This window comes from Oncorhynchus mykiss, chromosome 1, assembly GCF_013265735.2.
Source record: "Oncorhynchus mykiss isolate Arlee chromosome 1, USDA_OmykA_1.1, whole genome shotgun sequence".
Classification (NCBI taxonomy): domain Eukaryota; kingdom Metazoa; phylum Chordata; class Actinopteri; order Salmoniformes; family Salmonidae; genus Oncorhynchus; species Oncorhynchus mykiss.
Genome location: NC_048565.1, coordinates 87,160,067 through 87,304,245, shown reverse-complemented (window position 1 = coordinate 87,304,245; position 144,179 = coordinate 87,160,067). Strand labels below are relative to the sequence as shown.

The window sequence follows — 144,179 nt, the reverse complement described above, 5'->3', positions numbered from 1 at the left end:
TCTCTCTTTCTCATGTTCTCTCTCCTCCAGCTTCTAGAAGACAGGTGGAGTAGAGAGGAGCTTTCTCTCTTTCTCATGTTCTCTCTCCTCCAGCTTCTAGAAGACAGGTGGAGTAGAGAGGAGCTCCCAGAACCTCCTTCAATCATCTTATTTCCCCTTTTATTATAGAACAGAGGGATGGAAAGTTCACATTTGTAGGGGATTCATATCAAATCAGGATCATAAAATTACCTTGCTAATCGTTGGAAGAAATGTAAAAAGTGATTGATTTAATATTTATAAGTAAAGTGAAGCTCTAACATGAATTTGAAATGCATTAAGTATGTACGGGAAGGGAGGATGAACATGGCTGTGAATACTGTAAAAGGCTAGGTAGGAATGTTACAGGGATTCAACCTTAGATTACAGAGCAAATTCATGTCTTCATATCGTAACAACGTTGGTGTTGTTTTTTTCTCAATGTGCACTTTATGGGTTAACCACGCTCACCCACTGAGGACCATTATCAATGGACAGACAGACAGACAGACAGCTCATCTATCTTTTCTATTAGCTCCGGTCTCATCAGACACTATGTGAAGGCACCTAATCATGATTGACTGACAAGTATGGTTTACCAATCAAACAAATATTAATATGGGCTATTACTGCATTTCCATGTGGACCCTATCACCCTTTACCATAGTTTTAAAAATATATATTATTTAACTAGGCAAGTCAGTTAAGAACAATTATTATTTACAATGACAGCCGACACCGGCCAAACTCTAACCCGGACAAAACTGGGCTAATTGTGCATCACCCTATGGGACTCCCAATCACAGCCAGTTGTGATACAGCCTGGAAGTGAACCAGGGTCTGTAGTGATGCCTCTAGCACTGAGATGCAGTGCCTCGGACCTCTGTGCCACTCGGGAGCCCAATAATAACCACTGGTAGGACAATGGGGCTCATACCAAAATGTTTCCAGCCATGTACGGGAGCTTACAAATACAAGTCAGGCTAATTAAACAATACCTGCTGTGGAAGGCAAATATGGAAAAAATCTGTGTGCACGTGAGGGTGTGTGCGTGTGTGTTTGATGATCTTAGAGGGCAACCGAATCAGATCCTAAACTGCTTACTCCAACAATCTCTGAAAATTCTCCAAGGACTTTGCGAGTCGAAGATAATGTAGCACCAATGCAAATTCAATTGCATTCAATTCCCTTTTGAACAGCTTCAATGTTTCCAAAGTTGTCATGTAAGCTATGAGCTTTATCATATGTAATACCTTTTCGCATCGGTGCCTTTTATATAGCCATCATCTTTGTGGATTTGTCATAATCCTTGACATAGAATGGCATCCATGAACCGATGCCATTGGTTTGTTACAGTTGGAAATAGCTTTTCAAGTTAATTACATGAGCAGAGTCTAAATATCCTTTTCATTATCAGATCAGTTCGGCAAATGCCTAAAGGAGTGAAAACTATGCAGAAATCGCTTCGCCAGTTCCTTTACTGCAAATGTTATTTATTTATTTTAAATTGAAAATCCGAAACATACAATATACTTGCAGTGAAGCCAATCAACAACTACGTCATACCAGTCATCCAACAGATCTCATTCAGAGCGACACACAGAAGCATCCAGGGTCAATGTCCTGCTCAAGGGCACTTTGACAGATCTCCTACCAGGCCAAAAAAAACGGGGACCCGAACCCTCAAACCATTCGAGACACTGACCGTTACTGACGCTACAGACTTTCTTGTGAGAAAAGTGATTTTCGGGATGTCTCATGGTCTGACAAACCATGAGACTAGCTCTGCCACCTTTAACTGGAGATGTGGAAGTGCAACACTGACGGATGTGGTGGATGGAGACGCATCCAATGCAAAACAGATATCTCTAGCTTAAACTGACACGGGTGCGAACACTGGAGAATGTGGTGGATGGAGACGCATCCAATGCAAAACAGATATCTCTAGCTTAAACTGACAAACTCGACTCTAGGTGGTGTTAAATAACTTTGTGTGTATTATTATTAAAGTGTACTGTAGACTATTTGTTTTGTCTCTGCCACCAAATCAGGGGAAAATATCATCATGAATAAATTAGTAAGATGGCGCCGGAGAAGAAGGCAGACGTTTTACGTGCCCCCAGCCGATTGTGTTTTTTGTTTGTTTATTTGCGTTGTTTGAAACTGTTTTTTTTAATTTTGTACATAATGTTGCCGCTACCGTCTCTTATGACCGAAAATCAGGACTGTGATTACTCACCGCGGACTAGCAGAGTCCTTTTTTCCGTTTCATGACTCTGACGAGCCCAACGCCGAGGATATACTGCTTCCTCTGGAACAGGCCCAGATCCCCGTGATCTGCGTGAAGAGGAGGAGAATTTTGAGAATTCGTAAGTGATCGAATAAACCCCCACTTCCCTCCATTCTGCTAGCAAAAATAAAATTGACGAGTTACGCAGAAGATTAAACTACCAACGGGACATTAAAAAATGTAACATCTTATACTTCACGGAGTCATGGCTGAACGACGACAATATCAACATACAGCTGGCTGGTTATACGATGTACCGGCAGGAAAGAACAGTGGCGTCTGGTAAGACAAGAGGTGGCAGGCAGTCTATGTATTTTTGCTAACAACAGCTGGTGCACTATATCTAAGGAAGTCTCGAGCTATTGCTCGCCTGAGGTAGAGTATCTCATGATAAGCTGTAGACCACACTACCTACCGAGAGAGTTTTCATCTGTATTCTTTGTAGCTGTTTACATATCACCACAATCAGAGGCTTGCTCTAAGACAGCATTGAATGAGCTCTATTCCGACATAAGCAAACAAGAAAACGCTCACCCAGAGGCGGCGCTCCTAATAGCCGGGGACTTTAATGCAGGGAAACTTAAATCGATTTGACCAAATTTCAATCAGCATGTTAAATGTGCAACCAGAGGAAAAATAACTCTGGACCACCTATACTCCAGACACAGAGATGCATACAAAGCTCTCCCTCGCCCTCCATTTGGCAAATCTGACCATAATTCTATCCTCCTGATTCCTGCTTACAAGCAAAAATTAAAGCAGGAAGCACCAGTGACTAGATCAATAAAAAAAGTGGTCAGATGAAGCAGATGCTAAGCTACAGGACTGGTTTGCACAGACTGGAATATGTTCTGGGATTCCTCCGATGGCATTGAGGAGTACACCAAATCAGTCATTGGCTTCATCAATAAGTGCATCGATGACGTTGTCCCCAAAGTGATCATACATACATAGACGCCATGGATTACAGGCAGCATCCACTCTGAGCTAAAGACTAGAGCTGGAGCGGGACTCTAACATGGGAGCATATAAGAAATCCCGCTATGCCCTCCGACGAACCATCAAACAGGCAAAGCATCAATACAGGACTAAGATCGAATCGTACTACACCGGCTCTGATGCTCGTCGGATGAGGCAGGGCTTGCAAACCATTACAGATTACAAGGCGAAGCACAGCCGAGAGCTGCCCAGTGACATAAGCCTACCAGACGAGCTAAACTACTGCTATGCTCACTTCGAGGCAAATAACACTGAAACATGTATGAGAGCACCAGCTTTTCCGGAAGACTGTGATCACGCTCTCCGCTGCCAAAATGAGTAAGAACTTTAAACGGGTCAACATTCACAAAGCCGCAGGGCCAGGCAGATTACCAGGACGTGTACAGCATGCGCTGACCAACTGGCAAGTGTCTTTTCTGACATTTTCAACCTCTCCGAGTCTGTAATACCTACATGTTTAAAGCAGACCGTCATTGTCATTTTACTGCTGCTCTTTAATTACTTGTTACTTTTATCTCTTATTCTTATCCATATTTGTTTGAAATTGCATTGTTGGTTAGGGGCTCGTAAGTAAGCATTTCACATGTGACGAATAAAATTGGATCTGATCTAATATTCTTTCCAGCATAATGTCGCTGCAGGTATAATTCTCTGTCAATTACCTGAATTCATATGCCACAATGACGACAGCAGACACAGTTCCACTTGGAACGTTGACATTGTAGCAAATTGTAGCAATTTGACTAAAATAACACCTTCTACCCATACAATGGAGACATGATTGTTTAATTTTGATGAAGTAGTGGCCTAATAAAGTGACATTGTTACATCTGAAATACCTCCTCTTTGGCTTCATGACCAGCAATGTTCAATTGATGGTAGATCAGTTGAGCCCCAAGATTGTCTGATAATCTAAAAGTATTTCAATCGAAGACAGGCTAACTGAATGAACAACAAAGACAAAAGGAAAGTATGAACGTTTATAAAAAATAGTTTTGGGGGGGGGCCTCATTTCTGAGGGATGACCCTGTGAGCCAGATGCTGTGATGCCGTAAGCCCTATGCAGGGCAGGTTGCATCGAACCCCCTGCCTGATACAGTTGAAACCTGGGATTCATCCGTGAAGAGCACACTTCTCCAGCGTGCCAGTAGCCATCGAAGGTGAGCATTTGCCCCCTGAAGTCAGTTACAATGCGGAACTGCAGTCAGGTCAAGACCCTAGTGAGTACGACAAGCACGCAGATTAGCTTCCCTGAGATGGTTTCTGACAGTTTGCGCAGAAATTCTTAAGTTGTGCAAAGCCACAGTTTCATCAGCTACCCGGGTGGCTGTTCTCAGACAATCCTGCAGGTGAAGAAGCCGGATGTGGAGGTCCTGGGCTGGCGTGGTTACAAGTGGCCTGCGGTTGTGAGGCCGGTTGGACGCACTGCCAAATTCTTTAAAATGATATTGGCTGCTTATGGTAGAGAAATTAACATTACATTCTATGGCAATAGATCTGGTGGAAATTCCTGTAGTTAGCATGCCAATTGCATGCTCCCTCAACTTGAGACGTCTGTGGCAGTGTGTTGTATGACAAAACTGCAGATTTTAGATTGGCCTGTTGTTGTCCCTAGCACAAGGTGCACCTGTATAATGATTATGCTGTTTAATCTAACAGTGATGTAAACTAATTTGAAAACAAATTGTGAGAAACTTTTTGTGCGCGTGAAAAATTTCAGGGATCTTTTATTTCAGCTCATGAAACATGGGACCAACACTTTACATGTAGCATTTATTTTTTGTTCAGTGTACATGAACAATTATATCCAAGAATACAAGTGGGACTGTAGTGTTAAATCCCCGCCCCTGTTTTGGTAAAAAGCTACTTTTTTATATAGTGTTTGTTTACATGTACTTGGTTAAATTGCTGCTGTAAGTCGATCTGGATAAGAGCATCTGCTAAATAACTCAAATGTAGATGAATAAAACAAGATTATATTTTGGGTTACGTCAGTAGAGTTAAGCTGATGAGGAATTTATAAGTTATATTCTTCAAGAATCAATGGGTACATATCATTAATTTATAAGCCAAAAATGTTTTGTAGCAATTGCAGATTGCCCCTTTAACGGTGGATGAGATCCCATAGTGGTCATTACAGCTAAGGGTGCTTCTCCACAGATTCAGTGGAAGTTAATTGGGCCCATTTAAAACACAAGGAGGCCCAGGAATATCACGAGGTATAACAATCTACTTAGCTCTCAGGAGAATAAAGCAGTGTTTCAGTACCTCCTGTCTCCCCTATGCAAATACGGGTTTGACCCAATAACCTTCCGTGGTACATTTTAGAGAGTACTATAAATAAAATGCGATAAACCACATTCATGAGACACATTCTAATATTTCGGTGTGATTTAGCACCTCCCCCATCTGGCTGTATTGCATCAATGCACCAGCTAACACAGAACAAAATACAGATGACTTGACATAGATATGTATTGCTCCAACATTACGGACATATCCTCTGTAACTGAAAGCTTCCCAACCCTTTTCAATACACCCTACACTTGGTAGAAAAAGCGTATGACAACCACAAAGCCTTTCAGGCCCAAAACCGAGTGGGTCGAGTATATTAAATAGAAATTGTCAATGCATGTAATAGGTTTCTGACACTCTCTGACATGTCTTTTGTCCAGAGAGACCACTAGAGCTTTCGACAAGCCCCCCTGATAATTGACTAGCATTACTCTTCTGTTCTTTTACTCATTACTCTTCTGTTCTTTTAAGTCCCCCCCCATGAAATAGGCTCATCAGCAGTTCCTGTCCTAGATACAGTAGAATACCCATCACAAATAATCAGGTATGTTTGAGAAGGGGGATTGCATAGCTTCCCCCCACCCCCCCCCACAGGGAGCAGTTCCTGTCTTAGCTACAGTAGGATACCTGATTATTTGTGTTGGGTATGGTTTTAGAAGATGGATTGCATAGCTCCCCCCCACAGGGAGCAGTTCCTGTCTTAGCTACAGTAGGATACCTGATTATTTGTGGTGGGTATGTTTTGAGAAGGTGCATAATCTCTCTCCCAGCAAAAACACCCCAAAATGAACATGTTTTTAAATGGGATTTTAATTGTTGCTGACTGAAATAGCTAATATGTACTGGTCCCATAGATTTCAGCAGCACTGTCTTCTGTGCTACCTTGTTGTGTATTGGATAAATATTGTCTTTCAGCAGCACAGTCTTCTGCGCTACCTTGCTGTGTATTGGATAAATATTGTCTTTCAGCAGCACGGTCTTCTGTGCTACCTTGCTGTGTATTGGATAAATATTGTCTTTCAGCAGCACGGTCTTCTGGAGAGCTGATTCTAACGATGTGTCCCAAATGGCACCCTATTCCCAGTGTAGTGCACTACTTTTGACCAGGGCCTATAAGGTATTCATTGCTCGGGAGCTACATTTCTGCTGCATATAGGATGTCTGGTGATGATTAACAGACCCTGATTAACAGATCTGTTATCTCCTAGAAAATTTGCATTTAGTAGGATTACAAGTTTGGCCATTTTGGTTTCAATATTGCAATTTGCTAAGACTTCGTTGTAGTTTTGATTGAAATATTATTGGAGATAATCTGGGGTTTATTTCTTTATCAATATTTTCCTTAAAAAAATATACATATTTTTTTCATAATACAAAACATACACACACAAATGACGACGTACAGAAGAGCCACTCCCAAACATCCACAACATCCCCCCTGCCCAGACCCACCAGTCTTCACCCGTATCCCCAACACCTGCATCACTCTCCGTCACATGGCCTCAAACTGCACCATTTTGTCTCTCTCTGTCTTTATCAACATTTTCCAAACACTTCAAGTTTCCAAACGCTTTAAATTTGAGCTAGAATTGTATACTATCTGACTACAGTATAACATTTACCCATGTAAAGTAGCCGAGATCAACTATGCAAAACGATACCTTTCGGTCGCCTAAACTTGTGCATTGTGTGTTGTGACATTGTGTTCAGGTTGTTTGTAGCCTTGACAGCATCCTCCACATTGCTGCATTTGATAAATAGATTTTATTACGGTTATAACCATTCCATTTGCCAATGTCCAGGATTCCATCTTATTTTACCGGAGGAAATAAAAAGAAAAGGTTTTTCCCCGCTGCTTCCCAATGACTCCGGAGCTATAGTCAGCCCTCTGGACCCTGGTCTATAGTCAGCCCTCTGGACCCTGGTCTATAGTCAGCCCTCTGGACCCTGGTCTATAGTCAGCCCTCTGGACCCTGGTCTATAGTCAGCCCTCTGGACCCTGGTCTATAGTCAGCCCTCTGGACCCTGGTCTATAGTCAGCCCTCTGGACCCTGGTCTATAGTCAGCCCTCTGGACCCTGGTCTATAGTCAGCCCTCTGGACCCTGGTCTATAGTCAGCCCTCTGGACTCTGGTCTATAGTCAGCCCTCTGGACTCTGGTCTATAGTCAGCCCTCTGGACCCTGGTCTATAGTCAGCCCTCTGAACCCTGGTCTATAGTCAGCCCTCTGGACCCTGGTCTATATTCAGCCCTCTGGACCCTGGTCTAAAGTCAGCCCTCTGGACCCTGGTCTATAGTCAGCCCTCTGGACCCTGGTCTATAGTCAGCCCTCTGGACCCTGGTCTATAGTCAGCCCTCTGGACCCTGGTCTATAGTCAGCCCTCTGGACCCTGGTCTATAGTCAGCCCTCTGGACCCTGGTCTATAGTCAGCCCTCTGGACCCTGGTCTATAGTCAGCCCTCTGGACCCTGGTCTATAGTCAGCCCTCTGGACCCTGGTCTATAGTCAGCCCTCTGGACCCTGGTCTATAGTCAGCCCTCTGGACACTGGTCTATAGTCAGCCCTCTGGACCCTGCTCTATAGTCAGCCCTCTGGACGCTGGTCTAAAGTCAGCCCTCTGGACCCTGGTCTATAGTCAGCCCTCTGGACCCTGGTCTATAGTCAGCCCTCTGGACCCTGGTCTATAGTCAGCCCTCTGGACCCTGGTCTATAGTCATCCCTCTGGACCCTGGTCTATAGTCAGCCCTCTGGACCCTGGTCTATAGTCAGCCCTCTGGACCCTGGTCTATAGTCAGCCCTCTGGACCCTGGTCTATAGTCAGCCCTCTGGACCCTGGTCTATAGTCAGCCCTCTGGACCCTGGTCTATAGTCAGCCCTCTGGACCCTGGTCTATAGTCAGCCCTCTGGACCCTGGTCTATAGTCAGCCCTCTGGACCCTGGTCTATAGTCAGCCCTCTGGACCCTGGTCTATAGTCAGCCCTCTGGACCCTGGTCTATAGTCAGCCCTCTGGACCCTGGTCTAAAGTCAGCCCTCTGGACCCTGGTCTATAGTCAGCCCTCTGGACCCTGGTCTATAGTCAGCCCTCTGGACCCTGGTCTAAAGTCAGCCCTCTGGACCCTGGTCTATAGTCAGCCCTCTGGACCCTGGTCTAAAGTCAGCCCTCTGGACCCTGGTCTAAAGTCAGCCCTCTGGATCCTGGTCTATAGTCAGCCCTCTGGACCCTGGTCTATAGTCAGCCCTCTGGACCCTGGTCTAAAGTCAGCCCTCTGGACCCTGGTCTATAGTCAGCCCTCTGGACCCTGGTCTATAGTCAGCCCTCTGGACCCTGGTCTATAGTCAGCCCTCTGGACCCTGGTCTATAGTCAGCCCTCTGGACCCTGGTCTATAGTCAGCCCTCTGGACCCTGGTCTAAAGTCAGCCCTCTGGACCCTGGTCTATAGTCAGCCCTCTGGACGCTGGTCTATAGTCAGCCCTCTGGACCCTGGTCTATAGTCAGCCCTCTGGACCCTGGTCTAAAGTCAGCCCTCTGGACCCTGGTCTATAGTCAGCCCTCTGGACGCTGGTCTAAAGTCAGCCCTCTGGACCCTGGTCTATAGTCAGCCCTCTGGACCCTGGTCTATAGTCAGCCCTCTGGACCCTGGTCTATAGTCAGCCCTCTGGACCCTGGTCTAAAGTAGTGCACTACATTAGGAATGGATCCTGGTCTAAAGTAGTGCACTACATTATGAATGGATCCTGGTCTAAAGTAGTGCACTACATTATGAATGGACCCTGGTCTAAAGTAGTGCACTACATTAGGAATGGACCCTGGTCTAAAGTAGTGCACTACATTAGGAATGGATCCTAGTCTAAAGTAGTGCACTACATTAGGAATGGATCCTGGTCTAAAGTAGTGCACTACATTATGAATGGACCCTGGTCTAAAGTAGTGCACTACATTATGAATGGACCCTGGTCTAAAGTAGTGCACTACGTTATGAATGGACCCTGGTCTAAAGTAGTGCACTACATTAGGAATGGATCCTGGTCTAAAGTAGTGCACTACATTAGGAATGGATCCTGGTCTAAAGTAGTGTACTACATTATGAATGGACCCTGGTCTAAAGTAGTGCACTACATTATGAATGGACCCTGGTCTAAAGTAGTGCACTACATTAGGAATGGGGTGCCATTTGCAATGCATCCACAGTGTCACATTTTTACTGTTCCTCACAGGTCATTGTGACCCTCTGGTGACCATTTTTCCTTTTAGTTGCAATGTTGATGGTGTGACATATTGAGTTAGCCAGGGTGCGATATGACTTTACACTTGCCCTTGCTGTAACATTGTGCTGTGGTGTGTACAGTGTGTCCCTCCCATCTCCCTGTTCCAGCAGGCATACAGCTCCCGGGCTACATCCCAAGTGGTACCCTATTCCCTACATAGTGCACTACTTTTGACCAAAACCCTATGGGATAACCTATGGGTCTTGTGCAAAAGTAGTGCACTATATAATAGGTTACCATTTGGGACATAGCCGTGCTTTCCAATGCTTCCCCCGCCATGCCCGCTAAAATATGTTAATTGAGTTAAGGACTGTGTTTGGAGCACACTAACGCTTCAACATGCTGTCTTGTGCTGTTCGTTAGGATATTAAGACCTCATGTTTTAAAGGACTGTTTGATGAAAGGATGGTCTCCAACCGGCTCAAAGTTCAGAACTAAAAGGGAGACAAAGTGGAGATAAGGAATAACAAAATATATTTATTGTCTGAAGTAAACTAAATACAATTAACAATGGTGTGTGTAGTCAGTAATCAGTAGTGTGAGGGTTTGCGTGCATAAATGTGGGGTGTTAAAAGGTACCAAAGCAAGCAAACAAGCAAACAAACAAACAAACAAACAAACAAACAAACAAACAAACAAACAAACAAACAAACTCTATCAGTGTGTGTCTGCATGGAGAGAATCTCCCCAATGAATGGGGAAGTGGTGTATTTATCCTGGGACACACCCAGGCCCAGGTGTGTCCCATGTCGCTGACGACCCTCCCAGCCCCGCCCACTGACATCCTAATATGGAAAACACAAGCAAAGAGAAAGAATACGGCAGACAGAGTGGGAGGGTTGTCACAGGATGATAACACACCCAGCCCCGCCCACTGACATCCTAATATGGAAAACAAGAGCAAAGAGAAAGAATACGGCAGACAGAGTGGGAGGGGTGTCACAGGATGATAACACACACGAAAGAAACATGTCGTAAAGAGTCTTTCATTTTTTTTGCCATTATTGTCTCTAAATGTTGAAAGGTTAATGTTTGAAATCCAAAGCTAAAATGAATTAATAGATTTATTCAGGTGACATAATGTACAGAAATCAATGCAGTCAGTGAATCTTTGAGGGGGATGCCATATGGTAATTGCATGAGCCACGACCTAAAAGACTCCAAGCACAGTGATGTCATCATTTAGGTTTTTATTGTGACATCAGGTGTTATAAGTATTGCACTTTACATAATAACTTGTAGTGATGACAACCAAACCATAAAGAACTTGACAGAACTTGAGGAATTGAGCTGAGTGTTGTTGTTTAAAAGAAAAACCTTATGAACAAAGTTTTTGTTTTTTAACAAAACATTTTTCCACATGCTCAGGGCGTTGTTATCCTGATAATAATTATAAAGGAAAGGAGACAGAAAAGGAAACCTTTTGGAGTACGGAAAAGGAACAATATAGAAAAATATTATTTCAATATCTTGGTTCACTGGAAGGATATGAGTTATCAGCAAGTCATCTTTGGGAAATATGAACACATTGAAGTTATGAGCCAAAAATACAAAAGACCTACAAACAAAAATCTATCAAAGAGGTGAGATTCATTTCTATATCAGGTGAAAAACAGAGTTTATCTAAAGCACCATGAATATCAATGATATAGGATTGGGGAACATTAAAGACAGTATTAGCTCCTTTAAAGTCAACTGTACTCTTAGGCAGTTAGCTCTTAGCAGCCCCCCCCCCCCCTCCTCATAAATAAGTAAAAATAACTCACTTGCCTTTCATGAACTAACACCCGGCACTTGACATTTTTCCCCCTACTAGCTCTGACTTTGCTGATAGCTACTTTATTCAGGAAAAATGTACTTTACTATGACTGAGATATGTGGTTGTCTCACCTCGCTATCTTCAGATGGATCCACTAACTGTAAGTCTCTCTGGGTAGTGTCTGGTAAAAGTGTAATGCTTGTCGTCCGGGGAAGGAGAGGAGGACCAAGGTGCAGCGTGGGAAGTGTTCATATTATTTAATCAAATATGCAACACTAGACAAACCAACAACCACGACAAACAAACAGTCCTGAACGGTGAAACAAAAAACACTAAACAGAAAACAACCACCCACAAAACACAATGGAAAACAGGCTACCTACATATGCTTCTCAATCAGGGACAACGATTGACAGCTGCCTCTGATTGAGAACCATACCAGGCCAAACACAGAAATAGAAAATCATAGACAAACTAACATAGACAACCCACCCAACCCACTCACGCCCTGACCATACTAAAACAAAAGACAAAACAAAGGAACTAAGGTCAGAACGTGACAAAAAGACTAAAATGTAAAGAGTGTTTGAACCGTTCTAGTAGATTTCCACTCTGAACTTCAGAGCTGCTCCATGCTGAGAAGAGAAACACTGTTCTAGACTAGAGAACTTCCCTCCCTGGACCAACTCAAATCTTAGCCCTCTAAAATAATTACTAGACAGCTTAAACCGCTAGAGTTCCTCTCTAGGTTTCTTCCTAGAAAGTCCTTCCTTCTAGGGAGTTCTTCCTGGCCATTGTGCTTCTGCTTTGCTTACTCTTTGGGGTCTAGTCCGGGTAACTGCAAAGCACTTTGCGACAACTGCTGAAATAAAACGTTATGTGATTGATAGAATTTACACTATATCCTTGTATTTCTCCACAGCTTCTTCCTTCGTTGAATACGGCAGGGATTAGGGCAGGGATAAGGGTCGCAATCCCAAATGGCACCCTATTCCCTGTACAGTGCACTACTTAGGGACCTACTCAAAAGGAGTGCACTATATAGGGATTAGGATGCTCTTTGGGACAATGAAATTATCCCTGCTCCAGACAAGAACCTGAACTCATGCTAATCTCTGACACAGCAGGTTTTTGATGGCTCTGTAAAAACGGAACATCATTGCTTAAGGCAAGGTGACAGCAGGGATAATTATTATCCATAATTCATGTTAAATACCTCAATCCCAGAGGGACAGGGAATGGGGGAGGGGGTGTCCTTGCTTATTTCCAAACCCCCTCTAGTCTAACCTTCTCAGGTCTCAGGTGGTCAAGTGCAGAGAGCAATTGTAATTGATACCGAATGTGATATTTTCCAATGCATCCTTGTAATAAAATAATAAATGCACAAAGCATCCAGCTGGCTATTTACTGTAGATATACAGAGTAGTAGAATAGTACTTTATGCGTGCAGTCCCAGTTCTGGCTCCGATAGAATATGCTGCCTGACATGTATTTATTTTGTATAAAAGAATGACGTGGTGTCGTATGACACCGTGGCAGAGGAAAGATGGAGGAGGTTACATCTTTCAATGATTCCAAAAGCATGACGTGTTTGAGCACGTCTGTCATGGATAAACAATAGAATATAATTCATACATCCCCTTTCTGTGATGCATATAAACATTTGGAAACGTTCTGTAGACATACAATAGCTAAGCAAATTGCATTTAGGATGTTGCAGTGCAATCAGATACACATTTGCGTGACTGTGACGTGCATAAGACACAGTTTACCCTGCTGCCTGAGGCGCGGTGGTATGCAGATTAAGATAGTTAAAAGGCCACATAACCAGGGGGCAGAATAAGGGCTGGTAAACGTTGATTAAACTGTACAACTCCCACCAAATTTACGAGGACTAATATTTTGTACTTTATTACCTTATAGAATTTGTACAGGCCTTTATCTAGTTACTGGGCCGGTTGTCTTAAGACAGAGTAGAGCACGTAGGCTTGTGAATCAGCCGGTAATTGATGTCTCTTTTTACCTTGACATTTTGGCCACCTCATTTTAACGCTGATTGAAATTACCCCCGTTGTCAGTTTCTCCCTCTTCACTTTGTGTCATTCTGGAACTGTGGGGACTAATGTAGATCCGGATGGATGAGGAGGAAGTTTTCAACTACTTAGATCTCATGTCTGACATTAGTGAAATGATCGTATTACCTTATTCACTAGATACAAATCTAGACATGTACATTTGAGTTGTTATACATTTAGGTATAACCATAAGTACCACAATCAACTAATTCAAATGTATCAGAAAGACAAATATATATAAATATATATAAATATAGCTCTTAATGTCAAGCTCTATTTCATCATACCTCCACATTAATGTGTATCCACAATATTAACCTTGTATCCATATTAACCTTGTATCCACAATACAACATTAATGTACATGAAGCGTGGAGAATGCAGAATGTCTGTGGTGGAGCATTGTGTGAGCCTGAACTCATAAGTCAGAGAACGAGATTTCATACAACAATCTAATTGTATCAGTATCCAGGAGGGATTAGAGCTTTCCTCCCAGGGCCCCATGCTAGTTGATTGTGTGTGCATAACTAGAGGTTCCATTAGCAAGACGTAGAGTCAGCAAACACTCCTGTCGTCCTCCACAGACTCTCCCATCCAAAACACAGCAGTCACAGTCAGAGAGAGATAAAGAGCATTACAAATGAACTGATCTGATTCTCTAATGCCTACTGTTATTCTGTAAATATGTTTGCCATTGTGAACATAATCTATTATTCACTTATTTGGTCATATGAAAAATAATATATAATTTTTGTTACTTTTTTTCAATGTTTATTTATGGTGAAATTTGAAATCATATCGCCAAGTCCTCTGTTAATGAGATCTGCAAGAATGTAGAAATGTATGTGGGTTTAAACTAACCAGAATGGCAGAAACACACCATATTTATTTTAACAATAGTCTCCTATAACATTCTATTTTACATGTCTTTCCTTGAGGAATTCCCTGGGTTCTGTTGTAAGACTCCAAGTCACAGGCATTTCAGAAGGGAGGCAATCCAACGGTCTGAATTCAAATAGAGGGAATTGCAATGAATATCAATCAGACTATGAATAAGTTCACAGTACACCAAGACATTAAGGTTAAAGAACAGGGGGAGAAAAAAAAAAGGTGACGATAATTTGCAAACTGATACATTTTCTGCAGTCTAGATAAACAGGACCAGGAAAGGCCTGTTACAGATTCAATTGAGAAGATGAACATTTCTTCCAGGAGCACCCTTGTCAAATAATCCTGTTTGCCAATACGTGACTGCATTCTAGGAGCATCATTGCCGCAACCATACTCATTCCTAGTTCAGTGGGTTATATTTCTGTCTGAATGGGGCTTCCAGGGACATCCTGGGGCCTAGGATGTACTTTACCCAGGTCTGGGTAATGGTACGTACAACCCTGACAACAATAACACATAATTAGTAAGTTAATATATCTTTAAAATGTGATATTAAGTGCTATGTTGAGGTTCATCAATGTAAGGATAAGCAGCATTTAACTACCATCATGCATATTGCCCATTCACCATTATACTAAACATCTCTACATGGGCAAATCCCAATATGTTGGATGATGAAATTACCTCGTAAAATAATCTTATTAGCAATAATATAATGACTAAAGCTTTTCCCCTGCATGCCATCATGATTATACAGTATTTACCCTCTGGCTAATTGCAAATGAAGTGCTCTGACAACATTACAGTGAACTTTGCATTGTACTCAATGATGACTTACAAATAAAATGGTCGACCTTGTGCTTGGGGAAAACACACGTTTGTAGCCTGGAGAGTAAAACTGAAGGCAAGAGCTTAGTTTATTATTGTTGTGGTACGTTGTCATAAAAGTCTGGGAAAATGGCAGATTTTAGAGTCACTTGACAGATTTAGCTTGCTTTTAAAGAGATATTCATATTTTTTTTATTCAATCACAAGACGGAAGAAATTGTGCAGCAACTGTACATGGGAAATATTGTATTATCAGTAGTTTCATTTGATTTGACCATTGATAGCGTAGTAATATACTAGTTGGTGTCATATCATGGTGACTTTATACCTCATTCATTCAAGCTCAATGAGTCCATCCTACATCTGTTAAAAGCCAGGACCAAAACCAAGTCCTGCAGATTGAAAATGTCATATTTACTAAATCCCCCAGCATTACTGTCAATCCGGTAATTGATTTGAGATTGGTCTCCATTTTATTTTTTATTGTCCTTGACACTGGGTATATGGTAGTGGGCATTAATTGTGATGCTTACTGGCTCCCAATTCTGTGCATCTGTCTGTTATGATAATATGTCAACACATCTTTCAACTGTTGTTACACATTGAGATTTCAGTGATTCATTATAATATTGTTGCTATTCACTCTGGGCCCTTCAGTGATTCATTATAATATTGTTGCTATTCACTCTGGTCCCTTCATTGATTCATTATAATATTGTTGCTATTCACTCTGGGCCCTTCAGTGATTCATTATAATATTGTTGCTATTCACTCTGGGCCCTTCAGTGAGTCATTATAATATTGTTGCTATTCACTCTGAGCCCTTCAGTGATTCATTATAATATTGTTGCTATTCACTCTGGGCCCTTCAGTGATTCATTATAATATTGTTGCTATTCCTTTCTGGGCCCTTCAGTGATTCATTATAATATTGTTGCTATTCACTCTGGGCCCTTCAGTGATTCATTATAATATTGTTGCTATTCCTTTCTGGGCCCTTCAGTGATTCATTATAATATTGTTGCTATTCCTTTCTGGGCCCTTCAGTGATTCATTATAATATTGTTGCTATTCCTTTCTGGGCCCTTCAGTGATTCATTATAATATTGTTGCTATTCACTCTGGGCCCTTCGGTGATTCATTTTAATATTGTTGCTATTCACTCTGGGCCCTTCAGTGATTCATTATAATATTGTTGCTATTCATCTGGGCCCTTCAGTGATTCATTATAATATTGTTGCTATTCACTATGGACCCTTCAGTGATTCATTATAATATTGTTGCTATTCACTATGGACCCTTCAGTGATTCATTATAATATTGTTGCTTTTTACTCGGGGCCTTCGTTAACCTGGTAGTTTGTCTGAAATGGCTCCATAATGAAGGGTTACCTAACAAATCCCTTTGCCACGTGTAGAGGACATTTGATCCATCTACTTGTATTACTCTATTGGAAACACATCTAACATTTTGTATGAGCTGCTGGACTGCAACAGAGCTATTGTACAAGGCATACACTATGATGGAACATGTTTTATGATTTGGAAGGATGATGATAGTGGGAGGCATGTGGATAAATGTTTGTTTTACTCTGTTATATATTCTCATGAAGACACATGAAGGTCAATATCTCTCTTTCTAACGAAGATCCCCAATGCTATGAGAATTAGAAAGATGGCCTGTGTTAGAAGCAAAAGGGCAACTCGTTAATCTAGGACCTTACCGGGAGGGAAAACTGTGTTCAAAATGGCACCCTATTCCCTACGTTGTACGAAATGGCACCCTATTCCCCATGGGCCCTGGTCAAAAGTAATGCCCTATAGAGGGAATAGGGTGCTATTTGGGATGGAGATAACTATATTGGAAAAATAAAATGTCTTTCACAATGCCTCAAAATAGAATCCTATTTCCTAGCCTCTGGCAGGGCAGGGGAAGGAGGGGCAGGTGTGCTGCATATCATGTTTTTACAGTATTTATAGGTCATTTAACAGGGAGACTTTTATCTCTTGTAATATTGTAGGGAATACTATTTTATTGAAACTTATGACATTACTCTTTCTGTGTGGTAGCTCAAGAATATTGTGTTGTGTTCAACTGTTTAGTGTAGCATCCATGGATTCGAACATCGATTGCATTTTCTGTTTAGTTTGCATGTTGTTGTCGGAATTTAGTAGGTGACGAATGGAGGAAGTCTGTCCTGGACGGAACTGGAGGGGGACTGGATGGGGACTGGAGGGGTGGTGGAGGGGGACTGGAGGGGAGGTGGAGGGGGACTGGATGGGGACTGGAGAGGAGGTGGAGGGGGACTGGATGGGGACTGGAGGGGAGGTGGAGGGGAACTGGATGGGGACTGGAGGGGAGGTGGAGGGGGACTGGATGGGGACTGGAGGGGAGGTGGAGAGGAACTGGATGGGGACTGGAGGGGAGGAGGAGGGAAACTGGATGGGGACTGGAGGGGAGGTGGAGGGGAACTGGATGGGGACTGGAGGGGAGGTGGAGAGGAACTGGATGGGGACTGGAGCGGAGGTGGAGGGGAACTGGATGGGGACTGGAGGGGAGGTGGAGGGGAACTGGATGGGGACTGGAGGGGAGGTGGAGGGGAACTGGATGGGGACTGGAGGGGAGGTGGAGGGGAACTGGATGGGGACTGGAGGGGAGGTGGAGGGGAACTGGATGGGGACTGGAGGGGAGGTGGAGGGGAACTGGATGGGGACTGGAGGGGGAATGGAGTTGACTGCACAGCACACAAAAAAAGTCACAAATGGCACCCTATTCCCTTATAGGGCCCTACTGCCTATAGGGCTATGGTCAAAAGTAGTGCACTATGTAGGGAATATGGTGCCATTTGGGATGCAGACCCGGAGACTAATAAACATGAACAAGGCCTAACCCGAAACCCCCTTCACGCACTGGCCCATGCCCACTTCTGCTGGACCTGGGGGTCATGGATCGGCCTCCAGCCATCGGACGACCCACAAACAGGATGTCATTACAACCACTTCTGGTTGTCAGCTGGTTGGATTGACTTCATATTAACCAGTTTCGCCAGGTGCTACTAATCATACTTAACCCTTGAGTGAACACGGACGATTCAGTTGATACATTTTCTTGGAACGGGACATTGTTGGATTTCTCATTAAATATGAAAATTATTTAGCTTTGAAGAGACACACATAATGTCATGGCATTTTACTTCCGGAGAACGTTGTAGTACACTATTGTTAATTGCAAACCACAGAAATTGTGAACTTGGTCTTGCCCTTTTATAAGGACACAGACAGACTATTCATTATCTATAATTTTATGATGTAATAATCATCCATTATTTAAAAACCATGAAGGTTAGATTCAAATGTATAATTTTCTTGCCAAAGCATGAAACCATGACTGTGTCTGAATTCCCTTTAAAGTGCATTTACCAGAGCCCCATTGTCCCTGGTCAAAACAAGTAAGTGCACTATAGGGAAAGGGGTGTATCAGGGCGGTGGTGCTTCTATTAAGTGAAACACGGTAATCATGTGATTTGGAGCTGTGAGTTACTGGTACCATTTGAATTAATTGCTTGTGTGCTCCGATAGTTGCAGGTATGACTGGAGAATGCACCTACGCCTGTTTCCTACAAAATGGTGGTGCATCTTCTGTTCTGATGAGAGAATGGAAAGACGGGGAGAATCTCAAATGGTTTTTACTCAATGCCTCGTGTCCTCTCATCTCCTCCTTTTGAAAAAGGTCACAGGTAATCAATGATAGGAGTCTAGGAGTGCGCTTGAATGAAATTAGACTTTCTTTCTCAACTAGCTCGTCATCGGTCATATGACATTTACAGAGAAGGAAACCCATAAAACATGTGTAAAGTGGTCAGAATAAATGCAGCTAGTTGTGCTAGACATTTCATAGATAAAAGGATAAGTAGTGTATCATTTCTAAATGTGTGCCTGATTTTTTTCCTCTGATTAAACAACAGCTGATTCAAAGGGGGTGTGGCAAATTTCCAAACTCTTCTGTGGAGGATATGAGTACAGTGCACTTCGGTATCCACAGATGGGGGTAATGGAGGACGGGAGCAAACTCCCCTGTTCGCCTACTAACGAATTGACTCTTCTTGACCACTTGGCCACTTATCGGTTTCCAGGTCACGGAGGAGGACAGACTTTTCCCCAATTGAGAATCTACCCTTGATTCCTTGCATCCTCACTCCTTGCCTCCTCCTCAACTCCCATTGGATGAAAAGGTCATGGATCCCTTCCCTATGACCTTCTCATCCAATGGGTTTTGAGAAGGAGGTGAGGAGACAGGAAGTGAATAAACCAAGAATTGAAATCGAGATTCTCCAAGAGACAGATGCTGTTTATTCAAATCAGCTTGTTTGGTGGCTGTGTGGACTAGGAGACGGCTTGTTTGGTGGCTGTGTGGACTAAGAGACAGCTTGTTTGGTGGCTGAGTGGACTAGGAGACAGCTGGTTTGGTGGCTGTGTGGACTAGGAGACGGCTTGTTTGGTGGCGGAGTGGACTAGGAGACAGCTGGTTTGGTGGCTGTGTGGACTAGGAGACAGCTTCTTTGGTGGCTGAGTGGACTAGGAGACAGCTGGTTTGGTGGCTGTGTGGACTAGGAGACAGCTTGTTTGGTGGCTGAGTGGACTAGGAGACAGCTGGTTTGGTGGCTGTGTGGACTAGAAGACAGCTGGTTTGGTGGCTGAGTGGACTAGGAGACAGCTGGTTTGGTGGCTGTGTGGACTAGGAGACAGCTGGTTTGGTGGCTGTGTGGACTAGAAGACAGCTGGTTTGGTGGCTGAGTGGACTAGGAGACAGCTGGTTTGGTGGCTGAGTGGACTAGGAGACAGCTGGTTTGGTGGCTGAGTGGACTAGAAGACAGCTGGTTTGGTGGCTGAGTGGACTAGGAGACAGCTGGTTTGGTGGCTGAGTGGACTAGGAGACAGCCAGTAAACGTAATCCTTGTGTTTTTATTGGGGCTTGATTATTTATTACATTCATACACACTAACTACCTTTTTAGCGTCTATTCATGAAGGTATATTTTGTTAAGAGCCCCGATGCTTGTCCTGAACACCGCTTGCCGAACGGTTTTGGAATCATAAGAAACATATCTTTCATATCAGAGAGAAATAATCATCATAAAAAAATGCTGAATTACTGCACATCTTTATAGAGTTAGGGTTAGTGTTCCCACACGGCCATATCTCCATGTTACAGCACTTGTATACGGGAAGACAAACTGAAGATAGAGGCGACCACCTGTGCTAATTAGCTATCTAGTGTGCGCGAACACCTGTGTGTAAGCGTAACTAGGGAGGAAGTGTAGTTTGTTGGCTGGAGACACAGCCATATGGATCTGTGCAAACCTGCTACAGTAAGTGTACCTTGTTTATTTGAAAGCTCATTTCTCGCTCACATGACATTTAAATTCCATATGTTTCGAAAGCAATGATTTGTTGATGTTTCTCAGTGTTAAAACAGAGTGTTGGGATTGTACTTCACATGGTTCCACCAGTAAATGATGCTTATAGCCCAGAACCCGTGAGATGAGGCAGAATACCTTATTTAATGCTGTGGGTTCTTGAGAGCAAATTTATTACGTGAAGAACCATGCAGAGAATAGTGCCATTTTTTTGGACAAAACACACGTGAGTTTCCATATTTCAGGATTTATTACAGAATAAATATGTATTGATCATAAAGTTTATAGTGTATTTATTTCATACATGATTCTTTATTTAAACCTAGATTAGCTGACATTTCAGCACAGTCCTTCAAGGTTACCATGGCAAAGAAATAGAGTACTCCCCATACTGCACCACAGAACTGTGTGTCACAAATGGCACCATGTTCCCTATGTAGTGCACTACTTTACCATAGTGCATTACTTTCGACCAGAGCCCTGCATGTGTACGACAAGGGTAGGCAACCCTATTCCTGGAGGGCCGCTAGTTGTTCCAACTAGGCACCACCCCTGACCATCTGAGATAATTGATCAGTTCAGTGATGGCCAAAATTCAACACACTTGGTCTTCCAGGTTGGTGTTCAATAACAAAGTTGAAAACTTGTTTCCTTTCACAGATATTACAGTTTTAAAGATGATCTGGGCCTGGGTTGATCTCAGGCATGACCTTCTCATCCACTGTGTTCAAAGACCACTGGAAGGTAAAAGCATGATTGTTTCTGACAGACCAACCAATCTGACCTTTATAGGTTTTGACCCTGGCTGGATTGGGTTGTGTTGTTTTGTTTGGGCTATGTCTGATCTGATGAATGACAATATTGATATATTCACTATTAATTTAATTGAATAGATATTGCTATATTACATTTGCCAAAGTTTTGGTCTTAGCATAAATGCTTGGACATTTGAGATTTTTTTGCATGAATCTCCTTGCCGATATTACTGAAAATATATTATATTGTTTGCAAAACTGTAATGCGCTCAATATCTACTCCTGTGTCTTATTCGAATCAGTATAATTTCCTATAGCCAACTTTGCTTTTAGGCTCTCTCATATCCATGACTGTTATTCCGATATTCTCATCATGGGCTCAGAGAAACACCTGCTGCTCGAGCCCTGATAGCTCTCTAAGCGTCAGGTTTCCGTAGCAACAGGTCCTTCACCGAGGCTTCCGGTGTTGTCTCACATGTCCAAAGAAAACATTGTAGCTATCCTTTTTTAAATTGGAAACATATGACTCCATGTACTTTTGCAACTAACCATCATTCGAAGTGTGCTGCTGCAACATGTTCAACTGAGGGTGAGCATACACGTATGTGATAATTCTGTATTGAACGACGCGCGAAACTAAATTGGTGAGCAGGGAGCTCGAACGTAGAGGCGCCAGCAGCAGATGGCCCTGTGTGTAGTCAGATTATATCCTAGTTAAACCCAGGGCCTTGAGCATTTCTAGAGCGGGGGCAGACGTGGTGGCTGTTGCTGAAATAGTCTACGGTTACTTTGTGTACATTATAATTGCGAATAAATGAATGCATGTAGCCAGGCATTATCATGGCCGTGCCGTAATTGCCTCCACTCGCCATAGGCTATAGTTGGTGATTGGAGAATAGCAATTATGTCCTCCTTGTGCGAACGGAGACGACGTCGTAGTTTAATACAAATATATTGGCTACCAAATTCATCTTACGAGTGGTAAAATATAATGTGTTATTAACTGTAGAAAACAAACGCATTCTTGACATTGTCTAAGTCTACAGAATGAGAGCGCCTGTGACTCATTATATTCTCCACAGTCTATTCTAGATTCTAGAGACGATGGTACTATACACCGTTGGCACTTGACATTTATCACCAGAGAACACACCAGTATCCACCAATAATTCGATCATCAGACCTATGTATGAACTGTGTGAATGACACATGCCATGGACAAGGTTAGTCTTTGAGTCCTACGTTTTCATAGGGGGATGTCATAAGCAAATCATGTCAAGTAGAGGTACAGGTTCCTGGATGTGGATCTTGCACTTCTTATTAATAGCCTACACACGTAGCATACAGTATGGTCTCATACACTGTAATTAAAGCAGTCAATTAGAGGTATAAACGATAGAATGAAAGCCTGTAATAAGTCAATGCTTTTGGGTGGTTTAAGAAATAATCATCAGGATTTATGGGTGTTCCAGATAATTGGATTGATCCGGGAGATCAATAGTGAAATGATATAAATGCATCCCAAATTCTATCCCCTGTGTAGTGCACCATTAACCAGAGCCCTATGGGATACCCCATGCGTCCTAGTCAAAAGTATTGCACTATAGAGGGAATAGGTAGCCATTTGGGACAGAAGCTATATACATGTCTATTTAACAGCTTCTTCATCATCATATTCCTCAGTGCTCTGCATTGACCTGCAACCTTTCTGCTGGAAATGGAGGGAGGAGAGGGAAAGAACGTCAATGGAGGGAGGGAGGAGAGGGAAAGAACGTAATGGAGGGAGGGAGGGAGGGAGGGAGAAGAGGGAAAGAACGTAATGGAGGGAGGGAGGGAGAAGAGGGAAAGAACGTAATGGAGGGAGGGAGGAGAGGGAAATAACGTAATGGAGGGAGGGAGGAGAGGGAAAGAACGTAATGGAGGGAGGGAGGAGAGGGAAAGAACGTAATGGAGGGAGGGAGGAGAGGGAAAGAACGTAATGGAGGGAGGGAGGAGAGGGAAAGAACGTAATGGAGGGAGGGAGGAGAGGGAAAGAACGTGCAGGAGGGAGGGAGGAGAGGGAAAGAACATGCAGGAGGCCTTTGAGTGTACAGTGTGTGTGCCTGTGTGAATCCATAGGCCTGTAACACATTTGCAAATCATGGTCATTTATTTTGCTGATCCTTAGTGAGACTCTTCCTTGCTTTTCAAACGTGACAAATGCAACTGTCAGCAAACCGACAAGTCAATAAGTGTTTTGATGTCAGTGTTCAGAGAGACAACAAGTGATTTATGTGATCGGGAGCTTGCCAGTATGAAATGCAAGATTGTATTACTGTTACTGGCTGACCTTATATCAAACAAAACAGCTGGTTGATTTGTCAGACAGTTATTTGGTTTGGTTTCTTTGGCTGACTGACTGGCTGACTGGATGGATGGAGTGTGACCTCTGGCTGACTGACTGGATGGAGTGTGACCTCTGGCTGGCTGACTGGATGGAGTGTGACCTCTGGCTGGCTGACTGGATGGAGTGTGACCTCTGGCTGGCTGACTGGATGGAGTGTGACCTCTGGCTGACTGGCTGGCTGACTGGATGGAGTGTGACCTCTGGCTGACTGACTGGCTGACTTGATGGAGTGTGATCTCTGACTGACTATAGTCGGACTAAACCAGGCATCACGTCTCATTCCTGGAAAAAAGGTTTGTTGGGACTCCTTTGCCCAGAGGGGCAGCTCATCAGACCTGAGACATCTTGTAGCATTCCTCATCGTTTTTTCTACATTTTAAAAATTGCTTCCTGGCTACACAAATACAGAATGAATGGTGATTGATCTACATTCCATTATTGATAAGCTTCAGGTTTACAACTATCCCTGATTTGCACTGTCCCTACACAGCTCTTGACTATCAATCAGATGTGTGGGATTGTTGGTGATAATTAGTAGGCCTACATTATTTAATTGTTTCATTTTCTCTTAGGCTGGCGTGTGACCTCTATGACTGACTGTAGTCGGACTAAACCAGGCATCACGTCTCATTCCTGGAAAAAAGGTTTGTTGGGACTCCTTTGCCCAGAGGGGGCAGCTCATCAGACCTGAGGGAGATCTTGTCCCCAGGCAAGAAAGCTACAGACTTCTTTCTTTCTTTGAATCCAGTTTCTCCTCTATTTCGCATGGGAAACAAAGCATCTTTGGAAAATAATTTCCAGGATGGTAAAACATTTTTAGTGTTAACTTAAATGACTAAAACAAGATGGAGCAATATATTTTTAAATAAGATCATCTTTGACAACTAATCGAAATAAAAACTAGGCAGGGAGAATCTAAAATTCCAAAAATGTCATGGGGCTCCTATTGATTTGTTATGTTTGAGTCAGTCAGATAGCATAAGAACAAGGCACAAGCCATGACAAAATGTGTAGAATTGCAGGAAATGTTCTTTCAAACTTAAACATGTCCTCTCTGCCTCATGGCAAAATGTGTAGATTTGCAGGAAATTAGCTAACTTTTCCAACGTTGGGGAAACACTGGAATTGCTTATTTTTCCTGAATTTGTTTACCATTGACATGGCATTTATTCACAATATAGCTTAGCCTGTATTTTGACAACCAATCAAATGTTTGGGATTCATTTTTTGGCCTATTTCATTGGTTTATTTTTTCTGTGGTACACCAGTGGAGGGATTCCAGGGGGAAAAACAAACAGTCACAATATTGATCTACAGTATTAGCTTGCAACATGTTTTACATTCTCCCCCCATGTTTTAACTAATGTTAAATCTCAATATTTTGTGGTGTACATTTCCTCTCACTTCCATTGGATCACAGCTTCCATCATGTCTCGTCCTCAGCATCTGGAAGATATTCTCATGTCTAAACCCTTTGGAAGAACTAATACAGGCAATTCTATTTCCATGTGATACATTAGCACAAGCAAGTGTCTCTTGCGAGCGAGGGATGGGGAAAGAGAAATGGAGAGCAAGGAAAGAAAATAAAGAATAGGAGAGAGAGAGATTTACCAATACTGTGTTATTGATCCGTTGGCCTCAGCACATGTGTGATTGTCATCCTATTATCCATGCTGCGCCAAGCTGACACCGAGCAAGCAGGAGTGTCTCTGTGAGACCATTAGATGCCCCTCTTCACCCCTCCCTCCCTCAGCCTCTCCTCGTTACTCCTCTCTCCCATGAGTCAGCCAATGTCATCCAGATTAGAGCTGGGTGATATGGACACTAAATACACATCGTGAGAAATGTAACTATTTTGCTGGATAACAATGAATACAACATGAAGAAAATAAATGTAATGGATAAGTGTAACCACTTTACATTAATGACGGGGCTCTAGACACGTTGTTTTCCTGTGCCAACTAAGACAACTGAGATGGAGATTTAAAAAATGAAGCTAACAAATCCAGGGAATATATGATTGATATGTTGATGTACAAAATGTAAAAATAGGATCCAGGGGCCTCATGTACACTGCATGAGTATGTGGACAGCTGCTCATTGAACATCTCATTCCAAAATGATGGGCATTAATATGGAGTTGGTCCCCCCTTTGCTGCTGTAACAGCCTCTACTCTTCTGGGAAGGCTTTCCACTAGATGTTGGAACATTGCTGCAGGGACTTGCTTCAATTCAGCCACAAGCATTAGTGAGGTCGGGCACTGATGTTGTGCGATTAGGCCTGGCTCGCATTCGGCGTTCCAATTAATCCCAAAGGTGTTTGATGGAGGTGAGGTCAGCCGTGCAGACCAGGCAAGTTCTTACACACTGATCTCGACAAACCATTTCTGTATGGACCTGGCTTTGTGCTTGGGGGCGTTGTCATGCTGGAACAGGAAAGAGCCTTCCCCAAACTGTCGCCACAAATTTAGAAGCACAGAATTGTCTAGAATGTCATTGTAGTATGCTGTAGTGTTAAGATTTCCCTTCACAGGAACTCAGAGGCCTAGCCCAAACCATGAAAAACAGCCCCGGACCATTTTTACTCATCCACCAAACTTTACAGTGACAATATGCATCCGCCAAACCCAGATTCGTCCGTCGGCCTGCCAGATGGTGAAGCGTGATACATCACTCCAGATAACAAGTTTCCACTGCACCAGAATCCAATGGCGGCAAGCTTTACACCACTCCAGCCGACACTTGACATTGCGCATGGTGATCTTCGGGTTTTATGCGTCTGCTCAGCCATGTAAACCCATTTCATGAAACTCCCGACGAACAGTTATTGTGCTGACATTGCTTCCAGAGACAGTTTGGAACTCGGTAGTGAGTGTTGCAACCGAGGACAATGGTTTTTACATGCTACACGCTACAACGAGTTGAGCTCTAGTAGGGCAGAAAGTTGATGAACTGACTTGTTTGAAATGTGGCATCCTGTAATGGTGTCACATTGAAAGTCACTGAGCTCTTCAGTAAGGCCGTTCTACTGTCAATGTTTGTCTATGGAGATTGCATGGCGGTGTATTTCTATTGTGAATTCATGCAACATACAGGCTATATATAATTTGACCACATCAGTGCATTTGTTACGATAATAACCCATATAAAGTACGGTCATTTGTTAAGTTAAACGTACGTGTGAAAGTGTAACCATTGTTTCACTGACATAATGGGAAATCGAATGAGATGGCAGATCTTGCTCTGTTGGAAAATTTGGTCAACGCTGCATTTTGCAGAGAGTGCATTTTTAGAGACGGGTGGGACTTTTTTTTTTTGCAGGAGGTACAGATTGGTTCATCAGATATCATTTCCCAAAACCAATCTTAAGAATCTTTGCGAGGATTTAAGACCTCCTTTAGAAAGGCGAACCCATGCCGTTTCGGTGAACATCAAAGTGCTATCCACCCTTTGGCTTTTGGCAACGGGCACTTTTCAGCTGCAGCTTGCTGATCGGCATCTCACATCCCCCGATGTGCCAATGTTTTATGTTCTGGATGCAAAATGAACTGAGAACATTTCCATACACCATCAGGCAAAACCTAGTCAGTTGTATAACTGAATGCATTCAGCTGTAATGTGTCTTCCCTCTGCATTTAACCCAACCCCTCTGAATTAGAGAGGTGCGGGAGGGGGGGGCTGGCTGGCTTAATTGACATTCACGGCCGTTTGTGATACAGCCTGGAATTGAACCAGGGTCTGTAGTGACACCTCTAGCACTGAGATGCAATGCCTTTAGACCGCTGTGCTACTCGGGAGCCCTTTACATGTTGCGTTTATATTTTTGCTCTGTATATATTTTCCATTGCTAAGGCAACGTGAATTGTCCTAATGGTCCTCTGTAGCTATGTTTTCATTTTTATTGGTCAAACCACAACTGAGGGAGCCAAATAAAACCTTTTGGTGGTACTCAATCTCTGGCACGAGCACCTATATTTTGGTTGCGCTGTTGTAGGCTATTTCATGGTACGGCGTTGTATATATTCCCCATGGCCTTTTTAAAGGGATGATTTTGACCATATATGGTTAATTGGGGACGTTTCGAAATGCATAGCCAAGGTCACACGCGTGCACTGAGGCTGAGAACAATTGGTATTTATCAACAGTTATCTTTTACCGATGTGCATATGATTGTTTGATAAATAACACTTTTTCTATGTGTACGAACATTCAAATTATGTTTGTTAGTAGTATTTTAGAATAGTTTCTATGCAATATGAGGCCCCAGAATTATATTTTTTTTAAATTATCTTCAGGGAATTTGCCGACATCCTTGTGCATATTGACCTATAGGCTCTATTATGCACCATGTGAGGAAGTGGGAACATAAATATTATGTTGTTGCTATATATCTATTAGCCATGTAGGCTAATTGATGAATCTGTCAGTAAATGTAGGCTAATTGATGAATCTATCAGTACATGTAGGCTAATTGATGAATCTATCAGTACATGTAGGCTAATTGATGAATCTATCAGTACATGTAGGCTAATGTTCTAAAAACTGTTCCAGAGCTAGGCCTAGGCTACTTGATGTGCTGCAAAGGGTGCTCTCCACTCACCAAAACCAAACTACAGCCTACTCCGGTTGTAAAGTGGTGCCATGAACTCTGTTAAGAGGTGAGAAATACATAATATACTCGCAGAAAGCTGTGACTGTCCTCTCTGTAACTAGAATGACAGTAGTTGCTATGAAAACTGTATTTGTTCCCAATAGCATTTTGAGTAATGGTCATATGCTTGTGCTTCTCAGAATGCAGCTCTCCCTCCTCCGTGTCACAGTGGGAAGAGGGGTGAGAGTGGCTCGCCCACACAACAGCCGACAGCCAAACAGGGCCAGGCACACACTTTCATAGCAGGAATCAACATAATGTATAGGCTATTACTGTTGACGAGATAATGGTTCTACAACAAACTACTGGAACGTTGTGTAGCATTGCTTCGGTAAGAGGAAGGCAATGTCGGTCATTTTCGGTTTATCTCCCCCCAAGGTCACTCTTCTACAGACTACCATGTCCTCTTCAATTCATCCCCTTACCTGTCTCGCCTTGTTATTTGGGTTACCTCTTCTCCTCTTCCTCTCCCCATGCATCGCCCAATTTCATCCTTGTGTGTACGGAAGGAGAACTCAAGAGACTACCTCTTCATCTGGGTTCTATCATATCTAGAAAGTATCGGTCTGTATTCTAAATGGCACCCTACAGTATTCCTTACACAGTGCACTACTTTTGACCAGAGCCCTATGGACCCTGGTCAATGGAAGGGCACTATTTAGGAAACAGAGTGCTATTTGGGGTGTAGCCATGGTTCTTTAGACCAGGCCTGTTGCATGAATACGCTCTCTCAGCCCTTTTCATACATCAATATTATGACATGTGCCCCTGTGCTTGAATTTGAATATCAATCATAGAGCACTCTTCAAGCTTGTTGCTCCTTCTCACTGGTAATGTAAAACCTAATTTCACATCTCATAATGGTAAATAAGGACTCGGTGCAAACGCGTTACCTACGCAGGCTGAGACATTAAGCATAGAGTTGTTGTTTAATTCAAATATGCTTATTGGATACAGATTTTACAGCAAAGGTTGGATGATAGAAATGTTTTTTTCTCCTGCATTAGCTTAATTTACCCATGAAATTCATCCAAGATGAAAGTGTATTGCCTTGCCTCCTAATTCTGAAACTGATATTCATGGTGGTTTTCATGGTAACGGACCTGTCTCTTGACTAAATGTATCATCTGGTGAGTTTAATGAAAGATGATACCTGTCAGATCTGGGTTCAGATAATATTTGTTTTCTTTCAAATGCTTCAGGTGTGCTTCATGGATCTTGCTTGGCACAATGGATTAGTCCCAAAAGCGCCCTTTTGGCTCTCCAGACAGGCTTAATCAAACACACAAAATATTTGAAAGGAAAACAAATACTATTTGTACCCAGGTCTGGAATAATACCCATCATGTATTTGATTATAGTCCTGGGTGTTACTCTGACGTTTACTTCAAAGAAAACCTCCCAGGCTGATAATTAGGCTAGGATCTGATACCTCAGTATGTCTGACAGTTCCTGTTGACAACATGGATACTCCCCAAATAGAGCCCCACAGTGGAGGTGTCATAATGCCCATAAAACCTAGTGGTCAAACAAGGAAAGCTTTCCAATAGTTTTTTTTCCATAGGGGAGTTTAGAAACACGTAAAATAAAGGCTGTGTTTCGTGTATTCTTACCCTGGGGTGACGTTTTGATAACCTTGTAAATCTCTTTAGGACAAGGTGACTTTTATCAATATATTCGCCTGTATTTAGTCTCATATTCGAAAATGCTAATTAGCGTCAAAGTAGACATCATGCAAGACTACAAATCCCAGTACAGTGATATCTAACAATACACAACAATACACACAAATCTAAAAAGTTAAATAAGAAATATTAGTATGAGAAATGTCGAAGTCCGGAGTATAAATGTGATGGGATGAATAGACAATATGGACAGTATATGGACAGAATATGTAGTATATTTGAAGAATTAGTATATGTACAGCAATAGTTAAGTAGGATCTGCACGTCATCTCTAGCTGAAGCCTTTGCTAAACAGGTATTGTGTCAATGTAAAACTGCACAAGACAGTTGACAGCATTGTCAAGTTAAAGAAATGTAGCCAATGTATTCATTACTACATTTAGCTAACATTCGATAGTTAATCCAGAGATTCTTACCTTTGTTTCAATTTGGGAGTCTCGTCCAGATCACCATGGTATTTGTAATTCTTTATGATAGCCACATTAGCAGCCAATTAGCATTTTATTTTTTTGTGGATAAATACAGGCGACTATATTGATAAAAGTCACCTTGTCCGAGAGAGATTTACATTATTATTAAAACGTCACGCCAGGGTAAGCCTACACGAAACACAGCCCTTATTTTAAGTGTTTCTAAAATCCACTATGGGAAAAATTAGTGGTGGAAAAACGATTGGAACCATTTCCCTGTTTGACTGCTAGGTGTTATGGGTATTATGACTCATACTGTGGTGCTCTATGGCACTCTTTTTATTTTTCTGCCATTTGGGAGACAACCTATGTATCCAGTTGGGGTTTCCTTTTTGTTTGTTCAGTAATCATGAGCCTCTGATTACATAGTAATTAACCTCCACACGTATAGAGATTATTCTTCCTACTATAGAAACACAGTAAAACAATTATACTGTCCAGTCTCGTTATTATTGGTCTATTACCCAATATAATAAATATTATTATTTTAATTATAGCAACATAGTTGATTTGTTTATGAATACAAAATAAATGTACAGTATTTATACAATCTTTGCATAGTAAAGGGCAGCTGGGTTTGTCTTTATCCACAGTAAAGCTGGGTTATCAGTACAGACTTTCCATGTTCTTTACCTCCCTCCCAAACGACTGTACTGTGAGAGAGATGGTGAGCTGAGGAACACAATGGCGTCGTTCCTTCCTGTCTCCGACTGCGTCCCAAACGGTACGGTTTTCGCTCCAAGCCCAGTGGTAATTTATCTAATTCAGTTTATCAACCAATTCATTATTAGAATCAGGTGCACTTTATTAGGGTTGGAGTGAATCCCTACAGGACAGTAGCTCTACAGGAACAGGGTTGGAGAGCCCCGTTATAAACAATTGCAAATTGTTAATCAAGGAAGGTTGTTGATGGTAATGCCCTGCCCTGCCCTGCCCCAAGCCTGGTTGTTGATGATGGTATTGCCCCAAGCCTGGTTGTTGATGATGGTACTGCTCCAGGCCTGGTTGTTGATGATGATACTGCTCCAGGCCTGGTTGTTGATGATGGTACTGCTCCAGGCCTGGTTGTTGATGATGGTACTGCTCCAGGCCTGGTTGTTGATGATGGTACTGCTCCAGGCCTGGTTGTTGATGATGATACTGCCCCAAGCCTGGTTGTTGATGATGGTACTGCCCTGCTTCAGACCTGGTTGTTGATGATGGTACTGCTCCAGGCCTGGTTGTTGATGATGGTACTGCTCCAGGCCTGGTTGTTGATGATGGTACTTCTCCAGGCCTGGTTGTTGATGATGGTACTGCTCCAGGCCTGGTTGTTGATGATGGTACTGCTCCAGGCCTGGTTGTTGATGATGGTACTGCTCCAGGCCTGGTTGTTGATGATGGTACTGCTCCAGGCCTGGTTGTTGATGATGGTACTGCTACAGGCCTGGTTGTTGATGATGGTACTGCTACAGGGCTGCTGCACTGGAAGGTTCTCTCTTTCTTCTGTCTTCCTTTTTCTTTCACTGTCATTCTCCTTTCTCTAACTGTCTAACTGTCTGTCTGGTCTGGTCAGGAGTGAGTCTGCTATCCATACTACAGTGTAACGTTTCAGAAAGGATAACACTTCAATGGGATGGCTATAGATGGGAAGGGATTGTGATATGGTTTCATATACAAGGACACCATGTTTAAACTGGAAACATGGTTCATTATTGATAGAGATAACTACAGTATGTCCAGCATTGTCACCATGTCATTGCAATTGACTACAGTACGCTCGCATGATTGTTTCTCATTGCTTTACAATCATACAATGTGGATAAAACAACCGTTGATAGAAATACAATGTTTTCAGGTCAAAGGGATCTTTGCCAATGCAAAGCACGAACAATCCCTTTCCAGACAGCTTGCTCTGTCAAACAGTGTAGGCCGCTACCGAGTTCCCTACAAAGCATTCAGTTACCATACCCTCCCCAATCTCATTGACTTTATCACTCCCCCTTGTATTGATACTACTGCTCTATGTATTCACACTTCTCTATGTATTACTTTATCACCAGGCAGTTATTCATATCAGTCATTGTGAGTCAGACAGATCTGACAGTGGGAATGTGCAGTTACAGTAACACTGGGGGACAGGTGTCTCAAATGGTACCCTATTCCCTACATAGTGCACTACTTTTGACCAGGGCCCATATGGTGTCATTTGGGACGTAGACAGGGCTTTTTTTATCTCTACTCCCTAGTTCTTTTATCTGGAGTACACGGGTTAGAGAAGGTCCTAGGGGAGAGAGACAACTGCTTCTGGTTTAACTCATCTCACATGCTTGACACTGAGGTATCTGTCTGTGTGTGTCTGTGTGTGTGTGTGAGCGAGAGAGGAAATATTTTATCTGACGCTGTCACTGGTTGTATAAACCTCAGGGAAATGAGGCTATGTGACATTCTCGGTGGTCAGCAGCGGTACAACCCATACCTGGGTTAAAATACTATTTGAAATGATTTCAAATACTTTATCTGTGCTTAATTGAGCTCTACTTGCTAATAGAAGAGTCCCAAAAGTGTCAACCCGCCTTTCCCATCTCTCGCTCCAGGCAGACTAGCGCTTATATAATAGTATTTGATCCTAGGTCAGATCAAACAACTGATGGTGAAGTCACTGCAGTGTTAACTATACATGTAGCCTGCAATGTCAGAACTGACTTACTTAAACTTGATTGTATATTTTGAGGATTAGGACTGTCATTCAAAATGTTGTCATGTTGACACAAAATGGTTTAGACTAAAACATAACTAGTTTAGTTGACGTTCACATTGTTGGAAGTCCAGGCAGTATAAACATTTACATTTTTCATCAGCAGCATCATTCAAGGTTGTCATATTGACATAAAATATGATATTTTTGATTGATTTTTGCTAATCAAACTCTTACTTGTTTTGTCTTTAGGTTGGTGTGTTGCCATGACGTTCATCTAGCCTCCTCCATTGGACCTCTGACTTTATCAGACAGGAATTTAATTACATCTCTTTTACCTGAACATTCCTCAAATTAAATGTCTTCAGGAATGCTCTGAAGACCTGTACGAAAGCTCTGAAGACCTGTACGAAAGCTCTGAAGACCTGTACGAAAGCGAATAGGGAAGCACCAAAAGGGAGAAACTTAAAAATGCAGAGGCTTTCATTTCACATCATCGCTGTCATAATAAGCTATTTTCTCAATGGCTGCATAGTTGTTCACAGCCAGACAGTCTGCAGCCGACCAGCCAATCTGGAATGGCACCTACAACCACAAACTGCTCAGGTGAAATGGACACTCATGGAAAACATCTGTGATAGTATGGTCCAATGTTGGGGTGATCAAGAAAGGACAGAGACCCAAAAGTCAGATGTTCCGCCAACTTGGAACTTACCTCAGATTTGTCCTCTAGAGGTGCAGTTTGGCGTCAAGCTGTTTGTTTCTATTGATGCCACTCTGGATTTATACGGTATCAGGATCCTCAATGTGTCAAAGGAGGACTTTGAAAGTTGTTCCACTGCACCACAGTCACAAGACCAGTTTCTCTGTTCCGATGACGTTATGAATGCGTCTAGGCAGGTCCAACCTAAGTGGCTTCTCCCGGGCCTTCATTATTTCATAGCTTCGCATGAGGGGAATTCACAGCTCTGCAAGCTGGGTCTTCGTCTCAACGTCTCTGTGAAGGAACAACAGTGTCAAAGCAGCCCACTAGTGCGACTCTGCTCCGGGAACGGTGTTTGTAGGACAAGCTTTTGGGAAGACGGAGCGTACCGCTGTCAGTGCCGCCAGCATTACTCTGGAAAGTTCTGTGAGAAGTTTGATGCGTGTTTGGAAAACCCATGTGAGAACGAAGGAGTCTGTGTAACCAATGGTACGACAGATCACATCCACGCAACGTATAAGTGTTTGTGCCCTCCACTTTTTTCAGGTGAGGAATACAACTGAGAATTATGACTTTGATGTTACTACTGTTATGTTTTTAAAGGGGCATTCTGCAGTTCAAACAACAACAAAGTCCCCCCCCCCCCCCCCCCCCCCCCCCCCCGCCAGAGATACGCTATATATACCGGTAGTCCAAAAATGGATGTTGATCTCTTTTTAAGCTACTTTGTGAAAATGCTAAAGTTGCACACTCCCCTCTCCTTGCAGTGGATTTATTTAACCAATGTTGTGGCCAAATAGCCTTCATCAGGGTTTGATGCTTTACTTTACACCCTGTACTCATCCACCAAATGCTAAACTCAATGGATTGTTGTACCTTCAATTACTATAAATGCTAAAATAAATTGCTCTCGTTAATTAAATCTGCCGTGACAGAATCCACCTACCTACCTGGAGGCTAAGCCTGTGTCCCAAATGGCACCCTATTCCATACGTTGTGGGCTCTGGTAAAAAATAGTGCACTATATCGAGAATAGGGTGCAATTTGGAACATAACCCTAATGTTACAACCCTATTGCTTGGAGATACTTCCATATTATTTATCTATCATAATTACTAGTTCTCATCTAGCTTAATGCATTTATTTCAAGAATATCCAGATTCTGTCCCAAACTGCACCCTTTTCCCTTCATAGTACACATAGGGCTCTGGTCAAAAGTAGTGCACTTCATTGGGAAAAGGGTGCTATTTGGTATGTAGACACAGATACCCTATGGGCTATTTATGTGAACAATATTTTCTTCCAGGACTTTATTTTGCGGTAATCACCATAATTATTTCTGGAATGGGTTTTTGTACCACCTGAATGCATTCTTAATTACTTTACCTCCTCTCTACCATTTTCATTTAGATTTGATTCCTTCTCTCACCATGTCTTTGTCAATAAACGATGGCTCTCAAACGTTGTTTAAACATTGGCTCTGAAGACTTAGGAGCTAACTTGTCATGTTTTTGACATCACAAGTCATCTGAATCATGAAATGAACACGGTTATCATTAGAAATGCATTATGCAGTAACTAACTAACTTTGTGCAATGGGGCCACCGTAAGTGAGAGTTTCGATGTAGACTTTCAAGCTGCAATGATGTCTTTCAGTTTAATTTAATTTCCAGAATCTGCATAGTTAATTACTGTAGGTAATTGTTGACCCTACGTTTCTTCAAATCAAATAAAAAACAATAGATTGAATCTATATGAATAAAATACTGTAGATCCAATCTATACGAATAAAATACTATAAATCCAATTTATAAGAATGTAGAATCTAGATACTTATCTAAACCATTTTGTTAATTTTAAATGATTCATAATTCATGCTTTATCTTTTCCCTCAGGGGCTAACTGCTCTGATGTGATTGGACGAGAGAACTGTGAAAGAGTTTGTCGTAATGGAACGTGTCTCCAAGTTTCACCTTTCTCCTTCAAATGTGTGTGTTACACAGGACACCCAGGTAAGGAACCACAGTATTATTCTGTTCTGCATGGGTTACAATCCCTGCTACAGTGTTGGATTTAGAATCAATCACGAACGTACAGTACAGGGGGTAGCCTGCCTTAGGGAAGGGCAACAATGACATGTATTCTTGTTTAGAACAGCCTGCATCTGGTAAGAGCAACAATGACATGTAGTCTTGTTTAAAACAGCCTGCTTCTACATCTGTATTACTTGCTGTTTGGGGTTTTAGGTTGGGTTTCTATATAGCATTTTGTGACATCGGCTGATGTTAAAAGGGCTCTATAAATAAATGTAATTGATTGATCTGGTAAGGTCAACAATGACATGAACTCTTGTTTATGACACACTGATTGCATCTATGGGCCATGGGTCCTGGTGAAAGTAGTGCACTACATAGGGAATAGGGTGCCATTTGTTCACGACACACGGCTGCTACCTCACCCTTTAGGTAGATCGTGAGCCTCATAATGAGCCTCATTTTCTCCAGTAACAGTACAGTTATGTTAATGGGGGTCTCTCACAAATGGATTACAAAAAGTTGCACCAACCAGTGCTTCCTAGTTCTTGGCCTGGATAATGGTCTCTAGGCATGCGTCCCAAATGGCACCCTATTCCCTTTATAGTGCACTACTTTTGACAAGTGGTTCCCTTGAATAGGGAATAGGGTGCCATTTGTAACGCAACCTAGCTAAAGCAGGGGCCTTATGATGGACTCTCTGCTGAAACAAACTCCAGGTGGCCTTCTAACTTGATTCATTGTTTTTGTTTTCGCGTGCAATTTGTCCAGGCAACACTCGGGAAATCTCATACCTGTATACCTTCCCTCTGAGCTGTGCTGGGCTGCAGTCCTCGCTGCAGAGGCTTTAAGGCTGATTATTTGGGTGCTTGTATTCTCAAGGTTACACTTTCATTATTTATATAGCTATCTCACTAAGCCAGTTATAGAAACATACTGTGGTTTTGATTTGTTGAAATAACAGCTCAGAGAAATACAGTAGTGGATAACTATTCTGAATGTCATAGGGGAGAATGGTGAGGAACAGTACCAGACAGTGAGATGTCTTTCATTTCTGCAGAGTTGTACAATAATTGTGTCCCTGGTTGGAGCATTATGCAGAGATCTACAGTGTTCTAGAAGTCAGTCAAACCTGTAGTTTCAGACTGATCTATGGAAGTAAAACTGATGTTCAGATGCCATGGGATGGGGATGGTCTCGCTCTAATCATGAAGTTAGTCCGCAGTGGGCTCCTCACGGCCAGGTTTAGATTACTACTGGACTCTGGTCTGTAGACCACTTAGTACAGGTGTCCTATCTTCATTTGACTGGTCTCACATCAAGAAAATAATCCTGCAGCAACAGAACATTAATTATTATGTGGATTATAATGAATGCACAATTTTGTAGAGGTTGATCCATAGTTCGTTAGGGCAAATCAAGTCTGACCTTTTAAAGTTGAAATTACAAACTTCAGAAGCCTGGAATACACACGTTTGCATTTCCTGCTGGACAGGAACATTATCTGTGACCACAGAGTGATCAAATTAAGATAGCACACCTAAATGAAGCAATGCATTGACACTACTTGGAATGCCCCTTACAGTGCGTAGACTATTAATATGCAAGTACATCCGTTGTCATCACTATTCAATTACATTCAGTGATGTAGTGGAGCGTAAAACACAGTTTTTAAAGTACAGTACCAGTCAAAGGTTTGGACACACCTACTCATTCCAGGGTTTTTCTTTATTTTTACTATTTTCTACATTGTAGAATAATAGTGAAGACATCAAAACTATGAAGTAACACATATGGAATCATGTAGTAACCCCAAAAAAGTGTTAAACAAATCAAAATACACTACCATTCAAGAGTTTGGGGTCCATTAGAAATGCCCTTGTTTTTGATTTAAAAAAAAAAAATGTTGACCATTTTAAAATAACATAAAATTGATCAGAAATAAAGTGTTGACATTGGTAATGTTGTAAATGACTATTGTAGCTGGAAACTGCTGACTTTTTCATTTAATTTCCCCCCCCAATTTCGTGGTATCCAATTGGTAGTGGTTACAATCTTGACTCATCGCTGCAACTCCCGTTCAAACTTGTGAGAGGCGAAGGTCGAGAGCCATGCGTCCTCCGAAACACAAGCCAACCAAGCCGCACTGCTTCTTGACACAATGCACATCCAACCCGGAAGCCAGCCGCACCAATGTATCGGAGGAAATACCGTACAACTAGCGACCTGGTCAGCATGCACTGCGCCCAGCCCACCACAGGAGTCGCTAGTGCGCGGCAAGACAAGGATATCCCTGCCGGCCAAGCCCTCCCTATCCCGGATGACGCTGGGCCAATTGTGCGCCGCCCCATGGACCTCCTGGACGCGGCCGGTTGCGACAGAGCCTGGGCTCAAACCCAGAGTCTCTGGTGGCACAGCTAGCACTGCGATGCAGTGCCTTAGACTACTGCGCCACCCGGGAGGCCCGGCTGAATTTTAATGGAATATCTACATAGGCGCACAGAGGCCCATTATCAGCAACCATCACTCCTGTGTTCAATGGTACGTTGTGTTAGCTAATCCAAGTTTATCCTTTTAAAAGGCTAATTGATCATTAGAAAACCCTTTTGCAATTATATTAGCACAGCTGAAAACTGTGTGCTGATTAAATGAGCAATAAAACTGGCCTTTAGACTAGTTCAGTATCTGGAGCTTCAGCATTTGTGGGTTTGATTACAAGCTCAAAATGGCCAGAAACAAATAACTTTCTTCTGAAACTCGTCAGTCTATTCTTGTTCTGATAAATTAAGGCTTTTCCATGTGAGAAATTGCCAAGAAACTGAAGATCTCGTATAACGCTGTGTACTACACTCTTCACAGAACAGCACAAACTGGCTCTAACCAGAATGGGAAGATGAATGAGAGTGCACAACTGAGCAAGAGGACAAGTATGTAGTTTGAGAAACAGGCACCTCACAAGTCCTCAACTGGCAGCTTCATTAAATAGTACCCACAAAACACCAGTCTCAACGTCAACAGTGAAGAGGCGACTCCAGGATGCTGGCCAACTAGGCAAAGTTGCGAAGAAAAAGCCATATCTCAGACTAACCAATAGAAATAAAATATTAAGATGGAAAAAGAACAGACACTGGACAGAGGAAGATTGGAAAAAAAGTGTTATGGATAGACGAATGTAAGTTTGAGATGTTCGGATCACAGAGAAGAACATTCATGAGAATGAAAAAATGAAAATATGTTGGAGGAGGATGGTGGAGGCAATGTGATGGTCTGCGGGTGCTTTGGTGGTAAAGTGGGAGATTTGTACAGGGTAAAAGGGATCTTGAAGAAGGAAGGCTATCACTCCATTTTGCAAAGCCATGCCATACCCTGTGGGCATCGCTTAATTGTAGCCAATTTCCTCCTACAACAGGACAATGACCCAAAGCACAGCTCCAAGCTATGCAATAACTATTTAGGGAAGAGGCAGTCAGCTGGTTTTATGTCTATAATGGAGTGGCCAGCACAGTCACTGAAACTCAATCCTTTTGAGCTGTCGTGGGAACAGCTTGACCGTATGGTACGTAAGAAGTGCCCATCAAGCCAATCCAACTTGTGGGAGGTGCTTCAGGGAGCATGGGGTGAAATCTCTTCAGATTACCTCAACAAATTGACAACTTGAATGCCAAAGGTCTGCAAAACTGTAATTGCTTTAAATGGAAGATTCTTTGACAAAAGCCAAGTTTGAAGGACACAATTATTATTTCAATTAAAAATCATTATTTATAACCTTGTCAACATCTTGACTATATTTCCTATTCATTTTGCAACTCATTTCATGTATGTTTTCATGGAAAACAAGGACATTTCTAAGTGACCCCAAACGTTTGAACGTTAGTGTATATTTTGTATTTGAGATTCTTCAAATTAGACACCCTTTGCTTGGTTGGCAGCTTTGAACACTTTTGGTATTCTCTCAACCAGCTTCATGAGGTAGTCACCTGGAATGCATTTCAGTTAACAAGTGTGCCTTGTTAAAAGTTAATTTGTGGATTTTTTTTCCTTATTACGTTTGAGCCAACCAGTTGTATTGTGAGAAGGTAAGGGTGGTATACAGAAGACAGTCCTATTTGGTAAAAGACCAAGTCCATATTATGGCAAGAACAGCTCAAGTAAGCAAAGAGAAACAACAGTCCATCTTTACTTTAAGACATGAAGGTCGGTCAATCTGGAACATTTCAATAACTTTTCAAGTTTCTTTAAGTGCTGTCACAAAAACCAAGAAAACGCTATGATGAAACTGGCTCGCATGAGGACCGCCACAGGAAAGGAAGACCCAGAGTTACCTCTGCTACAGAGGATAAGTTCATTCGAGTTACCAGCCTCAAAAATTGCAGCCCAAATAAATGCTTCACAGAGTTCAAGTAACATACACATCTCAACATCAACTGTTCAGAGGCGACTGTGTAAATCAGGCCTTCGTGGTCGAATTGCTGCAAAGAAACCACTACTAAAGGACACCAATAAGAAGAAGAGACTTGATTGGGCCAAGAAACATGAGCAATGGTCTGATGAGTCTAAATTTGAGATTTTTGGTTCCAACCGCTGTGTCTTTGTGAGACACTGTCTGTGATTTATTTAGAATTCAAGGCACACTTAACCAGCATGGCTACCACAGCATTCTGCAGCGATACACCATCCCATCTGGTTTGGGCTTAGTGGGAGTATCATATGTTTTTCAACAGGACAATAATTCAACACACCTCCAGGCTGTGTATGCTCTATTTGACCAAGAATGAGAGTTATGGAGTACTGCATCAGATGACCTGGCCTCCACAATCACCTGACCTCAACCCAATTGAGATGGTTTGAGATGAGTTCAACCGCAGAGTGAAGGAAAAGAAGCCAACAAGTGCTCAGCATATGTGGGAACTACTTCAAGACTGTTGGAAAAGCATTCCTCATGAAGTTGGTTGAGAGAATGCCAAGAGTGTGCAAAGATGTCATCAAGGCAAAGGGTGGCTACTTTGAGGAATCTCTAATATAAAATACATTTGTTTAACACTTGTTTTTGGTTACTACATGATTCCATGTGTTATTTCATAGTTTTGATGTCTTCACTATTATTCCAAATGTAGAATATAGTAAAAAATAAAGAAAAACCCTTGAATGAGTAGGTGTGTAAACTTTTGACTGGTACTGTATAGAAAGTGTTACTTTTTCCACAGGGCACGACAGAGTTTACCCACCTATTTTCTTTTACCACTACATCACTGGTTACATTGTAGTGACTGCTTCTAACAGAGCCTCCGAGTCTAAGCTTTAGGAGCCTACTCTCCCCTCAACTAACTGTGGAGATACTGGCTCCTAATTTTTTGATGTGATGGGCTTAATTCTGGTTAAATGTCTTTATTTAACCAGAATTAACACCACCAAGCAGGAAATGGCATGTGGCCTTCAACCAAAGCCAAGAAAAGAGAAGGTCTCCCAGGGGCCAACCTCACAGGTGCTAGTAGGGGAGGATGAGGAAGAAGTGGCAGACCTCATCCATAATGAGCAGCCTGGTTCTAGTGGGGCCGGGGTCGATCTAGATCCAGAGGACGACTATCTAGAACCAACAGACCTGTTAGGGTCCCTGACTAATTTCGGGACGGCCCAAAACCAGGATCCAACCCTGCAGCAAGCCAGAGCAGATGTGCAGGTCGTAGATGGTACCCCAATAAATGATGGGACGATGCCTAATAGTTTTCACTTCATCGTGAAAAGGATTTGGTGTACAGAGGGGTTGATGTGGTGGAACAGTTGTTGATCCCCACCCGGTACCGGAGGACAGTACTGGACCTAGCTCATGGGCACATTCTGGGTGGACATCTTGGTATCGATAAAACCTGAGACCGGAGTGTAAGGAGGTTTTACTGGCCAGGAATTCAGGCTGAAGTGGCTCGGCATTGTGGAGAGTGCCAGTTAACAGCTTCCCGACCAGCTGTTAGAAGCCCGTTCGTGCCACTCCCCATAATCGAAATGCCATTTGAGAGGATAGATATAGAGGGCCCGCTACCCAAATCCACCAGAGGGCACCAATACATTCGGGTCATCCGAGATTATGCCACTCACTACCCAGAAGCCATTCCCTTCGGACAATGGCTTCCGAAAATATTGCCAAGAATTAGTGCTCCTGTTCACCAGGGAGCATTCTTCCAAAGGAGATTCTTACTGACCAGGGGACCCCCTTTATGTCCCACCCTATGGCAGACCTTTGTTGCAGGTGAAACAATTGAGGACATCGGTTTACCATCCTCAGACGGATAGGCTGGTTGAGAGATTTAACCGCACCCTGAAGTCAATGCTCCGGGAAGGTAATCGATGAGGATGGGAAAAACTGGGATTGCATGTTGCCATATCTGATGTTTGCCATTAGAGAGATTCCCCAAGCCTCGCTGGGGTTTTCCCCCTTTGAGCTGGTATATGGGAGGCGCCCCCGGGGAATCTTAGACATCGCCTGGGAAACCTGGGAGCATCAATCCACCCCATATACTAGTGTTATAGAACACGTCATGGCAATGCAAGACAGGATAGCCACAGTCATGCCATCGTCAGAGATCACATGAGGCAAGCATAAGAGCACTAGCGGCACATGTATAACCGGCAGGCTACCCTGAAGGAATATCAACCAGGAGGTAAGATGTTAGTGCTGGGCCCCACTATAAACTACTAGCCATATGGAAAGGACCATATGAAGTACGGGAGAGAATAGGAGAAGTTATTTTTATATATATATATATATATATCAGTGCCTTGCGAAAGTATTCGGCCCCCTTGAACTTTGCGACCTTTTGCCACATTTCAGGCTTCAAACATAAAGATATAAAACTGTCTTTTTTTGTGAAGAATCAACAACAAGTGGGACACAATCATGAAGTGGAACGACATTTATTGGATATTTCAAACTTTTTTAACAAATCAAAAACTGAAAAATTGGGCGTGGAAAAAGCATGTGCGAGCATAGAGGCCTACAAACCTGACTCAGTTACACCAGCTCTGTCAGGGGGAGTAGGCCAAAATTCACCCAACTTATTGTGGGAAGCTTGTGGAAGGCTACCCGAAACGTTTGACCCAAGTTAAATATTTTAAAGGCAACGCTACCAAATACTAATTGAGTGTATGTAAACTTCTGACCCACTGGGAATGATGAAAGTAAATCATTCTCTCTACTATTATCCTGACATTTCACATTCTTAAAATGAAGTGGTGATCCAAACAGACCTTAGACATGGAATTGTTACAAGGATTAAATGTCAGGAATTGTGAAAAACGGAGTTTAAATGTATTTGGCTAAGGTGTATGTAAACTTCTGACTTATTTATTTATATATATATAATATTCTCAGCTGGATTTACCGTGTATAAGCTGGACTGTTTGGATTTACCTGTTGCCGTTTGGACCTGGACCTACCGAAAACCCGATTCGTGTACTGAACCCTGCTATCCTTGACCTCGCCTGCGGTCTGGGAGGACCAGGACAGAGCAACAGACACACAGGTACTGTCCTGTTCGAAGGAACTCTCATTCTGGGGTGATTTTGGTGACGGTCTTCTGCTTAATTTGTAACAAACTCTCCTAACCTTGAAGAGGTTTGTCCAATGTCTATACTAGCACACAACTTAAAGGTGTGGATACTGGAACACAGTCTAATACTGTCTTTATCCACCTGGAACATGGTCTAATACTGTCTCCATCTGCCTGGAACACGGTCTAATACTATCTCCATCTACCTGGAACACGGTATAATACTGTCTCCATCTAATCTGCCTGGAACACAGTCTAATACTGTGCATCTCATCTACCTGGAACACGGTCTAATACTGTCTCCATCTACCTGGAACATGGTCTAATACTATATCCATCTTATCTGCCTGGAACACGGTCTAATACTGTCTCCATCTACCTGGAACACGGTCTAATACTATATCCATCTTATATGCCTGGAACACGGTCTAATACTGTCTCCATCTACCTGGAACACGGTCTAATACTGTCTGCATCTTATCTGCCTGGAACACGGTCTAATACTATCTCATCTACCTGGAACACGGTCTAATACTGTCTCCATCTTATCTGCCTGGAACACAGTCTAATACTGTGCATCTCATCTACTTGGAACACAGTCTAATACTGTATGTCATCTACCTGGAACATTGTCTAATACTGTCTCATTTACGAAGTAACAAAGTAATCCACTATATAGGGAATGGGGTGCCATTTGGGACGCAACCCATGGCTGTTCCCTCATTAATCACCTGGAATCACCTGTCTCCCCTACTGCAGAACAGAGCCGGTCTGCCCTCGCAGGCCAGAGCCTATACTCACAGAATAATCAGGCCCAAACTCACGGGACGTTTCAAATGAGATTTCTCTTTTGATTCTCCGGCTCTCCTGCAGAGTTCCTCTATGGTATTTATCACCAGGTATTACCGCCTTATAGGGCAACATCCCATCTGGGATCATACAGCTTGTTTTCGCAATTCACTTAACCCATTGTTTTAGTGGGTAGATGAATCTATGAGGGAGTGATTTGGTTGGGGACTGCGTTGTTAAGTTGAGTCCTGTTAGATACATTTAAGACTGTACTGTATATAGGTTACATTGACCAGAGATTAAGTGAGCATTCCTGAGCACATTATTTAATATTCATTATTATCCTCTTACATAATACATCGTTTTTTATGTATTCTATGGATTGTATTGTTTATTATTATTATTATTCCTTGACTTAGACTGTCCAGGTGAATCCAGGTGAAAGCTATGATCCCTAATTGATGTCACCTGTTAAATCCACTTCGATCAGTGTAGATGAAAGTTCCCTTTGAACGGGGTATGATTGTGTCAAGAACTGCAACGCTGCTGGGTTTTTCACGATCAAAAGTTTCCTGTGTGTCAAGAATGGTCCACCACCAAAAAGAAACCCAGCCAACGTGACATCATTTGGAAGCATTGGAGTCAACATGGCCCAGCATCCCTGTGGAACGCTTTCGACACCTTGTAGAGTCCATGCCCCAACGAATTGAGGCCGTTCTGAGGGTAAAGGGGGCAGGGGTACAACTAAATATATTAGGAAACTGTTCTTAATGTTTTATACACTCAGTGTACAACAATGTCTATACTTTTTACATGGTTTGTAAGGTTCACAAGCAATGTTCCCTCTAAGCTGCGCGCTGTAGCCACAAGACTTCCGCTCAGAAGAATTATCAGCCCATGGAGAGAAGCATGAGATTGAACTTCACTCAACCTTCTAGAGTAGTGGTCACCAGCTGGTCGATCACGATCCACTGGCCAATCTTTCTTTACATTTTATTCGTCTTTGGCAAAGAGCTGCTGTGTTTATGAGTGAGTTCATGTTTAACTTCTTACTCAGCCCTGTCAACACTTTGTATTCAAGACTTTTATAAGCCATAAAATGTGCATTCTTCTTATTTCCACTCAGCGCTACAACCAGCACTGCTGCAGTAATGAATGAGTAGGAACGTGTATCTATAGGCTTGTGTTGTTATTATAAGCAGCTTGGGTCTTTTTAATATCAAGGAATATTGATATGTTCATAGGAGTAACAACACAAATTTGTGCATGAGGCAGAAATAATGCGGTGCGACTCGAGTTTCACCATCAGCTGGAAACCGTGTCCCTTTTTGGTCAGCGTCCGTGGAGGAAAGGGAGAGCGGAGGGATGTTGAGGCGGGCCCTTCGCCAGAGACTGACCATCAGATGAAGGAACCATCAGCCCAATAAAATAAAAGCAATTTTTAAAAACGTATGCTCACTCAAGTAATACAACAACGGATTTATTACTGGTATGATCATGTAACCTACCTCAAATGTTTTAATATAATTTAAAAAGATGGCCTGAACAGCAATGCATTGGCAGGGCAATTCAAGCAAAGCCAATATGTCATTATAATGTTTTGGGCCTGTAGCCTACTGCACAAACCTCATTGCTACAGTACTGTTTGTAATTGGTTAATGTTGCAAAGGCGTACGTTTTTTTTTAAAGCCATTTTAATACAAAACATCTGAGCTGTAGATCTCGGCTTGCATTTTGACTCAGAAAGTGATCTTGACTCAGAAAAGGTTGGCGACTACTGTTCTAGAGTTTTCCCTGTTAACACTATCAACCTTTCCTTTTACTGTGGGAATTGTAATCAAATCAACGCAATATTAGCCACTTTCAATGCAACATACCAAAACAACAAAACTAACTATGCAAGACACTTTCTTGTAGGCAGAACATATCAGAGTAGGATTCTATTGCATTGACATGCAGGACTCAGCCCGTTCTCTACACAGACCGGTGCGTTGACATGCAGGACTCAGCCCGTACTCTACACAGACCGGTGCGTTGACATGCAGGACTCAGCCCGTACTCTACACAGACCGGTGCGTTGACATGCAGGACTCAGCCCGTACTCTACACAGACCGGCGCGTTGACATGCAAGACTCAGCCCGTACTCTACACAGACCGGCGCGTTGACATGCAGGACTCAGCCCGTACTCTACACAGACCGGTGCGTTGACATGCAGGACTCAGCCCGTACTCTACACAGACCGGTGCGTTGACATGCAGGATTCAGCCCGTACTCTACACAGACCGGTGCGTTGACATGCAAGACTCAGCCTGTACTCTACACAGACCGGTGCATTGACATGCAGGACTCAGCCCGTACTCTACACAGACCGGTGCATTGACATGCAGGACTCAGCCTGTACTCTACACAGACCGGTGCGTTGACATGCAAGACTCAGCCTGTACTCTACACAGACCGGTGCATTGACATGCAGGACTCAGCCCGTACTCTACACAGACCGGTGCATTGACATGCAGGACTCAGCCTGTTCTCTACACAGACCGGTGCGTTGACATGCAGGACTCAGCCCATACTCTACACAGACCGGCGCGTTGACATGCAGAACTCAGCCCGTACTCTACACAGACCGGCGCGTTGACATGCAAGACTCAGCCCGTTCTCTACACAGACCGGTACGTTAACATGCAGGACTCAGCCCGTTCTCTACACAGACCAGTGCGTTGACATGCAGGACTCAGCCCGTTCTCTACACAGACCGGTGCGTTGACATGCAGGACTCAGACCATACTCTACACAGACCAGTGAGCCATAACAAGTCAGATCTGCAGGAGGTCTATATGCAAATAGACCATTGCCATATATGGAACTGGACTATGTTTACAGCATTAACGATCGTGAGTAGATGTGCTTGTTTTGGGATCAAAGCGAAAGCTGAATTTAGCCACGTGCACATTTTTGTTCATATCCTTTGCTAGTTAGTGAGTTATTAGCCCAGTTATAGATCATTAGTAGTCAGCAATAGGGGAGTGATTACTAGTTAGTGAGTTATTAGCCCAGTTATAGATCATTAGTAGTCAACAATAGGGGAGTGATTACTAGTTAGTGAGTTATTAGCCCAGTTATAGATCATTAGTAGTCAACAATAGGGGAGTGATTACTAGTTAGTGAGTTATTAGCCCAGTTATAGATCATTAGTAGTCAACAATAGGGGAGTGATTACTAGTTAGTGAGTTATTAGCCCAGTTATAGATCATTAGTAGTCAACAATAGGGGAGTGATTACTAGTTAGTGAGTTATTAGCCCATTTATAGATCATTAGTAGTCAGCAATAGGGGAGTGATTACTAGTTAGTGAGTTATTAGCCCAGTTATAGATCATTAGTAGTCAACAATAGGGGAGTGATTACTAGTTAGAGTTATTAGCCCATTTATAGATCATTAGTAGTCAGCAATAGGGGAGTGATTACTAGTTAGTGAGTTATTAGCCCAGTTATAGATCATTAGTAGTCAACAATAGGGGAGTGATTACTAGTTAGTGAGTTATTAGGCCAGTTATAGATCAATGGGCTTCCGATGACTGGTGGTGGTGGAAGGTCGTTGGAAGACTGTTGCTGCAAAACAACAAGCAAGACACAAGGGTTGAGTTGACAAACTCTCCTAGATTCATTCCCATTGGTTGGAAGAACGAAAAGTGATTATTGCACGAGTGCGCCCATTCAGCAAGCGCAGTGGAATTTCTCTAGTGTGCCATGCTCATAGGCTGAAGGTAATAGGTGAATGACGTTCCTCACACTTGCTAATAGAAAAGTACCAGCGGAGACGTGATGCTATGCTGATGAGGTAATATTACGATACTACCCTATACTATACCTGCTATGTTGATGAGGTATCATTATAAATACTACCCTATACTATACCTGCTATGTTGATGAGGTATCATTATAAATACTACCAAATGAATATCTGCTATGTTGATGAGGTATCATTATAAATACTACCCTATACTATACCTGCTATGTTGATGAGGTATCATTATAAATACTACCCTATACTATACCTGCTATGTTGATGAGGTATCATTATAAATACTACCCTATACTATACCTGCTATGTTGATGAGGTATCATTATAAATACTACCCTACCTGCTATGTTGATGAGGTATCATTATAAATACTACCCTATACTATACCTGCTATGTTGATGAGGTATCATTATAAATACTACCCTATACTATACCTGCTATGTTGATGAGGTATCATTATAAATACTACCCTACCTGCTATGTTGATGAGGTATCATTATAAATACTACCCTATACTATACCTGCTATGTTGATGAGGTATCATTATAAATACTACCCTACCTGCTATGTTGATGAGGTATCATTATAAATACTACCCTATACTATACCTGCTATGTTGATGAGGTATCATTATAAATACTACCCTATACTATACCTGCTATGTTGATGAGGTATCATTATAAATACTACCCTATACTATACCTGCTATGTTGATGAGGTATCATTATAAATACTACCCTATACTATACCTGCTATGTTGATGAGGTATCATTATAAATACTACCCTATACTATACCTGCTATGTTGATGAGGTATCATTATAAATACTACCCTATACTATACCTGCTATGTTGATGAGGTATCATTATAAATACTACCCTATACTATACCTGCTATGTTGATGAGGTATCATTATAAATACTACCCTATACTATACCTGCTATGTTGATGAGGTATCATTATAAATACTACCAAATGAATATCTGCTATGTTGATGAGGTATCATTATAAATACTACCCTATACTATACCTGCTATGTTGATGAGGTATCATTATAAATACTACCAAATGAATATCTGCTATGTTGATGAGGTATCATTATAAATACTACCCTATGCTATACCTGCCATGTTGATGAGGTATCATTATAAATACTACCCTATACTATACCTGCTATGTTGATGAGGTATCATTATAAATACTACCAAATGAATATCTGCTATGTTGATGAGGTATCATTATAAATACTACCCTATACTATACCTGCTATGTTGATGAGGTATCATTATAAATACTACCAAATGAATATCTGCTATGTTGATGAGGTATCATTATAAATACTACCCTATACTATACCTGCCATGTTGATGAGGTATCATTATAAATACTACCCTATACTATACCTGCTATGTTGATGAGGTATCATTATAAATACTACCAAATGAATATCTGCTATGTTGATGAGGTATCATTATAAATACTACCCTATACTATACCTGCTATGTTGATGAGGTATCATTATAAATACTACCCTATACTATACCTGCTATGTTGATGAGGTATCATTATAAATACTACCAAATGAATATCTGCTATGTTGATGAGGTATCATTATAAATACTACCCTATACTATACCTGCTATGTTGATGAGGTATCATTATAAATACTACCCTACCTGCTATGTTGATGAGGTATCATTATAAATACTATGCCTGTGAAAGGAAGCGAGGTGAATTATATTGTGCTTACTAGATAAATGTGAAAGTGACCAGCCTTCGTGATGTTGGACTTGCGTAAACTGTATTATTTCCAAAGACTCTTGTTTCAGCCTTGGGAAGGCAACCCGCTATGCAAACTCAATTTCCAATGGCTAGTGTAGCAAGCCTAAACAAGCCCAGAAGCTGTATGTATGTACTGTAAGATTGATGTCCACTGATACCTGCACACAGGCTATGGTTAAGTCCCAAATGGCACCCTATTCCCAATGCAGTGCACTACTTTTGACCAGGGCCCATAGGTAGTGCACTATATATTGAATAGGGTGCCATTTGGGAAACATCCTATGGGAAGCCTCTGGGAACAAGAGCACTAGAATACGCAGGGGAATTAGCATAGAGGAATATGCTACAAGAAGAATCACAGAGAAAGATAAATGAGTTAGCGCCTACTGAAGAACACAAAAATGAAAAGCCTACGCCAGGGAATAGAATCAAATTGTATTCACCTTGAACCAGCGGTGTGTTCAGTCTAATTTTATCCCACGTGGAGAAGCCAATGTCACCACCGCGCCATTTGACATTAGAGGTGGATAACAGTATGTAATGTATGTGTCTCCAAGCCAAGATGCTCTTGTCCAAAACTTCCAGCTCTGATCTGAGCTACTGTTGTCAGCTCCATAAAGTCCATTTATTCTCCTTTATTCAATTAAGTTTGTTTTGCATATTTTAAATAAGATTTACAGGGGGGGGGGGGGGGTAATTCAAAACTAATCATAGGCATTCAATGTAATTATGATTCTTTAAGGGTTAAATATGGCACGTCATTATAATTTATCTGATATACAGTAGGTAGTATGTCACAAGTGACATACAACTACACTGAAAATATAAATGCAACATGTAAAGTGTTGGTCCTATGTTTCTTGAGCTGAAATAAAAAGTTCCAGAAATGTTCCATACGCACAAAAAGCTTATTTCTCTCAAATGTTGTGCACAAATTTGTTTATATCCCTGTTAGTGACCATTTCTCCTTTGCCACAATAATCCAACTGCCTGAAAGGTGTGGCATATCAAGAAGCTGATTAAACAGCATGATCATTGCACAGGTACACCTTGTGCTGGGGACAATAAAAGGCCATTCTAAAATGTGCAGTTTTGTCACACAGCACAATGCCACAGATGTCTCACGTTTTGAGGGAGCGTGCTATTGGCATGCTGACTGCAGCAATGTCCTCCAGAGCTGTTGCCAGATAATTTAATGTTAATGTCTCTACCATAAGCTCCTTCGTTTTAGAGAATTTGGCAGTACACCCAACCGGCCTCACAACTGCAGACCTCGTGTAACCACACCAGCTCAGGACCTCCACACACGGCTTTTTCATTTGCGGGATCGATCGTCTGAGATCAGGCACTCGGACGGCTGAGGAAACTGTGGGTTTGCACGACCGAATCATTTTTACACAAACTGTCAGAAACCGTCTCAGGGAAGCTCATCTGCGTGCTCGTCGTCCTCACCAGGGTCTTGACCTGACTGCAGTTTGGCATCGTAAACGACTTCAGTGTGCAAATGCTCACCTTCGATGGCCACTGGCATGCTGGAACTGTTTCAACTTTACCGGGCAGATGGCGTTGTGTGGGCGAGCGGTTTGCTGATGTCAACGTTGTCGTGCCATACATCCTCCGCCACCATTTCATGTTTCAGCATGATAATGCACGACTCCATATTGCAAGGATCTGAAGACCACAACTGGAAGCTGAAATGTTCCTTCTTCCATGGCCTGCATACTCACCAGACATGCCACACATTGAGCATGTTTGGGATGCTTTGAATTAGCGATGTGACAAATGGACAATTTTGCTTAACGTTTAAACTCACATTTTTTTTAAAGCGGTTTTCCGTGTCAATTTACAGCGCAGAATAATGGTCATATTACGTATGTATGAACCCCAGGGACTTGTAAGGAAGTTACATCTACTGTAACACTTTACAGACATACAACACAGCTACGATAACATGTTGATATCAACAATTAATAACTTTTCAGAAAATTCAAAAAAGTTCCTTTTCAGGTCTTTACAAGTTCGGTATGGTTTCCCTGACTACAGTTAACTGATTGAGCTGCTGTGTTGTTGTTTATGCTGTTTTTATGGTATGGTAACTAGATGTGCTTTCTTTCTACTAAATGTCTTGGTAAGTCACGGTATTTAAAAAGAGAGGATAGAGTGGTCTGTGTGTAGTTGGCAGGCAAACAGGCTGCGAGCAGCAGCTCGAGATTATTTGATTGACAGTTCTGGTTTCCTAGTGATGGACTTCAGAAGCGGCATTCCTTTACAGACAAGTAAAATGTCTGTTCATATCACCAGTGAAGGTTTTGTCGGCATTTAAAAAAAACATAGTGTAGCCTACCCTAACATACAGAATAACATGCCGTAGCCTACCCTAACATACAGAAAAACATGCCGTAGCCTACCCTAACATACAGAATAACATGCCGTAGCCTACCCTAACATACAGAATAACATGCCGTAGCCTACCCTAACATACAGAATAACATGCCGTAGCCTACCCTAACATACAGAATAACATGCCGTAGTCTACCCTAACATACAGAATAACATGCCGTAGCCTACCCTAACATACAGAATAACATGCCGTAGCCTACCCTAACATACAGAATAACATGCCGTAGCCTACCCTAACATACAGAATAACATGCCGTAGCTTACCCTAACATACAGAATAACATGCCGTAGCCTACCCTAACATACAGAATAACATGCCGTAGCCGAGGCGCTTTCAAGGAGCCATGTTCCATTATGTCTGAAAAGCGTAATCGATACAGGCTACCAGCGTGAGGGAGGGAGAGGCGGAGCAGCCAGGCCAGCGTGAGGGAGGGAGAGGCGGAGCAGCCAGGCCAGCGTGAGGGAGGGAGAGGCGGAGCAGCCAGGCCAGCGTAAGGGAGGGAGAGGCGGAGCAGCCAGGCCAGCGTGAGGGAGAGAGAGGCGGAGCAGCCAGGCCAGCGTGAGGGAGGGAGAGGCGGAGCAGCCAGGCCAGCGTGAGGGAGGGAGAGGCGGAGCAGCCAGGCCAGCGTGAGGGAGGGAGAGGCGGAGCAGCCAGGCCAGCGTGAGGGAGGGAGAGGCGGAGCAGCCAGGCCAGCGTGAGGGAGGGAGAGGCGGAGCAGCCAGGCCAGCGTGAGGGAGGGAGAGGCGGAGCAGCCAGGCCAGCGTAAGGGAGGGAGAGGCGGAGCAGCCAGGCCAGCGTGAGGGAGAGAGAGGCGGAGCAGCCAGGCCAGCGTGAGGGAGGGAGAGGCGGAGCAGCCAGGCCAGCGTGAGGGAGGGAGAGGCGGAGCAGCCAGGCCAGCGTGAGGGAGGGAGAGGCGGAGCAGCCAGGCCAGCGTGAGGGAGGGAGAGGCGGAGCAGCCAGGCCAGCGTGAGGGAGGGAGAGGCGGAGCAGCCAGGCCAGCGTGAGGGAGGGAGGAGCTTCCAGGCCAGTGTGAGGGAGGGAGAGGAGGAGCAGCCAGGCCAGCGTGAGGGAGAGAGAGGCGGAGCAGCCAGGCCAGCGTGAGGGAGAGAGAGGCGTAGCAGCCAGGCCAGCGTGAGGGAGAGGGAGGCGGAGCAGCCAGGCCAGCGTGAGGGAGAGAGAGGAGGAGCAGCCAGGCCAGCGTGAGGGAGAGGGAGGCGGAGCAGCCAGGCCAGCGTGAGGGAGAGAGAGGAGGAGCAGCCAGGCCAGCGTGAGGGAGAGAGAGGCGGAGCAGCCAGGCCAGTGTGAGGGGGAGAGAGAGGGGAAAAAGCAGAAGCCTGCTCATATGTTTTGGTAATCTGCATCTCACTATGTCATGTCTTGTCTTGCATGCCTTGCAAATTCACCAAGCCTAAAATTTGCTTCATCCTCTCTGGTTTTATTTGAATTACACAACTTCCCCAGGCATTTATAGCCTATCGGCTAGAACACAGAAAGTAATGTTTTGTGATCACTGAACTGTGATTTTAATTAATACATTTTTTATTTAACCTTTATTTAACTAGGCAAGTTAATTAAGAACAAATTCTTATAAACACTTGACAGCCTACTTAAGGATCCCAACTTCATTAAAATGTTTAAACGTTCATACCCCTACTCTGGATCGACATGTACAGCAGCGTATTCCAATTCCCACCAATATCCAGCAACTTCGCACAGCCATTGAAGAGGAGTGGTGCACAGCCATTGAAGAGGAGTGGGGCACAGCCAGAAGAGGAGTGGAACAACATTCCACAGGCCACAATCAACAGCCTGATCAACTCTATGTGAAAGAGATGTGTCACGCTGCATGAGGCAAATGGTGGTCACTAGATACTGACTGGTTTTCTGATCCACACCCCTACTTTATCTGTATCTGTGACCAACAGATGCATATCCGTATTCCTTGTCATGTGAAATCCATAGATTAGGACCTAATGAATTTATTTCAATTGACTGATTTTACTGTAACTCAGTAAAATCTTTTAAATTGTTGCGTGTTGTGTTTTATATTTTGGTTCAGTGTAAAAGGTTAGCTCAGCTGATGTATTTTTTTATTCATAAGGATCCCCATTAGCCGACGCCAATGGCGACAGCTAGTCTTACTTGGGTCCGACATATAACGAAAAATACATTACAGACAACAGACTTTACAATATACATACATTTAAAAATGTGTGTGTGTGTGTGCTTATCTATTAGTTACACATTTCATTAAATACACATAACAAGTTGGTCACATTTTGGCATATTGAAATGAGACCATGTTGAGAAGACACCACTCGTACTAGGTAGACTGTTGATGTTCCAGTCGATTCTGGAACTTTCTTCTATCTTCCTGTAGACAGTTTGACCAGTCATACTTCATCTTCCTCTCCCGGTTAAAAGTCCATTGTGATATTAAAGATGGTGGTGGCAGTCCGCCAACTGATTTCCTTTTGCTCGACTGTAATAATGCATTGAGCAGCTTGGGGTGTTTGTTCTGCATTCTCCCCTGGTAGAATGGGGATGATGATATGTAGACCAAGCAAAAGAACAGAAACAGCATGATACCTGTTGTGTCTTCAGTCTCAGGACAGGAAACATCAACAGAGATATCAAGAGCTGTACAATGGCCAACAGTGTTTGACAGAATCCTAATGCCAATAAGCAGTTTAATCATTTTATGCCCCGAGGGGATATATCTTTTCATTTCTATGTCTTATTCATGTGGTTATGTCGATCATACAATAGGACATCAATGGTACAGGTACTTGGAGAAGACTGTGATTTACTTTAAAAGGTCTATTTGCTCATTAGAACAGAACACAATAACAAGAAATGCATTGAAAAGGAGGGAAAAAAGAAGAATATTAAAGAGAAAAGGAGAATACCAACCACACAGTTTGTGTTTCCAGCTCCTCTTTCTCTGACTTTTTGTGCCAGAGAAAGTTGCATCATTAGGAGGGCCAATTTGACACAACGAATATAGCCTAGTTTTCTTATGAGTAAACATAGGAGCTGTTGCGTGGGGTTTAGTGGTTTGGTTGCATGCTTGAAAATTCATTCTCTTTTGTCTTTTATACTGAGATGAAAAGCCAACTTCCTGGTTCTTCTCTTGGGTTGTGGGAATTGGTGTGGAGTTCAGATTCACTTGTGCGTTCCAAAATAGACGGAATAAGCGCATAGGAGAGATGATACAGTATAGGGAGGCTTGCATCCCAAATAGCACCCTATTCCCTATATAGTGTCACATAGGGCCCTGATCAAAAGTAGTGCACTATGTAGGGAATAGGGTGCCATTTGGGACGATACCACAGTGTAGTGTAGGGAGACCTTGCTCAAGGAACAAGTGAGTGAGTCCAGGAAAAGCAGTTGATTATTAATTAGAGTCATGGGGAGAGAGAGAGAGAACCCTGGAGCCTTGAATTCACATGAAGACAAATATATACATGAGATACTTCAGGATTGCTCATGTGTTTGAAAACACCATCATCAAACCCAATAAAACACTGAGTAAAGGAAGGCACTCTTTCTTTAATGAGTGTGTGATTCACATGTAGTACTAGTAAGGGATAATGTTATTAACTTGAACAGAACTCTATGACCAGGTACTGAGGTACTGTTCACATCCCTGACCAGGTACTGTTCACATCCCTGACCAGGTACTGAGGTACTGTTCACATCCCTGACCAGGTACTGTTCACATCCCTGACCAGGTACTGAGGTACTGTTCACATCCCTGACCAGGTACTGTTCACATCCCTGACCAGGTACTGAGGTACTGTTCACATCCCTGACCAGGTAGTGAGGTACTGTTCACATCCCTGACCAGGTACTGAGGTACTGTTCACATCCCTGACCAGGTACTGAGGTACTGTTCACATCCCTGACCAGGTACTGAGGTACTGTTCAGTACTGACCAGGTACTGAGGTTTTGTACACATCCCTGACCAGGTACTGAGGTTTTGTTCACATCCCTGACCAGGTACTGAGGTACTGTTCCCATCGCTGACCAGGTACTGTTCACATCTCTGACCCAGTACTGAGGTACAGTTCCCATCCCTTCACATCCCTGACCAGGTCTTGAGGTACTGTTCACATCCCTGACCAGGTACTGAGGTACTGTTCACATCCCTGACCAGGTACTGAGGTACTGTTCACATCCCTGACCAGGTCCTGAGGTACTGTTCCCATCCCTGACCAGGTACTGTTCACATCCCTGACCAGGTACTGAGGTACTGTTCACATCTCTGACCAGGTACTGAGGAACTGTTCACATCCCTTACCAGGTACTGAGGTACTGTTCACATCCCTGACCAGGTACTTAGGTACTGTTCCCATCTCTGAGCAGGTACTGCGGTACTGTTCCCATCCCTGACCAGGTACTGAGGAACTGTTCACATCCATGACCAGGTACTGAGGTACTGTTCACATCCCTGACCAGGTACTGAGGTACTGTACCCATCCCTGACCAGGTACTGAGGTACTGTACACATCCCTGACCAGGTCCTGAGGTACTGTTCACATCCTTGACCAGGTACTGTTCACATCCCTGACCAGGTACTGTTCACATCCCCAACCAGGTCCTGAGGTACTGTTCCCATCCCTGACCAGGTACTGAGTTACTGTTCCCATCCCTGACCAGGTACTGAGGTACTGTTCACATCCCTGACCAAGTACTGAGGTACTGTTCACATCCCTGACCAGGTACTGAGGTACTGTTCACATCCCTGACCAGGTACTGAGGTACTGTTCCCATCCCTGACCAGGCACTGGGGTACTGTTCACATCCCTGACCAGGTACTGAGGTACTGTTCACATCCCTGACCAGGTACTTAGGTACTGTTCCCATCTCTGACCAGGTACTGAGGTACTGTTCCCATCCCTGACCAGGTACTGAGGAACTGTTCACATCCCTGACCAGGTACTGAGGTACTGTACACATCCCTGAGTCATGGGGAGAGAGAGAGAGAGCCCTGGAGCCTTGAATTCACATGAAGACAAATATATACATGAGATACTTCAGGATTGCTCATGTGTTTGAAAACACCATCATCAAACCCAATAAAACACTGAGTAAAGGAAGGCACTCTTTCTTTAATGAGTGTGTGATTCACATGTAGTACTAGTAAGGGATAATGTTATTAACTTGAACAGAACTCTATGACCAGGTACTGAGGTACTGTTCACATCCCTGACCAGGTACTGTTCACATCCCTGACCAGGTACTGAGGTACTGTTCACATCCCTGACCAGGTACTGTTCACATCCCTGACCAGGTACTGAGGTACTGTTCACATCCCTGACCAGGTACTGTTCACATCCCTGACCAGGTACTGAGGTACTGTTCACATCCCTGACCAGGTAGTGAGGTACTGTTCACATCCCTGACCAGGTACTGAGGTACTGTTCACATCCCTGACCAGGTACTGAGGTACTGTTCACATCCCTGACCAGGTACTGAGGTACTGTTCAGTACTGACCAGGTACTGAGGTTTTGTACACATCCCTGACCAGGTACTGAGGTTTTGTTCACATCCCTGACCAGGTACTGAGGTACTGTTCCCATCGCTGACCAGGTACTGTTCACATCTCTGACCCAGTACTGAGGTACAGTTCCCATCCCTTCACATCCCTGACCAGGTCTTGAGGTACTGTTCACATCCCTGACCAGGTACTGAGGTACTGTTCACATCCCTGACCAGGTACTGAGGTACTGTTCACATCCCTGACCAGGTCCTGAGGTACTGTTCCCATCCCTGACCAGGTACTGTTCACATCCCTGACCAGGTACTGAGGTACTGTTCACATCTCTGACCAGGTACTGAGGAACTGTTCACATCCCTTACCAGGTACTGAGGTACTGTTCACATCCCTGACCAGGTACTTAGGTACTGTTCCCATCTCTGACCAGGTACTGAGGTACTGTTCCCATCCCTGACCAGGTACTGAGGAACTGTTCACATCCATGACCAGGTACTGAGGTACTGTTCACATCCCTGACCAGGTACTGAGGTACTGTACCCATCCCTGACCAGGTACTGAGGTACTGTACACATCCCTGACCAGGTCCTGAGGTACTGTTCACATCCTTGACCAGGTACTGTTCACATCCCTGACCAGGTACTGTTCACATCCCCAACCAGGTCCTGAGGTACTGTTCCCATCCCTGACCAGGTACTGAGTTACTGTTCCCATCCCTGACCAGGTACTGAGGTACTGTTCACATCCCTGACCAAGTACTGAGGTACTGTTCACATCCCTGACCAGGTACTGAGGTACTGTTCACATCCCTGACCAGGTACTGAGGTACTGTTCCCATCCCTGACCAGGCACTGGGGTACTGTTCACATCCCTGACCAGGTACTGAGGTACTGTTCACATCCCTGACCAGGTACTTAGGTACTGTTCCCATCTCTGACCAGGTACTGAGGTACTGTTCCCATCCCTGACCAGGTACTGAGGAACTGTTCACATCCCTGACCAGGTACTGAGGTACTGTACACATCCCTGAGTCATGGGGAGAGAGAGAGAGAGCCCTGGAGCCTTGAATTCACATGAAGACAAATATATACATGAGATACTTCAGGATTGCTCATGTGTTTGAAAACACCATCATCAAACCCAATAAAACACTGAGTAAAGGAAGGCACTCTTTCTTTAATGAGTGTGTGATTCACATGTAGTACTAGTAAGGGATAATGTTATTAACTTGAACAGAACTCTATGACCAGGTACTGAGGTACTGTTCACATCCCTGACCAGGTACTGAGGTACTGTTCACATCCCTGACCAGGTACTGTTCACATCCCTGACCAGGTACTGAGGTACTGTTCACATCCCTGACCAGGTACTGTTCACATCCCTGACCAGGTACTGAGGTACTGTTCACATCCCTGACCAGGTAGTGAGGTACTGTTCACATCCCTGACCAGGTACTGAGGTACTGTTCACATCCCTGACCAGGTACTGAGGTACTGTTCACATCCCTGACCAGGTACTGAGGTACTGTTCAGTACTGACCAGGTACTGAGGTTTTGTACACATCCCTGACCAGGTACTGAGGTTTTGTTCACATCCCTGACCAGGTACTGAGGTACTGTTCCCATCGCTGACCAGGTACTGTTCACATCTCTGACCCAGTACTGAGGTACAGTTCCCATCCCTTCACATCCCTGACCAGGTCTTGAGGTACTGTTCACATCCCTGACCAGGTACTGAGGTACTGTTCACATCCCTGACCAGGTACTGAGGTACTGTTCACATCCCTGACCAGGTCCTGAGGTACTGTTCCCATCCCTGACCAGGTACTGTTCACATCCCTGACCAGGTACTGAGGTACTGTTCACATCTCTGACCAGGTACTGAGGAACTGTTCACATCCCTTACCAGGTACTGAGGTACTGTTCACATCCCTGACCAGGTACTTAGGTACTGTTCCCATCTCTGACCAGGTACTGAGGTACTGTTCCCATCCCTGACCAGGTACTGAGGAACTGTTCACATCCATGACCAGGTACTGAGGTACTGTTCACATCCCTGACCAGGTACTGAGGTACTGTACCCATCCCTGACCAGGTACTGAGGTACTGTACACATCCCTGACCAGGTCCTGAGGTACTGTTCACATCCTTGACCAGGTACTGTTCACATCCCTGACCAGGTACTGTTCACATCCCCAACCAGGTCCTGAGGTACTGTTCCCATCCCTGACCAGGTACTGAGTTACTGTTCCCATCCCTGACCAGGTACTGAGGTACTGTTCACATCCCTGACCAAGTACTGAGGTACTGTTCACATCCCTGACCAGGTACTGAGGTACTGTTCACATCCCTGACCAGGTACTGAGGTACTGTTCCCATCCCTGACCAGGCACTGGGGTACTGTTCACATCCCTGACCAGGTACTGAGGTACTGTTCACATCCCTGACCAGGTACTTAGGTACTGTTCCCATCTCTGACCAGGTACTGAGGTACTGTTCCCATCCCTGACCAGGTACTGAGGAACTGTTCACATCCATGACCAGGTACTGAGGTACTGTTCCCATCCCTGACCAGGTACTGTTCACCTCCCTGACCAGGTACTGAGGTACTGTTCACATCTCTGACCAGGTACTGAGGAACTGTTCACATCCCTTACCAGGTACTGAGGTACTGTTCACATCCCTGACCAGGTACTTAGGTACTGTTCCCATCTCTGACCAGGTACTGAGGTACTGTTCCCATCCCTGACAGGGTACTGAGGAACTGTTCACATCCATGACCAGGTACTGAGGTACTGTTCACATCCCTGACCAGGTACTGAGGTACTGTACCCATCCCTGACCAGGTACTGAGGTACTGTACACATCCCTGACCAGGTCCTGAGGTACTGTTCACATCCTTGACCAGGTACTGTTCACATCCCTGACCAGGTACTGTTCACATCCCCAACCAGGTCCTGAGGTACTGTTCCCATCCCTGACCAGGTACTGAGGTACTGTTCCCATCCCTGACCAGGTACTGAGGAACTGTTCACATCCATGACCAGGTACTGAGGTACTGTACCCATCCCTGACCAGGTACTGAGGTACTGTACACATCCCTGACCAGGTCCTGAGGTACTGTACACATCCCTGACCAAGTACTGAGGTACTGTTCACATCCCTGACCAGATACTGTTCACATCCCTGACCAGGTACTGAGGTACTGTTCACATCCCTGACCAGGTACTGAGGTACTGTTCACATCCCTAACCAGATACTGTTCACATCCCTGACCAGGTACTGAGGTACTGTTCACATCCCTGACCAGGTACTGAGGTACTGTTCACATCCCTGACCAGGTACTGAGGTACTGTTCACATCCTCATCCTGGTGGTTTTGCTGTATTTCTCGCCTCTGTGGTTTAAACCATAGAAATATAATTAATTATATTTATATGGTTTGAACTGTATGTTGCTGTGGGATGAAATGTTGAAATCAGAGTTGTTGAGTTGTTCAAGTTTTTCCTCAACAAATTATCACAATCATTTGCTCTATTTGGAGCCATGCTCTCAATCGGACTGACTTGAACTAACAGTGTCCGTGAAGTTTGTATGGCTGTAACAAAGACTGTCGAGTTCAGCTGTGGAGACCTCTCCGATTGTTTTCAGGTGTCCTGAGTTATCATGGGTTGTTGGACCGACACTTCTGCTCTATCTCTGACATCCAGCCTTAAGAGCTGTCACGTGTCAAATATTCATTGAAGTTCAACGCCTCTGGGAATCTTATCCAATAACCAACTGTTCATTCTCATCCATAGGTCCACCTTGTGGGACATCTTGTGATCCCAACCCATGTAGGAATGGCGGAGAGTGTGAGGAGAGCTCCGAGAGCATCGCTGGACATGCTTGTGCTTGTCTGGAGGGATTCACGGGCCTCCGCTGTGACACCCCCGTTAACATCAATTGCCTTTCATACGAATGTCAGCGGGAAAAGGCGTGCTCCTTGGGGGAACATGTGAGAACTCTATTTCTATGTCCCAAATGTCACTCTAAATAGTGCACCGCTTCCGACCAGAGCCCATACAGTCTGGCCCAAGGTATCGCACTATAGAGAGGATAAGATGTCATTATGGACGCATCCCATTTCTCCTTCTTCATTCTTCTGAGGCCTCCTCCTCCGCCTCTCAGAGCCTGATTTTAATAGGAAATGTCACATGAAAATTAATATCTTAGTCTTTGAAGCAGATCGAGTGTACTTTTGAAGGTTGGAACAACAATGAATATTTCTGCCTTCAATGGGGGGGGTTAGCATTGCTTGGGGAAGGAAAGCGTGAGGGTGGTGGCTCTGGTTATTTGTGCTGGCTATTTTGATTAGACTGGAATTAACTATTGCATATTTTAAGAGGCAGATTGAAATTGCAGTTATGAAAGGGGCTCTTTTGTTCTAGATGGAGGCGTCTGTTGGCCACAGTCCGTTTTCAATTTCAGGCCTTTTATCTATGAAATGTTACGGTGATACAGGACAGGGGTTTTAATCATCACCTGCTGAGTGCCAATAGTTTCTCTATTATGCAAGAGGCGAAGCATAGAGAGAAAAATATATTAAAATGGGCTAATTATCTTTTTGTGACCTTCACTTGTGACTTCATTATGGAATTTGCCACAGATTTTACAATAACTGATTTGTAATGGGTTTCTCAACCCAATCGAGAATCTTCTGTAAGGCATTCTTAACCAGTTATAACACCTTAATGAGTGATGCAGGATTACGCATAACAACCTTCATAACACAGTCACATTAATGGGAGCCCAGTGTTGATAGCATAGCAGCACTCTTATGTCAACCTGATCTGTTTGACATTGATTTTGCCTCAGTCTCGTCTCTATAAGGGACTTCATCTGAATGAAAATGAACTCATCTTTCAACCTGAGAGCCTTGGCGACTTGAAGCAACTGTTAATATTAGTATCTTCTCTGATTAAGGATCTTGGTTTTATCATCTCTGACTGTTGAGTCAGATATATTATTATTGTCAAGATCATTCCTGATGAGATGTGATGAGAGCTGGAGTACGCTAGTCGAGCTAATGGCCTAGCTGTCTCCATCTATTCTTAGTTTCTCTATGATGGATTGATTTATTTATTTAAGTCTCGAACACCAATTGTTGCCCAATGGGCTTACAAGACACTATTTCTTTACATACGTGTGCACAAAATACAAAACCAAATGACACTTAACAAATAAAATGCATCGTTAGAGCCCCGCATCGCAGTGGCGTCACTACAGACCCGGGTTCGATCCCAGGTTGTTTCACAACTGGTCTTGACCGGGAGTCCCACAGGGTGGTGCACAATTAGCCCAGCGTCGTCCGGGTTAGGGAAGGTATGGCCGGGCTCATTACTCTCTAGCGACTCCTTGTGGCGAGCTGGGTGCCTGCAGGCGGACGATGGTCGTCAGTTGAACAGTATTTCCTCCGACACATTGGTGCAGCTGGCTTACGGGTTAAGCGGGCGCTAAGAAGTGCGGTTTGGTGGGTCATGTTTCCCCCCCATGACTCGACCTTCACCTCCCGAGCCCATTGGGGAAATGCAGCGATGAGACAAGATCAAAATTGAAAAGAAAAAGGGAGTCAAAAAAAATAAAAAAATAAAAAAGCATAGTTAGTAATCATCAGAAAGTACAGCTTTCACCTTGTCACATTAAACAAACAATACACTTCTTCTTCTCTCTGTGTCACTGCAGCTATCCCGTTTCACTCCCTAACATTGTACTGTTACAGTTCTTTACTCACTTGTTCTGCTGGGGAGAGTGATCTGTCTCCACTAACACTGTCTTGTTCTGCTAGGGAGAGTGATCTGTCTCCACTAACACTGTCTTGTTCTGCTGGGGAGAGTGATCTGTCTCCACTAACGCTGTCTTGTTCTGCTAGGGAGAGTGATTTGTCTTCATTAACACTGTCTTGTTCTGCTAGGGAGAGTGATCTGTCTCTACTAACACTGTCTTGTTCTGCTATGGAGAGTGATATGTTTCCACTAACACTGTCTTGTTCTGCTGGGGAGAGTGATCTGTCTCCACTAACACTGTCTTGTTCTGCTAGGGAGAGTGATCTGTCTCCACTAACACTGTCGTGTTCTGCAGGGGAGAGTGATCTGTCTCCACTAACACTTTCTTGTTCTGCTGGGGAGAGTGCTCTGTCTCCACTAACACTGTGTTGTTCTGCTAGGGAGAGGGATCTGTCTCCACTAACACTGTGTTGTTCTGCTAGGGAGAGGGATCTGTCTCCACTAACACTGTCTTGTTCTGCTAGGGAGAGTGATCTGTCTCTACTAACACTGTCTTGTTCTCTGGGGAGAGTGATCTGTCTCCACTAACACTGTCTTGTTCTCTGGGGAGAGTGATCTGTATCCACTAACACTGTCTTGTTCTGCTAGGGAGAGTGATCTGTCTCCACTAACACTGTCTTGTTCTGCTAGGGAGAGTGATCTGTCTCCACTAACACTGTCTTGTTCTGCTAGGGAGAGTGATCTGTCTCCACTAACACTGTCTTGTTCTGCTAGGGAGAGTGATCTGTCTCCACTAACACTGTCTTGTTCTGCTAGGGAGAGTGATCTGTCTCCACTAACACTGTGTTGTTCTGCTAAGGAGAGTGATCTGTCTCTACTAACACTGTGTTGTTCTGCTAGGGAGAGTGATCTGTCTCCACTAACACTGGCTTGTTCTGCTAGGGAGAGTGATCTGTCTCCACTAACACTGTCTTTACCTTTAATCTAAGTGTGTTTTCTCAAGCTGACTTCAGGCCTGATTTGTTTTCGTCATGTGTGTGTGTGCGCTTGTGCGTGCAAACGTGTGTGTTTGTTTTACATGTGTTTGTGTATATGCTGAAGTGTGTGTGTGTGTGTGTGTGTGTGTCTGCAGACCTCTCCTGAGTGTGCAGCCTCAGTCTGGCAGTGTTCAGATGGCACCACAGGCCCACAGTGCAGGAGGCAGCGAGGCCCGTGCAGCCCTTCGCCCTGCCACAACAACGCCAGCTGTTTAGTCCAGGGAGAGGACTACGTCTGCAGGTGAGACATGGAAATATTCAGGATGCAGGTGAGACACATGGCAGTATATTCAGGATGTAGGTGAGACACATGGCAGTATATTCAGGATGTAGGTGAGACACATGGCAGTATATTCAGGATGTAGGTGAGACACATGGCAGTATATTCAGGATGCAGGTGAGACACATGGCAGTATATTCAGGATGTAGGTGAAACACATGGCAGTATATTCAGGATGTAGTTGAGACACATGGCAGTATATTCAGGATGTAGGTGAAACATGGCAGTATATTCAGGATGTAGGTGAGACACATGGCAGTATATTCAGGATGTAGGTGAGACACATGGCAGTATATTCAGGATGTAGGTGAGACACATGGCAGTATATTCAGGATGTGGTTGAGACACATGACAGTATATTCAGGATGTGGTTGAGACACATGGCAGTATATTCAGGATGTAGTTGAGACACATGGCAGTATATTCAGGATGTGGTTGAGACATGGCAGTATATTCAGGATGTGGTTGAGACATGGCAGTATATTCAGGATGTAGTTGAGACACATGGCAGTATATTCAGGATGTGGTTGAGACATGGCAGTATATTCAGGATGTAGTTGAGACACATGGCAGTATATTCAGGATGTGGTTGAGACATGGCAGGGATGAAGGTGATAAAAAAACAACTTTAACCTTTAACAAGGCAAGTCAGTTAAGAATACATTCTTATTTACAATGACGGCCTACCCCGGCTAAACCCGGGCGAGGTGATCCAGTGACCTACGCATCCTGATTGCCCAGTGTGTTAGTTAGAGTAAAGGGGCTTAGATAGCAACACCAGGGTTAGAGCATGGGGCTTAGATAGTAACACCAGGGTTAGAGTAAGGGGCTTAGATAGCAACACCAGAGTTAGAGCATGGGGCTTAGCTAGCAACACCAGCATTAGAGCATGGGTCTTAGCTAGCAACACCAGGGTTAGAGCATGGGGCTTAGCTAGCAACACCAGGCTTAGAGCATGGGGCTTAGCTAGCAACACCAGGGTTAGAGTAAGGGGCTTAGCTAGCAACACCAGGGTTAGAGCATTGGGCTTAGCTAGCAACACCAGGGTTAGAGCATTGGGCTTAGCTAGCAACACCAGGGTTAGAGCATTGGGCTTAGCTAGCAACACCAGGTTTGTGGCAGGTAGTCTAGTGGTTAAGAGTGTTGCGCCGATAACCGAAAGGTTGCTGGTTCGAATTCCCAAGTCGACTAGGTGAAACATCTGCCGATGTACCCTTGAGCAAGGCACTTAACCCTAATTGCTCCTGTAAATCGTTCCGCTAAGTGACTAAAATGTAAATGTACTGTGTTACTGTGAATGTAGGTGCCCAGTTAAATAAGGGTCAAAAATAATAAAGGTCCTAGATAAAAGCGTCTGCTATGCTGTTGCTTCTATGTTCTTCTAATAAGCTCAGGACAGGAAGCATCTTTAATAATAGCTCATTATTTTCCTTTATATACTTCAGATGAGGGCTGGGAATTGCCAGGGACCTCACGATACGATATTATCACAATACTTAGGTGCTGATAGGTGCGATTCTCACAACTCACAATTAATTCTATGTGTATTTCGATTCAAATTTGATATTGCTATTTAATGTTCCGAACATTGGTCACCTTAGTTCTGCTGCAGAGATATTTAAAAAACATTTTAAAAATATGTAACTTTTATTTAACTAGGCAAGTAAGTTAAGAACAAATTCTTATTTACAATGACGGCCTACCCCGGCCTAACCCTAACCTGGACGACGCTGGGCCAATTGTGCGTATCCCTATGGGACTCCCAATCACGTCCGGGTCGTGATACAGCCTGGAATTGAACCAGGGTCTGTAGTGACGCCTCTAGCACTGAGATGCAGTGTTTTAGACAGCTGGGCATGAAAATAAAATTGCTGAAAACATGTTGGCTCAGTATTTAAAGCTGCAATATGTAACTTTTTGGACGACCCGACCAAATTCACATAAAAATATGCTTTATAGATCTGTTGTTCTCATTGAAAGCAATTCTAAAAAGCAGTAGATCTGTTCTATGTGTGCTATTTCTATGTTTCCCGTTCAAAAGTTTAGTTTTTGCGTCTTTCACTTTCCGTTTTGTACACTAGCTTCAAACAGCTGAAAATACAATATTTTTGGTTCTGGAAAATATATTTCACAGCGGTTTAGATGGTACAATGATTCTCTACACAATGACTGGTTGTTTTGTCACATTGGACGGAAATTGGACGGACTTTTAGAATTTTTGCAACCAGGAAATGGCGGAGTGATTTCAGCATATTGTACCTTTACCAATAAAACGGAGGACAAGGATATAGGATGAAAAATACCGGAGTTTGGGCGCAGGTACAGCCTGCTAGCGGTTTACTTGGAGTCATATATCGATATAATATTGTCCAAAAATAAGATCACCATATTTAACTGTATCGATTCCCCCCCATCACTACCTCAGATCTGTGTAATGATATTAGTTGGTTATTAACATTTCTTTAAAGAATGTATACATTTTCTCCCTTTTAAACTGTTCTCTGGTGATCATGACAAAGAGTGATGGCAACGTATAATATTTAATAGGTACTTACCATTTAGGATGGGTGATTCAGGCCCTGTTCTAGAGCTATTGTTTCGGCTGTCTCAGGCAATAGTACTCAGAGGATATGAAGGGTAAAGTTCAGGCCAGTCAACACATTCAAATGTCTTCTCTTCTCTGAGTCAGGTGGACATAGAGGTGGACATAGAGGTGCACATAGAGGTGCACATAGAGGTGGACATAGAGGTGGACATAGAGGTGCACATAGAGGTGCACATAGAGGTGGACATAGAGGTGGACATAGAGGTGGACATAGAGGTGGACATAGAGGTGGACATAGAGGTGCACATAGAGGTGCACATAGAGGTGCACTTAGAGGTGGACATAGAGGTGGACTTAGAGGTGGACATAGAGGTGGAAAAGGTCAATCGAACACATTTCAACATTTTATTTCAACATTTTTGAGCAACCTCTTTTTTGGAGAAAGGTATATTAGTATTGAATGAGAGTGACCTGATGACGTATGGGAGTTAAATGAGCCAATGACACAGTGTCATGGGTGAGTGGTTCTCTAGTGGGAGAGCAAGGGAGGGCAGTGCCCAGATAAATGGGTAACGGTCTCACGGGACCCACAGCTCTCTGTGTGTGTGTGTGTCTGTCTTTGTGTGTGTCACATGGGACCAACTGCTGTGTGTGTGTGTTTGTGTGTGTGTGTCACATGGGACCAAGTGTGTGTGTGTGTGTGTGTGTGTGTGTGTGTGTGTGTGTGTGTGTGTGTGTGTGTGTGTGTGTGTGTGTGTGTGTGTGTGTGTGTGTGTGTGTGTGTGTGTGTGTGTGTGTGTGTGTGTGTGTGTGTGTGTGTGTGTGTGTGTGTGTGTGTGTGTGTGTGTGTGTGTGTGTGTGTGTGTGTGTGTGTGTCACATGGGACCAACTGGTAATAACAATGGGAACATGGTGCAGCCTGACCCCATGACATTATTTCAGTCCCATAGCTCAGGATGGAAGATGGGTTCCAAGCAGAGAATGGGACGTGTCTGCCTGTTGAGTAGAGGATAGTGTAGAGAAGGAGATATGTCTGTCTGTTGGGTAGAGGATAGTGTAGAGAAGGAGATATGTCTGTCTGTTGGGTAGAGGATAGTGTAGAGAAGGAGATATGTCTGCCTGTTGGGTAGAGGATAGTGTAGAGAAGGAGACATGTCTGTCTGTTGGTAGAGGATAGTTCAGGCTAGTTGTGTTTTATTGTTAGAGTTTTGGTGAGTTAGATTTTCATTGTGTTCATGACACTTGAAACTTTAATGCAATAGGCCCTGATTTTCACTTTCCTAAAATGTAGATGCTGTAGTCACAATAGTGGGGTTTATTTATAGTGATTCCAGTCCATTACCAAAATACATTTGTCAATTGTTAAGAATGCCATGGTTATGTAAATGTTTGATGAACCATGATACATGTTTGTCAGACTGCAGTGCTTTTCACTGTTGTGTGGATGCTATAGTTAGACATAGTGTCTTCAGAATGTATTCACACCCTTTTCCACATTGTATTATGTTACAGCCTTAATTTACTATCTATTACATTTAGATCTTGTTTTGTCACTGGCCTACACACAATACCCTCCTAAATGTCACAATACCCTCCTAAATGTCACAATACCCTCCTAAATGTCACAATACCCTCCTAAATGTCACAATACCCTCCTACATGTCACAATACCCTCCTACATGTCACAATACCCTCCTAAATGTCACAATACCCTCCTAAATGTCACAATACCCTCCTAAATGTCACAATACCCTCCTAAATGTCACAATACCCTCCTAAATGTCACAATACCCTCCTAAATGTCACAATACCCTCCTACATGTCACAATACACTCCTACATGTCACAATACCCTCCTAAATGTCACAATACCCTCCTAAATGTCACAATACCCTCCTAAATGTCACAATACCCTCCTACATGTCACAATACCCTCCTACATGTCACAATACACTCCTACATGTCACAATACCCTCCTAAATGTCACAATACCCTCCTAAATGTCACAATACCCTCCTAAATGTCACAATACCCTCCTAAATGTCACAATACCCTCCTACATGTCACAATACACTCCTACATGTCACAATACCCTCCTAAATGTTACAATACCCTCCTAAATGTCACAATACCCTCCTAAATGTCACAATACACTCCTACATGTCACAATACCCTCCTAAATGTCACAATACCCTCCTAAATGTCACAATACACTCCTACATGTCACAATACCCTCCTAAATGTCACAATACCCTCCTAAATGTCACAATACCCTCCTAAATGTCACAATACACTCCTACATGTCACAATACCCTCCTAAATGTCACAATACCCTCCTAAATGTCACAATACCCTCCTAAATGTCACAATACCCTCCTAAATGTCAAAGTGGTATTATGTTTTAGAAATGTTTACAAGTTAATTAAAAATGAAAAGCTGAAATAAGAATCGAACCATTTTGTTAAGGCAAGCCTAACTATGTTCAGGAGTAAAAATGTGCTTAGTAGTCACATAATAAGTTGCATGAACTCACTTTGTTTGCAAAAAAAGCAGACATTGAATTTCCCTTTGAACATGGTGAATTTATTAATAACACTTTGGATGGTGTATCAATACACCCAGTCAGTACAAAGACACAGGCGTCCTTCCTAACTCAGTTGCCGGAGAGGAAGGAAACCGCTCATGGTGATTTCAACATGAGGCCAACGGTGATTTTAAAACAGTTACAGAGTTTAATGGTTCTGATATGAGAGAAGTGAGGATGGATCAACAGCATTGTAGTTACTCCACAATATTAACCTAATTGACAGAGTGAAAAAAAGGAAGCCTGTACAGAATACAAATATTGAACATGCATCCTGTTTGCAACAAGGCACTGAAGTAATTCTGTAAAAAATGTGGCAAAGAAATTCACCTTTTGTTCTAAATACAAAGCGTAATGTTTGGGCCAAATCCAACACAACACCTCCCTGAGTATCACTCTTCATATTTTCAAGAATGGTGGTGGCTGCATCATCTTATGCTTACACATGTTATGTTATATCCTACCCTGATAAGAATGTTATATCTTACACATGTTATGCTATATCCTACCCTGATAAGAATGTTATATCTTACACACGTTACGATATATCCTACCTTGATAAGAATGTTATATCTTACACGTTATGTTATATCCTATCCTGATTAGAATGTAGAATGTTATATCTTACACATGTTATGTTATATCCTACCCTGATGAAGGATGTTATATCTTACACATGTTATATCCTACCCTGATAAAGGCTCTTTGGCAGAAACGTTGGTCAAATAAATCCACACCGAGGAGAGATGTGTGTGACTTTGTTTTTCAGCTCTACCACACCATGATCGTCTTGTCTGCATCTCCTCCTCTGTCATTATTATTATCAGTAGTCTGGTCTACATATCATGCCAGGTGTTATTGATACCTCTGACAACCAGTTGCTCTCCTCCTCTCCTCTGCAGGTGCCTGCCAGGGTTTTCCGGGAAGAGCTGTGAAGAGATAATAGACTACTGCAGTCTGCTCAGTGTCAACTGTCTGCACCAGGGACTGTGCCTCAGCGTAATTGGTGGATATAATGTAAGTCAGCCAATAGGTGAGGCCTAATGAAATGTGGGAAAGGCAACAAAAAAAAAGGTTTGATATGATGAGCCATAGTTTATTAGTGGGCTGCTTGGACAGGGTAGTGTTCTGCCCTCTACACATCAGAGAAAACACACCCTGGGGCTATTAGGAATGTTTTACAATAGACTACAGTAACCATTAGTGTATAGACCTCTCTACGTTCCAAATGGCTCCCTAGTACCTATATAGTGCACTACTTTTGGCCATTTTGGCCTCGTCCTCTCCATGTTCAAAACAAGTGGCATGTTTTGTGTAATGATTTAGTATGTCTAGTATAGGGGCACCTTGTACCTCGCTTCAGGTTAGTGCACATTCAGGAGTTATTTTGTTTTCATAGCACGAACAGCCGATGAACACCACTATGGTATGCCAATGTCGGGTAATAAAACAACAGGCCACTGGTAGCCGTTAAAGGAATAGTGCGAGATTTTGGCAATGAAGCCTTTTTTTACTCGGGGTTAAGTGAACTCGTGGATTCCATGATTTTTGTCTGCGTGCAGTTTAAAGGAAGTTGGAGGTAGTTTTGCGAGCCATTTCCAGTCACTGCGCTAACACTAGTTAGCAATGGCTCGTAAAACAACCTCAAACTTCCTTCATTGTCAAAATCAGGCACTATCCCTTTAACACTCATCTATTTATTTATTTATGACATATTTAGAAGCTATCAGTTTCTCACTTTTCATGTCTATATTTTTTTGCTACATGATTTATATACTTTGTTTTCTTGCTACTGTTTCAATAACGTTTTGCTGTCACATTCAATATCAGCTGTACACTTTGAATGATGTGCCAAGCAGCCCATTCTATCGACTTGTTTAGAAGAATATTTACATTTGAGATAGTAGATAACTATGTATTGATAATTTTATGTCAATATTTGTGTATTTAATGTATTATAGTGTTCTAAGTTCTAGATATGATGATAAAAGGTAAAACATTCACAAAATATCGTATCTGTTTATATTTTATCATATCGTCCACGCCAACTTGTCAATGTGGGGTTTAACTATTTACTATCAAATGTAAATAATATTCTAAACATGTCGATAGAATGGGCTGCTTGGCACATTATTCAAAGTGTCCAGCTGATATTGAATGTGACAGCAAAACGTTATTGAAACAGTAGCAAGAAAACAAATTAAATAGAATCATGTAGCAAAAAATATAGATATTTAAATCTCCAAACCAAAAATCATAACATGATTACAGGTTTCCTATGGGTGGTGATTAGGGCTTGTCCATGGACATGAACATTGTTGATCATGGGTATTAAAGTATATCTATGCATCACACTTCCTAAATGTTCAGACATCTGTTTTCTGAATCTAGCCAATGGATTACACTCTAGTCTCATTTAAAGTAAAGGACATTCAATAGAATCTGCTTGGTCTAACGCTGTCATGATATAGATGATTGAGCATTTATTCTATCTGACTACTACATTGCTTATACATTTCCATTTGTTTGCAGAAAATGTCAAATTCTAATAAAACATTGTGCAAATGAGAGTATGATGTTAATGAGAGAGCCGTCGGTTAAAATCGGATTCTATGACGTCTTGTGAAGCCATAAAACCATTTCACAACCATAAAATACCCAAAATGTGCCCACTTCATCATTATCCTGCATCGGAAGGCACCTGAAACCAGGCTGTAATGCCCATGGCCCTTAGCTTCTAATTATCCCTCATCAGTCCTGGTCTGTTGCTTTAGATCATTCAGAAGGCTCTGGGGCTGCATCTGAAATGGCACCCTATTCCCTATTCCCTTTTCCCTATGTAGTGTATGGGCTCTGGTCAAAAATAGTGCACTATGTAGGGAATAGGGTGCCATTTGCTACTGACTCTGAGCTGCAGGACTGTTTAAAGCTGCCTGTGTTGCTGTGTGTGGATTTCTCTTGCTCCAATCAGTGTCAGTCATAATCAAGACATTGACACTAGTCTGGCGTAATGAGCCGTCTCCTTTGCAATTTCTTGATCTGCTACCCCCTGGGGAAAATGATGAGGTCGTTTGTCAGGTCAATTTGGGCTGTTGTCCATTAGATGCGCTGACTGTGTCCTGAAGTTGCCCTCTTTATTCAGTGTAGACTGAAGAGGTACTGGCGTTCACGTCGTAGAACCAAATGAAACCTTCTAATTAGTAAGAACAGAGATACCGTACGCTACCCATCAGCACTTGGCTCTGCTGATAAATGAAACTTTAGTTAAATTAGTGTTGAGATGCACAATGTGAACCGGTCAACTCAGTGCCATTGTAGGTTTCCCTGGTATGGATCTCATCAGGAAGTTGCCTTAGTGTAGAGGCATAGAGCTCGCCAGTTAAGTCTTAAAAAACGGAAATGAAACCTCAGCCATTCCTATGTGGGAAAGAATGGCGTTTTTGGGGTCAACCCCAAAAATAAGGTCAGAGGTTAACACGGGCTTAGGAGATCTTATATGTTTTGTTCTATGAGATAATATCAGTCAGTTAACATGACCTTTATGAGTTATGAAGACTTTATGTGTTTATAAATACCTCAAGTTCCACAAAAAGGTATGTTAGCCGAGGAAGATTATTTCATAGAACAAAACGTATAGGATCTCCTAAGCCCGTGTTTACCACAGACCTTATTTTCAGAGTTTATCAAAAAACTCTCCAAAACCACATTCATTTCCCCTGAGGCTTTGGCTAACGAACTAGAGCGGAGTTAGCCTCCATTTGTGCCTACAAAAAGACAACATTACTATTGCTGTCTATTGGTAACCTGCATGACAGTATGTTGTGTAGAATGTACATTAGTCCAAGAAACTAATTTAACCCTTATAATTGGCAGTAAAAGATGTGATGCATACCACTGCAGTAGGAGTAAACAGGATGAAGTCCAATAACAGACCTGGTTAGTATGGATTTACAAGACCAGATTGGTGATTGTGTTTGTCTGCAGATCAATGATTACTGGTTCATCTCTTCCTCACAGTGTCTCTGTGCTCCTGGATGGATAGGGGAGTTCTGTCAGTACGGAGGGAACGCCTGCCTGATCTACCCAGACAGCTGTATGAATGGGGCCACCTGCATCACCACAAGTCAACCTACGGCTCCCCCACAGTACAGATGTATCTGCAGCCCTGGTTACACAGGTAAGGGACCGTGAAAGGGGGATACCTAGTCAGTTGTACAAATTAATGCCTTCAACTGAAATGTGTCTTCCGCCTTTAACCCGACCCCTCTGAATCAGAGAGGTGCAGGAGTAATTTAACCCGACCCCTCTGAATCAGAGAGGTGAAGGAGTAATTTAACCCAACCCCTCTGAATCAGAGAGGTGCAGGAGTTATTTAACCCGACCCCTCTGAATCAGAGAGGTGCAGGAGTCATTTAACCCGACCCCTCTGAATCAGAGAGGTGCAGGAGTTATTTAACCCAACCCCTCTGAATCAGAGAGGTGCAGGAGTTATTTAACCCAACCCCTCTGAATCAGAGAGGTGCGGGGGGCTGCCTTAATCGACATCCAGTGGGTTTAACTGCCTTGCTCAGGGGCAGAATGACAGATTTTTACCTTTTCAGCTCGTGGATTCGATCTAGCAACCCTTCGGTTACTGGCCCAACGCTCTAACTACTAGGCTACCTGCTGCCTACTGCGTTAGTATACGCATGGTTGTTTTCACTGCCAGTTCCTTGGTAGGTTGAGAAATACAAATTATACACTTCTTCAGAGTTTTATGTAAAAGTCATTTTACTGTAGTGTTTGTTTTGGAAAATAATTTGGTACTGTATAAGGATGCACTATTTTCAGAGTATTGATCTCTACATATAACTTTAAATATTAAGTTATTGTGCAGTTTTAAGGTAAATGTTTGTACGTTGAAGTGCATATTGGATACTACTGGTCTTAGATCTGCAGTATCCTATCACACGTTTAATACAGCAGTTATCCTAATTTATTTATTTATTTTTTTCACCTTTATTTGACCAGGTAGGCTAGTTGAGAACAAGTTCTCATTTGCAACTGCGACCTGGCCAAGATAAAGCAAAGCAGTGTGACACAGACAACAACACAGAGTAAACAATAAACAAGCCAATAACACAATAAACAAATCAATGACACCGTAGAGAAAAGAAAGTCTATATACAGTGTGTGTGCAAAAGGCATGAGGAGGTAAGGCAATAAATAGGCCATAGGAATGAATAATTACAATGTAGCAGATTAACACTGGAGTGATAAATGAGCAGATGATGATGTGCAAGTAGAGATACTGGTGTGCAAAAGAGCAGAAAAGTAAATAAAATAAAAACAGTATGGGGATGAGGTAGGTAGATTGGGTGGGCTATTTACAGATGGACTATGTACAGCTGCAGTGATCGGTTAGCTGCTCAGATAGTTGATGTTTAAAATTGGTGAGGGAAATAAAAGTATCCTATCACACGTTTAATATAGTGTTTCTCCTCATGTGTTTGGATCTGAGTATCCTATCACAGCGTTTAATATAGTGTTTCTCCTCATGTGTTTGGATCTGAGTATCCTATCACACGTTTAATACAGTATTTCTCCTCATGTGTTTGGATCTGAGTATCCTATCACAGCGTTTAATATAGTGTTTCTCCTCATGTGTTTGGATCTGAGTATCCTATCACACGTTTAATATAGTGTTTCTCCTCATGTGTTTGGATCTGAGTATCCTATCACAGCGTTTAATATAGTGTTTCTCCTCATGTGTTTGGATCTGTAGTATCCTATCACAGCGTTTAATATAGTGTTTCTCCTCATGTGTTTGGATCTGTAGTATCCTATCACAGCGTTTAATATAGTGTTTCTCCTCATGTGTTTGGATCGGCAGTATCCTATCACAGTGTTTCTCCTCATGTGTTTGGATCGGCAGTATCCTATCACACGTTTAATACAGTGTTTCTCCTCATGTGTTTGGATCTGTAGTATCCTATCACAGCGTTTAATATAGTGTTTCTCCTCATGTGTTTGGATCGGCAGTATCCTATCACAGTGTTTCTCCTCATGTGTTTGGATCGGCAGTATCCTATCACACGTTTAATACAGTGTTTCTCCTCATGTGTTTGGATCTGAGTATCCTATCACACGTTTAATACAGCGTTTCTCCTCATGTGTTTGGATCTGTAGTATCCTATCACACGTTTAATATAGTGTTTCTCCTCATGTGTTTGTCCTATCACACGTTTAATACAGTGTTTCTCCTCATGTGTTTGGATCCTATCACACGTTTAATACAGTGTTTCTCCTCATGTGTTTGGATCCTATCACACGTTTAATACAGTGTTTCTCCTCATGTGTTTGGATCTGAGTATCCTATCACACGTTTAATACTGTGTTTCTCCTCATGTGTTTGGATCCTATCACACGTTTAATACAGTGTTTCTCCTCATGTGTTTGGATCTGAGTATCCTATCACACGTTTAATACAGCGTTTCTCCTCATGTGTTTGGATCTGAGTATTCTATCACACGTTTAATACAGTGTTTCTCCTCATGTGTTTGTCCTATCACACGTTTAATACAGCGTTTCTCCTCATGTGTTTGGATCTGTAGTATCCTATCACACGTTTAATATAGTGTTTCTCCTCATGTGTTTGTCCTATCACACGTTTAATACAGTGTTTCTCCTCATGTGTTTGTCCTATCACACGTTTAATATAGTGTTTCTCCTCATGTGTTTGGATCCTATCACACGTTTAATACAGCGTTTCTCCTCATGTGTTTGGATCTGAGTATTCTATCACACGTTTAATACAGTGTTTCTCCTCATGTGTTTGTCCTATCACACGTTTAATACAGCGTTTCTCCTCATGTGTTTGTCCTATCACACGTTTAATACAGCGTTTCTCCTCATGTGTTTGTCCTATCACACGTTTAATACAGCGTTTCTCCTCATGTGTTTGTCCTATCACACGTTTAATACAGCGTTTCTCCTCATGTGTTTGGATCTGAGTATCCTATCACACGTTTAATACAGCGTTTCTCCTCATGTGTTTGTCCTATCACACGTTTAATACAGCGTTTCTCCTCATGTGTTTGTCCTATCACACGTTTAATACAGCGTTTCTCCTCATGTGTTTGGATCTGAGTATTCTATCACACGTTTAATACAGTGTTTCTCCTCATGTGTTTGTCCTATCACACGTTTAATACAGTGTTTCTCCTCATGTGTTTGGATCTGAGTATCCTATCACACGTTTAATACAGCGTTTCTCCTCATGTGTTTGGATCTGTAGTATCCTATCACACGTTTAATACAGCGTTTCTCCTCATGTGTTTGTCCTATCACACGTTTAATACAGCGTTTCTCCTCATGTGTTTGGATCCTATCACACGTTTAATACAGTGTTTCTCCTCATGTGTTTGTCCTATCACACGTTTAATACAGCGTTTCTCCTCATGTGTTTGTCCTATCACACGTTTAATACAGCGTTTCTCCTCATGTGTTTGGATCTGAGTATTCTATCACACGTTTAATACAGCGTTTCTCCTCATGTGTTTGGATCCTATCACACGTTTAATACAGTGTTTCTCCTCATGTGTTTGTCCTATCACACGTTTAATACAGCGTTTCTCCTCATGTGTTTGTCCTATCACACGTTTAATACAGCGTTTCTCCTCATGTGTTTGGATCCTATCACACGTTTAATACAGTGTTTCTCCTCATGTGTTTGGATCTGAGTATTCTATCACACGTTTAATACAGTGTTTCTCCTCATGTGTTTGTCCTATCACACGTTTAATACAGTGTTTCTCCTCATGTGTTTGTCCTATCACACGTTTAATACAGTATTTCTCCTCATGTGTTTGGATCTGAGTATCCTATCACACGTTTAATACAGTGTTTCTCCTCATGTGTTTGGATCTGTAGTATCCTATCACACGTTTAATACAGTGTTTCTCCTCATGTGTTTGGATCTGTAGTATCCTATCACACGTTTAATACAGCGTTTCTCCTCATGTGTTTGGATCGGCAGTATCCTATCACACGTTTAATACAGCGTTTCTCCTCATGTGTTTGGATCTGAGTATCCTATCACACGTTTAATACAGTGTTTCTCCTCATGTGTTTGGATCCTATCACACGTTTAATACAGTGTTTCTCCTCATGTGTTTGGATCCTATCACACGTTTAATACAGTGTTTCTCCTCATGTGTTTGGATCCTATCACACGTTTAATACAGAGTTTCTCCTCATGTGTTTGGATCTGAGTATCCTATCACACGTTTAATACAGCGTTTCTCCTCATGTGTTTGGATCTGAGTATTCTATCACACGTTTAATACAGTGTTTCTCCTCATGTGTTTGTCCTATCACACGTTTAATACAGCGTTTCTCCTCATGTGTTTGGATCTGAGTATTCTATCACACGTTTAATACAGTGTTTCTCCTCATGTGTTTGTCCTATCACACGTTTAATACAGCGTTTCTCCTCATGTGTTTGGATCTGAGTATTCTATCACACGTTTAATACAGTGTTTCTCCTCATGTGTTTGTCCTATCACACGTTTAATACAGCGTTTCTCCTCATGTGTTTGGATCTGTAGTATCCTATCACACGTTTAATATAGTGTTTCTCCTCATGTGTTTGTCCTATCACACGTTTAATACAGCGTTTCTCCTCATGTGTTTGGATCTGAGTATTCTATCACACGTTTAATACAGTGTTTCTCCTCATGTGTTTGTCCTATCACACGTTTAATACAGCGTTTCTCCTCATGTGTTTGTCCTATCACACGTTTAATACAGCGTTTCTCCTCATGTGTTTGTCCTATCACACGTTTAATACAGCGTTTCTCCTCATGTGTTTGTCCTATCACACGTTTAATACAGCGTTTCTCCTCATGTGTTTGGATCTGAGTATCCTATCACACGTTTAATACAGCGTTTCTCCTCATGTGTTTGTCCTATCACACGTTTAATACAGCGTTTCTCCTCATGTGTTTGTCCTATCACACGTTTAATACAGCGTTTCTCCTCATGTGTTTGGATCTGAGTATTCTATCACACGTTTAATACAGTGTTTCTCCTCATGTGTTTGTCCTATCACACGTTTAATACAGTGTTTCTCCTCATGTGTTTGGATCTGAGTATCCTATCACACGTTTAATACAGCGTTTCTCCTCATGTGTTTGGATCTGTAGTATCCTATCACACGTTTAATACAGCGTTTCTCCTCATGTGTTTGTCCTATCACACGTTTAATACAGCGTTTCTCCTCATGTGTTTGGATCCTATCACACGTTTAATACAGTGTTTCTCCTCATGTGTTTGTCCTATCACACGTTTAATACAGCGTTTCTCCTCATGTGTTTGTCCTATCACACGTTTAATACAGCGTTTCTCCTCATGTGTTTGGATCTGAGTATTCTATCACACGTTTAATACAGCGTTTCTCCTCATGTGTTTGGATCCTATCACACGTTTAATACAGTGTTTCTCCTCATGTGTTTGTCCTATCACACGTTTAATACAGCGTTTCTCCTCATGTGTTTGTCCTATCACACGTTTAATACAGCGTTTCTCCTCATGTGTTTGGATCCTATCACACGTTTAATACAGTGTTTCTCCTCATGTGTTTGGATCTGAGTATTCTATCACACGTTTAATACAGTGTTTCTCCTCATGTGTTTGTCCTATCACACGTTTAATACAGTGTTTCTCCTCATGTGTTTGTCCTATCACACGTTTAATACAGTATTTCTCCTCATGTGTTTGGATCTGAGTATCCTATCACACGTTTAATACAGTGTTTCTCCTCATGTGTTTGGATCTGTAGTATCCTATCACACGTTTAATACAGTGTTTCTCCTCATGTGTTTGGATCTGTAGTATCCTATCACACGTTTAATACAGCGTTTCTCCTCATGTGTTTGGATCGGCAGTATCCTATCACACGTTTAATACAGCGTTTCTCCTCATGTGTTTGGATCTGAGTATCCTATCACACGTTTAATACAGTGTTTCTCCTCATGTGTTTGGATCCTATCACACGTTTAATACAGTGTTTCTCCTCATGTGTTTGGATCTGAGTATTCTATCACACGTTTAATACAGTGTTTCTCCTCATGTGTTTGGATCTGTAGTATCCTATCACACGTTTAATATAGTGTTTCTCCTCATGTGTTTGTCCTATCACACGTTTAATACAGCGTTTCTCCTCATGTGTTTGGATCTGAGTATTCTATCACACGTTTAATACAGTGTTTCTCCTCATGTGTTTGGATCCTATCACACGTTTAATACAGTGTTTCTCCTCATGTGTTTGGATCTGAGTATTCTATCACACGTTTAATACAGCGTTTCTCCTCATGTGTTTGGATCTGAGTATTCTATCACACGTTTAATACAGCGTTTCTCCTCATGTGTTTGGATCTGAGTATTCTATCACACGTTTAATACAGTGTTTCTCCTCATGTGTTTGTCCTATCACACGTTTAATACAGTGTTTCTCCTCATGTGTTTGTCCTATCACACGTTTAATACAGCGTTTCTCCTCATGTGTTTGGATCTGAGTATTCTATCACACGTTTAATACAGCGTTTCTCCTCATGTGTTTGGATCTGTAGTATCCTATCACACGTTTAATACAGTGTTTCTCCTCATGTGTTTGGATCCTATCACACGTTTAATACAGTGTTTCTCCTCATGTGTTTGGATCTGAGTATCCTATCACACGTTTAATACAGCGTTTCTCCTCATGTGTTTGGATCTGAGTATTCTATCACACGTTTAATACAGCGTTTCTCCTCATGTGTTTGGATCCTATCACACGTTTAATACAGCGTTTCTCCTCATGTGTTTGTCCTATCACACGTTTAATACAGCGTTTCTCCTCATGTGTTTGGATCCTATCACACGTTTAATACAGCGTTTCTCCTCATGTGTTTGGATCTGAGTATTCTATCACACGTTTAATACAGCGTTTCTCCTCATGTGTTTGGATCCTATCACACGTTTAATACAGCGTTTCTCCTCATGTGTTTGGATCTGCAGTATTCTATCACACGTTTAATACAGTGTTTCTCCTCATGTGTTTGGATCTGAGTATTCTATCACACGTTTAATACAGTGTTTCTCCTCATGTGTTTGGATCTGAGTATTCTATCACAGCGTTTCTCCTCATGTGTTTGGATCTGAGTATTCTATCACACGTTTAATACAGTGTTTCTCCTCATGTGTTTGGATCTGAGTATTCTATCACACGTTTAATACAGTGTTTCTCCTCATGTGTTTGGATCTGAGTATTCTATCACACGTTTAATACAGCGTTTCTCCTCATGTGTTTGGATCTGAGTATTCTATCACACGTTTAATACAGTGTTTCTCCTCATGTGTTTGGATCCTATCACACGTTTAATACAGTGTTTCTCCTCATGTGTTTGGATCTGAGTATTCTATCACACGTTTAATACAGCGTTTCTCCTCATGTGTTTGGATCTGAGTATTCTATCACACGTTTAATACAGTGTTTCTCCTCATGTGTTTGGATCCTATCACACGTTTAATACAATGTTTCTCCTCATGTGTTTGGATCTGAGTATTCTATCACACGTTTAATACAGCGTTTCTCCTCATGTGTTTGGATCTGAGTATTCTATCACACGTTTAATACAGTGTTTCTCCTCATGTGTTTGGATCCTATCACACGTTTAATACAGTGTTTCTCCTCATGTGTTTGGATCTGAGTATTCTATCACACGTTTAATACAGCGTTTCTCCTCATGTGTTTGGATCTGAGTATTCTATCACACGTTTAATACAGTGTTTCTCCTCATGTGTTTGGATCCTATCACACGTTTAATACAATGTTTCTCCTCATGTGTTTGGATCTGAGTATTCTATCACACGTTTAATACAGTGTTTCTCCTCATGTGTTTGTCCTATCACACGTTTAATAGTATTTCTCCTCATGTGTTTGGATCTGAGTATCCTATCACACGTTTAATACAGTGTTTCTCCTCATGTGTTTGGATCTGAGTATCCTATCACACGTTTAATACAGTGTTTCTCCTCATGTGTTTGGATCCTATCACACGTTTAATACAGTGTTTCTCCTCATGTGTTTGTCCTATCACACGTTTAATACAGTGTTTCTCCTCATGTGTTTGTCCTATCACACATTTAATATAGTGTTTCTTCCTCCTCTCCACATGCCATCTGCTGAATGTGTTGGAGGCCATAGTTCATGTTCTTCCCAAATTAATATTGTTGCCCTAAGGCCTGTCATTCCCGTTATAAGGCGTGTCATTCCCGTTATATGGCGTGTCATTCCCGTTATATGGCGTGTCATTCCCGTTATAAGGCGTGTCATTCCCATTGCTCATCTTTTCACAATGCCTCTCCAAGTGGAATATTCCATCATTTGCGTTATTTTGTCTAAAATATGACAGGCAGAGACGGGGGTTGCAGGACATTTCTTCATTGAGCCTGCCTACCAAGGACAGCAACAAGATATTGGCTGATACATGAATACTATAAGCAGCAGCTATTGGAGTAATTCAACCACTTCTATCCACCCTGAAGGAAAAACATTAACAAATATAGGTTATCTTAGATATGATCAAATTGAAACACATCATTTTATTTTTTATTTTTTACAATTAAGTCCAAAAGTGTAATCCTTGGGTTCGACCAAAAAAGTAATTCACTTTACAGAAATATTTCAATACAATTTTTAGACTCATGTCGTTTGATAGTTAATGACGCTCCTTGTTTATTCTAAACCTGTACAAAAAGCTGGATGCCATGAAAAGTCATTTTTCAATTTGTTTTATACATCGTACACTTCATTTCTGGGTCCATTAACCTAATTCCAAATATTTTAGACTCTGTTGAAAAGAGTTTTCAAGGACCACTAGTAAACAAGTCTTTAGATTATAACTTTCATGTGTTTTCCTCTGGTGTTAAAAAATGCACATCTTCTCGATATATGTTTAATTTGGAACCCAGAAATAGAATTTGAGTATCTAGTTCTCCATCATACATACAACAGCTTAAACCAAACCACAACCCCTCAGAAGGAACAAGTGGCTCTCTTCATTTCATGTCTTTCATCGTTGGTCCCTCTCAATCCTGTCAGCAGAACCTCAGTCCCCATCTTAGCTGACACACTCACACCTGTCACTCCGATAAGTCCTTACATAGCATTACATGAGCTAGGGCTTTTTTTGTGCTGCGCCAGGCTCAAATATTGGTTGCCACTTCGCTGATGGAAAATTGTCTCTCACAATGTGGCAGCACCTCAGTGACTGATGGAACCCTTCACTCCGAGCCGTCCATGCCAAGTGGAACCCTATTCCCTTTGTAGGGGACTACTTTTGACCAGGGTCAATAGGGCTCCTCCTGGTCATAAGTAATGCACTATGCAGGGAAAAGGCTGTAATTTGGGACACAGCCCTAGGCATCCAGGGACCCCTTTTTCGATGTGGAATTATGAAGCGTTGAAGCGGGCGGACTTTCAGAAGGCCCCCCGTTTAATTTCAGAACCCGTCTCGAAGCCCCTCAGGACCAGTCTGTCTGGAGTAGATCAAACATTTCTGAGTGCATTGCTCAAGCCCCTGATATTTACGTTTTTATTCAGACTAGAAAAACATGAACTTGCGGAACGATGGTATAAGCGTTTATGAAATGCTCATGTACTGCAGAGATCCGGGTTTTGAATGGGTTATGAATGTGTCATGAAGTCCCTATGTAGGTACCCTTCGTATAAAGTGTTACCCTTTATTCTTAGGGAAACTGTACAGACATTGGAGGCATTTTTCACCTTGCGTGGCTTTATAGTTTTTTTTCCCCCAGACGCATATCAAGGGGTTATTTTCTTTTTCCAGGCAGGCAGACAAGGTGCTGTCCAAAAGGCCATCACAAAATGCCAAGCACCTGATTGTAATCTGCCAAAAAATGTCCGGTGACATGCTGAAGAGACACTATGAAACTTTAGAAGGGCAGATTCCTCCGAGATAGGGCGTGTGTCTCAAATGGCACTCTATTCCCTATATAGTGCACTACTTTTGATCAGAGCCCTGGTAGAAAGTAGTACACTATAAAGGGAATGTAGTGCCATTTGGGACGCAGACCATGCCTTTTGTTGTCCATATCTTTCCCCTGCCTTGTTATATTTCCAATCAGAGTCTCCTAATTGAAATCACACAGCTATTGAAAAGCCAAGGAGTCCCAGAACACCAGTAATTCAGTCTTGTGGATTTAAAGAAGCTAATCTCCGCTCCATATCCTGTCTCTTTTTATATGGCCCTTGAAACAACAGACTGTCTGACCAACTGCTACGTTCTTCTCCAAGTGGAAGCAATCATAATGTAAAATCAAGGAGCAGGAGAATATTAGGGTTAATTTCTTTAAAACATCTAATATGAATTCCAAAGAGGATTTAAGATACTTCCATTTTAGGTTAGCTAAAGGAGGTTTTACAAGATATACATTTTAGTGTTACTAAAGGATGGAATATCATGTTTCTCTCCCTCTCTCTCTCTCTGCCCACAATATACAGTAGATAGTTGTACCACTGCTTCAATCACCGAACCAAAGTGGTTGTGGTTGTCAGTGTTCATATATCATCAATGTTAGAGCTTAGATTTTATTAGACAACTTCACATGCTTGCCACCAACCCTTTTTTTATTTACTTACTCTGAATGTTTATATTCTGCCCGCTTCCTGTTTCCTCATAAAAGGTAGATTTAGTGGCTTGTGATGTCTCCGGTAGTGCTGCACTATTATCTTGAATAAAACACATCTCTACCGATGCATAGCGTACCTCTAAGCAAAGAAAGCAGACAATAAATGTAAAATGGCCGTAGTAAAATGCCCGCTTTCGTTGTTCCAGTGCTCACATTTTAGTACATCACAGGCCAGTGCTCTACTGCAGACCGGCAGACAGACCGGCAGACAGACCGGCAGACAGACCGGCAGACAGACCGGCAGACAGACCGGCAGACAGACCGGCAGACAGACAGGCAGACAGACAGGCAGACAGACCGGCAGACAGACAGGCAGACAGACAGGCAGACAGACAGACAGGCAGACAGACAGGCAGACAGACAGACAGACAGACAGGCAGACAGACAGACAGGCAGACAGACAGGCAGACAGACAGACAGGCAGACAGACAGGCAGACAGACAGGCAGACGGACCGGCAGACAGACCGGCAGACAGACAGACAGACAGACAGGCAGACAGACAGGCAGACAGACAGACAGACAGACAGGCAGACGGACAGGCAGACAGACAGACACGTGCCTGTTGTAGTAAACCTGTGTGTCTCTCCAATGGTATACAGGAAGGAAAACTGGAGCTATGGTAGAATCTCCAAAAACAAACCGAAAAGGCATCAAATTAACGATTTTTGTTGGAGCAAATGGTTCTGGGGCCGACAAAATTATTATAACTAGAAAAGTACATTTCCTGAAGAAAATGTGGTGTGCTTTTTAGCTTGTGAATGATGATTTAATGTATAGGATAGCCTGAACATGTGAAGTTGGTTTGGCATCTTTAGCTTGTGAATGATGATTTAATGTATAGGATAGCCTGATCATGTGAAGTTGGTTTGGCATCTCTAGCTTGTGAATGATGATTTAATGTATAGGATAGCCTGAAAATGTGAAGTTGGTTTTGCATCTCTAGCTTGTGAATGATGATTTAATGTATAGGATAGCCTGAACATGTGAAGTTGGTTTGGCATCTCTAGCTTGAACGGTTCAAAAGGTACTGTTGTTGAGTTATTTCATGCAAATGTAGTTTATGCAAATACAGTTGATAAAAGTTTTTATGAATTGGAATTTTATGCACATTTATGCAAATGTGTACATACAATGAACACAAATATAAACGCAACATGTAAAGTGTAGGTCACACGTTCCATGAGTGTCACGTCTGCCCCCCCCCCCCCCCCATGGCGCCAAGCTGCCCTGCATCACGCACTCCTGCCATCTATTACACACACCTGTCTTCCCTCGGCACGCGCATCAGCGATATTGGACTCACCTGGACTCATTCATCACCTGTTTATTTCCTCCCCTATATTTGTCAGTTCCCCTGCTCTGGTCCCTGCTGCTGCATTAATTGTTTTTTTGTCTGTATTACTCGTTTGCTGACGCTGTTCCATGTCTGTTCTATATTAGATGTTTGACTCCCTGTACTTGCTTTGTCTTTCCAGCGTCATGCTTGTGACAATGAACTGAAATAAAAGTTCCATACTCACAAAAAGCTTATTTCTCTAAAATGTTGTACACAAATGTGTTTACATCCCTGTTAGTGAGCATTTCTCCTTTGCCAGGATGATCCATCCACCTGACAGTTGTGGCATTATCAAGAAGCTGATTAAATAGCATGATCATTACACAGGTGCACGTTGTTCTGGGGACAATGAAAGGCCACTCTAAACTGCAGTTTTTAGGGAGCGTGCTATTGGCATGCTGACTGCAGCAATGTCCACCAGAGCTGTTGCCAGAGAATTTAAAGTTGATTTCTCTACCATAATCTTCGTTGTTTTAGAGAATTTGGGAGTATGCCCAACCGGCCTCACAACCACAGACCTTGTGTAACCACACCAGCCCAGGAACTCCACATCCAGCATTTTCCCCTGCGGGATCGATCGTCTTGAGACCAGCCACCTGGACAGCTGATGAAACTGTGGGTTTGCACAAACTGTCAGAAACCGTCTCAGGGAAGCTCATCTGCGTGCTCATTGAACTACAGTTCGGCGAAGTAACCAACTTCAGTGGGCAAATGCTCACCTTCTGTGGCCACTGGCACGCTGGAGAAATGTGCTCTTCGTGGATGAATCCTGGCTTCATCTGTACCAGGCAGATGGCAGACAGTGTGTATGGCGCTGTGTGGGCGAGCGGTTTTCTGATGTGAACATTATATGAACTGTGACTCAGTAAAATCTTTGAAATTGTTGCATGTTGTGTTTATATTTTTGTTCCGTGTAGTTATAGTTGATAAAGATTTTAAAGAGTTTGAAGATGAATGTTTTGAAGTTGATCATGAAGCGTAACTGGCCAAGGAGCAGGACCATTTTAAAAAGCTACTTCTGTATACCTATGGTTCTCATTCATGTTATTTTACGCACAATTAAAATCGCTATAGTTCAGAAAGTATACTGTACATAGTATAAAAAATCGCTAGACAGGCAATCTAAGTAGGGGCAGACTGAACATCTCAACGTTGGTTTGGGGTTGATTGCTTAAAATGTGAAAGAGGAGATGGGTCTAGATTCTAGAATCTTTAAAAGTCTATGGACCCTTTGTTTGCCATTGAAAGGCATTGGGAACTCATTAATATATTGTTGTAGTACAAAAAGTATAAATGCTATCACAAATATTTTTTTCAATCAATCTGTGTTTTAAAGTTGGTTTTGTGTTTTATAGATTAAATCGTTTAAGTGCTAGAATAAAATAAATATAATAATAATGTAGGAAATCGAAAGTTGTTCTTCATCAACCTGTACACTGTACACTGCAAATTGACCCCAACTAAGCCCAAAAAGAGATTATATTTGAACATAGCAATCATTTCATACCTTCATTACACTGGTTTTGTCCCGCGGGCCGCCTGTTGCCGACCCATGCTGTACAGTAAGAAATGTATCATTAAGCAGAGGGCTTCTTTGGCGGTGGTGTTCTTTCTGAAAATACAATTTATCATTATTTAACATTTTTGCAAAGGTTTGCATAGTGTGTTGCTTTGGCCTTGGACGGTGCCCAAGAACTGCAGTATATGAGCCAATTACTGACACCAGCCAAGTCCTCTCTGGGTATTTATGAGCTGGCTACATGGTGCTGGAGATCTGAGTTTTAAGTGTGTCCCAAATGGCATCACATTCCCTTTATAGTGCACTATTTTTGACCAGGGCTCATAGGGCTCTAGTCAAAAGTAGTGCACTATATAGGGAATAGGGTGCCATTTTGGAACATACATTGAACCTTGCTGTGCTCACTCTCGCCTTGATACGTCAATGAAGAACTGTGATCCACATGGTCACACACACACACACTAATCTCAGTTCTTAATGCTATTGTCTGGGTTCCTGGGTTCAAATACTATTCAAAATAATTTCAAATACTCTATCTGTGCTTGATTGGGCTTGCCTGCTGTGATGGAACCATCAGGAAAGTCTCAAAAGTGCAAACCAAAACCCTGCATAACAGGCACCCCCACTCCAGGCAGGCTAAAGCAATGTTTAATATGTTGAATACTATTTGAACCCAGATCTGGTTAATGCCTCTTTCTCTCATTCATCTCAATATCCTTTACATGCATTATTTTCTGTGAACGTTCCTACGCTAATGTATAAAGTTCATGGTACATTAGTAATTAAGTTTGCTCTGCAGAAAGATATAATCCTATCTTAATTGGTTTCCATTGCATATTTCATCTGCGATGCACACATCGTTATCCACTTCACCTAACCTGGAGCTTTAGAAAGGGGAAATTAATCCCAATGTATAACAATGAAGTAATCACAAACATTCACCCTGAACCTTTTCCAAGTTTATTCCTCATTGACGGTTCATGGTTTGCTACATGACCTTCGTGTTTCAGTATCGAAGGTATTTATGATATTTCATGAATACATTTTGAGGTGGTTTTGAGGATTATTTACTTAAGTAGGTAAATGCTCATAATGGGAATTTTGGAAATATTCAGGGGAGCATTACCATGCTTACTGAGAGAGATCCAGGCTGTATCACATCTAGCCGTGGTTGGGAGTCCCATAGGGTGGCACACAATTGGCCCAGCGTCGTCCGGGTTTGGCCGGTGTAGGCCGTCATTATAAATAAGAATTTGTTCTGAACTGACTTGCCTAGTTAAATAAAGCTTAAATAAAAAATCAAAGATTGATTTGTTCTATACTACCAGTGCCCTCCCAGGCCCACCCACTTGGGAGTCAGGACCTCCCACTGGGGAGTCAGGACCTGCCACTTGGGAGTCAGGACCACCCACTTGGGAGTCAGGACCTCCCACTGGGGAGTCAGGACCTGCCAATCAGAATTAGTTTTACCCCACAAAAGGGCTTTATTACAGACATAAATACTCCTCAGTTTCATCAGTTGTCCAGGTGCCTGGTCTCAGACGATCCCGTAGGTGAGAAGCCGGATGTGGAGGTCCTGGGCTGAAGTGGTTACACGTGGTCTGCGGTTGTGAGGCCGGTTCAATGTACTGCCAAATTCTCAAAAATTATGTTGGAGGTGGCTTATGGTAGAGAATTGAACATTCAATTCTCTGGCAACACCTCTGGTGGATATTCCTGCAGTCCCTCAAAACTTGAGACATCTGTGGCATTGTGTTGTGTGAAGAAACTGCACATTTTGGAGTGGCATTTTATTGTCCCAAGCACAAAGTGCACCTGTGTAATGATCATGCTGTTTCATCAGCTTCTTGATATGCCACACCTGTCAGGTGGATGAAATATTTTGGCAAGGGAGAAATGCTCACTAACAGGGATGTAAACACATTTGTGCACAACATTTGAGAGAAATAAGCTTTTTGTGAGTATGGAACATTTCTGGGATGTTTTATTTCAGCTCATGAAACATGGGACCAACACTTTACATTTTTAGTTCATATTTTTGTTCATTATATATTGACATATCTCGTGGACAGACGAAGTAAACATTAAGTGAGATTTTAGTTCTGGGTTAACCAAGATGTATATGGGACATAACATAGCCTAACACAACATACTATTGTTATCCATATTAGGGATGGAAATGGGAAATAATTTCACTATTAGAATAGTACAAATAATATTTCTGATGAGTGTTTAGCGTTGATCTGTGTCAGGCCCTCGGTTAGGTGTGTGTCCTGTAATCTCTATTTAAAGAGGGGTTAATAGCAATCCCTTGTCAGGGCTGACTGGAGGACTAAATGTGCAGTAGTAGCTCAATGCATCGTCATAAAAACTACATTCAAAGTTTGTTTTATTAAATTAAGACTTTCAAATGTCATGGTTATATCATTTCTATGTAACTATGTCACAAGGATAATTGAATTAAAAATATGTTTTTTTCTGGATAAAATAGACCTGCGAAATGTTTGAGTACTACTACTAACGTCCGTTCGGATATTTGAATATTCAAATTAGCGTGCCCATTCCTAATCCATATGACATAATATTAACAGTACAAGACAGACAGACTGATACGTTCGTAGGAGCGCATATTTCCTTCTGATACTACTCCTGTACATTTCTCTCTACTTGACTTGAACGACCTGCATTTACTTCCATGTCCAATTATATTCCCATTTGACCTTTTATGTTCCTTCATCTCAGGGGGCCATCTCACCACTTTCTGCTTTTATCTGTCAACAGTAGTGAACTATATAGGGATCAGTGCCATTTGAGACTCATGCCCAGGTTATATCCTGGCTTCTATATCAGCTACCCTCTCACTGTGACCTTTCAATGACCACTTTACCTGACCTTTCAACTTGACCTTTCAATAACCAGTTTACCTGACCTTTCAATGACCAGTTTACCTGACCTTTCAGTGACCAGTTTACTTGACCTTTCAATAACCAGTTTACCTGACCTTTCAATTAACAGTGTACCTGACCTTTCAATTAACAGTTTACCTGACCTTTCAAGGACCAGTTTACTTCACCTTTCAATAACCAGTTTACCTGACCTTTCAATTAACAGTTTACCTGACCTTTCAATTAACAGTTTACCTGACCTTTCAATGACCAGTTTACATGATTTTTCAACCTTACCTTTCAATGACCAGTTTACCTGACCTTTCAAAGACCAGTTTATCTGACCGACTCACATTCATCATCATCACCCCAACAGACCAATTCTTCTTCCTCTGTGGGTTTTAACCTGGGAGCCAGCCTGTTTCTGCTCTCTCTCTCCACCTCCTTATGGATGACAAGCAGACTGCCACTCAGGCTAAGGCAGCTGGACGGTACTGTAACGTTCTTGGATCTATTCCATGTGGCTCTATTGAAGGCTACAGACGTTTTGGGGGACTGTGTTGTACAATACAACTTTATTTGTCCAACTGTTACACCAGAAATGTGTCTTCTGCTCTGTTTATGACAAAAATAATGAAGAGTAGCAGAGAGTTGACTTAGTTGTTGGTGGAATTATTTCTCTGTTTTCGGTCAGTCTGGAATATGTATTCTGTCTCCCATGGTAAAAAAAAGAAATGCACACACTGAAATGCATTACTTAATAATCGGATGGCGAGTTCCTTTGCATTAAACCAATATTTATGTTGGTTATTTCTTGGGTCATGTTTCATCTTCCATGAAGAATGACCCCCCCACCCATTGAGAGTACTACCTGTACAATACTTATAATACATTTCTTCTGACATATCTTTGCACATCGCTGTTGGGATGGATTTGTACGATTTGTAGCTACACAATGTGGCATTTTTATATATATATATATATATATACCAACAGAAAGAACATTGTGATATTAATCATAGTAGGTCTGCTGTACAGTAGACTGAGGCTTCGTCCCAAATGGCACCCAATTCCCTTGATAGTGCACTTATTTTGACCAGGTACCATAGTGGATCCCATAGGGCTCTGGTCAAAAGTAGTGCACTATATAGGGAATAGGGTGTCATATGGGACATATCCTGAGATTGACTCTTTCAAGAGGGGCTTTTACTACATGTACTGGATTTGCCGTTATTGATGAACGGATGTTTATGATAAATCACTTCCACAGTCACATCTGAGACGAATCCCCTGTATGGTAGGAGCTTAACGACTAAATCACCGTAGAACGATTAAATCACCATCTAGATGCATTACGTAGGAAGGTTATATCCGAGCTAGATTTCAACTAGACTTGAACATGAGATAGCACTGTGAGAATCCCCATCTAGACTTGGAACATGAGAGAGCACTATGAGAATCACCATCTAGATTTAAACTAGACTTGGAACATGAGAGAGCACTGTGAGACACTGGCTTTTGTGTTTCACAGTTTAAGATTCTTCTGCATTTTAATGTTGAGTGGCATAATAGCTTTTGCAAATAGTTTTCCCTGCTGTTTTTCCAGTATTTGTAATTATTAAAGAGAAATGAAAAGAATGAACTGCTACACTGTTTATAAAACTACAGGACTTTGGAATGTTCCCTCGGAGTTGTAAGGGGGAATTTACAATCCCAACGTTGAATCATTGAGACCATTTACATTTGGGGTTAATTAAAATGCCTACATAAACTAATTAAACACAGTGTAATCAGTCACTACTACACCTTCCTCTTGTTTTTCAGGACCCCACTGTGAGACAGAAATTAACCAGTGTTTCTCCAACCCCTGTCTGCACAATGGGACATGCTTGGACTCTGTTGGCTTCTACAAATGCAGGTGTCCACCAGGTATTTATGTTGTGCCCCCTCACATTCAGTTTCACTAAGATAGGGACCTATCCATCCCAGCCCCAAACAAGCCATTGGGTGCATCCCAAATGGAACCTTATTTCCTATATAGTGCACTTCTTTTAACCAGTTCTATGGTCCTGTTCAAAAGTAGTGCACTATAAAGGGAACAGGGTGCCTTTTGGACAATGTCCTTTGACTGACAGCTGAGCAAATCACTCGGCTCATTGCCAAAGCTCATTACTGCAGGAGAATTATGTCAATATTGTGATATGGAATTCTCTCCTTTCATGGGGTATTCGACTCCTGTATTAATATGATTCTGCAGTAATTGTTTATTCGTCTCGACCGGCTGAGGCTGAATTTACATTCACTGATGCAGTCTGATGGAGATGTACCACCCTAGAGACGAGAGGGTGTGTGTGTGTCTGTGTGTGTGTGTGTGTGTGACTGGCATGCAGGGCAGAGTTTATGCTGGGCTGCCAGATGATGCTGCACTTTCAATCAGAGCATTGTCCCCATCACACCGTCCACCAGAGTCGGGGTCACTTCCATTTCAATTCAGTCAATTCAGGACGGAAACGGAAATTCAAAACCAAATTCCATTTCTTCCTCATTAAGAAATCAAAGGGGATCGTTGTAATTTCTGATTACATCCTGAATTGACAGAATTTAAATGGAATTGAACACGAGCCAGGTGTCCACTTCACCATCATCCATCCATAGTAATACATGGAATGTGTCCCAAATGGCATCCTGTTACCTATATCTAGAGCTCTGGTCAAAAGTAGTGCGTTATAAGGGGAATAGGATGCCTTTTGGGACGCAGATCTGGTGTTCATCTTTAAGACCAGAAATGGGGCAGGTTATTCTGAATGAGTTGTCCTTAGATCAGGATCTCCGGCAGGACATGATCAGTCTTGAAAAGGCTTTAGACTCAGTCTACAGTCAAGTACTACCTGGTTTGTTACATCATAAGCCAGTTTCCAGGACCCGGATTAAAGCTGCAATATGTGTCTCTTTGGGTGACCTGACCAAATTCACATAGAAATGTGAGTTATAGATCAGTCATTCTCATTGAAAGCAAGTCTAATAAGTGGTAGATCTGTTCCATTTGTGTTATTTCTATGCCTGCCATACTAAAGTTTCATTTCTGCTGCTTTTTCTTTCGGTTTTGTGCACCATTTTCAAACAGCACAAAATACTATATTTTTGGTTATCGAAAATATATTTCACAGCGGTTTAGATGATACAATGAAATTAGGTGAACTATTAGAATTTTTGCAACCAGGAAATGGCCGAGCGATTTCTGCATGTTGCACCTTTAAGCCTAGTCCTAGACAAAAAAACATGGTAATGATCCATTGAATATGCTTTTAAGTCCAGGATCTTAATCTGTGTCTGGGAAACCAACCCTAGAAGTTTGAGTTAATGTTATCAGTCAGAAGATCGTTGTTTCTCCTCACAAACACGTCATCCTATTGTACTTCTTGTTTGGGGAAAATTGCAAAGTCTGTTCCCTTCTCATTTTACCGGTCAGCTGAGTTTTACTCAGTGGCTAATCTCAATGTTGATGATAATGAGTCTGTTTCGCTGCTTCCTTGCAGGATTTCTGGGCCAGAAGTGTGAGGTGGATGTAGATGCCTGTACCCTACCCAACACCACATGCCCTAGAAACACACATTGTCTGGATCTGCCTGATGGACTGAAGTACACATGTCGCCTGCTGTGCCCACCGAACATACAAGTGGGTAAAACAACACTTTTTTGTGCAGAACGTGGGGTTAATCCTAACTTCCATTTAAATTACATGTTCACTTAATCTCCCATTGACGTCAATGCATGACTACTTGAACATTTGTCTTAAATGAAATGTAGGATTTGCCCCCAACTGAACAAACAAACCCCATCTATGGCTATGGAATAGAGAGAAGGAACGAGATGTGGCTATGGAATAGAGAGAAGGAACGAGATGTGGCTATGGAATAGAGAGAAGGAACGAGATGTGGCTATGGAATAGAGAGAAGGAACGAGATGTGGCTATGGAATAGAGAGAAGGAACGAGATGTGGCTATGGAATAGAGAGAAGGAACGAGATGTGGCTATGGAATAGAGAGAAGGAACGAGATGTGGCTATGGAATAGAGAGAAGGAACGAGATGTGGCTATGGAATAGAGAGAAGGAACGAGATGTGGCTATGGAATACAATATTGAATCTAGCTACACATCATATCAAAGATTCTGCCAGCTTTTTAAAATAAACAAGATGTCATTTGCTTTGCAAACGGCCTGAGTTATTTGGTATTGTCCCCGAGATACAGTATTTCATAGTGAATAAGCACTCGTTGTGTGAATGGTGTGATGTCTTCACATGTAATTTTGAAGTAAATGAATACGTATTGATGTGTGTGACAATGTTCTCTTCTCTCTCTACAGCCATGTGCCAACGGAGGACGTTGTGTCTTGAACAACGGCAGCAGTTACACCTGTGTCTGTGCACCTGGATGGGCAGGACGTAACTGCCGTTTAAACATCAATGATTGTGTTCAGCACTGGTGCCAAAACGGGGCCACTTGTGTAGATCAGATTGATGGCTACAGGTGAGTGCCTAAGGCACTGTCTCAAATACACTATTCCAAAAAGTCATGGCCCATTGATTTTGTTATAATGTTCAGATGGCATACGAACACGGCATTAACCGTGGTAAAATGTGTAGAATTGCAGGAAACTAAGTTAAACTGTAACCCCCCCATCGCCCCCTTAACATTAGTAAAACATTAAGCCTTCTAAGGCTAAGTGTTTGCTGTTGTATGTGTTTATTAGTAAAACGTTAAGTCCCTTTGACCTGTCCTGGACCGGTCCTGGACCGGTTCCGACCGACATTTCTGTGTGCAGAGCGCTGTGTGAATTGTGCAACATCAACAACATTCCACATTTTGTTGTGTTACAGCCTGAGTTCAAAATGGATTAAAACATTTTTTTTACCCATCTACACACAATACCCCATAATGACAAAGTGAAAACATGTTTTTATTCTATTTTAGCAAATATATTGAAAGTAAATTATTGCTTTGCACTCCGTGAAAGCTCTGGTTGTCCCGCTTCACATGTCACTCCGCTGTCATCTGAGATGCAGGATGTGAAATCTGACACCTTATATATAGACATTTCTGTGTGTAATTTCAACAAATCTGCCAAAATCAAAAAAACAAACATGTATTCACTTTGTCATTATGGGGAATTGTGTGCAGATGGGTGAGATGTTTTGTTGTTGATTTAATCAATTTTGAATCCTTTCTGAAGGCCCTGTAACTGGTTTTATGTATTGTCTATGTGTAGCCTGAGGAAGTCTACTGATTAAGACTGCTACCTTCAGAGAACACACATACCGTGTCGGTGTGGGTTCAAGTCCGTCACAGGCCATTCATTCTGGCACTAAACCTCTCTCCCATCTTCCCTGTCTTTCTCTCTGTCCTCTATCCAATAAAAATACACGGTAGGTTTAGGCCAACCGCTGCTCCGATGGTTACCTCAACAATGGGGTTATACAGAATAGAAAAAAGTATTGGAAACTCCATTAACAATTGCTGGTTTGCAATTCCCTCTAGGATGCTAGAATGTTCTCAACTGGCCTACCTGGTGAAATAAAAAATAAAAAACGAATTAAGATCCATTTAGAAATTCTCTTAAATGTTTTGGTAACACTTCACTTAAGACAGACAGCTATAATGCATTACAAGGCAGTTTTAATGCATCTTAAGACTTGTCAGAAAGTATCTATGAACTGTGTCTGTTGATATCATCTTATAATGGGAGTTGTTTGTCACCAGCTGCCTTTGTCCCAGAGGATACAGCGGTAGCTACTGTGAGATGGACGTTGACAACTGCATTGGACACCACTGCTCTGAGCACGGCGTATGTCTAGACCAACAATACAACTATACTTGTCGCTGTGAGCTCGGGTTCCAGGGGAGCTACTGTGAGCAGGAGACGGATGAGTGTAAGAGTTCCCCGTGTGTCAATGGTGCCACCTGCGAGGATGTCATCGGAGGCTATCAATGCCACTGCCCCCCAGGGTTTGAAGGTAGGCCCACAGTATGTTACCACACTTGTGATAACATAAAACAATTGATTTCAGGTCAACGCACCAACTAACTGACTAACTATTGCACTGTTTGAGCTAGGAACACAAGCATTTCACTACACGCGCTATAACATGTGCTAAATATGTGTATGTGACCAATAACATGTGATTTAGATTTGATTTAACGAATGAAGAGTGTGCGGCAGGGGTTTTCTTAGTTCATTGTTGTTAATATCTGTCATCCTTTATCGTGGTAGCTTTGAAATCGTCAAATGAATACCTCAACCAAATTACAAATGAACACATTGTGTTCCCTTACCTTGAAAAACACAACCTGATAACCAAAAAGAGAACGTGGCATAGAAGCATCCCCTTGAAAATATCCTATTTGTACAGATGACTTCACTGAACAAAAAATATACAAGATCCCAGAAATTGTCGATACCCACAAAAAAATGAATTTCTCTAAAATGTGGTGCACAAGTTTGTTACATTCCTGTTAGTGAGCATTTCTTCTTTGCCAAGATAATCCACCTGACAGGTGTGGCATATAAAGAAGCTGATTAAACAGCATTATCATTACACAGGTGCACCTTGTGCTGGGGACAATTAAAGGTCACTCTAAATAGGCAGTTTTTTAACACAACACAATGCCACAGATGTCTCAAGTTTTGAGGGAGAGTACAATTGGCCTGCTGACTGCAGGAATGTCCACCAGATTTGCTGCCAGATAATTTAATGTTAATTTCTCTATCATAAGCCACCTCCAACATTGTTTTAGAGAATTTGGCAGTACGTAAAACCGGCCTCACAACCGCAGACCACTTGTAACCACGCCACCACAGGGCCTCCACATCCGGCTTCTTAACCATCTGGATTCTTAACCTAACTCCCTGGTGGGTGGGCCTATACCCTGCCAGGCCAACCCATGGCTGCACCCCTGCGCAGTCATGTGAAATCCATACATTAGGACCAAATTAATTCCTTATATGAACTGTAACTCAAAAAAATCATTGGAATTGTTGCATGTTGGATTTATATTTTTGTTCAGTATATATTGGCACCCTCGAAATGGAGCAGAATGCTCTGTTTTCTGTTTATAATGAATGGTCAGCCTGAGCAGTCTGCAGGCTGAGGGACATTAGTTGTTCGTGCCGTACAACCATTGATTTACAATACAGCACTTGGCAGAGCTCTGTGTTCCCTAGTACCCCCATGGGAGTGTACACAATGCCATAAAGGTCCCTGAAGACAAGCTAAATTGGGGCCACAATTCTATCAAGTTGTGTGTGTGTGTGTGTGTGTGTGTGTGTGTGTTGTGTAAGTAATATAAACTCAGCAAAAAAAGAAACGTCTCTTTTTCAGGACCCTGTCTTTCAAAGACAATTCGTAAAAATCCAAATAACTTCACATATCTTCATTGTAAAGGGTTTAAACACTGTTTCCTATGCTATGTTCAATGAAGCCTAAACAATTAATGAACATGTACCTGTGGAATGGTCGTTAAGACACTAACATCTTACAGACGGTGGGCAATTAAGGTCACGGTTATGAAAACGTAGGACACTAAAGAGGCCTTTCTACTGACTCTGGAAAAAACACCAAAAGAAAGATGCCCAGGGTCCCTGCTCATCTGCATGAATGTGCCTTAGGCATGCTGCAAGGAGGCATGAGGACTGCAGATGTGGCCAGGGCAATAAATTGCAATGTACGTACTGTGAGACGCAGCGCTACAGGGAGACAGTGGCAGACCGCGTGTAACAACACTTACACAGGATCCGAACATCACACCTGCGGGACAGGTACAGGATGGCAACAACTGCCCGAGTTACACCAGTGCTCAGACTGTCCGCAATAGGCTGAGAGAGGCTGGACTGAGGGCTTGTAGGCCTGTTATAAGGCAGGTCCTCACCAGACATCACCGGCCTATGGGCACAAACCCACCGTCGCTGGACAAGACAGGACTGGCAAAAAGTGTTCTTCACTGAGGAGTCACGGTTGTGTCTCACCAGGGGTGATGGTCTGATTCGCGTTTATCGTCGAAGGAATGAGCGTTACACCGATGCCTGTTCTCTGGAACGGGATCGATTTGGTCCCATAGCATCATCGAACTGAGCATGTTGTCATTGCAGGCATTCTCAACACTGTGCGTTACAGGGGAGACATCCTCCTCCCTCATGGTACCCTTCCTGCAGGCTCATCCTGACATGACCCTCCAGCATGACAATGCCACCAGTCATACTGCTCATTCTGTCCGTGATTTCCTGCAAGACAGGAATGTCAGTGTTCTGCCATGGCCAGCGAAGATCCTGGATCTCAATCCCAGGTCCCTGAGACCTGTTGGATCAAAGGGTGAGGACTAGGGCCATTCCCCCCAGAAATGTCCGGGAACTTGCAGGTGCCTTGGTGGAAGAGTGGGGGAACATCTCACAGCAAGAACGGGCAAATCTGGTGCAGTCTTTGAGGAGGAGATGCACTGCAGTACTTAATGCAGCTGGTGGCCACACCAGTTACTGACTGTTACTTTTGATTTTGACCCCCCCCCCCTTTGTTCAGGGACACATTATTCCATTTCTGTTAGTCCCATGTCTGTGGAACTTGTTCAATTTATGTCTCAGTTGTTGAATCTTGTTATGTTCATACAAATATTTACACATGTTAAGTTTGCTGAAAATAAACAGTTGACAGTGAGACGTTTTTGTTGTTGTTGCTGAGTTTAGTACATATTCTGCTGTTGTACATGCGTTACATAATGTGATCGAATGCTACAACATATGATTGTGAAGGTGTCAATAAGCATTACTGATGTTCCTTACTTTACTTGGGAAGCATTTTTATAATATAGAAAGTCACTTTGTCGTACAGACATCACATTATACTGGTGCTGGTATAACCATTTGCCCAGAACACGATCAAATCAAGTACAGTACACTGTAGGGTGAACAGACAATAGAAGGTATTTACATTATAACACATCAACAATAAGCTTAGAAAAGTACACCAAGCCAACTGAAATGTGCACAGAGCATCCACAGAACGTATACCACAAGGTATATGTACAGAATGTCATCTGTTGTGTTTCCAGGGAGATGGTGCTCAGAGAATGTTAATGACTGCTGGTCAAGGCCTTGTTTGAATGGAGGTTCCTGTATGGATCTGCTGAATGGATACATCTGCCACTGTCCTTTTGGTGAGTACTCTACTGACTAGCATAGCACCATAGAAATCACTGTCCTTTTGGTGAGTACTCTACTGACTAGCATAGCAGCATATAAATCACTGTCCTTTTGGTGAGTACTCTACTAACCAGCATAGCAGCATAGAAATCACTGTCCTTTTGGTGAGTACTCTACTAACCAGCATAGCAGCATAGAAATCACTGTCCTTTTGGTGAGTACTCTACTAACCAGCATAGCAGCATAGAAATCACTGTCCTTTTGGTGAGTACTCTACTAACCAGCATAGCAGCATAGAAATCACTATCCTTTTGGTGAGTACTCTACTGACTAGCATAGCAGCATAGAAATCACTGTCCTTTTGGTGAGTACTCTACTGACTAGCATAGCACCATCTGTCCTTTTGGTGAGTACTCTACTGACTAGCATAGCACCATAGAAATCACTATCCTTTTGGTGAGTACTCTACTGACTAGCATAGCTGCATAGAAATCACTATCCTTTTGGTGAGTACTCTACTGACTAGCATAGCAGCATAGAAATCACTGTCCTTTTGGTGAGTACTCTACTGACTAGCATAGCACCATCTGTCCTTTTGGTGAGTACTCTACTGACTAGCATAGCAGCATAGAAATCACTGTCCTTTTGGTGAGTACTCTACTGACTAGCATAGCTGCATAGAAATCACTGTCCTTTTGGTGAGTACTCTACTGACTAGCATAGCAGCATAGAAATCACTGTCCTTTTGGTGAGTATTCTACTGACTAGCATAGCAGCATATAAATTACTGTCCTTTTGGTGAGTACTCTACTGACTAGCATAGCACCATCTGTCCTTTTGGTGAGTACTCTACTGACTAGCATAGCAGCATAGAAATCACTGTCCTTTTGGTGAGCACTCTACTGACTAGCATAGCAGCATATAAATTACTGTCCTTTTGGTGAGTACTCTACTGACTAGCATAGCAGCATAGAAATCACTATCCTTTTGGTGAGTACTCTACTGACTAGCATAGCAGCATATAAATTACTGTCCTTTTGGTGAGTACTCTACTGACTAGCATAGCTGCATAGAAATCACTGTCCTTTTGGTGAGTACTCTACTGACTAGCATAGCAGCATAGAACTCACTGTCCTTTTGGTGAGTACTCTACTGACTAGCATAGCACCATCTGTCCTTTTGGTGAGTACTCTACTGACTAGCATAGCACCATAGAAATCACTGTCCTTTTGGTGAGTACTCTACTGACTAGCATAGCACCATAGAAATCACTGTCCTTTTGGTGAGTACTCTAAACTCTAAATATGTTAGCACATTTAAAAAAATGTTTTGTTTTTTTAAATCGCCTTTTTTTCACCAAATGAAATAAGGAAATATCTAATTTAGGATTCACACCCCTGAGTCAATACATGTTAGGATCACCTGGCAGTGATTTAAGCTGGGAGTCTTTCTTTCAAAAAACAAATAAAGCAACACATCATCGCACAATGCCTCTCACTTATTGACCTAGATAGTTTGTGTGTATGTATTGATATGTAGGCTACGTGAGCATTTTTGTAATGTAGTTCTATCCTTGAGCTCTTGTCTATTAATGTTCTGTATGCCATGTGTTGTGTGGACTCCAGGAAGAGTAGCTGCTGCTTTTACAACAGCAAATGGGGATCCTAATACAATACCAAAAATGTCAAAAAACATCATTCCACTTCTGGGGTATTGTGTGTTGGCCAATTACAAAAGTCTACATTTAGTCCCTTTTGATTTCAGGCTGTTACACAACAAAATGTGGAAAAAGTCAAGGGTTGTGACTACTTTCTGAAGCCACTGTAGCTGCAGTGCAATCGGAAAGTATTCAGACCCTTTCCCTTTTTCCACATTTTGTTACATTAGTCTTATTCTAAAATGGATAAAAAAAATAAAAACAGAAATACCTTATTTACGTAAGTACTCAGACCCTTTGCTATGAGACTCGAAATTGAGCTTAGGTGCATCCTGTTATCATTGATGTTTCTACAACTTGAATGGAGTCCACCTGTGGTAAATTCAATTGATTGGACATGAAGTTCAAGTCTCTGAGCTGACAAGGTACAAATCTGTCATTCTGCCCCTGAACAGGCAGTTAACCCACTGTTTCTAGGCCGTCATTGAAAATATGAATTAGTTCTTAACTGACTTGCCAGGTTAAATAAAGGTTAAAAAAAGGGCACACACCTGCCTATATAAGGTCCCACAGTTGACAGTGCATGTCAGAGCATAAACCAAGCCATGAGGTCGTAGGAATTGTCTGTAGAGTTCTGAGACAGGATCGTGTTGAGGCACAGATTTCTGCAGCATTGAAGGTCCCTAAAGACACATTGGCTGCCATCATTCTTAAATGGAATACGTTTGGAACCACCAAGACTCTTGCTAGAGCTGGCCACTTGGCCAAACTGAGAAAACAGGGGAAAAGGGCCTTGGTCAGGGATGTGACTAAGAACCTGATGGTCACTCTGACAGAGCTCCAGAGTTCCTCTGGGGAGATGGAAGAACCTTCCAGAAGGTCAACCATTTCTGCAGCACTCCACTAATCAGGCCTTTATGGTAGAGTGGACAGACGGAAGCCACTCCTCAGTAAAAGGCACGACAGCCTGCTTGGAGTTTGCCAAAATGCACCTAAAAGACTCTCAGGCTATGAGATAAAACCAAGATTGAACTCTTTGGCCTGAATGCCAAGCGTCATGTCAGGAGGAAACCTGGCCCCATTCCTATGGTGAAGCATGGTGGTGGCAATGTCATGCTGTGGGTATGTTTTTCAGCGGCAGGGACTGGGAGACTAGTCAGCATCGAGGGAAAGATAAATGGAGCAAAGTACAGAGAGATTCTTATAAACCTGCTGCAGAGCGCTCAGGACCTCAGAAGGTTCACCTTCTAACAGGACAACGACCCTAAGCACACAGCCAAGACAATGCAGTGGCTTCGGGACAAGTCCCTGAATGTTCTTGAGTGGCCCCATCATCCCCAAGAAGAATCGAGGCTGTAATCGCTGCCAAAGGTTCTTCAACAATGTACTGAGTGAAGGGTCTGTATACTTATGTATATAGATAATTTCAGTTTTTATTTTTTATACATTTGCAAAAACCTGTTTTTGCTTATGGGATATTGTGTGTAGATTGATAAGGTGGAAAAAAACAATTTTATCAATTTTAGAATAAGGCTGAAATGTAACAAAATGTGGAAAAGGTAAAGTGGTCTGAGTACTTTTATGGGATATTGTGTGTAGATTGATAAGGTGGAAAAAAAGCATTTTATCAATTTTAGAATAAGGCTGAAATGTAACAAAATGTGGAAAAGGTAAAGTGGTCTGAGTACTTTTCGAATGCACCGTATATGTTACAATGAAACATTTGGCCAATATATGCATACAGATCCTATAATTGAATATCATCTATTCTATAATTGAATGAATTATAGGATCTTTATGATGACATGAATGTTGGAAATAGTTGGTATGTTTAGTGGTATAGAAATCATGCCGTGTTTAAAGTTTCGCTCTGATATTATTGGTATCCTTGCATCCTTACAATGGAGTGAATATACAATAGAATGGTCACTTTCTGTTTAAATGAAGGTTACAAGAAATGTTTAACAATGACACAATACATTTCCCAGGTGTACATTATTGACCCTAATATGATATAAACACCAACAGACAATGTTGTTAGTATACACTTTCTACATGCATTGCACCTGTAAAAAGATCATTCAATTTAGCCCAATGTGCAGTACCCGCAGCCCCCGAAAACAATATATCACTAATCTCCTAATGTTATTGCGTGACAATAAAACACGGAAGTGAAATACATCATCGTAAATTTTCGGTTGAAAATGTATGAAACAAACTTCTCTGTCATTTAGAGGAAGTTGAAGTGGAGGGAAAGCAGACCCCCAGTAAAACAGTAAAACATCCATTATTGCTCAGATTTCTACGGCAGATTCAGAGACTAAGGTGTGTTTTAATCTGGTTTGCGTTTTCCCGGGAATTGAATTAAATAAGTGACTTGCGATGTTTACTTCATAGATGGAACAAATGTAACAGAAAAAGGGTGTCTGCAAGGTTAACACAATTTTCACAACCATACTTCCGATGTCTATCTCCTTCAGCTATCTCCAAATGTAAAAAAAAAAACATGGATATACTTATATTTTTGTGGGATTTCAGGGAACAAGGACAAATCGACGTTATGCTTTTCCAAAAGGGTTCAAGGCGTTTCTTTATCATTTAAATTGAGGGAGTTTGAGGGACTAGAATGAATGGTGGCTGTTGCTGGAGATTAAAAAATATATATATATCTACAGAGTTCAAAATGTACTCACCCACAAACCATAAAATGTTTAAACAAAGGAGTCTGAGAATGTGCTGCATTGAATTCATGCTTGAAATAATACAGAAGGTGAAAGTACTCAACAAAACAAGCCCACATTTCAATTTCTACACCTTCATCCATGCTTTACAAACCATTTCAGCATCTACACCTTCATCCATGCTTTACAAACATTCTAGCTTCTACACCTTCATCCATGCTTTACGAACCATTTCAGCATCTACACCTTCATCCATGCTTTACAAACATTCTAGCTTCTACACCTTCATCCATGCTTTACGAACCATTTCAGCTTCTACACCTTCATCCATGCTTTACAAACCATTTCAGCTTCTACACCTTCATCCATGCTTTACGAACCATTTCAGCTTCTACACCTTCATCCATGCTTTACGAACCATTTCAGCTTCTACACCTTCATCCATGCTTTACAAACCATTTCAGCTTCTACACCTTCATCCATGCTTCACAAGCCATTTCAGCTTCTACACCTTCATCCATGCTTTACAAGCCATTTCAGCTTCTACGCCTTCATCCATGCTTTACAAACCATTTCAGCTTCTACGCCTTCATCCATGCTTTACAAACCATTCTAGCTTCTACACCTTCATCCATGCTTTACAAGCCATTTCAGCTTCTACACCATCATCCATGCTTTACAAGCCATTTCAGCTTCTACACCTTCATCCACGCTTTACAAACCATTTCAGCTTCTACACATTCATCCATGCTTTACAAACCATTTCAGCTTCTACACCATCATCCATGCTTTACAAACCATTTCAGCTTCTACACCTTCATCCATGCTTTACAAACCATTTCAGCTTCTACACCATCATCCATGCTTTACAAACCATTTCAGCTTCTACACCATCATCCATGCTTTACAAACCATTCTAGCTTCTACACCTTCATCTATGCTTTACGTACCATTTCAGCATCTATGCCTTCAGTCATGCTTTACAAGCCATTTCAGCTTCTACACCTTCATCCATGCTTTACAAACCATTTCAGCTTCTACACCATCATCCATGCTTTACAAACCATTTCAGCTTCTACACCATCATCCATGCTTTACAAACCATTTCAGCTTCTACACATTCATCCATGCTTTACAAACCATTTCAGCTTCTACACCTTCATCCATGCTTTACAAACCATTTCAGCTTCTACACCATCATCCATGCTTTACAAACCATTTCAGCTTCTACACCTTCATCCATGCTTTACAAACCATTGTAGCTTCTACACCTTCATCTATGCTTTACGTACCATTTCAGCATCTATGCCTTCAGTCATGCTTTACAAGCCATTTCAGCTTCTACGCCTTCAGTCATGCTTTACAGACCATTTCAGCTTCTACACCTTCATCCATGCTTTACAAACCATTCTAGCTTCTACACCTTCATCCATCTTTTACAGACCATTTCAGCATCTATGCCTTCAGTCATGCTTTACAAGCCATTTCAGCTTCTACACCTTCATCCATGCTTTACAAACCATTTCAGCTTCTACACCATCATCCATGCTTTACAAACCATTTCAGCTTCTACACCTTCATCCATGCTTTACAAACCATTTCAGCTTCTACACCTTCATCCATGCTTTACAAACCATTTCAGCTTCTACACCTTCATCCATGCTTTACAAACCATTTCAGCTTCTACACCATCATCCATGCTTTACGAACCATTCTAGCTTCTACACCTTCATCTATGCTTTACGTACCATTTCAGCATCTATGCCTTCAGTCATGCTTTACAAGCCATTTCAGCTTCTACACCTTCATCCATGCTTTACAAACCATTTCAGCTTCTACACCATCATCCATGCTTTACAAACCATTTCAGCTTCTACACCATCATCCATGCTTTACAAACCATTTCAGCTTCTACACCATCATCCATGCTTTACAAACCATTTCAGCTTCTACACCATCATCCATGCTTTACAAACCATTTCAGCTTCTACACCTTCATCCATGCTTTACAAACCATTTCAGCTTCTACACCATCATCCATGCTTTACAAACCATTCTAGCTTCTACACCTTCATCCATGCTTTACAAGCCATTTCAGCATCTACACCTTCATCCATGCTTTACAAACCATTTCAGCTTCTACACCTTCATCCATGCTTCACAAGCCATTTCAGCTTCTACACCTTCATCCATGCTTTACAAGCCATTTCAGCTTCTACGCCTTCATCCATGCTTTACAAACCATTTCAGCTTCTACGCCTTCATCCATGCTTTACAAACCATTCTAGCTTCTACACCTTCATCCATGCTTTACAAGCCATTTCAGCTTCTACACCATCATCCATGCTTTACAAGCCATTTCAGCTTCTACACCTTCATCCACGCTTTACAAACCATTTCAGCTTCTACACATTCATCCATGCTTTACAAACCATTTCAGCTTCTACACCATCATCCATGCTTTACAAACCATTTCAGCTTCTACACCTTCATCCATGCTTTACAAACCATTTCAGCTTCTACACCATCATCCATGCTTTACAAACCATTTCAGCTTCTACACCATCATCCATGCTTTACAAACCATTTCAGCTTCTACACCATCATCCATGCTTTACAAACCATTTCAGCTTCTACACCATCATCCATGCTTTACAAACCATTTCAGCTTCTACACCTTCATCCATCTTTTACAGACCATTTCAGCATCTATGCCTTCAGTCATGCTTTACAAGCCATTTCAGCTTCTACACCTTCATCCATGCTTTACAAACCATTTCAGCTTCTACACCATCATCCATGCTTTACAAACCATTTCAGCTTCTACACCTTCATCCATGCTTTACAAACCATTTCAGCTTCTACACCTTCATCCATGCTTTACAAACCATTTCAGCTTCTACACCTTCATCCATGCTTTACAAACCATTTCAGCTTCTACACCATCATCCATGCTTTACGAACCATTCTAGCTTCTACACCTTCATCTATGCTTTACGTACCATTTCAGCATCTATGCCTTCAGTCATGCTTTACAAGCCATTTCAGCTTCTACACCTTCATCCATGCTTTACAAACCATTTCAGCTTCTACACCATCATCCATGCTTTACAAACCATTTCAGCTTCTACACCATCATCCATGCTTTACAAACCATTTCAGCTTCTACACCATCATCCATGCTTTACAAACCATTTCAGCTTCTACACCATCATCCATGCTTTACAAACCATTTCAGCTTCTACACCTTCATCCATGCTTTACAAACCATTTCAGCTTCTACACCATCATCCATGCTTTACAAACCATTCTAGCTTCTACACCTTCATCCATGCTTTACAAGCCATTTCAGCATCTACACCTTCATCCATGCTTTACAAACCATTTCAGCTTCTACACCTTCATCCATGCTTCACAAGCCATTTCAGCTTCTACACCTTCATCCATGCTTTACAAGCCATTTCAGCTTCTACGCCTTCATCCATGCTTTACAAACCATTTCAGCTTCTACGCCTTCATCCATGCTTTACAAACCATTCTAGCTTCTACACCTTCATCCATGCTTTACAAGCCATTTCAGCTTCTACACCATCATCCATGCTTTACAAGCCATTTCAGCTTCTACACCTTCATCCACGCTTTACAAACCATTTCAGCTTCTACACATTCATCCATGCTTTACAAACCATTTCAGCTTCTACACCATCATCCATGCTTTACAAACCATTTCAGCTTCTACACCTTCATCCATGCTTTACAAACCATTTCAGCTTCTACACCATCATCCATGCTTTACAAACCATTTCAGCTTCTACACCATCATCCATGCTTTACAAACCATTTCAGCTTCTACACCATCATCCATGCTTTACAAACCATTTCAGCTTCTACACCATCATCCATGCTTTACAAACCATTTCAGCTTCTACACATTCATCCATGCTTTACAAACCATTTCAGCTTCTACACCTTCATCCATGCTTTACAAACCATTTCAGCTTCTACACCATCATCCATGCTTTACAAACCATTTCAGCTTCTACACCTTCATCCATGCTTTACAAACCATTCTAGCTTCTACACCTTCATCTATGCTTTACGTACCATTTCAGCATCTATGCCTTCAGTCATGCTTTACAAGCCATTTCAGCTTCTACGCCTTCAGTCATGCTTTACAGACCATTTCAGCTTCTACACCTTCATCCATGCTTTACAAACCATTCTAGCTTCTACACCTTCATCCATCTTTTACAGACCATTTCAGCATCTATGCCTTCAGTCATGCTTTACAAGCCATTTCAGCTTCTACACCTTCATCCATGCTTTACAAACCATTTCAGCTTCTACACCATCATCCATGCTTTACAAACCATTTCAGCTTCTACACCTTCATCCATGCTTTACAAACCATTTCAGCTTCTACACCTTCATCCATGCTTTACAAACCATTTCAGCTTCTACACCTTCATCCATGCTTTACAAACCATTTCAGCTTCTACACCATCATCCATGCTTTACGAACCATTCTAGCTTCTACACCTTCATCTATGCTTTACGTACCATTTCAGCATCTATGCCTTCAGTCATGCTTTACAAGCCATTTCAGCTTCTACACCTTCATCCATGCTTTACAAACCATTTCAGCTTCTACACCATCATCCATGCTTTACAAACCATTTCAGCTTCTACACCATCATCCATGCTTTACAAACCATTTCAGCTTCTACACCATCATCCATGCTTTACAAACCATTTCAGCTTCTACACCATCATCCATGCTTTACAAACCATTTCAGCTTCTACACCTTCATCCATGCTTTACAAACCATTTCAGCTTCTACACCATCATCCATGCTTTACAAACCATTCTAGCTTCTACACCTTCATCCATGCTTTACAAACCATTTCAGCTTCTACACCTTCATCCATGCTATACAAACCATTCTAGCTTCCATACCTTCATCCATGCTTTACAAACCATTTCAGCTTCTACACCTTCATCCATGCTTTACAAACCATTTCAGCTTCTACACCTTCATCCATGCTTTACAAGCCATTTCAGCTTCTACACCTTCATCCATGCTTTACAAACCATTTCAGCTTCTACACCTTCATCCATGCTATACAAACCATTCTAGCTTCTTTGCCTTCATCCATGCTTTACAGACCAATTAAATACACACATACTTAAGAAGACACACCTGTGCGTCACAGATGCACGGTATCAAGTTCTTTATAATGTACATGCCTCATGCTGCAATAATGTAGTCATTTTCAGAAAGGTGTTTACATTTTACAAGCCTCAGTAGAAAACAATCATATGAAATTCATCCAAACAGATGAGAGCAGCCAAAATGTCTGGGTGTTTTTAATGGTCAACAGAGTAAGAAAGCCAAACAGACCTGAGGTACACTAATGTAATGTTATTTTGATGTACGGCATGAGGGCCCCATTTGCAATTTAAATAGATTTTTTACCATCTTCCACTGCATCTATGTTGTCTTTTGAATATTGCTGGTCAGCTGGCGAGGACTCTTATTCTACAGTTATAATATAATAATGGACCACCACAAGCTGTGTGTGCCCTGTTCCCTATCTAGTGCAATACTTTTGACTAGGGCCAATAGGAAATAAACAGGGAATAGGCTGCCATTTGGGACACAGCCCTTGTCATGTAGGGACACAGGCCTTGTCTTGTAGGGACGCAGGCCTTGTCATGTAGGGACGCAGGCCTTGTCTTGCAGGGACGCAGGCCTTGTCGTGTAGGGACGCAGGCCTTGTCGTGTAGGGACGCAGGCCTTGTCGTGTAGGGACGCAGGCCTTGTCGTGTAGGGACGCAGGCCTTGTCGTGTAGGGACGCAGGCCGTGTCGTGTAGGGACGCAGGCCGTGTCGTGTAGGGACGCAGGCCTTGTCGTGTAGGGACGCAGGCCTTGTCGTGTAGGGACGCAGGCCTTGTCGTGTAGGGACGCAGGCCTTGTCGTGTAGGGACGCAGGCCTTGTCGTGTAGGGACGCAGGCCTTGTCGTGTAGGGACGCAGGCCTTGTCGTGTAGGGACGCAGGCCTTGTCATGTGGGACGCAGGTCTTGTCGTGTAGGGACGCAGGCCTTGTCGTGTAGGGACGCAGGCCTTGTCGTGTAGGGACGCAGGCCTTGTCGTGTAGGGACGCAGGCCTTGTCGTGTAGGGACGCAGGCCTTGTCGTGTAGGGACGCAGGCCTTGTCGTGTAGGGACGCAGGCCTTGTCGTGTAGGGACGCAGGCCTTGTCGTGTAGGGACGCAGGCCTTGTCGTGCAGGGACGCAGGCCTTGTCGTGCAGGGACGCAGGCCGTGTCGTGCAGGGACGCAGGCCGTGTCGTGTCGGGACGCAGGCCTTGTCGTGTAGGGACGCAGGCCTTGTCGTGTAGGGACGCAGGCCTTGTCGTGTAGGGACGCAGGCCTTGTCGTGTAGGGACGCAGGCCTTGTCGTGCAGGTACGCAGGCCGTGTCATGTCGGGACGCAGGCCTTGTCGTGCAGGGACGCAGGCCTTGTCGTGCAGGGACGCAGGCCTTGTCGTGCAGGGACGCAGGCCTTGTGTAGGGACGCAGGCCTTGTCGTGTAGGGACGCAGGCCTTGTCGTGTAGGGACGCAGGCCTTGTCGTGCAGGGACGCAGGCCTTGTCGTGCAGGGACACTTGTTGACATTTACATATACACACTCCTCTTCAAGCACATTGTTTTTTCCTTTCCAAATAAAATAATACATTTAGATTGACTGTTTCTGATATACGATTTCTGATGTCTGAGTGGCTTGATCAACACTGTACTGGAGTCTAATTTGTAACAATCATAGATTTATTTAATGTATTGAATTAAGTTATTTATTTTAATTCTGTAAGCACAATATAGTGTTTTGTGAATGATATTGCCACATAGAGAGGTTAAGAATTCATTTGTGAACACATTGCCGCTACAGAGGTTTAGAATGAATTTACCCACAACGGTGGTTCGTCCCAAATGGCACTCTACTCCCTTACAGTATATAGTGCATTACTTTTGACCAAGTAGTGGACTACACAATGAATAGGGTGCCGTTTGAGATCAGATAATGTGTTCCAGGCATATTGATCATTAAAGTCATACTGGTAATGCAGTGATATTTGTCTTGATTTTTGCAAATAGACAGCCGTCTGTTTCTTTACAGGGTGATTTTAATAATGGAGATTCATTTCAATGTATCCCTTTTTATATTTCATGAATATATCAGCGTCATGCAATATTGTTGTTGTCATTTCTCATGTTATAGTGAGTGATCTGAGGTGGTTATCTGAGGCATTGAATGAGTCCCAAATGGCACCCTATTTCCTATATAGTACCACTACCTTTGAAATATAGTGCTATAGTGCCTCCCTAATCCAGGGAACTGATACATAGACATGGGTTCAAGTACTGTTTGAAGCCTTTCCTATACGTTGAGTGTTTGTTGTGTAGTCTACCTGGAGTAGTGCCAGGTGGACTGGCTTTGCACTTTCTGTACTTTTCTTTTGATTCCTTCACAACAGGCAAGCTTAGTCAATCACAGTTTTAAGTATTTAGGATGATTTAAAATAGTATTTGAACCCAGGCCTGCTGGTACAAGCTTCTACTGCTGTACTGTGACAGTGTGGTGAATGTGTACGGAAACTTGCACTTCATTATTTGTCAAATGAGATTCGACAAAGCACATACAGCAGAAAAGCTTAAACATGCTTTTTGCTGGTCTCGGGTGGTTTGCTGGTTGATGTTGCTTAGAGTCATTTCTCTCTACCTATTCATCCTGGCAGGATATCTGCATATCATTGTTCCTCCTCCATTTGTATAAAGAACAAACTTTCTGAGTTTCTCTGATAGCCGCTTTAGGATTCCTCAGTTTCAATACACATGTTGATTGATTACCAGGGCTGCTAAGAGAGTTCAGGTTCAGGAGATTATTGTAGAGGGCTGCTAAGAGAGTTCAGGTTCAGGAGATTATTGTAGTGGGGTACTAAGAGAGTTCAGGTTCAGGAGATTATTGTAGAGGGCTGCTAAGAGAGTTCAGGTTCAGATGATTATTGTAGAGGGCTGCTAAGAGAGTTCAGGTTCAGGAGATTATTGTAGAGGGCTGCTAAGAGAGTTCAGGTTCAGGAGATTATTGTAGAGGGCTGCTAAGAGAGTTCAGGTTCAGGAGATTATTGTAGAGGGCTGCTAAGAGAGTTCAGGTTCAGGAGATTATTGTAGAGGGCTGCTAAGAGAGTTCAGGTTCAGGAGATTATTGTAGTGGGGTACTAAGAGAGTTCAGGTTCAGGAGATTATTGTAGAGGGCTGCTAAGAGAGTTCAGGTTCAGGAGATTATTGTAGAGGGCTGCTAAGAGAGTTCAGGTTCAGGAGATTATTGTAGAGGGCTGCTAAGAGAGTTCAGGTTCAGGAGATTATTGTAGAGGGCTGCTAAGAGAGTTCAGGTTCAGGAGATTATTGTAGTGGGCTGCTAAGAGAGTTCAGGTTCAGGAGATTATTGTAGTGGGGTACTAAGAGAGTTCAGGTTCAGGAGATTATTGTAGAGGGCTGCTAAGAGAGTTCAGGTTCAGGAGATTATTGTAGAGGGCTGCTAAGAGAGTTCAGGTTCAGGAGATTATTGTAGAGGGCTGCTAAGAGAGTTCAGGTTCAGGAGATTATTGTAGAGGGCTGCTAAGAGAGTTCAAGTTCAGGAGATTATTGTAGAGGGCTGCTAGAGGCCTACTTTGATAATCAAATGAGATGCAATAAAATATTAATTTTGATTACACATTAAATGAGTGAATGAATGACATTTTATTTTCGTGTCAAACTGGAGTTGGTGCCTTACGGAATTAATTGACAGATAAACAAACAATACAATGATTCAGTGATACAATAATAATAAAGACATTTATTACAGTTTTCTGTACATATGGTTTAAAACAATTCGGAGGAAATGTCATGTTATTCACAGTGGCACTTTCTCCTTCAGTCCTTTATCCCCCCCGACCGACCGCACCTGCTGTCTCGACCTCTGAATGGTCTGCTATGAAAAGCCAACTGACGGGCTGACTGGTGCATCCTCTATAACAGCTGTGATTATTATCTGACCCTGCTGGTCATCCATAAACGTTTGAACATCTGGAAGAACAATCCAGCCTTAATGGGTATGTGCTCTTTTAGAATCTCCACCGGCACAGCCAGAAGAGATCTGGCCACCCCTCTGAGCCTGGTTCCTAGTGCTGAGAGATTATTGCTTTTTGAGGCCGTCTCAGTTAAAAAAAAATTTTTTTAAGTATCACGGATTTTGGTTAAAAAAATTAACATTCATTTTAATTGCACTATGCATTGTGGGTTGAATGCTGTATCAACACAGAATCAAATAATCAATAAAAGTCCCATGATGGTAGTGACTTCCCATTACTGCTTATCACTTATTAACCATCCTTTTATTTGATGACTTCATTATTATTTAATTCATTCCAAGTCATCATCTCATCTCTATAGAGCTGCTGTCTGACGTAATCACTATTTTATTAGTTCTTCAAAGTAAATAAGGCATATTTTTATGAATGCAGAATACCAACTATCAATCACTTAGATCATGTATTTTCAGGCTCGTGAATCAACCTTTTTCTGTCCCTCTCGATCGCGGGTTCTCTCTTATCTCAGTCTCCGTTTCTAGCTCTGATTCATCTCTCCAGAAACTGCACATCGAGCTCACAGAAAAAAAAAAAAAAAATTAATTTTAACTAGTTGTTTAAAAAAAACAAAAAATGACCGACAGTTAATCACTCAGCACTAGTGGTTCCTCTCGAGGTTTCTTCCTAGGTTGCTGCCTTTCTATGGAGTTCTTCCTAGCCACCGTGCTTCTATGTCTACATTGCTTGCTCTATGGGGTTTTAGGCTGGGTTTCTGTATAAGCACTTTGTGACATCTGCTGATGTCAAAAATACATATGAATATATTGAAAGATTGAATGGGTTATAAAAACTATGTTTACGATGAAGCATTCTCTCTTTAGTAGCTCTTGGTGTTACTTGCTGTTTTATATAAAGTCTTATGTAGTCTAATGGTGTCTGTATTCTCTACAGTAGTCTAATGGTGTCTGTATTCTCTACAGTAGTCTAATGGTGTCTATTCTCTACAGTAGTCTAATGGTGTCTGTATTCTCTACAGTAGTATAATGGTGGCTGTATTCTCTACAGTAGTCTAATGGTGTCTGTATTCTCTACAGTAGTATAATGGTGGCTGTATTCTCTACAGTAGTCTAATGGTGTCTGTATTCTATACAGTAGTCTAATGGTGGCTGTATTATCTACAGTAGTCTAATGGTGGCTGTGGGCTGTATTCTCTACAGTAGTCTAATGGTGGCTGTATTCTCTACAGTAGTCTAATGGTGGCTGTGAGCTGTATTCTCTACAGTAGTCTAATGGTGGCTGTATTCTCTACAGTAGTCTAATGGTGGCTGTATTCTCTACAGTAGTCTAATGGTGTCTGTATTCTCTACAGTAGTCTAATGGTGGCTGTATTCTCTACAGTAGTCTAATGGTGGCTGTATTATCTACAGTAGTCTAATGGTGGCTGTATTCTCTACAGTAGTCTAATGGTGTCTGTATTCTCTACAGTAGTCTAATGGTGGCTGTATTCTCTACAGTAGTCTAATGGTGTCTGTATTCTCTACAGTAGTCTAATGGTAGCTGTATTATCTACAGTAGTCTAATGGTGGCTGTATTCTCTACAGGAGTCTAATGGTGGCTGTATTCTCTACAGTAGTCTAATGGTGGCTGTATTCTCTACAGTAGTCTAATGGTGGCTGTATTCTCTACAGTAGTCTAATGGTGGCTGTATTCTCTACAGTAGTCTAATGGTGGCTGTATTCTCTACAGTAGTCTAATGGTGGCTGTATTCTCTACAGTAGTCTAATGGTGGCTGTATTCTCTACAGTAGTCTAATGGTGGCTGTATTCTCTACAGTAGTCTAATAGTGGCTGTGGGCTGTATTCTCTACAGTAGTCTAATGGTGGCTGTATTCTCTACAGTAGTCTAATGGTGTCTGTATTCTCTACAGTAGTCTAATGGTGGCTGTATTCTCTACAGTAGTCTAATGGTGGCTGTATTCTCTACAGTAGTCTAATAGTGGCTGTATTCCCTACAGTAGTCTAATAGTGGCTGTGGGCTGTATTCTCTACAGTAGTCTAATGGTGGCTGTATTCTCTACAGTAGTCTAATGGTGGCTGTATTATCTACAGTAGTCTAATGGTGGCTGTATTCTCTACAGTAGTCTAATGGTGGCTGTATTCTCTACAGTAGTCTAATAGTGGCTGTATTCCCTACAGTAGTCTAATAGTGGCTGTGGGCTGTATTCTCTACAGTAGTCTAATGGTGGCTGTATTCTCTACAGTAGTCTAATGGTGGCTGTATTATCTACAGTAGTCTAATGGTGGCTGTATTATCTACAGTAGTCTAATGGTGTCTGTATTCTCTACAGTAGTCTAATGGTAGCTGTATTCTCTACAGTAGTCTAATGGTGTCTGTATTCTCTACAGTAGTCTAATGGTGTCTGTATTCTCTACAGTAGTCTAATGGTGGCTGTATTCTCTACAGTAGTCTAATGGTGGCTGTATTCTCTACAGTAGTCTAATGGTGGCTGTATTATCTACAGTAGTCTAATGGTGGCTGTATTCTCTACAGTAGTCTAGTGGTTGCTGTGAGCTGTATTCTCTACAGTAGTCTAATGGTGTCTGTATTCTCTACAGTAGTATAATGGTGGCTGTATTCTCTACAGTAGTCTAATGGTGTCTGTATTCTATACAGTAGTCTAATGGTGGCTGTATTATCTACAGTAGTCTAATGGTGGCTGTGGGCTGTATTCTCTACAGTAGTCTAATGGTGGCTGTATTCTCTACAGTAGTCTAATGGTGGCTGTGAGCTGTATTCTCTACAGTAGTCTAATGGTGGCTGTATTCTCTACAGTAGTCTAATGGTGGCTGTATTCTCTACAGTAGTCTAATGGTGTCTGTATTCTCTACAGTAGTCTAATGGTGGCTGTATTCTCTACAGTAGTCTAATGGTGGCTGTATTATCTACAGTAGTCTAATGGTGGCTGTATTCTCTACAGTAGTCTAATGGTGGCTGTATTCTCTACAGTAGTCTAATGGTGGCTGTATTCTCTACAGTAGTCTAATGGTGTCTGTATTCTCTACAGTAGTCTAATGGTAGCTGTATTATCTACAGTAGTCTAATGGTGGCTGTATTCTCTACAGGAGTCTAATGGTGGCTGTATTCTCTACAGTAGTCTAATGGTGGCTGTATTCTCTACAGTAGTCTAATGGTGGCTGTATTCTCTACAGTAGTCTAATGGTGGCTGTATTCTCTACAGTAGTCTAATGGTGGCTGTATTCTCTACAGTAGTCTAATGGTGGCTGTATTCTCTACAGTAGTCTAATGGTGGCTGTATTCTCTACAGTAGTCTAATGGTGGCTGTATTCTCTACAGTAGTCTAATAGTGGCTGTGGGCTGTATTCTCTACAGTAGTCTAATGGTGGCTGTATTCTCTACAGTAGTCTAATGGTGTCTGTATTCTCTACAGTAGTCTAATGGTGGCTGTATTCTCTACAGTAGTCTAATGGTGTCTGTATTCTCTACAGTAGTCTAATAGTGGCTGTATTCCCTACAGTAGTCTAATAGTGGCTGTGGGCTGTATTCTCTACAGTAGTCTAATGGTGGCTGTATTCTCTACAGTAGTCTAATGGTGGCTGTATTATCTACAGTAGTCTAATGGTGGCTGTATTATCTACAGTAGTCTAATGGTGTCTGTATTCTCTACAGTAGTCTAATGGTAGCTGTATTCTCTACAGTAGTCTAATGGTGTCTGTATTCTCTACAGTAGTCTAATGGTGTCTGTATTCTCTACAGTAGTCTAATGGTGGCTGTATTCTCTACAGTAGTCTAATGGTGGCTGTATTCTCTACAGTAGTCTAATGGTGGCTGTATTATCTACAGTAGTCTAATGGTGGCTGTATTCTCTACAGTAGTCTAGTGGTTGCTGTGAGCTGTATTCTCTACAGTAGTCTAATGGTGGCTGTATTCTCTACAGTAGTCTAATGGTGTCTGTATTCTCTATAGTAGTCTAATGGTGGCTGTATTATCTACAGTAGTCTAATGGTGGCTGTATTCTCTACAGTAGTCTAGTGGTTGCTGTGAGCTGTATTCTCTACAGTAGTCTAATGGTGGCTGTATTCTCTACAGTAGTCTAATGGTGTCTGTATTCTCTACAGTAGTCTAATGGTGGCTGTATTATCTACAGTAGTCTAATGGTGGCTGTATTATCTACAGTAGTCTAATGGTGGCTGTATTCTCTACAGTAGTCTAATGGTGGCTGTATTCTCTACAGTAGTCTAATGGTGGCTGTATTCTCTACAGTAGTCTTATGGTGGCTGTATTCTCTACAGTAGTCTAATGGTGGCTCTATTATCTACAGTAGTCTAATGGTGGCTGTATTATCTACAGTAGTCTAATGGTGGCTGTATTCTCTACAGTAGTCTAATGGTGGCTGTATTATCTACAGTAGTCTAATGGTGGCTGTATTCTCTACAGTAGTCTAGTGGTTGCTGTGAGCTGTATTCTCTACAGTAGTCTAATGGTGGCTGTATTCTCTACAGTAGTCTAATGGTGTCTGTATTCTCTACAGTAGTCTAATGGTGGCTGTATTATCTACAGTAGTCTAATGGTGGCTGTATTCTCTACAGTAGTCTAATGGTGGCTGTATTCTCTACAGTAGTCTAATGGTGTCTGTATTCTCTACAGTAGTCTAATGGTGGCTGTATTCTCTACAGTAGTCTAATGGTGGCTGTATTCTCTACAGTAGTCACCTCAGGGTAGGTGTCTGTATTCTCTACAGTAGTCACCTCAGGGTAGGTGGCTGTATTCTCTACAGTAGTCTAATGGTGTCTGTATTCTCTACAGTAGTCTAATGGTGGCTGTATTCTCTACAGTAGTCTAATGGTGGCTGTGGGCTGTATTCTCTACAGTAGTCTAATGGTGGCTGTATTCTCTACAGTAGTCACCTCAGGGTAGGTGGCTGTATTCTCTACAGTAGTCACCTCATGGTAGGTGGCTGTATTCTCTACAGTAGTCTAATGGTAGCTGAACAGGGAGTAAGTAGTTCAATTTGGAGATTTCAGCGGGCACTGTAAGTCTGTGTCCTAAATGCCAAACTATTCCCTTTGTAAGTCACTACTTTTATCAGGGCCACTAAAGGAACGCGTAGGGCTCTGTTTAAAAGTAGCACACTGTGTAGGGAAATAGGGTGCAATTTGAGACTCACGCTACGAGTGACATTCCTTCATGCAACATTAACCTCCAGGTGAATTGGACGCACAATTGGTTATTAAACACTTGTGAAATACTTTGTTGGAGTCAGTAGCTGTCCGTTAGCAACTCAGGGTAGTTGAACTGATGTGACATCCGTTTGGCCTTGAATATAACGTCTCAGTTCTATTAGGTTATCCATGAAAATGGTTTATAGGAAATCAATATGGCTGCTGCTTGTATGTCTCAAGTCTCAAGTCCTGCTGGTTCTAGTGTTAATATTTCGACTCCCCATCTCTTTTCGGTCAACAACTCATTTTTTTATTTTTTTTTATTTTTACACAGACTCAGTGCTTCAAAATGGTAAATCAAACACTGCATTTGGAGGAAGATTGGAGAAAGTAATGAATCCTTGATAGTTAGTAGTGAACCGTCTTCTGCTGTCAGTGTGCCGTCATGTAAACACTACTACACATGTTAAACAACACTAAGGGTATCATTTACCTATAGTTTGTAAAATGTTAACAATGATTCCATTATCTCCTCAGCAAAGTGTTACTAATAGACTCAATCCAATTCAAGCCAAACATTTGCAGCGGTGAGGTGACATTGTGAGATGTTGTTGACTTGATAGCTGCTACTATTGATTATTTAATGTCCAGAAAACACATTAGGCCACAGTCTGTATCTTCTTCTTACTACAGTAGGCTCTTTCTATTTGTGATACGTTTTCCAATTAGACAACATCTTTATCTCACAGAGCACCCATTTGGGAGCAGAGAGACATTTTTTCATGCGTTTCAAATGGCTCCCTATTCCCTACAAAGCGCACTTCTCACTACTCATTGCCCATAGGTCTCTGGTGAAATGTAGTGCACTACATAGGGAATATGGTGCCATTTGGGATGCTGACATTGTAAATTAGGTCCATTCAGGCATTCATTAAGGTCATACTCTGTTCCATTATGAGCTGTGATATATTAGCCAGCCTTATTTACTGGCATTATTGACCAGGTATCAGTTACACGGCGGCTGGGGTTTTATTCAGAACAAAAAGTTATCGACGTGGCCCCAGCTGTCAATGACATGTAGGCGCGGCATCTGCTTCGCTAGACAAATGTGATATAGATCAGTAGGGAGAGAGACAGGATGGGTCTTTATGTCGATGCCTCACTCACTCTATTACTATACTGGGCAGCAGGTAGAGGACTCAATGACTCACGTCAATCTACTACAGAAAGGATGGCTTTAACTAATAAAACATAAAACAGCCATAAATGTGTTTTAAAAATATATTTTGTGAATTCCTAACGTTACAGTGGCTTGGCTTCCTCATGGAAAGGAAATTGTCCCACTTTTCAGAGTAGTACATTCTTCTTTACCTAATGGCTAGACGTAGCTTAACAAGGACATTTGAAGGAAATTGTCTCCAAGTAGAGCATGTGGTGCACAGTGTGTTCCATGTCATGTTCTTTATTGAGTTCATATTGCTAAGTGCTGTATTTTTATTTCATTTTGTCCTCAGGTATCTTGTATTGTCTGTTTGATGGAAGAAACTGTCTGATTTCTATGTGTGTATGGTGTGTATGTGTGTTTGGGTGTTGCAGGGTTTCAAGGGGAAGATTGTTCTGTGGATATGGACCTCTGCTCACTAGGAACATGCCAAGAACGCACGGTGACCTGCACTGAGACTGGGAATGGACAGAACGTCACATGTATTTGTGAAAAAGGTCATTCCCCATGGACACATGTTACCTTTCAAACACGACAGATTACAAATGTAGGATCTTAATTTGATCACCCTGTTGCAGGAGAACCTGCAATTCAGGACATTTAAAACTTGTATTGTGTTTGAGGTTTAAAAAGGCTTCTGTAGTTTGTAATTTCCACTTTAAAATTTGATTTCCCCTTACGAATAATTTATCAACCCCTACAAAACCGTATAATCCACATAATAATAATAATAATAATAATAATAATTATTCACATGTCTTGTTGCTGCAGGATTATTTTCCTGCTGTAGCAAACTGTCTTAAATTAAGACCCTACATCTGTACAGTACATTTATGGAGTAAGTTGTTGATGATAAAAAAAATGACATTTCTAATATTTTTTAGATTTGTTTTTCAACAATTCGTGACAGAATTGTTCAGTTTATCAATATAGATTGAAATATATCATACATGTTGCTTGGTAGTTCAGTTAGAATCAGTTAAGAGGCGACATTGAGTACATATTAGATATTCATCAGGCTGTTTCCTGTTTCCTGTCTGAGTCATCATAGTGATCGTCTCTCTTTTTCTAAACGAGGGAACATTAAGAATAGATTGTCAAGAATAGATTTGGTTTTCAGGGATCTATTTCCATCTGCAATACACGACATGTTTCTTCCAGAGGCAGTTTGGATATTGCATGAAGTTTTGAGTGTTTAGCTATGGGGTTAAAGTTCAAGTTGCTTCACGATAGTGAAGCTTGTATCATAAAAATAACCCTGCATAGAATACTGCATGGGCAGTGAGTAAATTATGCAGGGTACAGACAGTGAACAGTGTTGTGATGTTATACAGGGTACAGACAGTGAACAGTGTTGTGATGTTATACAGGGTACAGACAGTGAACAGTGTTGTGATGTTATACAGGGTACAGACAGTGATGTGATGTTATACAGGGTACAGACAGTGAACAGTGTTGTGATGTTATACAGGGTACAGACAGTGAACAGTGTTGTGATGTTATACAGGGTACAGACAGTGATGTGATGTTATACAGGGTACAGACAGTGAACAGTGTTGTGATGTTATACAGGGTACAGACAGTGAACAGTGTTGTGATGTTATACAGAGTATAGACAGTTAACAGTGTTGTGATGTTATACAGGGTACAGACAGTGAACAGTGTTGTGATGCTATGCAGGGTACAGACAGTGAACGGTGTTGTGATGTTATACAGGGTACAGACAGTGTTGTGATGTTATACAGGGTACAGACAGTGAACAGTGTTGTGATGTTATGCAGGGTACAGACAGTGAACAGTGTTGTGATGTTATACAGGGTACAGACAGTGAACAGTGTTGAGATGTTATACAGGGTACAGACAGGGAACAGTGTTGAGATGTTATACAGGGTACAGACAGTGATGTTATGCAGGGTAGACAGTGAACAGTGTTGTGATGTTATGCAGGGTACAGACAGGGAACAGTGTTGTGATGTTATACAGGGTAGACAGTGAACAGTGTTGTGATGTTATGCAGGGTACAGACAGTGATGTTATACAGGGTACAGACAGGGAACAGTGTTGTGATGTTATGCAGGGTAGACAGTGAACAGTGTTGTGATGTTATACAGGGTACAGACAGGGAACAGTGTTGTGATGTTATACAGGGTACAGACAGTGAACAGTGTTGTAATGTTATACAGGGTACAGACAGTGAACAGTGTTGTGATGTTATGCAGGGTACAGACAGGGAACAGTGTTGTGATGTTATACAGGGTACAGACAGTGAACAGTGTTGTGATGTTATACAGGGTACAGACAGTGATGTGATGTTATACAGGGTACAGACAGTGAACAGTTTTGTGATGTTATACAGGGTACAGACAGTGAACAGTGTTGTGATGTTATACAGGGTACAGACAGTGAACAGTGTTGTGATGTTATACAGGGTACAGACAGTGAACAGTGTTGTGATGTTATACAGGGTACAGACAGTGAACAGTGTTGTGATGTTATACAGGGTACAGACAGTGAACAGTGTTGTGATGTTATACAGGGTACAGACAGTGAACAGTGTTGTGATGTTATGCAGGGTACAGACAGTGAACAGTGTTGTGATGTTATGCAGGGTACAGACAGTGAACAGTGTTGTGATGTTATGCAGGGTACAGACAGTGAACAGTGTTGTGATGTTATACAGGGTACAGACAGTGAACAGTGTTGTGATGTTATAAAGGGTACAGACAGGGAACAGTGTTGTGATGTTATACAGGGTACAGACAGTGAACAGTGTTGTGATGTTATAAAGGGTACAGACAGGGAACAGTGTTGTGATGTTATACAGGGTACAGACAGTGAACAGTGTTGTGATGTTATAAAGGGTACAGACAGGGAACAGTGTTGTGATGTTATACAGGGTACAGACAGTGAACAGTGTTGTGATGTTATACAGGGTACAGACAGGGAACAGTGTTGTAATGTTATACAGGGTACAGACAGGGAACGGTGTTGTGATGTTATACAGGGTACAGACAGTGAACAGTGTTGTGATGTTATAAAGGGTACAGACAGGGAACAGTGTTGTGATGTTATACAGGGTACAGACAGTGAACAGTGTTGTGATGTTATAAAGGGTACAGACAGGGAACAGTGTTGTGATGTTATACAGGGTACAGACAGTGAACAGTGTTGTGATGTTATAAAGGGTACAGACAGGGAACAGTGTTGTGATGTTATAAAGGGTACAGACAGTGAAGTGTTGTGATGTTATGCAGGGTACAGACAGGGAACAGTGTTGTGATGTTATACAGGGTACAGACAGTGAACAGTGTTGTGATGTAAAAAAAAAAACGCATAATAGCACAATTGGTTAGGAGACCGTAAAACGGCGGCCATCTCCTCCGGCACCATTTCTGAAAATATCCTATGCTTCACGGAATCGTGGCTGAATGACGACATAGATATTCAGCTAGCGGGATACACTCTGCACCGGCAGGATAGAACAGCACACTCCGGGAAGACGAGGGGGGGCGGTCTGTGCATATTTGTAAACAACAGCTGGTGCACGAAATCTAAGGAAGTCTCTAGATTTTGCTCGCCTGAAGTAGAGTATATTGTGATAAACTGCAGGCCACACTACTTGCCTAGAGAGTTCTCAGCTATACTTTTCGTGGCTGTTTATTTACCACCACAGACAGATGCTGGCACTAAGACCGCACTCAGTCAGCTGTATAAGAAAATAAGCAAACAGGAAACCACTCACCCAGAGGCGGCGCTCCTAGTGGCCGGAGACTTCAATGCAGCGAAACTTAAATCAGTTCTACCAAATCTCTATCAACATGTTAAATGTGCAACTAGAGGGAAAAAACTATTCTAGATCACCTGTACTCCACACACAGAGACGCGTACAAAGCTCTCCCTTGCCCTCCATTTTGGTAAATCCGGTAAAGCCTATAGGGAGGAGGTCAGAGACCTGGCCGGGTGGTGCCAGAATAACAACCTATCCCTCAACGTAACCAAGACGAAGGAGATGATTGTGGACTACAGGAAAAGGAGCACCGAGCACGTCCCCTGGAGCAGGTTGAGAGCTTTAAATTCCTTGGTGTCCACATCAACAACAAACTAGATTGGTCCAGTTATACAGGGTACAGACAGTGAACAATGATCGTAAAGTGATACATGCATTCATCAAAATGTAACTAAAATATTTGCACATGTCCAAACGACCCATCACACATCTAACCATCACACCTAAAATGTAAAACATTATCTTAGTCTGAGCGATTATCCCGTGGAGGTTCAGGCGACCATATCAATAACCAACAACTTCATTACTCCCCTTGCACTTATTCTTGACGTGTGTCAGAGTGAACGATCATGAGTGATTTTGTTATGTAAATGAAAGAGCAACCCTACAGTGAGCTCCAGCCTCCTCCGCCACTCCTCTCTAGTCCTCTACCCAGCTCTGGCTCCACGTCTGAAGGGCAAATTACACGCCGCAGCGGATGGCCTTACAGTAATGTTTTAGACTGGCAGGGGTTGGCATACGCATTATCTACTGCCTTAATGCTGCACCTGCCAAGATGGCTTAACAGGAATATGTATCACACACGCACTCACTCACACACTCACACACACACACACACACTCACACACACGCGCACTCACTCACGCACTCACACACACACTCACACACACACACACACACACACACACAATACACTAAACAGCGTATGTACCGGCACCACCTCACTGCAATGTGTCCTTGCTATGTGTTCTTACACTCCATTATATTTTACAAGCTAAAAGTATTGTTTCAGAAGCAATAAAAGTGGTCGCCCTAGTATCTGTCAGAGAAGCATGGCTAAACCCAAGACACTGGGTTTGTCCCAAATGGCACCCTATTCCCTAAATACTTCACTACAGAGCCCTATGGGCCCTGGTCAAACGTAGTGCACGAAATAGGGAATAGTGTGCCATTTCTTATTTTTTTAAAGTGGGGACTCTGTAATGATCAATACCTCGGAGGAAGTGATGCGTGTTGCTGATGCGACAGACACACTTGGTTTCAGGATTTTAATAGTCCTTTCTCTCCTTCCCAAATGGTACCCTATTCCCTATGGGCCCTTTTCAAAAGTAGTGCACTATATAGGGAATAGGGTGCCATTTGTGACATTGATAGTCTTTGTCAAAACACTCGAAAGTGCCCACTGACAGGAAGAAAGCACATTTTAAAAACAAGAAGTACTGATGTGAAAAAAGACTACAAGAACAGAGTAATGTCCAGCTGAATGTCTTCAACTGAAACGTCAGAGGGGTTAAAGGAGTCATTTAACCCCTCTGAATCAGAGAGGTGCAGGAGTCATTTAACCCCTCTGAATCAGAGAGGTGCAGGAGTCATTTAACCCCTCTGAATCAGAGGTACAGGAGTCATTTAACCCAACTCCTCTGAATCAGAGAGGTGCAGGAGTCATTTAACCCAACCCATCTGAATCAGAGACGTGCAGGAGTCATTTAACCCAACTCCTCTGAATCAGAGAGGTGCAGGAGTCATTTAACCCAACCCCTCTGAATCAGAGAGGTGCAGGAGTAATTTAACCCAACCCCTCTGAATCAGAGAGGTGCAGGAGTCATTTAACCCAACCCCTCTGAATCAGAGAGGTGCAGGAGTCATTTAACCCAACCCCTCTGAATTAGAGAGGTGCAGGAGTCATTTAACCCAACCCCTCTGAATCAGAGAGGTGCAGGAGTCATTTAACCCAAACCCCTCTGAATCAGAGAGGTGCAGGAGTCATTTAACCCAACTCCTCTGAATCAGAGAGGTGCAGGAGTCATTTAACCCAACTCCTCTGAATCAGAGAGGTGCAGGAGTCATTTAACCCAACCCATCTGAATCAGAGAGGTGCAGGAGTCATTTAACCCAACCCATCTGAATCAGAGAGGTGCAGGAGTCATTTAACCCAACCCATCTGAATCAGAGAGGTGCAGGAGTCATTTAACCCAACCCCTCTGAATCAGAGAGGTGAAGGAGTCATTTAACCCAACCCCTCTGAATCAGAGAGGTGCAGGAGTCATTTAACCCAACCCCTCTGAATCAGAGAGGTGAAGGAGTCATTTAACCCAACTCCTCTGAATCAGAGAGGTGCAGGGGTTTGCCTTAATGGACATCCACGTCATCAGCGCCCGGGGAGCAGTTGTTGTTGAGGGTTAACTGCCTTGCTCATGGGCAGAACGGCATTCGAACCAGCGACCTGACCTTTGGGTTACTGGCCCAGCGCTTTAAACCACTGCCGCTCCAGGTGTGGGCTGAAATAGCCCAGGTGCTTTGTGTTGTTCAACTATCTCTGTTACAGCTCAGTCCAGTAATGTAATACTGTGTTTAACTATCTCTGTTACAGCTCAGTCCAGTAATGTAATACTGTGTTTAACTATCTCTGTTACAGCTAAGTCCAGTACTGTAATACTGTGTTTAACTATCTCTGTTACAGCTCAGTCCAGTAGTGTAATACTGTGTTTAACTATCTCTGTTACAGCTCAGTCCAGTAATGTAATACTGTGTTTAACTATCTCTGTTACAGCTCAGTCCAGTACTGTAATACTGTGTTTAACTATCTCTGTTACAGCTCAGTCCAGTAATGTAATACTGTGTTTAACTATCTCTGTTACAGCTCAGTCCAGTAGTGTAATACTGTGTTTAACTATCTCTGTTACAGCTCAGTCCAGTAATGTAATACTGTGTTTAACTATCTCTGTTACAGCTAAGTCCAGTAATGTAATCATGTGTTTAATTATCTCTGTTACAGCTCAGTCCAGTAATGTAATACTGTGTTTAACTATCTCTGTTACAGCTCAGTCCAGTAATGTAATACTGTGTTTAACTATCTCTGTTACAGCTAAGTCCAGTAATGTAATACTGTGTTTAACTATCTCTGTTACAGCTCAGTCCAGTAGTGTAATACTGTGTTTAACTATCTCTGTTACAGCTCAGTCCAGTAATGTAATACTGTGTTTAACTATCTCTGTTACAGCTCAGTCCAGTACTGTAATACTGTGTTTAACTATCTCTGTTACAGCTAAGTCCAGTAGTGTAATACTGTGTTTAACTATCTCTGTTACAGCTCAGTCCAGTACTGTAATACTGTGTTTAACTATCTCTGTTACAGCTCAGTCCAGTACTGTAATAATGATCTTCCATTGAAGTGTGTAGGTTCTACATTACAGCAGCATTGTGTTTCTGCCTCCATTACCCGGCCACTGCATGGCCAGCACCTGTGTTGATTGTTAAGCTCAGGGAATCACTGTTCAGCATTCTCTCAGAGAAGGCAATGCATTAACTTTATCTGGACATGATTGCATCAGTGATCATGGTCTGTTTTACAAGACTCTCCAGACAACTCTTCAGATAGAGCACCGGTAAATAGATTTTCAGTAACCATGTGTCAAACCTGGGTTCAAATAGCATTTGTTTTCTTTAAAATACTTTGGCTGAGCTTGACTGAGCTAGCCTGGCATAATGTAACCAACAGATTAGTATGAAAAGTGTAAATCTCACTCATCTGGCAATCTAGGCAGTGGGTCAATCAAACCGTCAAAGTATTTGTAATAGAACGAATACTCTTTGAACCCAGGTACTAACAACAGGGTTGGGGAAAGAACTGATACTTATGATCCCCATAGGTGCTTGTTATGGTGCAAGGCTTCGATAGAATGACACCCTGCCTGCCCTGTCGAACATTGGGCCAAACACCTCTCTCGCTCTCTCTCTTTCTCCCTCTCTCTCTTTATTTATTTCTCTCTCTCTCTCTCTCTCTCTCTCTCTCTCTCTCTCTCTCTCTCTCTCTTTCTCTCTCTCTCTCTTTCTCTCGTCCTCCACTTTCAGTTCAGTCAATGAGTTAGTTAGTCATCTCACCACTGCTTCCCCTGCCTACACACCTTATTGACGATATTGAACAAGGCAGGGAGGTGTTTGTGTGATCACAAACCTGTGTGTGTCCCTATCTGTGCCTGTCTGTGTGTTTCCTGCGTCTCTTGGAATGGAGGAGGTGAGGTTAGTGTTCGACCAGATCACAGGATCTGGCCTGTTTAATGTTACATATCAGATCACAGGATCTGGCCTGTTTAATGTTACATATCAGATCACAGGATCTGGCCTGTTTAATGTTACATATCAGATCACAGGATCTGGCCTGTTTAATGTTACATATCAGATCACAGGATCTGGCCTGTTTAATGTTACATATCAGATCACAGGATCTGGCCTGTTTAATGTTACATATCAGATCATACCACAGGATCTGGCCTGTTTAATGTTACATACCAGATCACAGGATCTGGCCTGTTTAATGTTACATATCAGATCACAGGATCTGGCCTGTTTAATGTTACATATCAGATCACAGGATCTGGCCTGTTTAATGTTATATTTTAGATCATATCACAGGATCTGGCCTGTTTAATGTTATATATCAAAGAGCCAATTAATGCCTCATATTAACAATGATTAAACAACACACACACACACACACACACACACACACACACACACACACACACACGCAGATACACACACACATACACACACACACACACACACACACTCACGCAGATACACATACTCGCACAAACACACACACACACTGGATCAGAAACAGCTTTGTAAAAGCAGCTTCAGAGTGGGGAAACAAAGACATACAAATCTTAATTGGCTGACAGATAAAACTAACCAAAGAGATTCACTAATGATCCTGTGTGTGTGCGTGTGCTTCTCTCATGCAGGCTTTGGTGGGCCGTTCTGTGAGGTGAATCTGAACGACTGCAAGTCGATGCCGTGCCAGAACGGAGCTGTGTGTGTGGACGGTGTTGACCTGTATCACTGCTTCTGTCCAGCTGGTAAGAGCCAGTCTGTGTTCCACATGGCACCCTATTCCCTGTACAGCAACAAGGTAACCCATTGCAATTGAGGAAATGATTGTGATTTTAAATACCAATATAAAAATGGATGTAGAAAAGTAAAATACGAAATAAATTGTCCGCAGGCCACCTGATTTGTCATCTCCAAGGCAGTACATTAATGGAGCACTAAATGAATGATAGGTTATATCACGGCCTGTGCATTATCACTGAGTCAACATATACGCATACAGCCACTGCCGAGGGGCAAATAAAATAATGATACAAAATAACCTTTTTAACTAAGAGCTCAACTGATTATTACTGGGTGTTTTCAGGCCATTAGGTTATATCAGCACACATCTAACTTTCAACAAGATGAAAGGTTAATGTCATGAAGAACAGCGAGCTGTAGGTTTCTACTAGTTAAACCAGATGAAAGGTTGATACCATGAAGAACAGTGAGCTGTAGGTTTCTACTAGTTAAACCAGATGAAAGGTTGATACCATGAAGAACAGTGAGCTGTAGGTTTCTACTAGTTAAACCAGATGAAAGGTTAATACCATGAAGAACAGTGAGCTGTAGGTTTCTACTAGTTAAACCAGATGAAAGGTTAATACCATGAAGAACAGCGAGCTGTAGGTTTCTACTAGTTAAACCAGATGAAAGGTTAATGTCATGAAGAACAGTGAGCTGTAGGTTTCTACTAGTTAAACCAGATGAAAGGTTAATACCATGAAGAACAGCGAGCTGTAGGTTTCTACTAGTTAAACCAGATGAAAGGTTGATACCATGAAGAACAGCGAGCTGTAGGTTTCTACTAGTTAAACCAGATGAAAGGTTGATACCATGAAGAACAGTGAGCTGTAGGTTTCTACTAGTTAAACCAGATGAAAGGTTGATACCATGAAGAACAGCGAGCTATAGGTTTCTACTAGTTAAACCAGATGAAAGGTTGATACCATGAAGAACAGTGAGCTGTAGGTTTCTACTAGTTAAACCAGATGAAAGGTTAATGCCATGAAGAACAGCGAGCTGTAGGTTTCTACTAGTTAAACCAGATGAAAGGTTGATACCATGAAGAACAGTGAGCTGTAGGTTTCTACTAGTTAAACCAGATGAAAGGTTAATGCCATGAAGTGAAGGACAGCGAGCTGTAGATTTCTACTCCTTTTCTGACATTTTCTGCTCCCATAAACGTATTCCACTGCATGGTCACGCTACAAAATGACTATCATTAGCACTGTCACAGGCCGTGGCTGCAGAGGTACCCATGACTAATGCCAGGCTATCAGCACCATCGGTGCAGGGCAAATTCTCATCATTCCTCACTACTGACCAGAACTCAAGTTCCAAATGGTACCCTATTCCGTATACAGTGCACTACTTTTGACCAGGGCCCTATGAGCTCTAGTCAAAAGTAGTTCATTATGTAAGGAATAAGGTGCCATTTATGACTCACCCATCCATGGAACCAATTTCCATCTCTCTCCTTGTCATAAAACTTGACAATTATCCTTTGTCCATTAATAATGCATAACAGTCCTCGGCCCAAATCAAGGTTTAATCAGAGGTATGTCTCACAGGTAGGACATCGACGACACAGACAATAAATTATTGGCAAAATTGCCTGATATTTATGCCCCTTCTCCCCTCTCCACTTATAACTTAATGACATAAATGGCGCCGACCAATTAATGACAGGAATTAGGCATTTAAGTGTGAAGATGGCTTGATGAGATCATAGAGGTAAAATACTGTACAGTAAATGTTTATTTTCCAGGATATCTCTTGTCTTTAAAAAGCAGGATAAATACACCCACAACTGCAAAAACAAACTAATCACTTGTTTTACATGACCTGTAATGACATGTTTATCACAGGACTGGTTCTGTGCTACCATTTCTAACTGACTGAGTAAAAACATGGCCTCGTTTTTTACTTGGTGTCTCCATTTGATGCTTAACTTTGCCTTTGAGTTGGTTTGAAAGTCTGATCTACTACGCCATCCAACTTTATCTGATAGTGAGATGTTATCTCCTACTGTATGTGATAGTGAGATGTAATCTCTAACTGTATGTGATAGTGAGATGTTATCTCCTACTGTATGTGATAGTGAGATGTAATCTCCTACTGTATGTGATAGTGAGATATTATCTCCAACTGTATGTGATAGTGAGATGTTATCTCCTACTGTATGTGATAGTGAGATGTTATCTCCAACTGTATGTGATAGTGAGATGTTATCTCCAACTGTATGTGATAGTGAGATATTATCTCCAACTGTATGTGATAGTGAGATGTTATCTCCTACTGTATGTTATAGTGAGATATTATCTCCTACTGTATGTGATAGTGAGATGTTATCTCCTACTGTATGTGATAGTGAGATGTAATCTCTAACTGTATGTGATAGTGAGATGTTATCTCTAACTGTATGTGATAGTGAGATGTTATCTCCTACTGTATGTGATAGTGAGAATTTATCTCCTCCTGATATAGGGTTTCAGGGGCTGAACTGTGAAATCAACTATGATGAATGTGTTTATGGATTCTGCGCCAACAATTCCACATGTGTTGACCTGGTTGCCGACTATGGATGCATCTGCCCAGTGGGGTTTGTTGGTAAGAGATGAATGTTATCATTCTTATTAAATCATAAATAATCTATGTCCGGGAAACCGTCCCTCACTGCATATGGTCTGTAATAACCACAAATGTCTTCAGTATTCTGGTCATGTCTGTGGGTTAAAAAACAGCACTATTTATCAACCCATCAACCTAATGGTGATAATATTTGAGGAGTAGAGGCCTAAAGATTGTCAGAGTTGTCACTGTAAGCTGTTTGCTAATTGACTGACTCAAGAGCATATTAACTGGAGTACTGGAAGTGCATAGAAGGGGATTAGAGATCAGTCCTGGGTTCAAATACTATTTGAAATCATTTCACACACGTTGTCTATTCTTGATTGACTTAGCAGACCAATAGAATAGTCCTAAACTGTAAGTCCCGCCCATCTGAGTGTCTTCTCTAGCCTGCCTGGAGTGCCAATTATTTTAGAAATTTCAAATACTTTTTGAACCCAGGTCTGTTAGAGCCATCTTTATTCCTGCTCCCGAGGGGGAGACTAGAGAGTAAAAGGCCTCAAACTAAGATGTTAATACTCTTACAATCCTGTGTGGAGTACGGATGATCTCTGACGGACATATACCAGACCCCAACACTTACAGTACATCTAGTTTATTCTGCATTCTATCCTTACATTCAAGTTTATTATTAGACGTATGTACAGGATACACATGGTGATACACCGTCCAATGAAATGCCTACTTGCAGGCTCCTTCTGGACAACGCAACAACAATAAGAAATAATATAAGTTAGGAATAGGAACGTAATGTAAATGGCTCAGTAGAATAAAAAAAAACATTTTAGCATAAGTATAATACAGGGAGGCACAATTTATAGTCCAATATTTACATGTTTTGGTGGGCAAGTGGTAAAATGTTGCAGTATTTAGCAGTCTGGTAGAAGCAATTGAGTGCTGAGGTGTGGAGAGTCGGTGCAGGTTGTGTGCTGAGGTGTGGAGAGTCAGTGCAGGTTGTGTGGAGAGTCAGTGCAGGTTGTGTGCTGAGGTGTGGAGAATCGGTGGAGAGTCGGTGCAGGTTGTGTGCTGAGGCGTGGAGAGTCGGTGCAGGTTGTGTGCTGAGGTGTGGAGAGTCGGTGCAGGTTGTGTGCTGAGGTGTGGAGAGTCAGTGCAAGTTGTATTGTAAAAATGTAATAATGGGATTTTTTTACTAACAATTTCAATCCCTGGTGTTTCAAGTAGATGTCTTGGATTGGTGGGAACACGGCCCCAGTGATGTACTGGGTCGTCTTCACCACCCGCTGAAGGGCCTTGCGGATGTGGATGGAGCAATTTCCTTACAAGGCCATGATGCAACTGGTCAGGACGCTCTCGATGGTGCCGTGGTATTATTTGGAGAGGACCCGGGGTGGCATGCCGGATTTATTTTGTCGCCATACAAAGTAGAGGCACTAATGCGCCCTCTTGACAAGAGTGGTGGTGTTGTTGTTCCATGTCAAGTCCTCGGTGATGTGGACGCAGAAGAACTTAAAGCTGCCGACTCTCTCTACTGCAGTCCTGTTTGATGTGGATCGGGACGTGTTCCCTCCTTTGCTCACTGAAGTCCACAATCATCTCCTTTTTTTTCTCCTTACGTTGAGATAGTTTTTTGTCCTGGCACCACAATGCCAGTTCACGTACCTCCTCCTCCCAATAGGGTGACTGGTTGTTGTTGGTTATCAGGCCTGCAGCCCTGGCGTCGACATTAAACCAGATAATGGAGTTGGCGTCGTGCAAAGCCACACAGTCGTGGGTGAACAGGGAATACAACAGAGGGCTGAGGAAACACCCCTGGGGTGCCCTGTGCTTAGTCAGTGTGCGGCTCTGAGCTTGGTGTCGAGCCTGGAGGGAACAGCAGTGTTGAATGCTGAACTGTAGTCTATGAACAGCATTCTCACATAGGGGTTCCTGTTGTCCAGATGTGTTAGAGCTGTTTGAATAGCGATGGAAATGGCATCTTCCATGGATCTGTTCAGTGTGTCTGGTATGATGGCCTTGACGTGGGCCATGACCAACCTCTCAAAGCTGTTTTTCTGGGCACTGGGACGATGGTGGTCTCCTTGTAGCAAGTGGGGAGTACAGCCTGGGACAGGGACAGGTTGAAGATGTCCACCAGCTGGTCTGCACGCACTCTGAGGCGGCTTTGTGAGTATTCACTCTTTTGAGAGTTTTCCTTACGTCGGCCTTGGAGAACAAAAGCACCTGGTCGTCTGGAGCAGCGAGAAAATGCCTGGATGACTCGGTATTGTCTGCTTGGAAGGGAGGCTTCAGTGGGCATCACAAAGCTGGATTTGCCTTTGTAGTCCTTGATAGCCTGTAGTCCTTGATAGCCTGTAATCCTTGATAGCATGCAGTCCTTGATAGCCTGCAGTCCTTGATAGCCTGCAGTCCTTGATAGCCTGCAGTCCTTGATAGCCTGTAGTCCTTGATAGCCTGCAGTCCTTGATAGCCTGCTGTCCTTGATAGCCTGCAGTCCTTGATAGCCTGCAGTCCTTGATAGCCTGCAGTCCTTGATAGCCTGTAGTCCTTGATAGCCTGCAGTCCTTGATAGCCTGTAGTCCTTGATAGCCTGTAGTCCTTGATAGCCTGTCGTCCTTGATAGCCTGCAGTCCTTGATAGCCTGCAGTCCTTAATAGTCTGTAGTCCTTGATAGCCTGTAGTCCTTGATAGCCTGTAGTCCTTGATAGCCTGTAGTCCTTGATAGCCTGCAGTCCTTGATAGCCTGCAGTCCTTGATAGCCTGCAGTCCTTGATAGCCTGTAGTCCTTGATAGCCTGCTGTCCTTTATAGGCTGTAGTCATTGATAGCCTGTAGTCCTTGATAGCCTGCAGTCCTTGATCGCCTGTAGTCCTTGAAGGCCTGCAGTCCTTGATCGCCTGCACTCCTTGATAGCTTGTAGTCCTTGACACAAGCGTCGCAAGTCAGAGTTGTGTTTTTTTTCCATCTAATAGATTTGCGGCGCTCGTACCTGCTTGCCTTGTATTCATTGCGCGCTACCGAGTCGTCTGGGTTCGTTCTGCTGACATTGAATGCTGCATTACGGGCTCTCAGCACGATATGGATTTCTCCGTACCGTTCATCCAGGGTTTTTGGTTGGGGCATGTCCGGTTTGTTATTGTGGGTACAACATCATCAAACACATTTCCTAATGAAGCCTTTGACTGATGATGTATATTCCTCAATGTTGATGGATGAGTCCTGCGGGGATGAATCCTTGAACAAATTTCAATCAGTATTAACAGAACAGTCCTGCAGCATTAGGTCTGCCCCCTCTGTCCAGCGCCTCACTATTCTCGGAGTTGGCGGTTCCCTCTTGAGATGCTGCTTGTAGGCGGGGAGTAGGGACAGAGAGAGGCGATCTAATTGGCAGAAGTGGGTGCGGGGGATGGTTTTGTACATGTCACAGATGTTTGTGTACACATGGTCCAGCACGTTGTTTCCTCTCGTGGGGCAGGAGACATGTTGATGATGTTTTGGAATAAGTGTGTTTAAAATCTCACGCAACAATAAAGCTGTGATAATAATAAATGAATCCAGCTTATTTTCAAATGAACACATACTGTACACTCTTCTCCCTGAGACGGAGACAGTCGACTACATATTTGACATTCAACCTTTACATTCAGCTTCATTTCAATTGAGCAGATACACAGTGCTGCAGTCATTTAGTCTCCCCTCTCTGTGATGTAAATGGCAGAATGTAGACAGCAGATACACAGTGCTGCAGTCATTTAGTATCCCCTCTCTGTGATGTAAACGGCAGAATGTAGACAGCAGATACACAGTGCTGCAGTCATTTAGTCTCCCCTCTCTGTGATGTAAATGGCATATTGTAGACAGCAGATACACAGTGCTGCAGTCATTTAGTCTCCCCTCTCTGTGATGTAAACGGCAGAATGTAGACAGCAGATACACAGTGCTGCAGTCATTTAGTCTCCCCTCTCTGTGATGTAAACGGCAGAATGTAGACAGCAGATACACAGTACTGCAGTCATTTAGTCTCCCCTCTCTGTGATGTAAACGGCAGAATGTAGACAGCAGATACACAGTGCTGCAGTCATTTAGTCTCCCCTCTCTGTGATGTAAACGGCAGAATGTAGACAGCAGATACACAGTACTGCAGTCATTTAGTCTCCCCTCTCTGTGATGTAAATGGCAGAATGTAGACAGCAGATACACAGTACTGCAGTCATTTAGTCTCCCCTCTCTGTGATGTAAATGGCAGAATGTAGACAGCAGATACACAGTGCTGCAGTCATTTAGTCTCCCCTCTCTGTGATGTAAATGGCAGAATGTAGACAGCAGATACACAGTACTGCAGTCATTTAGTCTCTCCTCTCTGTGATGTAAACGGCAGAATGTAGACAGCAGATACACAGTACTGCAGTCATTTAGTCTCCCCTCTCTGTGATGTAAATGGCAGAATGTAGACAGCAGATACACAGTACTGCAGTCATTTAGTCTCCCCTCTCTGTGATGTAAATGGCAGAATGTAGACAGCAGATACACAGTGCTGCAGTCATTTAGTCTCCCCTCTCTGTGATGTAAATGGCAGAATGTAGACAGCAGATACACAGTACTGCAGTCATTTAGTCTCCCCTCTCTGTGATGTAAACGGCAGAATGTAGACAGCAGATACACAGTACTGCAGTCATTTAGTCTCCATGAACGCTGTCACAATGTTGATGGGATATTGTTTGTGCACATTGGTTCTGTTGTACAGTACTGATGGGATATTAGTTGTGCACAGTGGTTTTGTTGTATTTGTCCTTCTGAACATCTTTTTGTTTGACTTTTCCAGGTAAAAACTGCTCTACACCTGTTATTGAATGTGCGTCAGGAGATAGGACAAAATGCAAAAATGGCGGCACCTGTTATATCTTTGCCGGAGTGGTTCACTGCACTTGTCCACCAGGTAAAGTTTGTCCCCTTATCAGATACCGCACTGTACTGTCAACTACAGTTTACTCTGAGAAAATAAGGTCCTACCTAGAACCAGAAATGCTGTTGACTTGCCCCTGTAGAAACCCTTCTGGTTCCTTTTTAAAACCCTTTCTTCAGAAGGACCTCCTTCGTTCCAAGGTTCCATCTACAACCTCTTATCCCTCTAACCCTTTAGAACCATTTTCTCTAAAGTAGGTAACAAAAAGACCTGCATCTGGGTGATTTTAATCCTGTTGATATATCGTTATCTGGCTCTGCTGAAAGTTACATTAAACCACAAAACACCTAGTTTAAAATTTCCTGCATTGCAGGAAAGTTATCCTGCAACAGCGTGATCAAATTAAGATCTTATATCTGAAATCCATTGAAGTCAAATTAGTATTATGCCTCCATCTTTGTACACAATCATAGTTAAGCAATTTATTCAATTTATAGACCCTCCGGTTGTTTTCAGATGCTCTTGTTGTTTATTCTACAATAATCCCTTTTGTAAAATCAGTAGTAAACGGCCTAGTCCTAAATGGCCCCATATGGCTCTGGTCAAAAGTAGTGTAGGGAATAGGGTGTCATTTGGGATGCTGGCAAAGAGGCTATGTTATTGTTATTGATTACTCTGTGTGCACTCTGTTATTACCAAACCAAACCTAATTTAAATAACATCCACTGGATCATAATAGAGAGTAGTCGACCAAAGCCATGCATTACTTGAATGAGTGTCTAATTATAAATGTAGGAAAACACAAACACCCCTCAATACCTATATGTAGGTTGGTGGTTGGACTATATTTACAAATCCTATTTCCTAGTATTTCCACTGTGTAAGGGCCTCTATTTCCTAGTATTTCCACTGTCTAAGGGCCTCGATTTCCTAGTATTTCCACTGTCTAAGGGCCTCTATTTCCTAGTATTTCCACTGCCTAAGGGCCTCTATTTCCTAGTATTTCCACTGCCTAAGGGCCTATATTTCCTAGTATTTCCACTGCCTAAGGGCCTATATTTCCTAGTATTTCCACTGCCTAAGGGCCTCTATTTCCTAGTATTTCCACTGCCTAAGGGCCTCTATTTCCTAGTATTTCCACTGTCTAAGGGCCTCTATTTCCTAGTATTTCCACTGTCTAAGGGCCTATATTTCCTAGTATTTCCACTGCCTAAGGGCCTCTATTTCCTAGTATTTCCACTGCCTAAGGGCCTCTATTTCCTAGTATTTCCACTGTCTAAGGGCCTCTATTTCCTAGTATTTCCACTGTCTAAGGGTCTCTATTTCCTAGTATTTCCACTGCCTAAGGGCCTCTATTTCCTAGTATTTCCACTGCCTAAGGGCCTCTATCTAACTGTGAAAAATATAACATATGTAAAGCAGAAATCATAAAATAAAAACGTCTTACAATGACAGGAGCATCTTGAGAAATGACAATTCAAGCCTGTGTATCAGAAGGGGTGTGGGTAGAAGAATAGAACACAGAACACAGCTGCTATTCAACACACAGACATCAATCAGCTCTTTGATCCAAACCCCAATGCATACAGGATGGGGAGCCGATGACTGCTCTGCACCCGTGAACCAGTGTGTGTTGAATCCCTGTGACCCGGAGGGGACCCTGTTCTGTGAAGAGCTGCCGAACGGCTTCAGATGCGTCTGCCAACACGGGTACATGGGGCGGCTGTGCGAAATCCCCATAAGTCACTGCGTCGATGGGCTGTGTCATCGCGGATCAAAGTGTGTGGATCTACCGAGAGGATTCAAGTGCCATTGTTTACCCGGTAAGCTAATCACCAGGAACAAAGAAACAGGGCGTGTGATTTTAATGGGGTGTGTGTGCGTGCTTGGCATGTGCGTTGCCCTGTAAGACATTGGCTCCTTGTTACTGAAACCTGTGGTCATGTTTATATTTATTTCAGGGTCTTGTCCCTGCATTTAGGATGACTGAATACTAAAATGAGAAAAAAGAATGCAGCATTTCCTCAACCTCTCCTCAAGTACCTCTTGCTGCCCCACTTATTTCCTACTGAAACAAGAACACCTGATTGAATTGATAAAATTAGTAGTTGACCAATTGAATCAGGTGTGTTAGTGGGTTTTGTTAACCAGTTGATGGGAGCCAATAACAAGGTGTGTTAATATGTTAACCATTTGATCGGAGCCAATGAAAGGTGTGTTAATGGGTTAAGGAGCCAATAGCATCCCAGAGAGATGAGTAAAGTTCGATAAAGAGGTGTTTGGAATTGGGTTCAAGTCACTCTGAATTGCCAGTATAACATTCTCTGATTTTAACAAAAAGAAACACATTATTACATTCTCAAAATAATTCCCTCATAATTCCAGCCCTTAATTCAGAGGGTCTCATTCGTCTCTTCTTCCTTCAGGTTTAACGGGACAATTCTGCGACGTGAACATAGATGACTGTGAAGAGAAGCCGTGCGGTGTTCTGAGTATTTGCAAAGACACCGTCAACGGCTACAATTGTTTCTGTGCACCTGGATTCATTGGTGAGTAGCTACGTTGTCAACAGGGGATGTCGGGGCAATTTCCCCTTTGCTCGTAATTCTATCGACTGTTTGTCTTTTGGTGTCAAAGACCTCAAGCCTCCCTATGTAGGTTGGTATTGTTAAACACTTATTTACCTTCCACTTGTCATACGGCAGTTCCATTACACACTTCTCTCAGTAGCATGCAGTCTCTCAGTAGCATTCAGTCTCTCAGTAGCATTCAGGTCCTTTTCTCTCAGTAGCATTCAGGTCCTCTTCTCTCAGTAGCATTCAGGTCCTCTTCTCTCAGTAGCATGCAGGTCCTCTTCTCTCAGTAGCATGCAGGTCCTCTTCTCTCAGTAGCATTCAGGTCCTCTTCTCTCAGTAGCATTCAGGTCCACTTCTCTCAGTAGCATTCAGGTCCTCTTCTCTCAGTAGCATGCAGGTCCTCTTCTCTCAGTAGCATTCAGGTCCTCTTCTCTCAGTAGCATTCAGGTCCTCTTCTCTCAGTAGCATTCAGGTCCTCTTCTCTCAGTAGCATGCAGGTCCTCTTCTCTCAGTGGCATTCAGGTCCTCTTCTCTCAGTAGCATTCAGGTCCTCTTCTCTCAGTAGCATGCAGGTCCTCTTCTCTCAGTATCATGCAGGTCCTCTTCTCTCAGTAGCATTCAGGTCCTCTTCTCTCAGTAGCATTCAGGTCCTCTTCTCTCAGTAGCATTCAGGTCCTCTTCTCTCAGTAGCATGCAGGTCCTCTTTTCTCAGTAGCATTCAGGTCCTCTTCTCTCAGTAGCATTCAGGTCCTCTTCTCTCAGTAGCATGCAGTTCCTCTTCTCTCAGTAGCATTCAGGTCCTCTTCTCTCAGTAGCATGCAGTTCCTCTTCTCTCAGTAGCATGCAGTCTCTCAGTAGCATGCAGTCTCTCAGTAGCATGCAGTTCCTCTTCTCTCAGTAGCATTCAGGTCCTCTTCTCTCAGTAGCATGCAGTCTCTCAGTAGCATGCAGTCTCTCAGTAGCATGCAGTCTCTCAGTAGCATGCAGTCTCTCAGTAGCATGCAGTCTCTCAGTAGCATGCAGTCTCTCAGTAGCATGCAGTCTCTCAGTAGCATTCAGTCTCTCAGTAGCATTCAGTTCCTCTTCTCTCAGTAGCATGCAGTCTCTCAGTAGCATGCAGTCTCTCGGTAGCATTCAGTTCCTCTTCTCTCAGTAGCATGCAGTCTCTCAGTAGTATGCAGTCTCTCAGTAGCATTCAGTTCCTCTTCTCTCAGTAGCATGCAGTTCCTCTTCTCTCAGTAGCATGCAGTTCCTCTTCTCTCAGTAGCATGCAGTTCCTCTTCTCTCAGTAGCATGCAGTTCCTCTTCTCTCAGTAGCATTCCGTTCCTCTTAGTAGCATGCAGTTCCTCTTTTCTCAGTAGCATTCAGTTCCTCTTAGTACCATTCAGTTCCTCTTCTCTCAGTAGCATGCAGTTCCTCTTCTCTCAGTAGCATTCAGTCTCTCAGTAGCATTCAGTTCCTCTTCTCTCAGTAGCATTCAGTCTCTCAGTAGCATTCAGTTCCTCTTCTCTCAGTAGCATTCAGTTCCTCTTCTCTCAGTAGCATTCAGTTCCTCTTCTCTCAGTAGCATGCAATTCCTCTTCTCTCAGTAGCATGCAGTTCCTCTTCTCTCAGTAGCATTCAGGTCATCTTCTCTCAGTAGCATTCAGTCTCTCAGTAGCATTCAGTCTCCCAGTAGCATTCCGTTCCTCTTCTCTCAGTAGCATTCAGTTCCTCTTCTCTCAGTAGCATTCAGTCTCTCAGTAGCATTCAGTCTCTTAGTCGCATTCAGTTTCTCTTCTCTCAGTAGCATGCAGTTCCTCTTCTCTCAGTAGCATTCAGTCTCTCAGTAGCATTCAGTTCCTCTTCTCTCAATAGCATTCAGTCTCTCAGTAGCATTCAGTTCCTCTTCTCTCAGTAGCATTCAGTTCCTCTTCTCTCAGTAGCATTCAGTTCCTCTTCTCTCAGTAGCATGCAATTCCTCTTCTCTCAGTAGCATGCAATTCCTCTTCTCTCAGTAGCATGCAGTTCCTCTTCTCTCAGTAGCATTCAGGTCATCTTCTCTCAGTAGCATTCAGTCTCTCAATAGCATTCAGTCTCCCAGTAGCATTCTGTTCCTCTTCTCTCAGTAGCATTCAGTTCCTCTTCTCTCAGTAGCATTCAGTCTCTCAGTAGCATTCAGTTCCTCTTCTCTCAGTAGTATTCAGTCTCTCAGTAGCATTCAGTTCCTCTTCTCTCAGTGGTATTCAGTCTCTCAGTAGCATTCAGTCTCTCAGTAGCATTCAGTTCCTCTTCTCTCAGTAGCATTCAGTCTCTCAGTAGCATTCAGTTCCTCTTCTCTCAGTAGTATTCAGTCTCTCAGTAGTATTCAGTCTCTCAGTAGTATTCAGTCTCTCAGTAGCATTCAGTCTCTCAGTAGCATTCAGTCTCTCAGTAGCATTCAGTCTCTCAGTAGCATTCAGTCTCTCAGTAGCATTCAGTTCCTCAGTAGCATTCAGTTTCTTCTCTCAGTAGCATTCAGTTCCTCTTCTCTCAGTAGCATTCAGTCTCGCAGTAGCATTCAGTCTCTCAGTAGCATTCAGTTCCTCTTCTCTCAGTATCATTCAGCTCCATAACACACTTCTTTGACACGGCACATGTCCTATAACACCCATTTATCTACAGTCAGAAGCCCCCCCCCCTCCTCTCCCCCCTTCCATTTCCCTCTACCTCTCCTCCCGTCCTCTCTCCCCTTCCATTTCCCCCTACCTCTCCTCCCTTTCTCTCTCCATTCCTCTTCCTCTCTTCCTCACATCATTAAGGAATGTTATTTGATTAAAGGGGGCCTATTATTTATGTTTCAAAATCTGGCAGATGCTTCTGTGTATGTGTGCGTGCAGTGTTTGTGCAGTGTGTGTCTGTGTGTGTGCAGAGTGTGTGTCTGTATGAAGACTATGCATGTGTGGACCTTCATGCAGTGAACCTCTCCTGTTTTTCCAGGTAATAACTGTGAAGTGGAGGTAAACGAGTGTCTGAGCCAGCCCTGCCACAACGGAGCTTCCTGCTCTGATGAGCTCAACGCATTCAGCTGCTTATGCCCAATCGGAGTCACAGGTACACACACACACACACCACACACACACACACACACACACACACACACACACACACACACACACACACACACACACACACACACACACACACACACACACACACACACACACACACACATACATTTGTACTGTAACCCTTATGGTTGTTGTCATGACAAACATATATGTGACATCACAGGACGTTGACTGTAGGAGTTGACAAGGCAGCACAAATAGACCTTGGACCAAAATGTCATCATTAATACTTAAACCCCTTAAATCATTTTAAATGCCTTACCTTAAAGTATGTTTCTAAGATGTAAGATATAGAACAGGGCTCTCCAACCCTGTTCCTGGAGATATACCCTCCTGTAGGTTTTAACTCCAACCCTGTTCCTGGAGAGATACTTTATGACAACAAAATATGCACAAACATTTGTCTCTACGTTAACATATTCCTCTCAATTGTACATTTTTTGCTTGACTCGTTATGACGTTATAACAACTTACATCTGGTTCCACCGTAACGTTTTGTCAGCCATCTTTTTTGAAGAACGACACAAGGCAAAGGTGGCTCGCGTTGTTACGTTCGTTAGAATGAGGAGACCAAGGTGCAGCGTGGTAGGCGAACATCTTACTTTATTAAAAATGAACACCGAAAAACAACAAAATCCAAAACAAACGTAAAGTTCTGCAGGCTACACAGCAACTATACAAAATCAAGATCCCACAATCTAAGGTGGCTGCCTAAGTATGATCCCCAATCAGAGACAACGATAAACAGCTGCCTCTGATAGGGAACTATACTAGGCCAACAAAGAAATAGAAACATAGATTTGCCCACCCAAGTCACACCCTGACCTAACCAAATAGAGAATAAACAAGGCTCTCTAAGGTCAGGGCGCGTCAAAAATCATTATTGGAACCACTCGATATGATTGGTCATATAAAAACCTTGGGACCCAAATGCAAAATGAGTGCAATGAAGCCGTGTCTGGAGCAATGAAGCCGGGTCTGGAGCAATGAAGCCGGGTCTGGAACCATGAAGCCGTGTCTGGAGCCATGAAGTAGTGTCTGGAGCAATGAAGCCGGGTCTGGAGCAATGAAGCCGTGTCTGGAGCCATGAAGCCGTGTCTGGAGCCATGAAGCCGTGTCTGGAGCCATGAAGCCGTGTCTGGAGCAATGAAGCCGTGTCTGGAGCAATGAAGCCGTGTCTGGAGCCATGAAGCCGTGTCTGGAGCCATGAAGCCGTGTCTGGAGCCATGAAGCCGTGTCTGGAGCAATGAAGCCGTGTCTGGAGCCATGAAGCCGTGTCTGGAGCAATGAAGCCGTGTCTGGAGCCATGAAGCCGTGTCTGGAGCCATGAAGCCGTGTCTGGAGCCATGAAGCCGTGTCTGGAGCCATGAAGCCGTGTCTGGAGCCATGAAGCCGTGTCTGGAGCCATGAAGCCGTGTCTGGAGCCATGAAGCCGTGTCTGGAGCAATGAAGCCGTGTCTGGAGCAATGAAGCCGGGTCTGGAGCCATAAAGCTGGGTCTGGAGCCATGAAGCCGGGTCTGGGTACCTCTAAGTCCCGCGGGGCAAGTTCGCAACTTTTAAAGGAGGAACCACTGTACCCTCCTGTACGTTTGGGAGGCTGTATTTGCTGTAATGCACTATGTACAGTTGAAGTCGGAAGTTTACATACACTTAGGTTGGAGTCATTAAAACTCGGTTTTCAACCACAAATTTCTTGTTAACAAACTATAGTTTTGGCAAGTCAGTTAGGACATCTACTTTGTGCATGACACAAGTAATTTTTCCAACAATTGTTTACAGACAGATTATTTCACTTATAATTCAATGTATCACAATTCCAGTGGGTCAGAAGTTTACATACACTAAGTTGACTGTGCCTTTCAAACAGCTTGGAAAATTCCAGAAAATGTCATGGTTTTAGAAGCTTCTGATAGGCTAATTGACATAATTTGAGTCAGTTAGAGGTGTACCTGTGGATGTATTTCAAGGCCTACCTTCAAACTCAGTGCCTCTATGCTTGACATCATGGGGAAATCAAAAGAAATCAGCCAAGACCTCAGAAAAGATTGTAGACCTCCACACGTCTGGTTCATCCTTGGGAGCAATTTCCAAACACCTGAAGGTACCACGTTCATCTGTACAAACAATAGTACACAAGTATGTGAGTACCATGGGACCACGCATCCGTCATACCACTAAGGAATGAGACACATTCTGTCTCCTAGATATGAATGTACTTTGCTGCGAAAAGGCCAAATCAATCCCAGAACAACAGCAAAGGACCTTGTGAAGATGCTGTAGGAAACAGGTACAAAAGTATCTATGTCCACAATAAAACGAGCCCTATATCAACATAACCTGAAAGGCCTTTCAGCAAGGAAGAAGCCACTGCTCTAAAACC

At 42.5% G+C, this 144,179-nt stretch overlaps 4 protein-coding genes and 1 long non-coding RNA gene across 5 annotated transcripts; all 5 read left to right on the top strand.

Moving 5' to 3' along the window:
• Positions 1-22,006: 22,006 nt before the first annotated feature.
• LOC118966042 (protein eyes shut homolog) lies at positions 22,007-43,680 on the top strand. Its single transcript, XM_036987964.1, has 5 exons — positions 22,007-22,180; positions 24,550-24,621; positions 33,713-34,709; positions 36,059-36,175; positions 43,560-43,680. Exons 3-5 carry the CDS (start codon positions 33,932-33,934, stop codon positions 43,661-43,663), a joined length of 999 nt encoding a protein of 332 aa, XP_036843859.1. The 5' UTR covers positions 22,007-22,180; positions 24,550-24,621; positions 33,713-33,931; the 3' UTR covers positions 43,664-43,680.
• Positions 43,681-61,838: 18,158 nt separating this feature from the next.
• LOC118966045 lies at positions 61,839-71,321 on the top strand. Its single transcript, XR_005053247.1, has 3 exons — positions 61,839-62,011; positions 64,912-65,057; positions 71,127-71,321. It is a non-coding gene; the product is annotated as an uncharacterized LOC118966045 (long non-coding RNA).
• A 2,845-nt stretch (positions 71,322-74,166) lies between these two features.
• LOC118966729 (protein eyes shut homolog) lies at positions 74,167-96,782 on the top strand. Its single transcript, XM_036990028.1, has 6 exons — positions 74,167-74,401; positions 92,523-92,627; positions 94,235-94,374; positions 95,064-95,227; positions 96,458-96,711; positions 96,766-96,782. Exons 1-6 carry the CDS (start codon positions 74,167-74,169, stop codon positions 96,780-96,782), a joined length of 915 nt encoding a protein of 304 aa, XP_036845923.1.
• Positions 96,783-99,360: 2,578 nt separating this feature from the next.
• Positions 99,361-136,361, top strand: LOC118966728 (fibropellin-3-like). The gene is made up of 6 exons (XM_036990021.1): positions 99,361-99,901; positions 120,132-120,254; positions 128,512-128,625; positions 131,129-131,251; positions 136,052-136,165; positions 136,312-136,361. Exons 1-6 carry the CDS (start codon positions 99,766-99,768, stop codon positions 136,359-136,361), a joined length of 660 nt encoding a protein of 219 aa, XP_036845916.1. The 5' UTR covers positions 99,361-99,765.
• Positions 136,362-137,711: 1,350 nt separating this feature from the next.
• Positions 137,712-141,969, top strand: LOC118966727 (protein eyes shut homolog). Its single transcript, XM_036990012.1, has 4 exons — positions 137,712-137,955; positions 138,559-138,681; positions 141,668-141,781; positions 141,962-141,969. The coding sequence occupies exons 1-4, from the start codon at positions 137,712-137,714 to the stop codon at positions 141,967-141,969; spliced, it is 489 nt and encodes a 162-aa protein (XP_036845907.1).
• The last annotated feature ends 2,210 nt before the right edge of the window (positions 141,970-144,179 follow it).

Excerpts from the sequence above, each read along its gene's own strand:
- LOC118966729 (XM_036990028.1), top strand. The coding sequence starts at position 74,167 with ATGGATTTACAAGACCAGATTGGTGATTGTGTTTGTCTGCAGATCAAT. Across the intron at positions 74,402-92,522 it reads CTGCAGCCCTGGTTACACAG|GACCCCACTGTGAGACAGAA; the intron begins GTAAGGGACCGT and ends CTTGTTTTTCAG. Across the intron at positions 95,228-96,457 it reads GATCAGATTGATGGCTACAG|CTGCCTTTGTCCCAGAGGAT; the intron begins GTGAGTGCCTAA and ends GTTTGTCACCAG.
- LOC118966727 (XM_036990012.1), top strand. The coding sequence starts at position 137,712 with ATGCATACAGGATGGGGAGCCGATGACTGCTCTGCACCCGTGAACCAG. Across the intron at positions 137,956-138,558 it reads CAAGTGCCATTGTTTACCCG|GTTTAACGGGACAATTCTGC; the intron begins GTAAGCTAATCA and ends TTCTTCCTTCAG. Across the intron at positions 138,682-141,667 it reads CTGTGCACCTGGATTCATTG|GTAATAACTGTGAAGTGGAG; the intron begins GTGAGTAGCTAC and ends CTGTTTTTCCAG.
- LOC118966042 (XM_036987964.1), top strand. The coding sequence starts at position 33,932 with ATGCAGAGGCTTTCATTTCACATCATCGCTGTCATAATAAGCTATTTT. Across the intron at positions 34,710-36,058 it reads GTGCCCTCCACTTTTTTCAG|GGGCTAACTGCTCTGATGTG; the intron begins GTGAGGAATACA and ends CTTTTCCCTCAG. Across the intron at positions 36,176-43,559 it reads GTGTTACACAGGACACCCAG|CTGGATTTACCGTGTATAAG; the intron begins GTAAGGAACCAC and ends TAATATTCTCAG.
- LOC118966728 (XM_036990021.1), top strand. The coding sequence starts at position 99,766 with ATGTACAGAATGTCATCTGTTGTGTTTCCAGGGAGATGGTGCTCAGAG. Across the intron at positions 120,255-128,511 it reads CACATGTATTTGTGAAAAAG|GCTTTGGTGGGCCGTTCTGT; the intron begins GTCATTCCCCAT and ends TCTCTCATGCAG. Across the intron at positions 128,626-131,128 it reads TCACTGCTTCTGTCCAGCTG|GGTTTCAGGGGCTGAACTGT; the intron begins GTAAGAGCCAGT and ends CTCCTGATATAG.